Source organism: Gopherus flavomarginatus, chromosome 8 (genome assembly GCF_025201925.1).
Source record: "Gopherus flavomarginatus isolate rGopFla2 chromosome 8, rGopFla2.mat.asm, whole genome shotgun sequence".
Classification (NCBI taxonomy): Eukaryota; Metazoa; Chordata; order Testudines; family Testudinidae; genus Gopherus; species Gopherus flavomarginatus.
Genome location: NC_066624.1, coordinates 13,401,755 through 13,541,477, shown reverse-complemented (window position 1 = coordinate 13,541,477; position 139,723 = coordinate 13,401,755). Strand labels below are relative to the sequence as shown.

Below are 139,723 nucleotides of genomic sequence, written 5' to 3'. Positions count from 1 at the left end.
CCACCCCCGGCGCCGCCTGAGGCTCCCTCCCGAGGCGGCTTCTGCCTCCCGCGTGCACCGCCCAGCGCGGCCCCTCCGCAGCTCAGGGCCCCTGGCAGCGCGGCCGCTGGCTCGTGCCCTTGGCCTGCCGCGTTTTGGCCCCGGCCCGCGCGGCCGCCATGTGCAGCCCCCTCCAGCTCCCAGCGCGGGGCCCCCCCGGCTGCCGCACGCGCCTCGGGGCGCCGCTAGGGGGCGCTGTGAGCGGGGCCCGGCCCCTCTCGCGATCTCTTGATGTCACGCCCACGTGACGAGCGTGTAACAAAAAAAGGTTACAGTGTAACGGGGTGCAGGCGGCGCGCGAGGGGCCCGGCGCGGGGGTCGCGGCCGCACGTGGGGGGCGCGGAGCGTGCGCGCGGGGCCCGCCCCGGGATCTCCGGCTCGGGCCGGCCTCTGCTCCGCCCGGCTCGGGCCGCACGTGGGGCCTGGCCCTCCCTGTCCCCGCAGGCCGGGAGCCGGGCTCGTGCCGGCTCGGGCGGACAGGCTGGCCGAGCCGATGGCTGGCGGCTGGATGCTGCTGGGCGGGGATTTCCTGACCCCGCAGCCGCCGCCGCTGCCCCCGGTGCCGCCCCCGGAGCAGCCGCCACCGCCCCCGGAGCCCGAGGCGGTGCCCGAGCCGGTGCTGGAGCAGTGGCGCCAGTACCAGGAGAGCGACCGGCACTGGGGGCTGCGCCGCCACTTCATCCTCCGCCACCTGGCTAGTTACCCGGGCGCCGCTATCGACCAGCTGCTGTCGCTCTCCGTGCTCTGGACCAACCACGTCTTCATGGGCTGCAGGTGAGGGGGCCCGCGGTGGGGATCCGGCTTCCTGGGGGAGGGACGTTTCCTTCCCGGTGGGGGGGGAGATGGCCTTGGGGCTGCCTGGATGGGGCCTCGGGGCCGGTTTTTTCCTTCCCAGTCCGCGTTGACAGAAGCGTGGGGAAGTGACAGGAGGAAGCGGCCGAGTCAGTGGGTTTCTTCGTTCACTCTTCTCCAACCGGGGCTCATTAGCCTCGGTCCCCGGCTCCAGTCTACATCTCAGACCCGATTTCCCGTTGTGTTCCTCCCCATCCTTTCTGCTCCCCTCCAGATCCCACCTTTCCTTTCAGTGCCTTCCATGCTGCCCCCTCCACTCCCCCGTTGCTCGGAAACCTCCTTCCATAATCCATTCCTGAAGGCTCCCATTCACTGAACTCATACTGCTCCTTAACCCCCTCTCAGACAATGGAGTTACACGTACCCCTCTAGACATGAATGGAAAAGGGGGGGTGGCTATATTATTATTTTATAACACCCTTCCAAAGTGACTGCCCACTGGAAGTTCTTCAGAGTCCATTGGAGAGTTTCTTGCAACATCAGCAATTCTGAGTAGAGCAAACCAAGCTAAGCTTCAAATATAAGATGATGATGATGGACACACTTTAAGGATGCCACCAACACGACTTCTAGGGCAAGTGATAATATGGACACCACCTGCAAAGAGAAAAAGAGAGCAACCTAAAGAAATGTTACACAGAAAAATAAAGAAGTGAAATCCTTCAGCATGACACCCAGAAGCCTGAACAGACCAGCACAGGACTGAAATTAATGATGGAAATTGGGGGATGCTCTATATACCTGAGGGTGCGGGAGAATAAAGAAAAATAAATGGATGAGGCACTCGGACAGAAGGAACTCTCATCATCTAAAGCCTTTTTCCTACTATGAGCACTGCATGGGTCCAGATCTCCACCTGGACAGAACTTGTAGCACGGACTGTGGGGCATGAGCCACATGTGGCTCTTTTGTGGTTAAAGTGCAGCTCACGGAGCTCCCCAGGCTGCTCCCCTCTCATTGTCTTCCTAGCAGACTGTGGGATTGGAGCACAGGACCTCTGCCTTGCAGGAGGATGGTGGGGTAGGGGCTTCTGCCCAGCTGGAGGGGAGACTTGGGGCTTCCATCCTGCGGGGCACACCTGCTGGGGCTTGGGGCTTCAGCAGGAGCAGGGCTGAAGCCCTGTCAGGTGCCTCTCTTGGGGCTGAGGTGTGCCTTGGCTCTTGAACTTCTGAAGATTGTCGTGTGCAGCTCAGAAGGCCAGTATGTTTGGCTACCCTGTCATAGGAGAATGAGGGCTGAAATGGTGGACTTGATAGTGGAGATATAACGTACACCTGAGGCAACGGCATCGGTTGTAGATACACAGTTACTCTCTTTGGGCAGACTTGGTGGGTTATATAATTAGTGTGAACCCATTCATTTTTTGTAAGTGATGCTGCAGAAGTGCATTTTTAGGAGTGACTTTGAATGAGTGTGGAGCCCTCAGGAATAGATTTTGGAAGGGGCAAAGCCATAAGGGGCAGCACAGAAGAAGGCATGGAGAGATTTGTGAAAGTGTCATCAAGGTAAGCATCATATGAAGAGCAGAAAGGAATTGGGGGAATGCAAAAGGAAATCATATCAGAAGAGTAGTTGGGACCCGCGTAATGAAGGGCCTTGAAAGCAAAGAAGAGAAATTTAAATAGAATGTAATAGAGAGAGAATACCAGTTGATTCCGAAGTCTGAATATTCCTCTCTTGACTATTAATTTACAGATGCTTTCTTTTTTAGTTATTCTTTTTGGTGCATCCCACTTTCCGGGCCCTAGCATAATGCTGCATACTTGAGATGTAAATGCTAGGAGCAAACTGAATATTTCCTTGCTGTTTTTTATCAAATACTAAACAGAATCAGTTTTTAACACATCACCTCCCACAATGTAGGAACTCAGTGTAGGACAGTGTTTCTCAGCCTTTTTGATACCAAGTACCTGCTTTCTGCCTTCCTAATCTGTATCAGGCCAATCTCAGGGACTGGTGCTGGTCCGTGGAGGGATGATTAAGAAACATCAGTATATTGAGAACCTGAAACTGACCTGAAAATAAAAGTGAAACTGGTCAATTTCCCTTGTTCAAGATGAGAAAAATGCAAAAAGTAAGCTATATAAATAGTGAAAAGTAAGCACCTAAAACTGAATATTCTGGCTATGTTAAAACAGACTTCAGTAACGGAAGAGCTATGTAGTTGCTATCCCTAGACATAGCAATCATTAACTTGTGGAAACCACAATATAGTAACTAGGATACTGTTTTAGATTTCCATATACCTGCTAGTCAGAATGAAAGGGCTGCTTTCCCTGTGTACTTTGACTGACATTTCTAAAGTTAATGATTTGTAGGGGTGGGGGATAAAGAAATTAAAGAAAAATAGGAATTTCCTGATGACTTAAAAGTATAGTGACTAACTTCAGTGAGGCAGGTAATACTTAAGCAAAGCTCTGAAATACTAAAAGATAATTTAGACTTTAAAATTTAAGATTTGTTAAGTCTTCTTATGAGCAGGGGCGGCTCTAGCCATTTCGCTGCCTCAAGCACGGCGGCACGCTGCGGGGGGCGCTCTGCCGGTCGCTGGTCCCACGGCTCCGGTAGACCTCCCGCAGATGTGCCTGCCCGCAGCAGGCGGCTCCGGTGGACCTCCCGCAGACGTGCCTGCGGGAGGGTCCGCTGGTCCCGCGGCTCCGGTGGACCTCCCGCAGATGTGCCTGCGGAGGGTCTGCTGGTCCCGTGGGACCAGCAGACCCTCCCACAGGCACGCCTGCGGGAGGTCCACCGGAGCCGCGGGACCAGCGGACCCTCCCGCAGGCACGTCTGCGGGAGGTCCACCGGAGCCGCCTGCTGCCCTCCCGGCGACTGGCAGAGCGCCCCCTGTGGCATGCCGCCCCAAGCATGCACTTGGCGTGCTGGGGCCTGGAGCCTCCCCTGCTTATGAGGCCTAACTTTAGTAGACGCTTCTCATAGTTTGTCTGAATTTCAATTAACCGTCTTAGTTGGGATCTAAACATCCCCTGCAGTGTTCACAATCCAAATGTTTCACTGTGCTAGTGTGAGACAGCCAGAAAGTGAAACTGGTTATGTTTTTTATCATTTAATCCATATGCAAATAACATGAATGGCACATTGTGTTTTAATATTTAACACTTAGACTGGAAGCTCTTTGGGGCAGAGACTTTTTATTCTATGTCTGTACACCACCTAACATAAATGGAGTCCTGATCCTTGACCGGGGACCCTACCACAGCACAAATAATCATAGCCTCACGCTGTGTTAACAGCAGATTTAAGGAAGCACTTTATAGTATATTAAAAAAACCCATGGTATTTAATCTGATGATGTCCCATTAACCCATTTTCAATCATGGTTGCATGTTCACCATCTCTTTAAAAACTGCTAGGCCTAAAGTTGCTTATGGAGCTAGGATACCGATTATCGTTATTAATGAAATACATGCAGACTGACTCCTGCACTTGTATGGAACCCTGCTGTGATGCTGCTGCGTGCAGGTGCAGGTGGAGGTCCATGGAGGGATGGTTAAGAACCATTGGTATAGGGAGAACCTGAAACTGACCTGAAAACAAAAGTGAAACTGCATGCATCTCAGTGCAGGGCACTATCTGTCATGTGACTGGTGCCAAGGAAGACCCAGTTACTGAGGAATTACTTGTGGATTACAGAATGGGCAACCTTTATTATTTCTTTGGCATTTTTACTGCCGTCTTACAAGGCGGAATAGGCATATTTAAATCAGTTACATGAGACTAAAATGTCCCCTGTCTGCGCTGGAGATTTCTTTATTCATTTCTTCTACCTTGGCCCGACACAGGCCTTAGGAAGGCTGTCATATCTTGAATAATGATGTTACTGAACTCTCTTAATGCGTAAACAGTGCTGCACAGAACTCACAAAAAATAGGGTTACTTTCCCTGAAGAGCTTACAAACTCTCAGATGATGCGCAAGGGAATAGTTCAGATATGAGATGGTGCAGACACTGTCAGTCAAGAGATTTGTGCAGGAAATCTTCCCGAAAGATACTGTAGTGAGGTGCAAAATTAACATGCCATACAGTGGTTGTATGGACAGAGGAGGAGAATGGCATGTGACTCTATTATGAAATATAGCTGTATTTATGTATTATGAAAAAAAATTCTAATCTAAAATGGTCTTTGCTGCCAGGCAAAGTGGAGGGGGAAGTTTGCTGTTTAAATTATATTAACTAATACTTTGTTCAAGCCCTGATTGTTAATGTTTCCCAGACACCTGCTAGTGAGAGGATTGACCCATTAGCTAGAAGTAGTTCTTGGACCCTTGTGGTTGGATGCCATCTTTCGTATCATCCTCTAGCCGAAAGGGGATAAAGTTTAAGTTCCAACCCTCCCTTTGGTCCTGTTGGTAGAGAAAAAGGACTTCCATTTTTCCACCTCCTGGCTGTTGTGGGTGCTCTATGTCTCCCCCTGCTGCCATTTTTGGGTCCCTCTGTGCCTGCCATTGCTGCTGAGGCTGCTTCTGATTTTCTCAAGCAGCAGCATGAAATCGACCTGTTTCTTGACAGTTTTAATTGCTGCTCACAGGGTTCTAAATAGTAGCTGCTTGGAAGAGTGATGAGCAGCAGTGTAGGTATTGCAGTGTCTCTGCAGACTCAGGAAGAAGTTACTGTCTCAGTTTGCATTCAGAGAGCTTGCTCTTAATATTTAAACACAGGAAAGCTGCTAACATACAACCAGTGAGTAGACTTTCCATACACATGTAGCACCAGTTTTGAAAAGCTAATCAAAGGCCATTTGCTTAAAAAAAATATCTCTGGCTTTTGTTCTCAGAACCTAATGATGACTTCAGTTTTTGTCTGCCTTGATAGACATAAGATGCTGACCTGAGCCCCTGCTTAATTTAAATACCAGCCCTGTGGTAGAACATTGTATCCTTTCTATACTGTGATGGAATATCTACAGCACATGGCTTTATGCAGTGTTTTCAGGCCATCATCCTTTGTTAGAGATTTTTCAGTTCAGCTTTTTTCATCTAAATATACTGAAAAGATTTAGTAAACTACAAGAGCTGGAATTCTGTAACACTGATGAATTCTGCTAGATTAGAACTGCAAATTATTTTTGCAGTTCTAATGCAACATTCTTTTGCAGCAGTAACCAGACTTCAAGTAATGCAGGACTCCTTATGAAATAACACTATCATACCGTCACTTTTGTGGCAGTGGGATTTGAAATGTTGCAGCGACATAAATGCTAATTTAGAAATAAAACTGTTGTTTAAAGTAATAATTGTTAGTAAAAAGCAGCTGAGTTCCTACAGTAAAAACTGAAGCGTTCCTTAGCTGCTGTCTGACATCAGTGATGGCAAATGTCTGGTGACATGTCACAGATTGTCGCTAAGCTTTTTGTCTAGGCTAGCGGCAATGAGGCACTGTTTCAATACTGTTCTGACTCCACTAAATTAAAACCCAGTACATTAACCTATGTTCCTTTTCTACTGCCACTTACATTTTCCTTGTTGCTGTATTAAGTGGTACGTTTCAATAGCAAATCCTTCAAAGGGAGCTTCAGTTTACTAATTCAAAACTCCATTCATTTAATGACTTGCAATGAATGATTGGCAGAATATTTGATGCTAAGATATGTGAGTTTTGTTCAGAAACTGTATGAAAAGTAGTGACTTGTTGCCTTATTACAGATTTTTTCCACAGGGCCCCAGTTCTCCAAGGAGAGCCACACAGAGAATCTTCCGATTCTTTGGGGTTCCACACAGCCACATAAATCTGCCTTCATGGAATTGATGACAGGTTCAACATAAACTTTCACCACCATTTATTAGAGCCTGATCCAATGCCAGTAAATGTTGACTTTAATGGGTATTGGATCAGGCCAGGTTTGACCAGAGTTTTGCTTGTAATATCACAGGCAGCTTTCTAGTCCCAATTTAACTTAATTAGGAAGTATCCACAAGCTATGCTATATTGTACAATATATTTCACACAGGCATATTTTTCCTTGTGTGAGATGGTGAGATCTTGCTGTCTGCATGGTTGCAAATACTGAAATCTTGGTTGTAAAGACACCAGGAGTTTGGTACTGGAAGTGGGAGAGGTCTGGTAAAAACCTGGAAGCATGTTCTAATGTGATCTGTCCTTGAATGAAACACAGGTATGGCTCGCAAGTTATGGAGAAAGTCCTCAAGATGGCTGAAGGCATCGATATTGGGGAGATGCCATCATTCGAGCTGGTACCTCCTGCTAAGCCACCAAAAAGACCCTACTCTCCATCTTGCTCTCCCTATCCCAGTGAGTATATTTGCTTGCATAACAAAGGGGACCTCATTCTCTGTTGCTGCTTCAGATATGATTTTCGGATCACAGGAACTGCAACTGCAGAACAGACCCGTGTCTGCCTCTGACTGTAGCCAGCAGTGGATGCTTCAGTGGGGAGATGACAGCAGGCCAGATAAGCAGTGGATAACTTAGTGCACAGAGTTACACCACAAGCAGGCTGGATTTCTCCTTCACCGCAGCTGGTGGCTGGCTTATGGTAGAAGTAATCAGAGTTGTGGTGGCTGGGGAACTTGCAAAAGTTTTAAAGCTTAAGGATCTGACTTAGATATCAGGGTGTTTTTTCCACTGATCTCGGATGAACTGGGTTATGATAAATATGCTGCAACAGAAGTGTCTCAATGTACATGGCAGCCTGACCCATATTAGCATGACAGGTTAGCATTGGATCAGATTGTTCTTTCTAAGTGCTTGAGATGGCCTTTTGCTTCACTGGTGAAGTCACGGGCCTGGCATGTGGGGCATGGGAGTTAAATCTTTTACAGTCGTTTGAACAGAATACCACTACTGGGGTGAAGAAAGGGTGCCCTTTTACTTACTGTATTTATGCATCAGATATTTAATTCTTCAGATTAGTTATACAGTGATTGTCTTCATAGTATTTGTTTTTGTAAAATTTGTGTCTTGTTTCTAATCCAGACAAATTCAAATTAGAAACGAGGCACAGACTTTTAAGGTGAGGGTGAAGTGGTGGATTCTTCCTCTCTTGAAGTCTTCAGATCGAGACTTTCTGGAGGCTATGTTTCAATATCAATTATAGAGCACTTTTCACCAGATCTTTACAAAGGAGGTCAGTACCATTGTCCCCATTTTGCAGACAGGGAAACTGAAGCACAGAGAGGTGAAGTGAGTTGCCACAGTCACTGACAGAGCTGGGGATGGCACCCAGGTCTTCTGTGTCCCAATCCAGTGCTTTATCCAATAGGAAACACTGCCTTCCAAAATTTAGTCTCACAAGAGTGACTGGGCAACAAAATGGCAGATGAAATTCAATGTTGATAAATGCAAAGTAATGCACGTTGGAAAACATAATCCCAACTACACATATAAGAAAATGGGGTCTAAATTAGCTGTTACCACTCAAGAAAGATCTTGGAGTCATTGTGGATGGTTCTCTGAAAACATCCACTCAATGTGCAGCGGCAGTCAAAAACACTAACAGAATGTCGGGAATCACTAAGAAAGGGATAGATAATAAGACATAAAATATCATATTGCCTCTATATAAATCCATAGTACACCCACATATTGATTATTGTGTGCAGATGTAGTCACCCCATCTCAAAAAAGATATACTGGGACTGGAAAAGGTTCAGAAAAGGGCAAAAAAAATTATTAGGGGTATGGAATGGCTGCTGTATGAGGAGAGATTAATAGGACTGAGGCTTTTTAGCTTGGAAAAGAGATGGCAAAGGAGGGATATGACGGAGGTCTATAAAATCATGAGTGGTGTGGAGAAAGTAAATAAGGAAGTGTTATTTACTTCTCGTAACACAAGAACTAGGAGTCGCCAAATGAAATTAATAGGTGGCAGGTTTAAAACGAACAAAAGGAAGTATTTCTTCACACAAACACAGTCAGTCTGTGGAACTCTGCCAGAGAGTGTTGCGAAGGTCAAGACTATAACAGGGTTCAAAAAAGAACTTGATAAACTCATGGAGGATAGGTGCATCAATGGCTATTAGCCAGGATGGGCAGGGATGATGTCCCTAGCCTCTGTTTGCCAGCACCTAGGAATGGGTGACGGGATTAATCACTTGATGATTAGATTACCTGTTCTGTTCATTCCCTCTGAAGCACCTGGCATTGGCCACTGTCAGAAGACATGATACTGGACTAGATGGACCTTTGCTCTGACTCAGTATGGCCATTTTTATGTAAGTTACTGTGCTCAATATAGGAGTAACTGGAATTGTTTACTGAGTGTTATGTAGGAGATCAGACTAAATGATCTGATGGTCTTAAAATCTGTGAACCCGAGTAGTATCAAAACCACCTTTTTACATAGCAGTAGGTGAAGTGGAAATACTTCTGCAGTATCTTGCCTATGAATGAAAATTCCACCTATCTATTGCATACATCTTCAAACAGAAAATCTTGGTATCTGTGATGTGGGGAGCGGGAATTCTGTACTCAAAAACTTAACTAGTTACTGCTGGTGATCGTACTGTACATACTCCCTCCGTGTTGTAGAACTTACTTTTTTAATGCTGTAAATTTCACTCATTCCGTAGATCCAGAGCCTCCCAAAAAAGTCCTTCCCAGGTTCCGCGTGAGACCTCGTTTTGAGCCTGTACACTTTGTAGCCAGTAGTGAAAAAGATGAAAGAAAGGAAGAGCCTTCAGACAACCAAACACAGGAGTCAAACAAGGATGCAAACACAAACAGCACTGCCCAGTCAGTCGAAAACTATGTGGATTTTATTTTTAACAGTTTCAATACCCAGGAAGCAGATCCCCAGTTCTCCAACTCGGTGGGTTTTGGTTATGCAAGTAGCCAGACAACCGCCACCAGTGTGGTTTTGAACAGCATGGACACTACCCAGAGTGGTGCTCCACAACTTTCCACTTCCTCTTCAGTTCTCCAGTCTTCATCAGATACTTTCCCTCAGTCAGTTATCACAGCAAAGCAGTATTTTATTGACAAACTCTCAGCAGCAATCTGGAAGAATCTTGCTAACCCAGATGCTAACACTGGGACTGATAAAATTAACTATACATATTTGTTGACTCGGTCAATTCAGGCATGTAAGACAAATCCTGAATATATTTATGCTCCTCTAAAAGAAATTGCCCCTGCCGACCTCCCAAAAAATAAGAAGCTTCCAACAGATGGCTTTGCTTGTGAAGTGAGATGCCAAAATGTCTACTTAACCACTGGTTATGCTGGCAGCAAAAATGGATCCAGGGATCGAGCCACAGAATTAGCAGTCAAGCTGTTGCAAAAGTCTGTGGAAGTTAAAGTTGCTCAGCGGAAGTTCAAACATACTTATCGAGAGGACTTAATAGTGTGTGAGTCTGGCACATGCCCGCAGGAATTGCCTCCTGCTCTCAAACAGCTTGACGATTTTCTAGCTGCCAACAAAGATTTTTCATCTGGGCAGTCTGGTTCTGATCCCTTGCAAGGTTCTAGTAGTTCAACCAAACACTGGACTAATTTTGTCCTCACGGAAAATGCTAGCGATGCTATAGGGATACTTAACAACTCGGCTTCATTTAACAAAATGTCAGTTGAATACAAATATGACTTAATGTCAAACCGCTCCTGGCGCTGTAGAGTGTATTTGCAAGACCACTGCTTAGCCGAGGGATACGGCAGTAAGAAAACGAGCAAACATGCAGCTGCAGATGAGGCTTTGAAAATTCTTCAAAAGATGCAATCCAATGTGTCACCCATCAAAACAACCCAAGTTCAGAAAGTGGGCTGTTCATCCCGGAGTTCTGGCAAAAAGAAAGACCTGAAGGATCTTGTTATCTATGAGAACTCTGAGAATCCCGTGTGCACACTGAACGACACTGCTCAGTTCAACAAGATGACAGTGGAGTATGTCTTCGAAAGGATGACAGGAATGCGGTGGAAGTGCAAGGTGATGCTAGAAAATGAGTTCATTGCTGAAGCCGTTGGGGTTAAGAAATCTGTGAAGCACGAGGCGGCGGAGGAAGCTGTGAAAATCCTCAAAAAGACACAGCCGACTGTCGTCAATAACCTGAAGAAGGGCACCATCGAAGACGTCATCTCAAGAAATGAGATTCGGGGCCGCTCAGCGGAAGAGGCTTTCAAACAGAAGATTAAAGAAGACAACATAGGGAATCAGATTTTAAGAAAAATGGGCTGGACAGGTGGTGGGTTAGGGAAAGATGGTGAAGGGATACGAGAGCCTATTGCAGTGAAGGAGCAATTTAAAAGGGAAGGACTCGGGCTTGATGTGGAAAGGGTGAACAAAATTGCTAAAAGAGATATTGAGCAGATCATTCGAAATTATGCGCGCTCAGATAGTCATGTTGACTTGACTTTTTCTACAGAACTTACCAATGACGAGCGGAAGCAGATACATCAAATTGCCCAAAAATATGGTCTTAAAAGTAAATCCCATGGCCAGGGCCATGATAGATTCTTGGTGGTAAGCAGAAAGAGACGTAAGGAAGACTTATTAGACCAACTGAAGCAAGAAGGCCATGTTGGACATTATGAACTTATTATGCCTCAAGCTAACTGAGCTTCATGGTGTCCAATTTCTTTGGTGAATGCATAAAGAGATGGAGTTTCCTAGATCCCTAATTAAAGAAACAGATGCTGCATTTTCTTCTTGTGGGATATATTATTGTTTTACTTTGTTCATTTAGTTTCTAAAACTTTATTAGAGAAAGAACTTACAAAGTTCTGTCCAATTGTATTAGCACAACCCAGCAGCCAATAGTGCAGTTACTGTATGTGTCTTTGATATTACTTGTTCCTTCACATTTTAATAGTTTTGTAATAGCAAAAACACATGCCCAACGACAAAAAAATTGACACCATTTAAAAGTATAGTTCCCTTATTCTTTTTGTCCCAGGAAAGAAATTTTGCCTTTTTGAAAGCAGAGGAAATGCAGTTCAGAGGAAAAAAATATGTAAAGTTGGTATTAACTACAATAAAAATAGTTTTATTTCCAGAAAAAAAAACCAGGATTTGCCACATTTTGTATGTATCTTAAATTTTGTGTGAAACCTCAATTCTGGAAGAGTTAGCAAAGTAAAATGTCTCTACCATGTGTGTGTGGTTGTGTGTGTATGTATGTATGTGGGGAAAAGTCTTTAACCAGCTGAACAATTCAACTTTCTTTATAACTAGTGTTCCAGTTTATTCATAAATTTTCTGCTATACTGAGAATTAATGAATGCACCCTAATCAACTTTGTACTAAACTGAGTTAATGCTGGAAAGATTTTTACCTAGAAGTACTGCTTGACACGTGCAAATGCCACGGTGGCATGTAAAAACCTATTTTTACTTTGACTCTGAGCTCTTAACCCTGAGCAAAATCAAATTGTGCTTCATTATTTCTATCCACTACACTAATGTATCTGTGCTTGTGTATGTCAAGGAGAGATTCACAAGTAAGTCTTGTGCTGCTCCAATACGTGGTTTGAGTGTGGAGTGTCTCCAGGACTGGCCCGCCAGGGCTAGAAGAGCCCTCTGCCTGAAGAACAAATAGTTGGCTGCTACAAGACACCATTTTTGGGATGTGTCCTTCCACCATTGCTGAACTTTTGGGAACCTTCCAAAAACCAGTCCCTGAGCCATGCCTTGTAAAACAGATTAAAAATCAACCTCTGGGTGAGGCAAGTGTAAATTCTCTTTTGGTGCTGCTTGTTCAGATGGGACCTACTGTGTCTTTTCCAGCTTGAATATCTGATTCACTCAGCCAGCTATGATAGATATTCCTTAGTAGCCACTCTCCTGTTTGTCCCTGTGCTTCAGTTTATCATTCCTGCCTCCCATATCTGCCTCTCCATCTGTTTACATTGCCCTCTAGGTCAGTCCATCCTCCTGTGTTGCCTTTTATACCCTTGGCTTTGAGGAGAGGGGGAGTGGCCCCAACTGGCACTGCAGAAGATCCTGGTGGCTCATGGCACAGGCGGTTTGAATCTCACAGGTGTGAAAATAGAGGCTCATCTTGAAGAACTTGTTACAGGTGAGTAGCATTCACTTAGGAATGAACAAATGCCCCCGTGCCATCCTTGTTTTCATTAGCACATCTCAGCCCATCATCCTGGGGCTTGTTCTGCTAGCTAGGTCCCCTAACTTGGCAGTGGTTCTGCAAGCACGTTCTCTTCAGATTCATGCCACTTGCCCACTTTCTCCTCTCCCTCTGAATTCTACTCTCAAGGGTTTTGGGAATTGGTACTAAGGGGGTTGGGGACTGCATGGCATTTTATAATACCTCTAGTACTGGTGTCTCACTCCCCTAACAGTTACTGCTTTTCCAGCAGGTTTCCAAGACACTAACTCTGGGGAGTATGGCAGAGGCAACACTTGCAGAACCACAGTTCCTAGTGAGCAGCCCTTTTCCTGGAAAGTTGTGGTAGGGGTAGAGGAAACTGGCTAAATAGAATGGTGTTTTCACAAAGTATGCATTTGGTATAATGTGCTGGAAATATTTTATCCCTGAACTCTCTCAAGTATGAGCTTAGTCAACAGGGCAGTTGCTGAGATTTCAGTTGAAACTTCAGGAGAGCTGCTCAGCAGTCATCCTTGCGCTAAGGATTTGAGAGCCCCGAGCTTTTGCATAGCTATATCGATTGTAAACTTTTTTGGAGGGCAGGAACTATACATCTTATTTGTCCAGAATCTGAGACATTATGGAAACTACTTAACACTTCCTTCCTATCACTGTTCACCTACTAATTTAAACACCTGTTTTAAGCTGTGATGATGCTATAGGCCTGTCTGGTTTAAGTGTCTGGATCACCTTTAATTTATTTTCAATGACGTGGGGGCTTCTGCACTAAAAATACTGAGGTGCTTCAGTGAAGACACTACATATGCTGCAGGACTTCTGGTGGCATAAGTATTCAACAGGTGCTAACTAGGTGGACTGAGAATTCTCCCATCAACTTTGTGCTGTCTACACTGGGTGTTAGATCAGTTTAACTGACCTGGCTTAGTTGTGTGGATTTTTCACATCTTTGAATAATGTAGTTAGTTTTATTTATATATATATATATATATATATATATATATATATATATATATATATATATATATATATATATATAAATAAACTGACTTTCTACCTAGCTTAGTTTCCATGATACTCTCCCAAGAATCAAAATGTGAATTAAAAATTCATTTGCCAAGAGGCTTAGACTTTGATCTGGTGCTGTTACAAAAGGGATATGCTTTGGCAGATGCAGAAAGCACCACAATAAATGTAGATATTTAGTGTATTTGTAGCATGATATACTCATCCTGATCTTGCTCAACTGTTAGTGTACACAGAACCTAAACTTGGTGAGACTGGGTCTATTTAAATATAGTAAGTGGCTGTATAGTTTAAACCATTGCAACTTCTGCTGTAGGTAGAGCGCTAGATATCCATAGACCATTTGGCAGGGGAGGGGTGGCTGTATAGTTTAAACCATTGCAACTTCTGCTGTAGGTAGAGCGCTAGATATCCATAGACCATTTGGCAGGGGAGGGGAGAAGGGTGTCAGGGATTGATGTGGATCCAAATTTTATAGCTAAAGCCCTGCAAATCTACAGCCAGCTGCTTTAGATCCATGGATCAATCAGCTATAGATACAAATTTTGCATATGCACAGGGCTCTAGCTATGGGTGTTTATTTTAGGACTATCCCCCTGAAAGCTTGAAACTGCATTACATAGATCCAGCATGGGTGACCATTGCACAAGTTTAAACTGTCATTTTCAATACTCTTCGTTGAAGTGTAGATGATGCTGCCACTCTGACCTACTCTTCCAGCATGTGTAATCAAGTACGCAAAACTTGAACAGGTCTGCAAGATGAAGTAGCTGTATCCTTTTTGTGAACAGATAGGCCTGGATAACTTAAAACAGACCTGGAGAGCTCTGTAACTTCTCTGGCTCAAAGAGAAACTGTCAGTCAAATAAGAGAATATCACATGACCCACAGATGTATACTTAGCTTAACTGAATGATAACCCTTTGAACAACAAAACACCATCTACTTCCAGGGATCTAAACCAATAAATGTTAGCTTCCACTACCCTTGTAAAATAGATCTCTTGCTTCTTTATACAATAAAGGATATAAGGTTACACTTTTATTTACAAGTTTTGAAAAATGTACAGTTTCTTACATGGGTTACTTATGCAAAGTTATACTTCAACAGACCAATGTGCACATAAGACATGGGGACAGTTTAGGTCTCATCCCACACTGCTGTTTAAAAAGGTACCACCTCCAAAAGAATGTAAATCCAAACTCACTATACCTTTTCAAACTTGGAAAGATATTTTCATTAAATGGGGTGAAAACAAACAGGCACGTAGCTGTTGCTCTCACACACAGTACCCCCACTAGTAATTTACAAAGAGCAGGAACTGCACAGCCTCAAGTGCCCCCTCTCACCATTCTTAACTCACTTTCCACTAGAGTGTTGTATGCTGGAGATGTTTTCACTGTTGCAAGGGAATCAAGTACTAATGAACATGATATCCCAGCTTTGATGCATTTTGTTTTTTCCTACTTTTTTTTAATACTCAAAATAGCAAAGTTAACAAGATTTTGAACTTAAGTACAACAGCTCATATGGGTATATCCAGTCAGTGCCTCACTGAGAGGACTAAAGTAACCTATTTCATCAATATCCTCATAGGCATATCCTTTAAAACCCTATTTCTGTAAATAAAAAGGAGGTACTTTGCATGTCACCTCAAGTACCATAACAGTAATCATACCTTCTCTTACACCTGAAGTGCAGAAGTAGCCACTATCTCCCATTTTCCACTATTTGATTAGTTGGATCAGAATCAATTGTTTTGTATTTCTAAACAGTTGACAACCCAGTAAGACTAGGGAAAAAGGTTAATTCTTCCTGCAGTACTTACAAATGCAGTGGGGTCTAAAACCAACAGTAGAGGTAAGTGACCAGCCTGGACAGATCAGCACTCTAGTAATATCAGTTAAAAATGTATATACGTATATAAACATCCCTTTTATCAAGCTACACATAAGCATCACTGTGTATAACACAATTACAATTAAAAGCTTAGTGTACACTACAGAAATGCACAATACTGCCCTAAGACTGGAGAAGAGGGACCACAAAAAATGAATTCAGTAATTTTGCAAGTAACCCACGTACAGTACATTTGACTTCAAAATGGGTGCTTTCTGATGTCCAAGGAAGGGAAGCTTCAGCAAGGGAGAGTGGCAACAGCACAACAGCTAGTTTGCGTTCAAAGTAAATGCAATGATGCTAGGAGGAAGATGACTCAGACACTTCATATATATTTTCCTCATCACCAGAGTGTTCATTTGCATCATCCAGGGTCAACAATCACGCCAACTCTGTTCTACTATTGCAGAAACCCGTTTTTCATATTCCCGCTTATTCTCTTGGTATAGTTGAGCTGCTTGACTGTTTGCTGGACTGTTGGGATTCGGCTCATCCAACAGAGACTATTAAACAAAACAAAAAATCCTGTCAGTTTTCTAGGTAAAACACTTGAAAACTTATTTCCAGTAATTAGTTAAAAAAAAATTATGTCATGTGTTCCTCCTGCTCACTCTACTCAAGCAGTGTAACCACAAGATACTGCAGTGTATTCTGGGTTATTTGGTATTATTACAGATACACCTGTACCCCGCTTTAACACACATTTGGGTATAATGCAGTAGAGCAGCACTCGGGGGACGGGGCTGCGCGCTCTGGCAGATCAAAGAAAGTTCAATATAACGTGGTTTCACCTATAATGCAGTAAGATTTTTTTGGTTCCCGAGAACAGCATTATATCAGGGTAGAGGTGTATTAAATCCTCATCTTTCACATGAGACATATGAAATATGTAACCAGTGTTTGTTACTGTAACACCATTCCCATTATAGGTTCTAAAGTCTCTCCCCGGGTTTAACCTTCCCCAATTAGATTCAAATAACCAAGCACCTAATGTAAGACCTGATGAACATAACTGTCAGTTGGTACTTAACTCTCTCCCTACCAGCCCTCCATCAAAAGACTCCCTGTAATTGATTAGAATCATTAGCAAGGGTAATCAATTGTGTGTCAAGGTCCAGAATCCAGGGAAAATATAACACAGAGTAAATAATCTGACGTACACCAGATCCTTTTGAATCTGGTGGTTTGGATTTGGCCCAAACTCCACTTATTGCCTACCCCTGCATTAGACTGTTTAAGTTTGTTGCTTGTTCTTAACATAAAGAAAGCAGAATGGTAATAATTTGTGGTGAAAACTTTAAACTGTGCTCATGACCAGATTTTCACCATTAACTGAAATTTGTCACAGCAACTTTACATGCATGTCTAGGATTACAATAAATGCTGGGAAGTCATTTTACCTGTATGGATGTTAAGATGGAGGACACATCATAGGTAGGACTCCAACGATTCTGAAGAATATCCAGACATATACTACCATCTGCGTAGACTAGAAGAGGGGTTAAAAAAAATTGTTGTATAACAGCAATATAAGGTGTGATAACACTGAAGATAGGGTTTAAAAAAAAAAACACAACAAAAAAACAGAAGTGCCACACCAAATTTTTGCCAGCATTACTCAATCTTCAGAAACCTAAATAGTGAAACATACATTAGAACAAGTTAATGACAGTCACAAGCCTTACAGAGTTTATATCTGTTATCAACAGAAAAATATGATCCCCAATCTCTTGAGGAAAAAAAGTCAGACTTGTTGCTAAGGAGAGTTGCCTAGAAATTATGTAATATTTTTAGATGCTTATTCAAAAAAAAAAAAACAAAAAACAAACACACACAACACCAAACTTTCTTCCCTGACTCGCTCCATTGTGACCTCACAAGGGGCTATGAAGAGGTCTCTACCACACTACTTCAAGCAAGGATTAAGTAACAGAAACAAGTTTACTTTGAAGCAACAATTGTTTTCATGCAGGTGACTCTAGTAACTAAACAAGGAACAGAGAAGCAAGAAATTGTTTAAAGGTGGTCTTTCCACTCACTAATTTAAGGAACCCCCACCACCAATAGTGCATTTGATCCATACCTTGTTAGCAACTAAACATGAAAGTTTTATGGTGGTTCTATTTTTATTCATGTACCCAGCAAATGTTTAATGAAAAGCCTTTGGAATTAGAAGAGTTATGCAGGCCACAATGCCATATTGTTAGTCAGTAGCTACAGCTGGAAGCAAGCATAGATTAAGGAATGCAATCTGACATTGAATTGAAATATCCACTCCTGAAGGCAGCCACTGAAACAGAGAAAAGATCTAGCTAGCTTTGATTGTACAAGCCACATTTCTGAATGCATCTGATGTTATAAGCCACCATCGTACTGAAGCATAGACAGAGCTGTTGAGAGAGACATGTTCCACAGAAAAAGGTCAAATTCAGCTCAAGTGATTAATGTAAACTTTAAGAGCACAGTTATGCCTGTAAATGTTAACATGTATTTACAAAGATTATTTTGCATGAGGGCACAAGAGGACAAAGACGATCCCACTGAGTTTTTTTTTCCCCCTCTTTCAAAAAGGGAAATCTATGTAGTAAAGTCATAAAATGGAATGCTGTGACCTCAAGCATTTGTGTTTTTAAAACAAGGATAATGTTCATGTAAGAGTCTACTCATTCTGGTTAACTGAATTAACCAGACTTTGTGTAAACCAACACGATTCCCTTCCCTCCCCATCTCTCAGTGTGGAAGGCCTCTTTGTCCTCAAAGCCAGAGGAATTCCCTGAGCAAAAGATGTTTAACCAGAAATACAGTAGCCAAATAACATGGGAGCCTAAGGGATTCACATGCTCCATAAGAGTTGTGAATCAAGGGAGTGTGTACACACACTACTCTGAGTACTACTTGAGACATGTCCAATCCCTGCTCCCTCCTGTATCAGAATGAGAGCTAGTTCACTTGTTACATAAAAACAAAAGTTTATAAAAAGACTACACTGTCTAATTAGCAAGCATTATCCCTTACTGTAAGTGCTGTAATAAGCCACAAACCACAGAATGATTGCATCTTATATGGGTACTTACCATTTGGATGAAACATTTTAGAGACAAATCTAACAGTAGGTGGCTTATTTGGATATTCTTCTGTGAATTCTATTGTAAGTTTGAAAGTTCCTGGAGTTGAAAGAGAAAATTATAAATAACTTTTTGTTCAAGGACATCTATATGCTTCACAAGGGATGGGCAAGTATCCTGCATTTATAGAGAGGTCCAATGTGTTATCCCAACGTCACACACAAAGTTGGAAATAGAATTCAAGCTGTTCAGCTCCACCATTCCTCTGCTCTAAATCCTAGACAATGCCTCATATTTTGAGCAGCCTCTCCCGATAAGAGAATAATATTCGCCATTATTCTCTTATGCAGAACTGTCCTAGTCAGACTATTCAGAAATTTTAGGTGAGGAAATAAGTCCATCCTCAGTATCCTTCCAAAGATCTAGTTCTCTTTATAATACCTCTTAAACAACCGTTTTTTATGCATCCAGATGTTTATGCAAGTCAAGATTGCTCTTCCCTGCAAAACAGATTCCTAATGTTCCATTCCCAACAATACATAATTGGACTTTTTTTTTTTTAAGCTTGATGCTTGTAATATTTTTTAGAAATCACATTTCTAGAAGCCTAATGCACTTGTGACTTCCCTTGGACATCAAGTGGTGTGGAACCTTTCTGCAATATTACCATGGATTCCGCAAGTAGACAATCTGCCTTGAGGAGCCAATATGAAAAAGTTTTGGAGAGTCAACTATCTGCCAGCCATTTGGTGTAATCAGAGCAACTCTGTATGGCTTGAGACTACCAAAACTTGTGCCCCTTAAAAACGCGTTAACATGAGCCACAAGAATTGAGATGGTTAAATCCTTTGAACCCAACCACCTTAACATAGCTTCTGCTCATACAGGCTATTTTTGTCTCTCTCCTAAAGCTATGATGACCTGGGAAAATAAGTCAGTCAGCTAAGCTGCAGACAAGCACAGTCCCACGTATCGTGAGTGCTAGCAAAAATTCAAATAGGACTGAGTGAGTGATGAACTCTAGGAATGCCAATCACTTGGAAGTAAATACACTGAGCCTTTTTTACAGTACTGTCCTTGGTCCATCAAATCAAAAAAACCAGACATTGTGTAGTATACAGAAAGAGGTTAAAACAGCCAAAAACAACATACGAAGCTAAAAAAATACCCTCTTTACAATGGAAGTCTCATGTATCTGAGAGATATCCTTGTACCATCTATCAGTGTCAGGTTAGCATGTACAACCGGTTGCCATGATTAAGGGAAACTCTGCAATTTTACTTTTCTTGTAATGCACCTTCTTCCCGCTCAATGATAATCTATTTAGATCCAGAGAGCTTTTAAAAAAAAATTCATGTATACTCAGACATTATACTAGTTTTTATTAGTATTAATTTGTACACATTTAAATGGTATTTGCCAAATGGGAAGAGTGTTTTTAGCCAAATGTTAGCTGTTCTAGAAATCTTCAAGCATCAAGGGAGAGCCAAGGAGTATTTTTATGTCAGCTCCTTTCCCTTCTGTCAGAGGTCAGCAGAACTAGCATGGTAGGATGCCTGTAGCTTGTTCCTATAAAACAGCAGCATTAGTTGTGTTTCTAATATGCAGGTGGCAAGTGCACAGAAACCCAAAACCCTTGAAGTGCAGTGATGGAGAGAGTAATTTCCTGATCTTGCACTTTCTGTACACAGGCTGGTTATAAAAAGCAGCATCTTGATTCCAATGCCATTTAAAGCTCAGATGTTAGTATGACATGATGTATTTTTAATTTATGGAATTACATATACATTTTTACAATTACTGGGAATCTAGGCTATACTACACAAAACTGACATCATTAGGGAATCAATTCCAACATTACCCTGTCTAGCTGTTTAGATATTGCTCATCCTAGGAAAGGAAAGTAATGAAGTCTCATTTGTGTCCACAAGCAGAAGATAGACCTTGTTAAATAGTAACATCAACACACAATGCTTTTTAGTGGTGTTCCATTCCTAATGCTCTTGATTTGAGGTTTAGGAAGGAGAATCAAGCTGGATTGCCAACTCTACTACAAGCAACACTTCTTATAGACTGTTTGGGCAGCAAACAGATCACAAAATGGGTAAGCATCTGGCTGAAAAATGAGCACAAGCTACCACAAATGGTGTGCCTATGACAAACATCAAGGGGTTCTCAAAATACATCTCTAAGAAATGACTAGCATTATTCTAGAACAGTGGCGAGAATGTAAAGAGAGAGTGGAGATGCCAATCAGCCAAGAAGAAACAATATCAAAACCCATTTTAAACAGATCCTACTGCCAGGCTGTTGAGGAAAAAAGGCACCCTGATGTCCTGCTTAACATAGTGAGTTTAGTTACTCAAACAAGCCTGTTGTAAATCAAAAATGCATTTATTTAGTTATTGTGAGCCTTTCTCAGTGCACTCATTTATCTCTGGTTCTACCTGAAAATATTTTCATAGCCTCTCATAGAAGTTTCATTGTTTGGCCTAACTAAAGACACATTACCACTCTGAAGTTTTCATGACTCAGACTGCAAGTCACTCATATTTAAAGGCTACATGAACAAAATAAACGTCGTTCTGCAGACCATACTCTGAATAATAAGGGGAAGAAACATAAGAAAAAGAATAAGATGGTAGCTTATGCAACAGTCTTATAAACATATGGTAAGGCAGATGCATGGTCCTCTTTCAAGGGCCAACAACTTAATCTCCTGAGGCAAGCAATAGATGATGCATTGCCTAGGATGAGACTACCTTGACATGACTTCCAAGTTCATGGGTGAACTAAGGGTGGCTAAGTCAGCTACAATAATGAGCAGTGCAGACCACCACTAAACATGATTTGTATTACCTCACATGGCAACGGAACGAAAAACTGGATGGACCTATAAGGTTCAGTGCACCTCACATAAGCCACCAAGGACCTTTGAAGTCGGGCATCCAGAGAAGGGCCTCACCAGAGGTATATAAACACAGAAAGGATGCAGGCAGGACAACAGATCCTGTAAATGGAATTCTCACTATGTTGGATGAGATCTTCTGAGATTCTTGCAGCACCAATTTAATCCACCATGCACCAGATTCTACAGAGTTAGTCACTAAACCCCAAATCTCACTTTGCCAGCTAACACTGTCGCCAGGAAGTGATCCGACACCAAAAATCTTGGGCTTACAAATAGTGAGTGATCCAAAAGAAATGCATCAACTTTGTCACAACCACATTAGTCCCAGACACTCTGGTTTTTAATATGGGATTTAAAAGTACCAACCCCTGCATGAGCTCAGAGGAAAAAGGCTGTGGAGACACTGATATACCTTTGACTAGTTCATGAATAGCTGCCAGACAAACCTGAAGAGTTATTAAATTACTCAGGACAGGCAAAGGAGAGAGTCAGGTACTTATGTGAAGTAAACTAGTCTACATGGGCCTACTTCCACACTTGAAATCTTGTCAGTGTACAAATAAGCCATCCTGGCTTCTTGAAGGTCATTTAATTAGAGACCACATGCTTATAAAGCTTCCTCTAGACAGGACCCAAAAATTCAGATGGAGCAGCTTAAGTCTGAACAGAGTGAGGTGGCCTGGTTCTGAGTGATCACTCCTGGCCACATTCAGACCGATGGTATCTGTAGTACAGTTAAGAACTGTACCCGTCTGAACCAGTACAAGATGAACCATTTGTCTCTCTCCTTAGCATAGCCAAGGTTTTTGCTGTACGGTTCCAGCAGAAAGTTAAACACTTCCGTCCCTAGCAAACTGAGATGTCTCTGGCTCAACCAGTTTTTTTCCTACCATTACCAGAGTCTGTAGTTTAGGTGAAAAAGAGAGATCCATTAGTGACCCCACCTCTTTCCTCCTTGTGGATAGCGAGAGACAGCTGTCCTCTGGGAAAAATGTATTCCTAATGAGGTATCACATACTCCAACCAAGACAAAAACATTCAGACTGGTTTGATGCCTAAAATTAAGTCTGGCCGTCTGTTGCTGGTAAAAGAGGTGCTGCAATGAGCTGCCAGACCACTAATAGTCCAGTATTACTGAAGAAAGCATTCTTAGACTCAGGTCTTACTAAGCCAGAATGGGTGTAAGAAACTAAACACCACTACACTAACTTTAGGTGAGAGGTAGAACACAAGATAAAGGCACCACTTAGCTACCCTAGTAGTACCTGGAGATATCAGCACCAACATTTCTGTGCTGCAGGAAGTAAATATATGCTGGTGTGTCCCAAGATATTAAATTTAAAAAGACTATTTCCCACACGCTGCAGTCAGGAAAAATTAGTAAAGATGCTGTTACTCCTGACTCAAGTATGAGATGGGAATCCCAGTGGGCACCAGTGCCAGAGTACCTTCCAAGGAACAATCCAGCAGGCACCAAGGTGAAGAGACGGTGCCAAGACTATACGCTCTGCTAAAGCTCCCAAAGTGCTAGGATATCAGCACGACGACACTTAAAAGCACACACAGTGAATGAGCACCAGTCCCAAGTAATGCCAGAACCCACTCAGCCCCAGGTCTAGATCCAAGCACAATACTTCCAAAAAGCTGTTCTACCACCTTCAACATACCAGTGGGAATACTGATGCCAAAAGTCCTTAGCAACTAAACTTGTCAGGTACTCTGACACTGAGCCATAGAGCTAGGAGGAGGAGACTCCAATGTTTCAATCTGCGGGAGATACAGAGGAGAGAAACCCCCAGGTATTAACCCATTCCATTAGAGACAGTGCACCAAGAACCTGGGCCTCTGAGCAGTTCTGGTAACATTAGCATACCAAGCTCAAGGAGGCAAAAGGGAGTTTATCTGGCCTTAAACAGTTTCATAAATTGAGAGGAGATCCCTAGCAACAAGCACTGCAGAAAAAGAAAAGAAAAAAGGATATCCAGCCTCCAAACTAAGGCACAATTAAAACTGAGGCAGCTCCTGGGATGAGCTTCTTGACAGATCAAGGATAAAAAGGAAGTGGCTGAAATACTGTTGGGGTCTGAGGTACTGGAAAGTTAAAGCATGCTCAGTAAGACAAAGCCTCAACCTGGCCTGCAAGGTGTCCTCAGAGAGTCAGGCCATGTCTACATCTAAAGTTTTGCAGCGCTGGTTGTTACAGCTGTATTAGTACAGCTGTATAGGGCCAGCGCTGCAGAGTGGCCACACTTACAGCAACCAGCGCTGCAAGTGGTGTTAGATGTGGCCACACTGCAGCGCTGTTGGGCGGCTTCAAGGGGGGTTCCGGGAACGCGAGAGCAAACCGGGAAAGGAGACCAGCTTCGCCGCGGTTTGCTCTCGCGTTCCGCGAACCCCCCTGCAAACCGCAGGGAAGGAGACCTGCTTGCTCGGCGGTTCGGGGAACGCGAGAGCAAACCGGGAAAGGAGACCCGCTTCGCCGCGGTTTGCTCTCTCGTTCCCGGAGCCACCCAGCAAACCGCAGGGAAGGAGACCTGCTTGCTCGGGGCTCCGGGAACGAGAGAGCAAACCGGGAAAGGAGACCCGCTTCGCCGCGGTTTGCTCTCTCGTTCCCGGAGCCACCCAGCAAACCGCAGGGAAGGAGACCTGCTTGCTCGGGGCTCCGGGAACGAGAGAGCAAACCGGGAAAGGAGACCCGCTTCGCCGCGGTTTGCTCTCGCGTTCCCGGAGCCACCCAGCAAACCGCAGGGAAGGAGACCTGCTTGCTCTGGGCTCCGGGAACGAGAGAGCAAACCGGGAAAGGAGACCAGCTTGATTACCAGAGGCTTCCTCCTTCCACGGAGGTCAAGAAAAGCGCTGGTAAGTGTCTACATTGGATTACCAGCGCTGGATCACCAGCGCTGGATCCTCTACACCCGAGACAAAACGGGAGTACGGCCAGCGCTGCAAACAGGGAGTTGCAGCGCTGGTGGTGCCCTGCAGATGTGTACACCTTCAAAGTTGCAGCGCTGTAACTCCCTCACCAGCGCTGCAACTTTCTGATGTAGACAAGCCCTCAGAAGCATTAAGAGCTAGAGTTTGCCATAGGCTTTCAGCATGAGAACCAAGAACAATTAGAGTCCTGCACTGATCGTACCGTTAGAGTGTACCACTGTTTTCAGTTCATTTGCTTAGCTGATTTGACAGTATTTCATGTCTAGTGAGTTTCCACTATGTGTACTGGTCTTTCATACAGCATCAGTGAAGTGAAAACATTTTCAGAGATAATAAAGCCACAGAAATTGGCATAGGTTCTTAGCGGTAAGTTTATTATTTGAACCTACCTTAACTCTTAAAACTGACTAAATTTCAAGTTGGTGTCCTTTTAAGTTGACTAAAGCAAGGAAATTTAAAGTCAAGGGCAGAGTAGCCATTTATGAATAGAGCCTAGCTTTTGCATATCATGGGATGAAAAAGATCACTTCATGTATTAAAGGCATTGTGATAGAAGATCCAGTGAAGCACTGTCCTGACATACACAAGTTTGAATTTTCCTAACACCCTATAAGCTTAGAAGAGCATCCAATATGTACCCTTTTTTGTTTAACACAAACTAGGTTGACCATTTACATTTCAAGCATGAAAATCACCTGAAAAAATAACCCAGGGTTATGATAGAAATGCTAACAAATTATAACAGTGCTGTGACTAGACTAAGGACAAAACACAGCTGAAGACTGCATGCTGATCTGCATTTGTTTTTGTGCAATGAGATGGTAACCAGATTATAAATTTTCAAAAAAGTTCAGACTTTTTTGGAAAAGGAAAGGGAAGGAGGGAACATTCCAAGGGTCAGGGATGGAACAAAGCTAAATATCAATTTTAAGAGCCAAGTTCTGCTTTCAAATCTGCCAGGTGAATCTCAACTGATAGCACGTTCTCCTGACTTGTACAGAATTATCATTAGGAGAGCAAAATATCTAATCTAAACCTGTTGCAAGGACCCAGGAGAGTAACATTTTGAGATTGTGTCAAACTTTCATAGTTTAATCCTTTACACACACAGATAAGAACAGACAAGGGCAGGATTTTAACCATACTTACCATCTTCAAAGGGGGTCCCCTCAGGCCTGGAAAATAAATAAATAGAGTCATTCCACCACACACCCCCTTTACTTTGGTTCCTCCCCACCACAGAAAAAGGCTTTAAAGTGTTTCACAAATTTACAGACAAAAGTGCCCTGCTTCTAAATCTGTAACAGGGGTGGGGGTGGGGAATTATGTGCATGGGTGCAAGGGATTTCAATCATAGGGAGAGAAGTGGACCTGGACCCTCCCAATCTGTATTCCCAAAGAGTGCATAGACGGGAAATGGGGGAAGGGAGGCACACGTGTGTGTAGGAAGAGGTCTCCCTTTTCCTAAGGCTATTGGGGAGGGGATCAAAGGCCCCAACTTAACATTCACAAAGTGGGGGGCGCTCCTCCAGGTAACAGATCCCATGGCTACGCACGGAGACTGCCCTGACGTTCGCAGGGGACAGATGGGCACAGACACAAAACTCCCTTTTGGCGGCCACATGCGGGGCTATGGTGGAAGTCTGGGAAGCTGTGGGGCACGCGGGTTCGGCCCCAGCCCCACGCTTCCTCCCCGAGTGTGCGAGTCCCCCCCCGCCCGGCTCCCCTGCCTCACCCGAAGATGACCGCGTTCCACACCATGATGTTGTTCTCGGAAGGGGCCCCGCTCACCCCGGCCGGGGGATCCTCCTGCAACCTGCGGGGCAGAGATACAGACCGTACGTGGGACACCTCGTCACTAACCCCGCCCACGGCTTCCCCCCGCCCTCGCCGTAGCCCTCCCCTCAGCGAAGGACGCAAGTAGCGTAGGGAGCGAGTAACTCCCCTCCCCCACCCCGGTGAGCTGCGCAATAGCCGTACCCCAGCGGGTAGCTCCACTGTCGTGAGCAAGCCGCATAACCCGCAGCCAGACAGCGTGGCCCTGCGTTACGCAATCAGCGTAGCGCTCCCTATCCCGCCGCCATGTTAGCCTGCCCCCTCCTTTCCCGGTAGAGGCGCGGGCCCCTTAGCCAGCGGGCTCGTTACCTCTTGAAGTCCCGCATGAGGCGCCTCCGGGCCGGAGTTGACATGGCGGACTCAGGATTATAAGTCACTCATACACTAGCCCGCAGAAGGGAGATACGAACGAGGCGCCCACGACAACAGCGGCTGGATCCGACTGAGGCGGCGGGGGCTGCCGACAAGCGACACCGGCCTCTACCACTGTGCTGGAGACGCGGGGGGAGGCTTGGGCGGCAGCTACTACCTATTCCTGCGTCTGCTCCTGTTACCGGGCGATACCATTGCCGCGGAAGGGAAAGGAGCCGGATGCAGCTGAGCCAAATCAGACTCTACCACCAGGGGTGGCGGAGAGGTGGGAGTGAGGCAAGGAACCAGAGGACTGTACCACTGACACGGAAGCAGGGGCGCAGGAAGTGCTGACGCGGAGGGAGGGAATCTGCCCTCCATAGTCTCTGTCAGAGCGGTGCTGTGTGAGGCTCCCCCACGCCGGATCCACCCCTGGGCCCTGCATGTGCGGGTGGGGAGAGAAGCCAGCGGAGGGCGCTCTGACTGCTGGGCGGGAACAGGGTAGCGAGGTCATTTGCTTTACTTGGGGGTGGGGGCAAAGCGGGGTTTCCTCTCGCCGGGGGAGGGAGCAGAAACACCGCTTAGGGATCCTAATTTGGTCAGGCGGAAATCTTCAAGCACCTATGGGGCTAACAAGAAAGGGGGTAAGAGGCACAGGCGGGTCATTAGGAGCAAGGGGAGGTTTTAGCTGGTTTCTAGAGCAGGCTAGGCTCCCTAGCTTTGTGAAGTACCACAATGCATCTAAAGCCGCCCTACCTCCGCGGGGGGGTATATTGCTAAATACCACGCCTGGGTTGGCCCCACTAGGAACCCCCAGGCACTGGTTACTTGAATAAATGCCAGCCTTTTCTGGATCACAGAGGCAGAGGCAATCATTGCACAGACATGAGTGTTCGCTGCCTTTTGTTCGATTTGTATGTGTCTGCTAAGCATGTGTCATAAGAGAATCTGATCCTTATGCATAACAACATATAGGAGTCACTAAACGATTTTCTGTTTGTATGATGATTTGCCTGTCTCATTGTTCCCCTTATTTCCTTATACTCCACCATAAAAATCAGTTACCCAGTGGGGCAGTCATTTTACTCTTACTGGGGAGCTGAGTTGCTGTAAATAAATCACACTAGATAGTTACACTGATTGATTCAAAGTAGCTGTGCAGTAGTGCTGAACAGCTGAAAGAAAAGCCCATGCTACCTGTGATGTTTTGGGGAACATATTGCCACCTTTGTATGTGCTGTGAGATTGTTTTCTATTGCTTGCATTTCTTTGAAACCAGCATTCCATTAATTCCTTTTGCCACCGATAAATTGCTTTCTATACGTGTTTTGACATTAAATTAATTACACATTCTTGTCTCCCTTTGGTTTTTGGCAGAATGATTTGCATCTGGAAAAGCTTCATTTTTCTGTGTTGGTCCCTCATGCTTAGTGGTCACTTGTCTGCCATTTGCCATCACTAATATATTTTGTTTCTCATCAGAGAAGAGTGCTCCATATGGGGGAAAACTATCTGCCATGTCATTTATAGATTCCCAGGCTGGAAAGGACATTATAATAATCCAGTCGGACCTCCTGTATAATACAGGCCATAGAACTTCCCCAAAATAATTCCTAGAGCAGATCTCTTAGGAAAAACATCCAACTGTGATTTAAAAGTTGTCTGTGATGGAGACTCCACCATGACTATTGTTTCCCAACAGAAACAGGAGCCTCTTAAAATTTCCTCTTGGCCCATCTACAATCACATTGGCTGAGTGGAATTTCCTAATATTGTCCAAGACAATCAGATTTTGCCTGTCTCTTGGGATAGGACTTCAGGAGCCCAATATTCTGAGGACAGTCCATGTGCCAGGCTCCAACTGTCACTGAACCTTCTGATCCCAGCATTCCATCTGTACTGATATTAAATAGATTTCCAACTGCAATGGCACTTTCTGACTCCAACATTCCATCCCGTCTGTTAAGGGGGCATGACATCTGCTTAAGGGGGAAGGTAATGAAGGAGTTCTTACTTATGAGACAGAAGGAGGTTTTATCCTGCTTATGGGGTATCAGACTCCTTAACTGCTTATAAAGGGAATGGGCAGCTTCTTGCTTACAGAAAGGCAGTCCTTATAGCTAGGGTGGCTTCTTAATTTATTGGATGTAAGAAGTTTCTTATCTGTTTATATGCGCACCAGCGGGCTTCTTAACTTCATCGGAGTTTTTACACTTGTTTATAGGTGTCCAGGTTGCTTCTTAATCTTCCAAAATGAAAGTGGTTTCTTGTAATTTTCATTGAACCATAGAAATGTAGGGCTGGGAAAGACCATGAAAAGTCATCAAGTCCAGTCCCCTGCACTGTGGGAGGACCAGGTAAACCTAGACCCTCCCTGACAGGTGATTGTCCAACTTGTTTTTAAAAGCTTCAATGACAGGGACTCCACAACCTCCCCTGGAAGACCATTGCAGAGCTTAACTACCCTTATAGTTACAAAGGTTTTTCCTAATATCTAACCTAACTCTTCCTTGCTGCAGATTAAGCCCATTTTGTGATAGAGCAGTGAATTTCTTACTTGCCTTTAGGGTGTGAGAAGGAACCTAGAACATCTGCTTCCTACACTGATGTCTGATTTTACAAATACTTCTATATTAGTGAGATGAGCTGACCCATGCTCACAGAAAATACAAGATAGAATAATAATAACTATTTTTAAAGTGCCCCTCTGAGGTCATGCATGGTAGAGATGAATAGGAAACCTGTGTTGAAAATAAATTGCAGGTTTGTTACTTCTGTAGGGGGAGAAAAGAGAAGAGTAAATAGAATTATAAGGGCTATTTGCTGAAGTTCTTATAACCTGAGGCAGAAGTGCAGCCCCTTCAGTTCTACAATATGGCCTATAGCTTCCCTTATCTGTGTAATAAGGGTGCAGTCTAGGGAGACTGCAGGCCTCAATGTGCCATGTTCTATTTTGATCTGAACGGCCTCTGCACCAGAGCAGGGCCTATTATATGCCCTGCAGATGAGTGTGGCTGCAATCTGGTCAATATATATAAATGTGGTGAGTCCCTTGGGCTCCTAGCAAATTGCCAAGGTGACCCTTGACTGGACAAAAGTACATGCTGTGCCTGCCTCATAATTAAAAAAAAACAAAAACACCTTCACCATCATTTTGTAGCTTCTACAGAGTATTTGGACGTGTTTTGTATCATCTATATAATAAGAGTCCAGGAATCTCACTCTGTGTTATCACTTGAAGCCTATTATGTCTATACAGTCAGCATAAAGCAACAGAAGCAGCTACAAGCATAGCTGAGGCTCTTTTTGTCCAGAATACTACCAGGTTAAATCATCACTGGATTTTGCAGTCTGTTACAGTCTAACTTTTACATTCTCAGCCATTTTGACTTAATGAATTATACCTTTGCAATGTACAGCAGCTCCATGTAATAACCTTAGTCCCAGATTTGGACCTTAGCGTCCAAAATATGGGGGTTAGCATGAAAACCTCCAAGCTTAGTTACCAGCTTGGACCTGGTACCTGCTGCCACCACCCAAAAAATTAGAGTGTTTTGGGGCACTCTGGTCCCTCTGAAAAACCTTCCCTGGGGACCCCAAGACCCAAGTCCCTTGAGTCTCACAACAAAGGGAAATAATCCTTTTTCCCTTCCCCCCTCCAGATGCTCCTGGAGAGATACACAGACACAAGCTCTGTGAATCCAAACAGAGTGAATCTCCCTCTCTGTTCCCAATCCTGGAAACAAAAAGTACTTTCCTATTCCCCCAGAGGGAATGCAAAGTCAGGCTAGCAATCCAACACACAAATCTCCCCTTGATTTCTTCCTCCCACCAATTCCCTGGTGAGTACAGACTCAATTTCCCTGAAGTAAAGAAAAACTCCAACAGGTCTTAAAAGAAAGCTTTATATAAAAAGAAAGAAAAATAAGTACAAATGTTCTCTCTGTATTAAGATGATACAACACAGGGCCAATTGCTTAAAAGAATATTGAATAAACAGCCTTATTCCAAAAGAATACAAATCAAAGCACTCCAGCACTTATATCATGCATCTATGCCATGCCAGAGCCTTAGACTATTGTGATAGCAGAGGTAACTCAACCAATCACCTTACTCTACAGCCTATTTGTATGCAACAGTTTCATTGGTCATATGAGGGAGACTGCACAGATGGCTGATTACTTAGCCCAGCTGCTACAGTTCTTCAAAACCACCCACACCATAACACAACCAGCACACACACTCACCCCAAATATGCATAGCCCATCATGCAGCAAATACCCCTTATTTGCCACCCGCACAAATCTCCCAGGATTATCACTCGGTCTGTGTGTCATTCGGACGCCTGGAATGTCTGTTGAGTCAGTATGAAGTGATGAAAACAGTTATATGTATGGTTGAGAGCTTTTTGCTTAGCATATGCACCAGGTTCAATCATCACTAGGCCTTTTGAGAATCAGATGGACTGTTGTAATCCAAAGGTTCTGTGGCAGTTTGCATGCGACTTGTAACAGTTGATCAGAAGAGACAGGAATAACAGCTATGCGGGATAACAAAGAGGGGATTGTGCCTTCAGCAAGGAGGCATCTCTGTGCATAAACTTTGGGGAATATGTACAAACAACAACATTGCTCGCTACAACACAGTGCATGGAAACAAAAGCCCCAAAATACTACTTACCTATGTGACTTTACTGCTGCTGTATATAATTTCCTGTTCACAAATATACTGTGGGTTGTGTTAGCATGTTTACTGCTGGGGTGTTCTGTGATTATGTTTCCTGCTATGGTGTTCAGTGATATAGTACATATACTGGTAAAGTAACTCCTCACTTAATGTTGTAATTATGTTCCTGAAAAATGCTACTTTAAGCCAAATGATGTTAAGCGAATCCAGTTTCTCCATAAGAATTAATGTAAATAGGGAGGTTAGGTTCCAGGGAAATGTTTTTTGCCAGACAAAAGAAAGGGACTCCACTCCATATCATATGCTCAGTTCAACTGCAAGAAAACAATGTGTCTCTCTGGATGTGGGAAAAGCCATAGACTGAGCTGAATGGAACTATTTTTTATTGAAATCTAGAGGGAAATCGTTTGGGCTCCAATTTTTTTTCAATTGGACCAAATTTGGCACTTTGGGTCAAATTCAGACCCAGAATAAACAAAGTGCTTCTCCACTGATTGTAGTGAATTTGCATCTAATAACACAATATATGAATTTGGTCTTTTATGAATCCATTTTTACATAAAATCTATGTAATTGTATTATGTCCTCTTGATGTTAGAACTAGGATCTTTTTATATAGTTACTTAAATGCACACCCCATCACTATAGTATCTGAGTGTTTCCCAAGTTTATAACAATAGCAAGTACCACAATCAATAAAAATAAACAGCTGCAGCACTAGAGACAATATATGAAAGGTAGTCTATCAGTCCCTCTGAAGTAATCCCACTCTGTAACAGTAAAAAGTGTAAAAACTGCTAGGCTAAACTATCAGATAATTTTAATAGGTTACATTCCCTGACACCCAGTTTGGGCTCAACCACTCCCAGGTGCTGAGTCCCCTCAACTCACATTTGATTTCAATGTTCTTCACAGGATCTGGTCCATTAGTATTTCCAGATTCTTAGATATTTAACTTTTGCTTGAGTCCACATGGAGGATAATTATTAAGTTGTACAATAGCTCCATACTTAGAATGTCTGTTAGGACTTTATACAACAGGTAGTACTTATGGGAAAACATTTTCACAATGGAGGGGGATAAAATATGTGTGAAACTGACAAAGCATAAAGCTTCTTTCATAGCTTGACTTTTCCAGCCAGGCACTAGATTAAATTGTTTCACCTGACAACTCAGACTTACTTGCTCTGCACTGTACTACCGTAGGTTTTGTTCATACATTACTACACAGAAGTTTGCACTGCGTTTATATCTTGGAGAATATGTTGAACTTGCAGTGCCAAGAACTGCCTGTTCTATTCTGTGTGTACAGCATTTCTATTGCACACAGCAGGTTTGTCTATCTGGAATAAATTTGTGAGTAGTTATGATTTTTTTCTGGGTTTATTTGTACATTTTTATATACTGTTTGCTTTTAAAACCAAACAAGAGTTATTGACAAAACAAGAGATTCAATTTTCTAAAACATCAAGCTTGGAAATATGAATAACACTCACAGGGATTTATAATTTATGTCTTTATAAGCAAAAAGCCACTTTCAGACCACTTGCATATAACATGGTGTATATTATGGACCTGTGACAAAAGATAGACATTATGTAACCACCATATGCAAAGGAAACATACGAACCAAACTTAATGCTAAGACCTCTCCTTGACTTGCATTAAATTAAGTGGAGCTCTTTGCAGGATCAGGACCTTACTTTCCTGCATGTATTTTCATTTTGCTTGGGCTGGATATATTATCTGGATCCAAAATAGATTCTGTAAACATTGAACTCAAAGGACAGTCCTTAGCAAAAACAGGCTTCAATATCCTAAGTTTGCAGTTTCACTATCTTTATTTCATAGTATTCTGAGCCACCATAAGAATCTCTAACATTTTTAATTAAATACCTGTTTCCCTTTGATTCTCGAACATTTTGCACTTGCAGTATACCTGAGGCTCATAGGAAATGTAGAAATTGTCATACTGGATCAGATCAGCAGTCCATCTGTCCCAAGATTTTATCTCTGACAGTGGCCAGAACCAGATGCTTCAGAGGATGGCATAAGAAACCTGCAGTAAGCATATATGGGATAATCTGTTCTGCTCTCCCCACTTACATCTCATCCTGATCTCTAATAGAGATTGGTTTAAGACCTGCAATGTAAGGCTTAATATGGCTTCCAAAACTTTTATTGTCACTGCTTATAACTCTGGCTTTTTTTTGATTGGCTATTCATATGGCTAGCTCTTTTTTAATCTTAAATTATTTGGCTCCCAAGATGCTTTATTAATATTAATTAAATTCACAATACCCCTGTGAAGAAGACAGGCAAGTAGTCTAATTCCCATTTTACGGATGAGGAAACTGGCATAGACAGGGGGAGGTATTAGATGAGAAAGTAATTTTCAGCACTAAAATATACACTGTTTGTAGTACACAAACATTACAATCTGGGTTAAACTGCTCATATGCAAGATGCAAGGCAGTCTTGGGATTTTCAAAAGCACCCTAAGGAGTCACATGCCCATTTCCCATTGAAAGTAATTGGAGTTGGTTGCCAAATTCCCATTAGTGCCTTTAAAAAATCTCCTTTTCTACAAGTGTAGAACAGAGAACCTGCAGAATCCTTCCCTACATTGGCTATGTTAATACAGGCCAGAGAAATCCAAAATACTTATGCCACACTACCACAAGTCAAAGCAAAGTATTATACCAGTGAGCTACTGCCAATATAGCCATATGTCCCCCCTCTAATACACATCATGTAGTGCCCCTTCCGGGGTGTATGTCACAACATACAAACACCCCATTACGTCATGTCAGTTCACTATACAATCTATGCTACTGCAGTCCCCACATATAACCCAGGACAACCCTCCCCCCCCCAGTGTATTCCATTCCAGGGCAGCTCCCCCTGGTCCTAGTATATACTATCCCAGGACAACAGCCCCCACCCCACCGCAGTGTATAACCTCCTAGAGCAGCCCCTCCTCCCGGATGCATCATCCCAGAGCTGCGGCCACCCCCCTGTACACGACCCAGAGCCCCCCCCCCCGTACACTGACCCCCCAGCTCGAGAAGTTCCCCCCGTCTAACCACACCAGGCCAACTCCACCCGTGTTTAGCCCCCCTCCCCCCAATCCCACGGCCACCCCTGCCCCAGCGTACCCCCAGCGGCGCTCAGCCCCACCCCTGGGGCGGCGCTTCGGGGCGGCAGGCCGAGGCCCCTACCCCAGGCCCAGCCCCTGAAGGGGCGGCCCGACCCCGACGCAGGCCGAGGGGCAGGGCTCCCGCCGGCTGCTCTCGCTCGGCGCCGCCATGCCCAAGGTGGTGTCCCGCTCCGTGGTCTGCTCCGACACCCGGGACCGCGAGGAGTACGATGATGGCGAGAAGCCGCTGCACGTTTACTACTGTCTGTGCGGCCAGATGGTGCTGGTGCTGGGTGAGCCGGGCGGGCCGCCCGCCGCGGAGCGGCTGGGCCTGGGGCAGGGGGCAGCTGGGCCCTGGGGCAGGGACCGGGACCCGTGGGGAGGGGGCAGCTGGGGTCTGGGGGCAGGGACCGGGACCCATGGGGAGGGGGCAGCTGGGCCCTGGGGCAGGGACCGGGACCCGTGGGGAGGGGGCAGCTGGGGTCTGGGGGCAGGGACCGGGACCCGTCCGGTGGGGGCCTGGGGGCAGGGACCGGGACCCATGGGGAGGAGGCAGCTGGGCCCTGGGGTAGGGACCGAGACCCATGGGGAGGGGGCAGCTGGGGCCTGGGGGCAGGGACGGGACCCGTGGGGAGGGGGCAGCTGGGGCCTGGGGGCAGGGACGGGACCCGTGGGGAGGGGGCAGCTGGGGTCTGGGGGCAGGGACCGGGACCCATGGGGAGGGGGCAGCTGGGGCCTGGGGGCAGGGACGGGACCCGTGGGGAGGGGGCAGCTGGGGCCTGGGGGCAGGGACGGGACCCGTGGGGAGGGGGCAGCTGGGGCCTGGGGGCAGGGACGGGACCCGTGGGGAGGGGGCAGCTGGGCCTGGGGGCAGGGACGGGACCCGTGGGGAGGGGGCAGCTGGGGCCTGGGGGCAGGGACCGGGACCGGGACCCGTCCGGTGGGGGCCTGGGGGCAGGGACCAGGACCCGTCGGGTGGGGGCAGCTGGGGTCTGGGGGCAGGGACCGGGACCCGTGGGGAGGGGCAGCTAGGGCCTGGGGGCAGGGAAATCTTGCAGAAATCTAACAGAGTGTACTAATGCTTTTGTGTGGCTGTTTTTCTGTGTGTGTGTGTGTGTGTGTGTGTGTGTGTGTGTGGTGGTGGTGGTGGGGAGATAAAGAGGTGTTTAAAGGAAATGTGTAACGAAGAAAGTTACTAGGTGTTTACCCCCCCCCAAAAAAAGAGGGCGCCCTTCAAAGTTTGCGTTTTCATCTCAGATGAACTCTCTTGACAATCAGAACTCCCTCCCTTAGCAATGGATCTGAATCTGCATTCTATAACAGCCTCTCTCTTCACTTCTGCAGACTGTCAGCTGGAGAAACTGCCCATGAGGCCTCGAGACAGAGCTCGGGTGATTGATGCAGCCAAACATGCCCATAAATTCTGTAACACAGAGGAGGAGGAAAATGTTTATCTCAGAAGGTAGGAAATCTTCTCTTCCTCCTTTGGCTTCCTTGACAGTTGCTGTGATACTGTCACTCTTTGTGCTCCAAATTTTTGGATGAAAATAACTCCTAAAATTGGTAACCTGAGTACCACTAAATCTGAAGTCGTTAACACGGTCATCAGCTCATTTGCTGGTATTAAAGAGACATAGTCAAATAGTTTAGGTCCCCATTTGGGCTACTTCAATCATATGACAGAATGCCATATGAATGCTAATTCTCTTTCCTGTTTACCAGAGGAAAAATTACTATTGATGGTAAATTAAATTTGAAAAACCCAATCTGGCCCTTATTTCATGGCCACAACAAAAGCAGACATGAAGCAAAACTATTTAATCTGAAGTGAGCAGTTACCAAGAAGCTTGTACTGCCAGCACCCCTGCTGTTGCATTTCTGATAAAAGGAGGCCATGGAGAGCCTATTGTAAATCACTTTTATAAACACATTGGTCACTGCAATACAGAGTTGACAGGTTAAAGTGCAGCCTATTTGGGGACAGGGACCTTGGGCTTTGTTTTCCTCTTCTCCTGGATTTCAGGTAAATTACAGCACTCCGGCTTTCTGGTCTTGCTGTGACTTTTAACTCTGTTTGGGAATATTATTGTTAAAAATCTCATACACATTTACATGGCCCTTTACAACATACCATAGACTGAGACGCATTCTCTGACCCAAAGAATGTACAGTCTGAGAGAGAAAACTAAAGGCTTGTCTGTATGGACAGTTAGGTTGTGCATGAATCTATCCACAGTAGTCAGATGTTTGCAGATTGTCCATGTGGACCCTGCTGCCATGCACTGAAAGTTCTGTAGTGTGCTTGACTCTACTCTCCTTTCAGAATGGGGCAGGAGGGTCCACAGAGTCAATCTGTGCACAGCAGGCTAATGGGGGGTAGATTTAGACCCCAGTTTGCTGTGAATTAAGTGTTGATATAGATAAGCCCTAAGACAAAACAGACCAACAGCTCAAGTAAGGAAGGATGTTGAGATTTCATTAGGGATAAAGTCAAGGTAGCAAGCCTTTCTTGAAGAAAAATCTTTTTAAAAGTTTAAAAGAAAAGGTGTCTTTGCCCTGAGCCTACCACTACTCCACTACGGTCTGATGCTGTGATGTGTCTTCCTGCCTTCCCTACTCCTCCAGCGATTCTAATTTTATGCCCCATTCGTGATCTCTTTCCCCCATGTCTCTTTTAGTTGGTGTCCAGAATCAGACTATGTATTACCCCTTTATGGACACCTAATGAACTGTAGATCTGTTAGGTATACACAACACCCAAGCCACTATCTCATTGCTCATTTGGAATTATTTCTGTTTACTCTTAGGTGTTTCTAATGCACTCTCCTCCTTAGTATCTAGACAGCAGTAGCTGATGCCTTTTCATTTTTCTGTAAATTCTCTCTTTCTCCCCCAGACCTGAAGGTATTGAGCGGCAGTACAGGAAGAAATGTGGGAAGTAAGTGTCAGCAGAGCAAATCATTTCAGCATAAGAGATGCTTGTTTTTTACTTTTCATTGTGTGTCACTCCCCCTTAGAAGTAACATTTCTTCTTGTAAGAGTAGCTCCTGGAGATAGGAGATTTTTGACTGATGTGATGTGATGGGGATATTAACATTTTGTAATCCTGATCCTGGTCAAGTAGCTGGGGCCAGAATATAAAGACCAGCCTTTTACCAGTACTCGCATTTGTCACAATTTGATTGCACTTTTCATTTTTGCTGCATTTCTCAATTTGGCAGCTCAGGAAAGCAGGGAGAGAGTTGGGTACGTATCACATAATGGAAGGAAAGACAAGACAGGATTATAAAATGGGCTTTTGAGACAATCTGTGGCTCTTCACCTGTTGACGTTCTAATGTTTGGTCTACGATCTGTCTTCTTCTTTGATCGGTTACCTGAAAAGAAGTTCCAGCCTGTACAAAAAGGCTAATTAGCTACATGGTCACAGGACTAGTTTGCGGTACAGGCTGTTTTTAAAGCCCGTTTGGTAAATAAACTACAACCAAGGCCTCTGAGCATGAGACTGAGATCTGCACTATTTCACCAGTAGATGTATTGTTGTTTCCAGGTGTGGACTTCTGCTCTTCTACCAGCACCAGCAGAAGAATGCCCCAGTTACTTTCATTGTTGATGGAGCTGTGGTCAAGTTTGGCCAGGGCTTTGGGAAAACAAATATATACACTCAGAAACAGGAGCCTCCCAAAAAGGTAAATAGGCTTAGATGAGTTACAAAGCTATCTTTGCCTTTTGAAAGGGTGTGGATAGACAAAATGACCTAATCGGTCTGGCTGTCTCTGCTAGAATGCCTGGCCCCTGTGCCATGTCATTCTAATGATCTCTTCTAGTTTACCTGAAATAGTGGTGTTGACTGCATTCAACTTCTGCCAAGGAAGACTAACATGAAGTTTTTGAAACCGGAGGACAGAGGAATAAGGGTGCGAAGAGATCCCAACACCTGTTAGATCTTTGGCCTAAGCAACCTAGAAGATCCATTTGAAAGCATCTCAGACTTGTCACCTGAATATTATCTTCTCTCCAATTCTTGGTGTTGAGTACATTAATTCCAAGACCTGGCACTTCTTGGTACCAGCGAACCCATGTGGTTAATCTTACTGTGCCTCCCATAAAAGGCAATACTTAACAGTATGGATTTACAAGAAAAGCCTTCACAGCTATGGAGTAGCGAAAAGTTATTGGTAACACTAATGTGCACTGAACTAAAGTAAAATCTCTTGTTCATTTCCTAGGTGATGATGACCAAACGGACAAAAGACATGGGCAAGTTCAGTTCAGTCACAGTCTCCACCATTGATGAAGAGGAGGAAGAGATTGAAGCAGTGAGTTTTCTTTGCCCTGCTAATGCCAGCAAGATACCAAGTTACACAAGGGTTTTGTTGGGACACCAAAGCTAAGCTCTCCAGAAGTTTCTTATCTGAATGGCAACACTTCCGATTTAAATCGATTTTAGCCTTTCAGTCTGATCCATACATAAGGGAAGTCCATTATTCATCAAATAGAAGATTTGAATTTCCCCATGGAAGTTCAGTCAGACAGAATGCTCAGTTATCCATCTAAGTATTTATGTTGTGCTCTTCACCATAGTATCTGGCTACCTGAACATTCTGTGGCTAATAAGATTCATGCCACAATCATGGAACATCCTACTAGTACTAGTGAGATGGGTATCTTCTAGGACAAGCTAACAAATAATACTAGTGAGTTACTATGCAGTAGCCATCCTCTCTGCCTCTCTATTCTAGGAGGGCTCCTTAATTTACTTTTCCCTCTGTGCAGCAATTTGAGGGGAATTGTGACCTCATTCCTGCTTCTCCTTCCTTGTAATTCTCCTCAGTTTATTTTTCATTCTGCGATGTTCTTGGTTGAAATAAATGGATGATCTCAAGTCAGGTGTATTCAGCTTGGTTAAGACTGCATATAGATAAGCAGGTAATTAATATATTTTAACATGCAAGTGACAGTCTCCTTGTATGGTAGTATTAATAGTCTTCCATCTGGTAACACAACTCCTTTAGCCGTTATGATCTCCCCTGAACTGCCTCTGCCATGATGTTAATGAAGAGACCTGGTCCAGAGCACACATTACATATCAACCTTTCTTGATTGCATTTTGCATGTGCCAGCCAGAACATCATGGTGATGGCTAAAACTGGCCAATGACTTGTGGTCCTGATTCTTTACTTCCTGTTCTAAGCTGTTGTTACCATGCACTTTAAACAGCAGGCATGCTGCACCCTAGAGGTGACTGCATTTCAGTGGCAGGAGAAATTATCATTTTATAGTTTGCCTGCCAATCTGAAACATTTTGAAATCTTTTGGGAGGACAGAACGCTGTATAGAGATACAGCAGCACAATGGAGATCTTTTCACGGGTGCAGACTCCACACTAAAGATGGGTAGTGCTCACATTGTCTCTAACTTTATAGTCAGCTGGAAGTTGATCCTGCCCATCTCTCTTATGAGCTCAATGAGGCAGTGCAATTCTGGCCCACAGTATAACACAGTGACACTATATTTTTTCAGCGAGAGATTGCAGATTCCTATGCACAGAATGCTAAAGTGATTGAAAAGCAGCTGGAACGCAAAGGCATGAGCAAAAGGAGGCTGCAGGAACTGGTAAGGCTGTTTTCTTTTCAGTGTATTGTTGCTGCAAATGTATCTTTGCGGGGTGTCCAGTTCCCTTGGGTCTGGTGGCAGTATACATAAGCAGCATAGTTTAGTACCCTACAGTGGGTTTACAGAGTTCACATGCCGCTTTCGGGGTGGGCGGTTGTTAAGCTTAGCAGTCCAAATTATTTATGCTTTGTATTTCTAACTTGCTTTGTATCTCTATGCTTTGTATTTCTAACTTGAAAAAAAAATTAAAGAATATAAAGAAAATCCACACAGTTATTGTAGGTTTTCCCCCAGTGGTGTAAGCTCCTGTTGTTAGACATCTCCTCAGAGGACTGAGAGGAGAGGTAAAATATGGTGAAGACTTTACAGAAATTTTCTCTAGTCCTCTAAAATTGAAGATTATAGAAAAGTATATATAGACCTACTCAAAAAGGGTAGTTCATAAGACACTGGTGCAATCAGGGCAGCCTCTGTAGCCAGTTAACCCATGAATGGTCAGATCAGAGCTGGGGGAAATTTATCCCAGAACTTGAGCAACAGAATGTGCCTTACATTGTGTCCTCAAGCCTGCCACGCTCAGGCTTTAGCATAGGCTACAACAGGGAGTAAGTTACAGAAAGGAGGGCCTGCCGGGTGCAGTAGATCTGCTGCTGGTCCTGTAAAGGTCAACTTAGAAACCAACAGTAAGAACATGCTTGGTGATCTTAATATGGCGACAGGCTTATAGAAATTGGAGATGGGAAAGATTTACTAGATTATCTAGCTCACCTTCCTGCCAGTGCAGGATATAAAGTGGGAAATGGCCTCTTATGTAACTAGTACCAGACCATTTGGGGCTTCAAAGATTGTAATCCACCTTCTGATTTGCACCCAGAAGCAAAGAGGGTAGTGAATGAAGAAACTTGAAGCATTTTGTTCTTCACTTAGATGACAGGTTGCTGCATGCGGCATTAGTAATGCTCAGATCAGAAGATCATATCTCAGAGTGCTGGAGAGAAAGTTACTCGTGATGTTGTTCTTGTATAGCGTTATCATTCTGTCCCAATTTTTCTAATCAGGCTGAGCTGGAAGCCAAGAAAGCAAAGATGAAAGGAACCCTGATAGATAATCAGTTCAAATAAGAGGAATCCACATCAGATGTGCTCAGGCAGCTGAATATTTGGAGAGTGAGGAAAACCAACAGCAACTCCTGAGACTCCTGCAGAGAATTCAGTGAACCCTGCAGACCTTAAGTACAGCTTTTAAGAGCTATGCATCGAAACCAGCTTGGAAGGTGACACTGTCTCTGCTACAGACTGTACTTTGATCTCAGGTATTTTAATACGCTGAAGGACTTCAAAGACTTTTTTTAAATTACACTTCTGTGCACACTCGAGTGTTTTGCCTGACTTTTTGGGGTAATATCTGTTCTGGGGGAAACCCTTCTGCCAGGTGTGTGCCTGGGATTAAGACACTGGTACAAAAGATCAGTGTGTTATTTTCAGATGTACATAAAATTCCAGTAAATACCTTAGATGTGTAGGTAAAGCAATAATCTATGTACAGCAAATAAATCCTTATAAAGTAAGTTATCCATATTCTTATTTAAAAAACAATTCTTCAAATCATGCGGTATATACAAAGGGAATTCTCACCCTAGCACAAACTGGAATGGTAATAATCTACATAAATCTTTAACATGTTTACTTAACTGATAATCTTCACTGAATAGACTTGAAACAAAGTCCCATGATGCAACACTATTGGTAAGCAGTGCATCTTTATAAGCTCCCAGCTGAATGCTTTTAAGATCATAGGAATTGCTGGGTTCCCAGCACTTTTGAAAACTAGGCCATTTGGGTGCCTGACTAAAGGTACTTAGAGTCCTTACTTTTGAAAATCGGAAAACAGTAGTGATCAAAAAGTTTTTTTAAATCCAATTGTAACAACAAAGCCCATGGTACAGGTGGGGCAGGGTGAAGTCCAAACCTACCTTAAATGACTGAAAACAAAAATTGGATCTACACCACCAACAATCCCTTCTTTAAACTAAGGAATGCAAATATAAATATCCTGGGACTAATAAATGAAATCAATTGACTACCAATTTAACTTGAATAACTTCTGCCTCTAAAGTGTAAGCCATCTCTTGCCCAAAATGTCATCATTACTTAGACTTATAATGAAGAATAAATGGATAGGAAGGAAATTTAGAATGTAATTACTAATAAATATGCACTGAAAAGACAATAAGTATTCATATATATTCAGAGTTTCAGGCTAGAAGGGACCCCTGGATCATCTAGTGTAACCACCTATATACCACAGGCCACCAAAGCCACCCAGGACATACACACTAAAGCCAACTACTGGAATTAGACCCAGGTATCAAAGTTCACAGGAGACTAAACTATTATGCGCCACAGGGAGAGAATAGGAGGAACCAAGGTGCTCCAATGCCAAAGCCCCTGCAATGTGAGGGAATTGATTAGGTGAGATACAGCCACAAAAATCCTGGCAAGTGACCTGCACCCATATGCTGTGAGGAAGATGAAAACTCTCCAATGTCATTGCCAGTCTGACCTGGAGGAAGAATTACCACCTGACCTCAAATAGGGCGATCAGTTAGACCCTGAGAATTTGGACAAGCACTAGAGAATGCTCAGTGCTGCCTCAGAGCCCTGGCCACCCAATCCAATGTGCCATCTCCAGCTATGGCCCCCTCTGATGTGAAGAGGAAGGAGACCAACAAAAACCCCTCTGATTAGAAACCTTCTAATTTTCAGCCTGAATTTGTTCATGGCCAATTTTGTGCCAACATTGTCCTATAGTTTAAATAACTCTTCATCCTCCCTCTTGTTTATCCTCAATGTAGTTATAGAAAGCAATCATATCCCCTCTGTCGTCTTTCTGCTAGACTAAACAAGCCAAGCACTTCCCATCTCCTCTCATTAGCTAGGCGCTCCATTCCCCCTATCATCCCAGTAGCTCCTCTCTTCCCCTGTTCCAGTTTGAATTCATCTTGCAGAACATGAGTGAGTAGAATTGTACACACTATCCCAGATGAGGTCTTACCAGTGCCTTGAACAATGGTGTTAATACTTCTCCATCATTCTGGAAATGCTTTGCCTGATACATCCAAGGATCGCGTTTGCTTTTTCCCACAGCTGTACCACTTTGGGGCTCAGCCAGCTTGTGAAACCCCCAGCTTGTAGCAGAAATTTGTATTAGCCCCAGTGGCATGCACAAGGTGGGGGCAAGTAGGGGCCTTCCCCCCCACATAATCTGCAGGGGCACAGAACTCTGGCCAGTGGCTGCAGAGGGGAGAGTGAGCTCCTCTGGCTCCGGCAGCAGGAACTGACAGCTTCTCTGGCCCTGGGGCTGCAGCCAGGGCACAGAACATGCCCCTCCAAAAGGACTCACATTTTTATTCCTGTATCAGAGGGTAGCCGTGTTAGTCTGGATCTGTAAAAGCAGCAAAGAATCCTGTGGCATCTTATAGACTAACAGACGTTTTGGAGCATGAGCTTTCGTGGGTGAATACCCACTTCCTCAGATGCATGTAATGGAAATATCCAGGGGCAGGTATATATATGTGTGCTAGCAAGCAAGCTAGAGATAATGAGGTCAGTTCAATCAGGGAGGATGAGGCCCTGTTCTAGCAGTTGAGGTGTGAAAACCAAGAGAGGAGAAACTGGTTCTGTAATTGGCAAGCCATTCACAGTCTTTGTTCAATCCTGAGCTGATGGTGTCAAATTTGCAGATGAACTGAAGCTCAGCAGTTTCTCTTTGAAGTCTGGTCCTGAAGTTTTTTTGCTGCAGGATGGCCACCTTAAGGTCTGCTATAGTGTGGCCAGGGAGGTTGACGTGCTCTCCTACAGGTTTTTGTATATTGCCATTCCTAATGTCTGATTTGTGTCCATTTATCCTTTTCCGTAGAGACTGTCCATTTGGCCGATGTACATAGCAGAGGGGCATTGCTGGCATATGATGGCGTATATTACATTGGTGGATGTGCAGGTGAATGAACCAGCGATGGTGTGGCTGATCTGGTTAGGTCCTGTGATGGTGTCGCTGGTGTAGATATGTGGGCAGAGTTGGCATCGAGGTTTGTTGCATGGATTGGTTCCTGAGCTAGAGTTATTATGGTGTGGTGTGCAGTTACTGGTGAGAATATGTTTCAGGTTGGCAGGTTGTCTGTGGGCAAGGATTGGCCTGCCACCCAAGGCCTGTGAAAGTGTGGGATCATTGTCCAGGATGGGTTGTAGATCCTTGATGATGCGTTGGAGGGGTTTTAGCTGGGGGCTGTATGTGATGGCCAGTGGAGTCCTGTTGGTTTCTCTCTTGGGTTTGTCTTGCAGTAGGAGGCTTCTGGGTACACGTCTGGCTCTGTTGATCTGTTTCCTTATTTCCTCGTGTGGGTATTGTAGTTTTGAGAATGCTTGGTGGAGATTTTGTAGGTGTTGGTCTCTGTCTGAGGGGTCAGAGCAGATGCGGTTGTACCTCAGTGCTTGGCTGTAGACAATGGATCGTGTGATGTGCCCGGGATGGAAGCTGGAGGCATGAAGGTAGGCATAGCGGTCGGTGGGTTTTCGATATAGGGTGGTGTTAATGTGACCATCACTTATTTGCACCGTGGTGTCAAGAAAGTGGACCTCCCGTGTAGATTGGTCCAGGCTGAGGTTGATGGTGGGGTGGAAGCTGTTGAAATCATGGTGGAATTTTTCCAGAGTCTCCTTCCCATGGGTCCAGATGATGAAGATGTCATCAATGTAGCGTAGGTAGAGAAGGGGTGTGAGTGGACGAGAGCTGAGGAAGCGTTGTTCCAGGTCGGCCATGAAGATATTGGCATATTGTGGGGCCATGCGGGTGCCCATAGCAGTGCCACTGATCTGGAGATATATATTGTCATCAAATTTGAAATAGTTGTGTGTAAGTATAAAGGCACAGAGCTCAGCAGCCAGTTGTGCTGTGGCATCATCAGGGATAGTGTTCCTGACAGCTTGTATTCCATCTGTGTGTGGGATGTTTGTGTAGAGACCCTCTACATCCATGGTGGCTAGGATGGTGTTTTCTGGGAGGTCACCAATGCATTGTAGTTTCCTCAGGAAATCAGTGGTGTCATGGAGATAGCTGGGAGTGCTGGTGGCATAGGGTCTGAGTAGAGAGTCCATATATCCAGACAGTCCTTCAGTGAGAGTGCCAATGCCCAAGATGATGGGGCGTCCAGGATTGCCAGGTTTGTGGATCTTGGGTAGTAGATAGAATAACCCTGGTCGGGGCTCTAGGGGTATGTTGATTTCTTCTGGTGTTAGTGTAGGGAGTGTCCTGAGTAGATGCTGTAGTTTCTTAGTGTATTCCTCAGTGGGATCTGAGGGAAGTGGCCTGTAGAATTTGGTATTGGAGAGTTGTCTGGCTGCCTCCTTTTGATAGTCAGACCTGTTCATGATGACAACGGCACCTCCTTTATCAGCCTCTTTGATGATAATGTCAGGGTGGTTTCTGAGGCTGTGGATGGCATTGCGTTCTGCACGACTTAGGTTGTGAGGCAAGCGATGTTGTTGTTCCACGATTTCTGCCTGTGCACGCCGGCGGAAGCATTCAATGTATAGGTCCAGGCTGTCATTTCGACCCTCAGGAGGAGTCCATGTGGAGTTCTTTTTCTTGTGCTGTTGGTGGGAGGGCACCCGTGTATCAGTGCACTGTTCAGTGTTGTTTCACACCTCAACTGCTAGAACAGGGCCTCATCCTCCCTGATTGAACTGACCTCGTTATCTCTAGCTTGCTTGCTAGCACACATATATATACCTGCCCCTGGATATTTCCATTACATGCATCTGAGGAAGTGGGTATTCACCCACGAAAGCTCATGCCCCAAAACGTCTGTTAGGCTATAAGGTGCCACAGGATTCTTTGCTCCATTTTTATTCCTGTGCACATCCCTGATCTGAAGCCTGTTTCAGAGGCTCATTAGTTAGAAAACAGCAGGGTTGTGTGTAATAGATGGAGAGGGCAACAGGAGTAGTGACTGGGTGGAGCTGTACTAAAGGACATTGGTTTTACAAAGGAGTCAGAGCACTTGTCTGATTGTGGTACCACAGTCCAGCCAGCAGAGGGCCTCACTGGATAGAGACAGTAAAACTGAATGAAGGGTGTCCTAGACTAGTGATGCTCAACCAGAGGTCTGCATACCCCTGGGCTTACGCAGGGGTCTTTTGGGAGTACATCAACTCATCTAGCTCTTTGCCTAGTTTTACAATAGGCTACATAAAATGCACTAGCGCAGTCAGTACAAACTAAATTTTATACAGACAATGACTTGTTTATACTGCTCTGTAGATTATAGGCTGAAATGTAAGGAAATATTTATATTCCTGTTGATTTATTATATAATTATATGGTGAAAGTGAGCAATTTTTCATTAACAGTGTGGTGTGACACTTTTATATTTTTAAGTCTGATTTTGTAAGCAAGTAGTTTTTAAATGAGGTGAAACTTGGTACGCAAGACAAATCAGACTCCTGAAAGGGGTACGGTAGCTTAGAAAGATTGAGAGCCACTGTCCTAGACTTTTGGCTTTAGAGTCAGTGTCCTTTCCTGACCTCAACAAGATAGAAGAGCGCAGAGTCAGAATGTCACTTACTCAAAAGAGTTCTACTGAGATAAAGAAACACACAGTTCAGTCTCTTTGTCCTTTGAAGATTTGAAGATATCTTATCACGTTTCTCCACTGCAGCCCTGTCCCACTCCATGTTTGGACTTAAGCTGCTGAAAACCAGAGAACTTTTCTTTGGCATAGGGGCTGGGGATCGGAAATTGCTTTTAAAACTAAAAACCATTCTTATTCAGTATAATTACAGTGTGGTCAATGATGTCAGCTGGGATGCTGAATTTAATTTAGTCTATGGTTGGCACTAAACATGGAGCCTGATCCTGCTCCCAATAAAGTCAGCTATAGCCAAAGCCCTGGTGAGCGAATACAAAGAAAGCGCTCATTGCAGGACCTTTCTCTGGAAGGACATAAAATTACCACTTATTACTTCTGTGTGTGTGTGTGCACGCACTGTTGTATGCACAAGTTTTCATTACTTGCATTAAATCAGCTAGAATAAATAAAGTTTTGAGAAAAGATAGTGGAGTTAAAAATCAGCTGCTATTAATAGTCACTTGTGACATTTTTTTACCCGTGATTAACTTCTTCATTCTCAGACTCTAAAGCAATATTAGCAGCACCGTACAAGGAAATGGCCTTTTCTCCTAGGTTTGGCTTTCAGAGGACTAGCCTGTGCACAGTAGCATGTCTGATTTCCTCTTGTGAATAACGATCTGTCTAATAGTTCTGTGATGGACCGTTATATCTATAATTAAAATCTCTGCCCATGCTCTGTAACCTCAGTAGAGCTCTGCCTGGATACAAATTTTGTATCCGCATCCGATCTGCACACATGGTCCGTGAATAGCTGCAGATTTGCAGGGCTCTAACCTTAGACACAGCCAGACACCAGAAAGGGGATCAGGGTATGCACCACAAATTCTGAGCCTTGCATTAGTACAATTCACTAATACATTATATGGATGAAGGAGACAGGCAACAGGCACTCTGTTATAATACACCCTTACACGTTTTTGGGTCAAATCCCATGGCTAATTAGGTCTACTCACCCCAGAAGGATTTAAATTTCTTATTTTTTTCCAAATCTAAATGCAATAGGATATCATGGTGATGTGATCCCTGTGCCAGGAGCAGGAAATCTTGTGTTCCAATCCCAAATCTAGCACTGAAATAAAAAGTTACTGACTGTTTCCATGGAATGTCTCAGGTTCCAATAACAATTTTCTAACGCTCATCAATCCCAAGATAAACAAGAATTTATTTTTCTTTCAGCATGCTTGTAAAGGCTAATTTTTGTTTATTTTACACGTAAAGCTCTGTGGAGGGTGCTGTAAAAAACTGACCCAGGAATGAGCTTACGCAGTGGGCATAATACACTGACCTTTCGCTCTTGGAAACCAGCGTCCATTGATTAAGAAGAGAACTGGAAGGCGGGAAAAGCGGATTCTGTTCCCACTTCCAATGCTGACTGGCCATGAGATCCTGGGGAATTTTCTACACTTCTTTGTGCTACAATGTCCTCATCTGTAAAATGCTTGCCCACCTTTGTAAAGTGCTTTAGTGCTATGTATGTCCTGAGTATAATTATTAGGGGAGGAGGGATAGCTCAGTGGTTTGAGAATTGGCCTGCTAAACCCAGGGTTGTGAGTTTAATCCTTGAGGGGGCCATTTGGGGATTTGTCCTGCTTTGAGCAGGGGGTTGGACTAGATGATCTCCTGAGGTCCTTTCCAACCCTAATAACCTACAATTAGTGTTACATTCTGCCTTAGGGGGTGTCTGCCCACACAAGTTTTCTGTTTCACCTATACCAGTATAGCGTATACCCCATAGCACAGAGACAGTTATATTGGTAGGAAGGTGCTGTACACTAGTATAGCTACTCCTATGCAGGAAGGGAAGGCCTTGTCTACACTAGGATTTATCTGGTATAGCTCATAGCATAACCTCTACAGCAGTGTAAGCGAAGTTATATCAGTATCACTGCATCCCCACTAAGGGTTGTGGGAATGTAAGTGTGACGTTCCTCAGGCTAGTACAAAATGTGTATATGGACCAAGGAGAATCTGCAGGGCGGGATCTAAGCTTATGTACACATCACCAAACAAACGCACAGTCCCTCTCAATGAGCAGAGCCACAGGGGACATTTCAGGTCAGGCATGTGAAGGCAACGTCAGTGTAACGCCTCCTCCTGCCTGGCTAATCCAGTGACTTTCAGTGGAGGGGTGAAGGTTGTAATACTATTGAGAAGCCACTCCCCACTGGGGAGACAGCATTCACAGCTGGGCGGAAGGAGAGGATGCCACTCCCTCCTCTTGCGTATGCAGCTCTGTTACAGTATGTGCTCAGAGGAAGGATTTTGCAATGGGTGTTTCAATGAGAGATTTGAAACTTCCCTGGTTGTCTCCGACTGACAAGCCTCCAGTAAACCTCAGCTCAGACACAGGACAGCCACAGGGAGCCCTGATCTCAATCAGGATAGCTGCAGGTGTCTGAGAAAACTGTGGCTGAGCAAACCAATGCTTCTCAAGCTTGTTAGTCTCTTTGTGCATGTTTGGGAGCCCCCAGGTGTGTGGCATGTTACAACTCCCACTAGAGGTGAGCAAGCCTTGAAGACACTGGGACTGCGAGGAGTGGCTGAAATGACACACAGCTGAAGGTGGAGCCCCAGCTAATATAGTGAACACTTCCTGACTTCACATGTATCCCTAAAAGGAAATCCAGCTCTGCTAGCTCCCAGCTGTGACCTTCAGTCAGGTGACTTAGTAAAGATTGTGCTTTGCCTTTCCTGAAGGTTATTTGCAGAACATACAAAACAAATATCTCCATTCCGCTATTACAGTATCCTTGCTCTGCACCCTTGACACATAATCAGCACCTTCTGTTGATAGAGTATATTTAGGGCCCTTCCAAATTCACATTCCATTTTGGTCAATTTCACCATCATAGGATTTTAAAAAATCATAAATGTCATGATTTCAGCTCTTTGAACCTGAATTCTCATTGTGTTGTAATTGTAGGGGGCCTGACCCAAAAAGGAGTTGTAGGGGGGTTGCAGGGTTATTGTCGGGGAGGGCTGTGGTACTGATACCCTTATTTCTGCTCTGCTGCTGGCAGTGGTGGTGCTGTCTTAAGAGCTGGGCAGCTGGAGAGCGGTGGCTGCTGGCCAGTCTCCCAGCTCTGAAGGCAGAGCCGCCGCCAGCAGCAGTGCAGAAGTAAGGATGAGATGGGTTGGTATTGCCACCCTTACTGCTGCTGGCTGCCCAGCTCTGAAGGCAGCACAGCAGTAAGGGTGGCAATACCACAACCCCCCTAAAATAACTTTGTGACACCCTCCCTTCAACTGCCTTTTTGGTCAGGACCCCCCCCCCATTTGAGAAATGCTTGTTTCCTCCATGAAATCTATGTAGTATAGGGTAAAAGCACACAAAAGACCAGATTTCACGGTCCATAATGTGTTTTTTATGTCTGTTAATTGGTAGGGCCCTAAGTATATTGATACTTTTATTTAACTCTCCAGGGTAACAAACATAATAAATGCACTGTAACTCTTGGTGTATGCCAGTGCGAAAGGCTTTGAAGCCAAACTGGAGTCATCAGCATATCAGAAGTTACTTTTTCCTCTAGAGAGACACCCGCTTACTGTGTCATGGTGTGGCTTTATGCATCCAGACCCCATTTTAACTTGGCCATAGGAACATGGGAAGTGCCCTATCAAATCAGACCAGTGGTCCGTTTAATCCAATACAGTGGTCAGTAGCAGATGCCCCACATGAAGGTGCAAGAAACCTCAAAAATAATCAATTATGGAATAATCTGCCATAGTGCAAATTTACACATACACTCTCTCTCCCTCTCTCTCTCTCTGGTTTAATTCCTGACGCTAGAGAGTTTGGCTTGTTAGTTGACCTACCTAGCCATCTGTAGTTCTTACAGAAAGGCCTACATGCCCATTGAAAGGTAGAGTGAGATTTTCAAAAGAGCTCAGCCTAGGTTTAACTCTGCTCTCCCTGAAACCAACACCAATTTTACCTTAACTTCAATGGAAGCACAGTTAGACCCAGACTGAGCTCTTGAAAATTCCACTGCAATGTTCAGGGGTTCTTTAGTGATTACCTTGTTCCTGGTAAGTTAAATCAGTCCTAGAGTAAAAAAAAAAAAAAAAAAAGAGTTATTTTAAAAATATGTACATTTCAAAGAGTACTTTCCCCAAAACATTAATTTTAATGAATTTATATTATTTTAAAGCTCTTTAATAATAATTATTAAGGTCACTGTACTAGGCATTTCCCATTATGCCTCTGCTTTGTAATGATAGATAATAGCTATTATTCACTATTAATAATGTAAGTGTAGCCTCTGTTTAATGTCTGGATATGATTACATCCTACCCTGGAAAAGGAATACATTACATAATTGAATAGATCTTTTGAATCTGTAGCTGCTATGAATGAGCCTAATACTTTTAATTGAGATGCAACCAAAAATCTGTCTTCTGACAAAAGTCTGAGTTCCTACATTTTTCTCAAAATGCAAAAAGCTCTGTGTGTGTGTGTGTGTGTGTGTGTGTGAGAGAGAGAGAGAGACAGACAGACAGACAGATAGATTCCAGCCCAGGAGATCATGTGCTTGCCTGATCGTTTATTTTAATTGTACTGATTTGTAGTTACACAAAGTATCGCTTCATTCTTATATCAAACAGGGTTGGATTGAGGATATACTGGTGATATTACTTATTTTATCTTGTATTTCTACACATCACTGCTACCAGGAGAAGGCAATATTTATTTAGAAGAATATCTAGCTCCCTCAATATTATATCTGGACCAAGTCATTTGGACAGAGATCACTTTCTTCTTTGCTGGAAAGCTGGAGTGCACTTTGGGTAATATATTATTTACAACTATGTGGCCTCATTAACTGAAGTAAGAGTTAATGCACTATAGACAGCACGTTACTGCTTGTAAATCAAGAATGTTTGGACATAAGGTACTATGTAATTGGCTACCAAAGCTCTGAGGTTTGGTCCAAGGTAATAATGGGCTATTCACATGATTTAAACAAAATAATGTATTGTAATAACTGATGGTGCACATATTCCACTGCCATCAACATGTTAGGCCCTTCTCTGCTAACATTATAAGAACTCCCCTTAGGGCCTTGTGTTTTAGGAACAGAAGAGCCAGTGTTCCTTCCTGGTTTTGTTGTGAAGCTCCAAGCAGAGTGAATTGATTTGAATCAAAGCAATTCAATCACCAATGTTATAATGATTTAAATCACCAAGTAGGAAACCTTGCTTTTGAATCTTGTTTTGCCTTTGTACTTCTTAGTTATTTTCCTAAAGAAAGGTTGACTCTCATTAGTTTGTAACTATTAAAACGTGTCCTTTCAACTGAATATACCCCCTACACTAAATTTGATATTTCTTTTTTGCTAATCCGGAGAATACACCACATCAATACACATTTAAGTTATTATATAATTGACCTTACATTTATTCAGATTTTTAATTTTTAATTTACTAGTGATAGGTGTCAAGTTCTATCTGGATGGAAATTAAAATTAAATTTAAAAAAAGCATTTTACATTTCGTTTTATTTAAATAGAATTACCTTGAATGTGCTGGATACATAAGAAAAAATTATTAAAAAGTTTATCAAAACATGTTTTACATTTAAAACTGATTTATTAAACAGAGGAAGTATTGTCTGTAGTTAGTGAATTGTGAACTGACTGTTTCTAGTCACCACGTTTGTCAGGATTTCAGAATTAGTAGATCTCATCCTCTCTCACTCCATTTCTGTTTATAGACTGGAAGAGGAAAACAAGGTTTACTGCTTTTTTAACACCCAATTGTTTTTTATTTTTAAACTCTGAATGAACTAGGCTTTGCACTGAACTAGCTGAATAAACTGAAAAAAAGAAAATACCCTTTCTGCACCTGCCTGAGCAGCTACTGCTGTGAAAATCTAGTTTAGCACATCAAACTCTGGTTCCAGTTGCTTAGCCAGTAATTTCGACCAGTTCAGTGGTTTGTTTTTCTTTAAAATGTGGCAGTGAACATGTATTACTTAATATTATTTTTAATCAATGTAATTATTTTAAATAGATTATAGTAAATGTAGGACTTACTTTAGGTTTTTCATAATTTAAAATTTTAATTCTAAATACATTTATTTTAAAAAATAAACTCGTATTTATATTCAATTTTAAAAATCCATTTTAATTTAAAAAAAGCCTAAGATTTTTATCCACCCTGGTGTGATGTGCAACATAGGGATAAAATTGATGGCTATGGTTTGGTTACAATAATATTTGAATGTTAGGGTCAGAAGCTTTCTACCAATCACATAAGATCAGGAAAGGCTTTCGACTGATTTCATGTATTTGGTTTGAATTGTGTGTATCTATACAAAACAGCTCCAGCTATTTCACAGTGGGCTATCTTCGCTCACTGAGATGTTTAAACATACACCAGTATCCTCTTGCACAGGAAGGACTCTTCATTGTCTATAGCATAAATATGCAATGTTTGCTAAATCTTTGGGAAGTTCATATCCTGCTCCAACACAAACAGTCATTTGGGGGAAAGCTCTGATCGTAAACAAAATCCCTGTGGATTAATCCTTTCTGGCAATATAGACATCTCCAGATTCCACTCCCAACCCCAAACACCCACACTTTCATCCATGCACTCCTCTGCCCTGACCACTGGAAATCATAAAGCTGAACCTGGTTTCCAGTTTAGGAATACAGGAATTGCCCAGCTGGATCTATCTAGGTGCATCCAGTCCAATACATGGTCTTTGGCAGTGACCAGCACCAGATGCTTCAGAGGAAAGTGTAAGTAACAACAGTAGCAGTTGTGGGGTAATCTGCCATCCACATTAGGTCGCACCCTGATCTCTAATAGTCTGATATTTGGTGTAAATCTGAAGCATGAGATTTTATGTCCCCGCCAACATTTCTATCATAATTAACTATAACTCCAGTGACTCTTTTTATCCTTATAAATGTCCAATCTCTTTCTGAATCTTGAAAAATTCTTGGCCACAAATTTCCTGTGGCAATGAGTTCCACAGTCTTAGGGTTTATCTACATAGGAAAATTGACCAAAATAACTATTTCAGAATAGCTTCCAGTGTGGACACTATTCCAGAGTAATTACCCCACTTTGGAAGTGCACTAATTAGTCTGGAATAAAAGTGACTTTTATTGCAAAATGGGATGTCTACACAGGTAGCTATTTTGGAATAGATCATTCTATAATTGCTATTCTAGTCAATTTCCTAAGGTAGACAATCCTGGAGTCTTAGGGCTGGTCTATACAAACAGTTACTGCACGGTAAACTGGGATGTAAATCTATAGCACAATAGCCTGCCGTGCACTGTCTGGCTGTGTGCACCCTGCTACCATGCACTAAAAGTTCCATAGCGCCCTGTGATCAACTCTGCTTTGAAACAGGAGTGGATCAAAACAAACCACAGAACTGTTAGAGTGCAGTAGCAGAGTCAGTTAGTGCACAACAGGCTACTGCACAGTAGATTTGCTCCCCTCTATTGCGCACTAACTGCCCAAACCCTTAGCTTTCAGCACTTGTTTACATTTGTAACAAATAAAAAGGAGCCACATATGCTTAAGTGTTTGCACGGTCAGGGCCTATATGTGAGTAACATGTGGAACAAATGTAGGTGTTTGATAGAGAGGGGATCTGATTACAACACAAAGAGAGGAGTGGGTCACATTATGTTTGCGTGTGTGTTAATTTCTCTCATGGATTTCAGAGAAACACGATGTTGACTGATCTCTCTTTGCCCAGCAGCATGGAAAATGCATCTAAAAGAATCTGACCAGATTCGGTGCTGTAACCACTTCCTCTTAGACTTAATAGTGTCATATTTTAGATTGGCTACCTAAGGGAAAAAAAGCACCACTGTTAATATATTAATCCAAAGGGAACCTAATTACAAACACAGGGACCTGAAGATCCCTTTAAACTTCAACAGGAATCCTCAATGTTATGCAAATGTGCCGACAACGTACAGGCAGCAGGGACAGGGTACAGGACTCCTGGCTGCTCAAGGACGTGACACACCTGCTTTTTCTGGTCTAAACCTGCTGTGCAACCTGTAAACGAGGTGCTTTACAAGGCAGATTGCTCTAGCAAGTACAGGTGTCTCAGTGCCTGGATTGGTCTAAAGGTAGTGAGGCCAGCCATGTCACTCAGGCACTGTACATAAACCAACACGGTGATTTGGTTTAATAATACAGCTTAGGACAGACTCTGGTTGTTTTTAAAAAATTCTCTCTTTTTCTAAATGCAGTCAGACCTCACTCATTCACACTAAAGTCCAGACGACAAACTGGATTTCTGAATTAGAGAAACAATGATTGGGAATTCAATGATCCAGCCCCACATGCTGTGGCTCATTAACTAATCGGGGAAAGTATCATTTCCTTTTAGTTTTACATGCCTAACACAGCAGGGACTATTTTGTTCTCTAGGAAGGAGCCTTAGTAACATGAGGCCTCATTGCTGCACTTGGGTATTTATCTTTGCTGAGAAGTAGAGGGGAAGTTGCTGGGTTTCTTGTTTGTGTTTTGGTGGGTACGAGTGGGTTTGTGGAATAGCTCCTTGAGAGTTAATGAAGCTCTGATTTAAGTACTTATGTGTTTACTTAGAACTTTAAGAATGTAATTTCTGTTAATCAAAGAGTGGATTATTCACGGGACAGATCCTACTCTGGGTGCTTAGATAGCGCACTAGATGGCTTACACTGTCCATATTTATCTTCCATTGTCCACAGTGAGGAGAGTCTTGCAGCTGAAGCACAGGACTGGGGCTCTGGAGTCCTCCGGTCAGGCCTTGGCTCTACCACACACTTCCTGTGTGTGAACATGGATAAGTCGCTTGGGGTATGTCAACAGTGCTCCCTGCCAGGGTGGACAGACTATTGGTAACTAGCGGGGCTCCTGCGAGCATGCTCAAAATAGCTGCACGGATGTTACGGTACAGACAGACTCAGGCTAGCCACCTGAGCTCAGACACGGGGTAGGCTGGGCTTTAGCTCAGGAGCCTAGCCCAAGCCTCTGCCAGTGCCTCAATGTCCACACCACTCTTTTAGTGCACTAGTGCGAGCCCCACTAGTGTGAGTCTGTCTTTGTGGGCTGGAAGGCTCATTCACAGCTGCTGTGTAGACATACTCATAGACTCATAGACTCTAGGACTGGAAGGGACCTCGAGAGGTCATCGAGTCCTGTCCCCTGCCCTCACGGCAGGACCAAATACTGTCTAGACCATCCCTAATAGACATTTATCTAACCTACTCTTAAATATCTCCAGAGATGGAGATTCCACAACTTCCCTAGGCAATCTATTCCAGTGTTTAACTACCCTGATAGTTAGGAACTTTTTCCTAATGTCCAACCTAAATCTCCCTTGCTGCAGTTTAAGCCCATTGCTTCTTGTTCTATCATTGGAGGCTAAGGTGAACAAGTTTTCTCCCTCCTCCTGATGACACCCTTTTAGATACCTGAAAACTGCTATCATGTCCCCTCTCACTCTTCTCTTTTCCAAACTAAATAAACCCAATTCCTTCAGTCTTCCTTCATAGGTCATGTTCTCAAGACCTTTAATCATTCTTGTTGCTCTTCTCTGGACCCTCTCCAATTTCTCCACATCTTTCTTGAAATGCGGTGCCCAGAACTGGACACAATACTCCAGTTGAGGCCTAACCAGCGCAGAGTTAAGCAGAAGAATGACTTCTCGTGTCTTGTTTACAACACACCTGTTAATGCATCCCAGAATCATGTTTGCTTTTTTTGCAACAGTATCACACTGTTGACTCATGTTACCCTTAGGCCCAGTAATATTTACCCTCCTAACTTCCATTGGTTTCAATGGAAATTAGGAACCTAAATAGCAATGAAGATCTGGGCCTTAATCTCTCTGTACCCTAGTTGCCCATTGGTAAAACAGGCATGATCATACTTCCTTTTCCCCACCATTTTTCTTGTCTGTTTAGACAGTAAACTTTTCTGGGCAAGGACTGTTTCTCCTTGTCTAGCATCTGACACAAAGGATCTTTGATCTCAGTGCAGGTTTCTCAGTGCAACTGTAATAATAATAACAAGCCTTGCTGAAGTTGGATGCAAACAGCTCAGTTATTTCTTTGACTCCCTTGCAGGCCGAAAGTAGAATGGCTTTGATTTAATAGAGGAACAGAATCCTTCTATCATACATCTCAGCTCTTACACTTTGTTGCACACTACAAGCCTGTTTGAAAGGGCAACATTTGATTGTGGGTTGTTTGATTTGATTGTTGATTCACTTGTGACAGTTCACGCACAAAGCACTTCACGTTAATTAGCTCTGATGGTTTTTGTTTTGCAGGCGGACTCAGTCACTGTCCTTCTTTGTCAGGGGAATATCTGGCACAGCCACGCATTTTTTAAACGTATTTTCCCATTTTGTCTCTTTTGTCTATCAAGTTCCTGTCTTTCCTAGGAGCGTGCGGACTTGCTGCTAACTAGCAAACATTGTTCTGTGTCTCTAGCTACCTGCCAATGAATAAGTTCAAGGTTAGCATATCTCCAGTACAGCTGAGCTCACCAACACCTAAAGCAGAGCAGGGAGCTGCAGTGTTTGCATTGCTTGATGAATAGGACTTTTGTGCACCAAACAACTCAGGTCTGCCACTCTGAGGTGCTGAGCACGGGAGCTGAGGGTGTTTGACACTGTGTAGAGCCCTTAGTGAGGCCTCCACCTGTAGCAGGTGAAGCACAGAATGAGCTTAGGCCTTGGCAAGTGCATAAAAGGAGAAATGGATATTCAGCTATGTTGTTTCAAAACATCTTCTCATTTTCAGCCCTTTATAAGGATATAATGTGAATATACAATAAAGGAAAACATCATGTTTTCAGAGGTCTGCCTCCAGCAGCCAGGATGTTCAGAACTTCATTCTCCTTCCCTACAGCTATAGCTATTCTAGTATCAAGTGCCTTTATACCAATATAACTGCATCCACACTGGGGGGACTGTACCCCTTTTACCATAAGGCTATAGTTAAAGCAGTGCAACTTGTGTGTGTAGCCAAGGCCTTAGAGACCGAAGCTCCATCCCAGAGCCAGTCTATCTTTCCTAGAAAAGGTGTGGCCTGATCCAGAGGCCAGTGAACTCAGAGGGAGACTTTTCATCAACCTCAGCAGGCTCTGGGTCAGGCCCATAGTTCCTGAAAGGATTCCAGGTAAACAAATCTCAGACCAGCTTGAACACAGAAATCAATTCAAGTCAGTTTCAGTTATTTAGCCGAAGTGGCACTTTCAGGCTCTCAAGGGGGCCATGTTTGGGGTGCAAGCACCACATTTGTACTGGGTTTAGGCCTTGTGAAAACAGGGTGTTTACAAAATAAATTTTGAGCCAAAGCTGAATGACAGTCTCCCCTGAGATGGTGTATGAAATACATACACTCAAACTGTGTTTCACTGCCACCCAGTTCAATGGGGTTTTATTTTCAACCCAGATCTCCAGGGCTAGCTGAGGGTTCAACTCTGCCACCTTTACTCATGTCAAGTCTCAGAGTAGCAGCCGTGTTAGTCTGTATCCGCAAAAAGAACAGGAGTGCTTGTGGCACCTTATGCCTAGTCTACACTGGGGGTGGGGTGGAGTCAATGTAAGATACACAACTTCAGCTACGGGAATAGTGTAGCTGAAGTTGATGTATCTTATTTCGATTTACCTCCCATCCTTATGGCAGGGGATCGATGGCCGTGGCTCCCCCGTCAACTCCGCTTCCGCCTCTCGCCCCGGTGAAGTTCTGGAGTCGACGGGAGCGCATTCGGGGATTGATTTAGACGAGATGTGATAAAGACATGATAACTTGATCCCCGATAGCTCAATCGCTACCCACCGATCCAGCTGGTAGTGTGGATGTACTTTTAGAGACTAACAAATTTATTTGACCATAAGCTTTTGTGGGCTACAGCCCACTTCATCGACTGCAGTTGAATCATGTCAAGTCGTATCTTATTCCATGAGTAGTACCGATGGCAATGACAAGGAATATCTCCGGCACAGAAAACTTGCCTGCTCCTAGGGCATATTAAGCCAGGGGCAGAAGGAACCATGGTTCGAGTATTCTTATGCCCAATATTTCCCAGCTGCTGCAAGGTCCAAAAGGGCCATGGCAGCTGGAGCAAACATTAGGATAGCCCCCAAGTGTGCCATAAGAACGGCCATACTGGGTCAGACCAATGGTCCATCTAGCCCAGTATCCTGTCTTCCGCCAGGGGCCAATGCTTCAGAGGAAATGAACAGAACAGGCAATAATAGTGATCCATCCCCTCTAGTCCACTCCCAGCTTCTGGCAAAGAGAGGCTAGGGACACACAGAGCATGGGGTTGCATCCTTGCCCATCCTGGCTAATGGCCATCGATGGACCTATCCTCCATGAACTTATCTAGTCCTTTTTTTGAATCCTGTTTTGGCCTTCACAACATCCCCTGGCAATGAGTTCCACAGGTTGACTGTGTGAAAAAGTACTTCCTGTTGTGTGTTTTAAACCTGCTGCCTAGTCATTTCATTGGGTGACCCCAAGTTAGTGTGTTATGTGAAGGAGTAAATAACATTTCCTTATTCACTTTCTGCATACCAGTCAAGATTTTATAGACCTCTATTATATCCCCTCTTAGTCATCTCTTCTCCAAGGTGAAAAGTCCATCTTTTTAATCTCTCGCAGACAGAAACTGTTCCATACCCTTAATAATTTTTGTTGCCCTTCTTTGTACCTTTTCCAATTCTAATATATCTTTTTTGAGAAGGGGTGACCATATCTGTGCTGGTTCTGAACTAGCCCGAGGTCACTTCAAGCTAGGCTCCCCTCTCCCTGTGCTGGGATGATCCAAGGGCATTTCAATGGGACGACTTGCAGAGTAAGGTAGTACTCTGCCAGAGTAAGGGAGACACAGTGCAGCCCTAGTGATGTCAATGAGATTACTCACAACAGAAAGTTCTGAGTGCCCACAGTCTGACCTTAACTGTTTGACATGAACAAGAATGTTGTATAATCAACCCTGGCAGTTGTGGAATGAGAGCGTAAATCTAACAATGTGCAGGTGGTTTTGACACACCCAGCTTGCTGAGTGAGCTGCTTGAGTTTATGAGTATAGTGCTTGCCTGTTGTTTCTGTGCCCTGCATTAGTGCAAGCAATTACAGCTGAGAAGTAACGTGGTGTCAAACACCCAGAACAACTCCTCTACTGCTGGGGCGTGTCTATGTAGCTACACAAACTTATGAGCAATCATGGGGCAGGGGGGTTTCAGGGTGATGAAAAAAGGTTTGTTTTTCACTTCTCCCCCTTCTCTTCCCTGCACCAGTTGGCTTGGCCCAGACAAGTCATTGGTTTGACCTCCCAGCAATTCCCAGTCAGGATGTGGGTGCCCGCTCTCTTAGCCTAAATTACTGAGATGGATCCCAACTGCAAAGCGTGATCCTACATCCAAACTTCCCCAAAGCTCAGGGTTTAGGCTCCTCTTTCACCACTTCTAGAAAGTCCTTGGCTCTTTCAGTCTGTCCAACTGGGTTTTACTTTCCCAGTCGCGCCCTGTCTTGCTTTGACAGTCACAATAACGTAAAGCAGCAAAGGTGAAAGAACATTTTTAAACATCCAGATCAATACCATTTTTGACTGCTTGTGGTTTGTAACTTTTTTTTCATTCATTTGCTCAATTGTGTTTGCTCCTGTCTTTTGCTGATCCCTAGTCTAACAGCAGGAGCAAAGCAGAAAGACTGAAAAAGGAAAGGTGTGCAAATCTGCCACAAAATCTTAAGCCGTTTACTCCAAAGCCCTTTTTAAAACAAGATGGTTTGAAATCTAGTTTACCTCAGCTGAATCTAAATGCTGACAGTTTCAAATAAAAATTTGCTGCATTTATAAAATCAGTTGTGTAAATACTGTACAAATAAAGGCAGCAGATGCGTCCCGGCACAGATACTAAAGTGAGGAGAGCTATACAAATGCGAAGAAGAATTCTTAACACATTGGCCGGCAACACCTTTAACTCAGGAGAGACAGATGGTTTGATGCCTGATCCAAAGCCCAAGGAAGTCAATGGGAGTCATTCCATTGAGTTCAATGGGTTTTGGATCAGGCCTTCAGTGGGCTACACGGCAGATGTGGCATAATCTCGCTGGTTCAAAGTCCAAGAAGGCTGAATCAGCACTTCATCCTCCCAGGGTGGGAACATGGAGTGCCAGGAGGTATGCTATGTGGAAGGGCTCTTTTCGAAAAACCTTTTAAATCCAAAATCCTGTCTGCATGGACTTTAAAGATCTTTGGACTCTTCTTGTGAGAGTTAAGATTTTCCCAGGATACACCTACACTGTGATAACCTCCCTTTCCCAGGGGGGTCTCAGACAGATCCAGAGTGCCAGCCTGAGCCCAAATGTGCACACTGCAATTTTATAGTCCCACAGGCCCCAGTCACCTGACCTGGGTCTGCCACGGCCATGCCGCAGGTCTTTTATTGCAGTGTAGATGTACCCTCAGTGTCTTTGTTAAAGAAATTCCCCTTTCCGTGGGACTATTGTGCAGTGCGCTTCCTACTAGTATCTTCTACAGAGATTGTGTTTCAGTGCTGAAGATGTACACTGCATAGTGTAGATATCATCCATCACTTAGATCTGGACTGAACACTCTTGAATATTGGGAAAGTTCAGAGTTGGATAGGCACTTTGCAACTGGCCCAAATCTTTATAACAGGCCAAACCAAAACCCGGGGCCCAAACACCCTGCATTTTGGAAAAGTTTGGATTTGAACTGCGCAATTCAGGCATATGGCTAGTATAAAAGTGAAACACTTTAGGATCCTAGGGGCAGTGCAAAGGTCAAGCAATTTTAGCTAAAATCAGATCAGTAGATTATTTCCAGAGGACGAATTCTCTTGTGGATTGGAATTTAGGAGATGGTTCAATTCTCAGCTTTGCCGCAGACTCCCTAGGTGACCTTGGTCAAGACACAACCTCTGTGCCTCGGTTCCTCTTCTGTAAAACAGGGATAATAATCCCTCCTTTCTCCCACTCTTTTTCTGACTTCTCTGTTTAGACGGGAAACTCTTCAGTTTAGGGACTGTGCTTTTGTACAGCCCCTAGCACAATGGGGCCTTGATCTTGGGTGTTACATTTAGGCACGACTGTAATACTACTAGTTATTCATTTTAATCACTCAAGCTTTAGTAACCTGGAGAAATGGTCTGCATCCTTCCAAAGACAATCACCAATTGAAACATTATGCTTGGGCCTCATTCCTGCTACAAGGCTGCCTGTGATAGGAGGCTGCTTTATCTTCTCTGCCAATGGGATTGTATCCCAGTATAAATAACCTTCCTGCCACCTGCAAAAGTGAAGACCTTGTAAGGGACCATGCCATTAAAGAGCGGCCTGCTATGCACACGCACATGTTGGCTGCTCTCCAGCTTTCAGAATAAGCCAGTGAATTCACAGAACCGAAACATTCAGTCCTATCTGCTTCCCAGACGATGTCTCCTCATACATAGCAGTACCTGCCAGTGACTCTGGGGGTGGGTGAGGTGGGGTATGGGGACCCAGAAACTGACCTCAGTCTGTGAGCTGGCCTCCTATGAAATGTTGCAGCTCAACCCAACTGCAGAGAGGGGCATGGAGGACTGAGATTAGAGGCCTGCTGCCAGGCAATTCATTCCATGTTATAGTATTGTCAGTCCATTTACATGGGGCTGGATTCCCTTTGTCAATTCGTGTCTTTAATTAGTGGCCTAAGCGCACTCACACTTACACTTCATTCATTCAGCCTTTACCAAGGGACAAGAACAGGCTTTCATGGAGATGGAGCGTTCTAGCCCTCAGGGAAGTGAGGAGCTGGCAGAACCTACTAGACACATTGCACTACGCAAGCCGCCTTGTATTCCTGAGCCCCTACGCAGACACTGCCGATCGCTCTAATTTCCAGAGTATCCACAGGGATCCAGACTGTGATCACTATATTCATTTCTTTATAGCTGAGGCCTGCTTGTCAAACCTGAAAAGAGAGTCTCTGTAGTTACTGAGGCACCTGGCCTCATCAGCAAAATTCCTGTTGCTAGGGATGAGACGCTGGCCAACTCAGTTCCCCTCATTAGTAGAGGGCTAATAATACCCCCCCAACCTAGTGCACAGAGATGATGTGCGTACCACTGAGTCGTGCTGAATGGAGCTGCAAAACTGGAATTGTTTTTCAAACTTCCCCAATGTTCAAATCCAGTGTTCTACAGTTAAGGTCAAGTGCGAAGTTTTGGATCAGTCCATTCCCACTCTTTGGGGAACATTAGGATCCACAGTCACGGTTCGGGCTGTTAGAGGGGCCAGTTGCACAGAGGTCAGGTGCAGTTTTAGTCTTGAATCATTGCTCTCTATTGGTTAATATCTGTAAAGTGCGATAGGTATTGTGATTAGAAAGGGTCCCAAACAGAGGCAGTGCTAGCCCACTGGGAACCCTAAAAAGGAATAGCCTGCCCCCCCCTACTAAAAAAGCAAGTATCTCCCCCCCCCACCGTCCCTTGAGATGCTCAGGGCCCTAAGCAATTGCTTAGTCTGCTTCTGCCTAGCACTGCTCTGGTCCCCAACCAGAGTGCTAAATCCAGCCCACCCCTGGTGTCTGGGGGACTTTGGCCCTGACTCTGACTTGTGACTAAGGCCCATCTCCAGTGATCATGCTGGCAATGCACTGCCCCTTGCATTCCTACACCCTTCTGCTAGATGGACTTCAAACTAGCATCCCTGATGTGACACAAGTGTGGGGCTGGTAACACCTGGTCGAATGAGAAAGTAAAGTCCAACCACACTGACCTAGCACTGGAGGTAATGATGCCTGTGCTAGCTGGGCTCCTCTGGGAGGAAAGCGAGATCTAACTGAAGTTTTAGGAAGGGCTGGCTCTCCTTTAGCTCACAGCTATTCCAAGCATTTAGCACCACTATCAGCCGCCCAGAGCCACGGGCAAATATTTAATATGATCCTGTGTGGAGCCTTTCTGCGTCAACAGGTCTTTAGCGGAGGATTTACAGCAGCTGGGCTGCCAGGGGGTTGTCTCCATGCCAGCGAGAAGGATGTTGAGTAACTGGTTGGCAATGTGCACAGGGAATCCTTAATGTCAAGCAGCAGCTGAGACTGGACCAGACAGAGCTGCCACAGACTGAGAGAGGAAATGACATTGTCAATATGCCTGAGATTTTATGTAAAAACCACCATCATAACAGACACCCTTTAGGTAATGTGCTTAGGGCATTAGTCTGGGACCCAGGAACCTGGATTCAAATCCTGACTCCACTACTAGGTTGCTGCTCACTTTGGGCAAGTCATTTCCCTTCCCTGAGGGTCTGTTTTCCCCCATAATAACACTGACCTCCTCTGTAGCATGCTTGAGATCTCGTGCTGGAAGTGCTTGCCAAGAACTAAGTATTACTAAATACCTAATTAATTCCAGCGAAGATGCCAATGACTGGAGCCTGAATTCCCTCTCAGAGAGGATTCTCTCTCCCAGTTCAGGTTGAAGTATATGGCGAGAATGATGTAAGGAAACTTGCGATTCTGTTGCCTATGCTTTCCGTTGGTGAGTAAAGAGAACATTTACATTGCTAATCTGGGCCATGTTCCACTGGGCGCCAACACTTGGAAACGGCATGTTGCAGAAATGCCATGAAGCATGCACAAAGATTTCTATCATGTACCAAATGCTTTTAACTGGTGTTCTTGAGACAGTTTTCTTAGTTTGATTAAATCTCCCACCACCACACAAACCAAGCTTATTGCATGGAATGGATTGCTCCATCCTGGAGTGGTTTGTGAAAGTGGAATGTGACCGCAAAAAACCAAAAGGATCAAATTCTCTTCTCTATTATACTGGTTCAACCCCACCAGATAGCCCATTCACCTCCACGGCAAATGTACCAACATTCTGATTTTTAGAGTCAGCATTTCTTACGACTCAGCTCTTGAGCCAAGCCTGTTTAGTGGAGCCTAGCACAAGTAAGAGTCTAGCACCATCCTGCCCTGCTAGAACCAGGCCCATCAGCAGATCTCCCACAGCAATACCACTTGCAAAAGTAGATTCAGTACTCACTCTTATCCTGAGTCTACGCAACCTTCGCAACTGTGATTTCACAGCCTCACGTTCCCACCTCTCCCACTATAGGGGGCTATTGGGAGGAGAGAAGTACCAGTGGCATGGACTATGTAAGCCATATGCCAGCAGGAAACCCCTTGCAATTCAGGAATGTCTAGCAACCAGCCCCTAATTATTGAATCCATGTGTGGCACAAGGGTTCTCCACCCAAATATCTGACCTAGGGCTGCCTGATTGGGATGAAGCATTACCATATGTTGAGGGAAAGAGAAATGCTGTCTCTCAGTGTAACTCATACCCCTAGCAGCCACTTGACTTTTAAATACCAGGCCACAATAAGCATAAGTTGCTGAGTTACTCTGCTCCTGTGAGTGGATTGATTTGTAAATAGGGTGACCAGACAGCAAATGTGAAAAATTGGGACAGGAGGTGGAAGGTAATAGGAGCCTATATAAGAAAAAGACCCAAAAATCAGGACTGTCCCTATAAAATCAGGACATCTAGTCACCCTATTTGTAAATGACCTTCATCTGTTATATACAGGTTGGGAGGGAGAGGGTCACAGTGAAAGAATGGAAAGGCTACATAAAAAAACCCAGCAAAGGCTCTTGGATAGGTAATCTGGGGAATGCAGAGGTGCCTGCTCCATGGTGTCATTCTATAATCAATTACCCAAAGTTCATGCTGCATCACATTCTTTGACATTCAACAGGTCCTGCAGGACTAGAAACAAAAAGCTCTGCACCTTCATACCACGGTACAGTCACTCAGAAGCATTACCAGAGGGTGGAAGCCCTGGCAATAATAGCAGGCTGGTAGGAGATAATATTCCAGGTGTGAATTCAGAGTGCCAGTCATGCACAGCCAAATATAGCTGTAATCAAAGGGCAGGCACTAATTAATAAGGTTGTGTCCTCTATAGTTCAGAATTAATTTTCAACAGTAAAAATGACTATTGGCACTTTGCAAGTGGCAGCTGTAGGGCTGTTTGCTTGTCACCCCACTTCAGCTTGATGATTGAGACAAAGGGCTCTAACAACTGATTGGATTAGAGACAGATGCTTAGAAGGGTGGTTTGGGAAAAGAGCCTGGAGTGACCTTCCCTCCTTGAAGTCAGATTTAGTGATGGAAGAACCACCTTCCTGCCTTTGATCAGGATAGATGCACCAAGCATCCCATTGCCCGATATTAATGTAAGCTACACTTGCACATCTAGGTAGGGCAATACCATAGCTGCATTTCCCTTGTGGTTGTAAGGGATGAGGTAGAGGTTATGTAGTACTAAGCAAGGTCCAGTGGCTGTTGATTTTTAGTAGGCTATGTGATCCAAAGGAAGCTAGCTCATGTTGAAGAGGGCTGGTCTTCGTTGCAGTTAACCCAGACGGACCCCTAACCCAGCTCCCCTCCCCACACAAAAACCTCTCCCTCACACAGTAGTGCTTTCTACCTAAACACACTGCTCACACTTGGGGTGTGTGTGTCACTAGACCAACTCCCTTTGTGGGCATAGCTCTCTATTGCCTTCCCATAACTCCTCCTGGTTGCCCACCTTCTCCCCTAATTCACAGGGAATAAGAGTGGCTCAGTTTACTGCAGCACTAAGCAGAGGATAGTCCCCCACAAGTCCTAGTGCCTCACCTGAGCCTGGATACACTTCCGTAAAGCCTTGCTGAGTGGCTGCTCACAGCTGGGCAAGATGACCATCTTGGGTGCTCAGAATCAGGTGTGAATCACTCAAGCTAACGCTGCAGGGAGGACATACCCATACCTGACTGTTTTGGTTTTGTTCTTAAATATGGAATCAGTAGTTTTCAGCTACTTCCTTGAAATTCTTACTCAGAGAGACTAGTTTTCCAAGTGAGTTACTCCCTCATGCCATTGCATACCTGTCACTGGGAGTTCTGGCTCCATCAGACATGGGTTAAACCATTTCTGGCTCCTCTTATCTGCCTAGAGAGTGGCTAGTTTAAAGCTCAAGCCTTCACCAGCACCACTGGGCAGGGGGCCACAGCCAGGCACTGCTGGCTTCTTATCACTTAACAGCTACCTAATCTATACAGGCACTGGAGTGCCATAGAGATTTGAATTAAGATACCAGTGCAGACAAGGCCTGTACATACTAGGGATTGTTCAGAAAGTTGTAGTTTTGAAGGAGATTGTGGCTTTAAAGGAAACAGTCATAGTTAGGCAGCATCCCTTCCCGTACTCTTGAGAGGGTACATCACAAGAAATATGCCCTGTTTGTGGATTAGCCAGTTATTTCAAACACTTTCCTAACAGCACAAGCATTAGAATTTAGATTTACCTGGACTATGACATCCCCTTAAACCCCCTCAAAGTGCTACTATGCTTCTTCCAGCATTTTCCTCACTGCAGCTGAAGCAAAGTTTACAGAGAAGAGGTAAAGTAAGTACAACACCAGTAGAGTTGGTTCTGGATTTTTTTTTTTTTTTTTATTTCCTCGGACTTGTTATTTAAACATGAGTGCCTGAAATAAAAACATTTGAGTCCCATCATCAGGGGAATGACTTGATAAAGACAGAGGTCAGGTGAGCATGACAGCTGCCCTTTGCCAAACAGTATGGATACCAGTTGTAATTGATACAGTTTTGACAGTCCATGAATGGTCAGAGTAAGTTACATAATACAACATGCCGGTTCACACGAGGAAGTTACTTAAGTGTACTTCTTGATTTCATCGTACAATACTAAGACAAAAGCACCACCCATTCCTCTGAGTACATTGGACCATGCACCCTTGAAGAACGCCTTGGACCCTTCATCACGGGCAATTTTTCGCCAGCAGTCAATTGTACCAGAGTACATGATGTCAGCTGTGGAAAGTACAGAGATGGTTAGTGAGCAGTCACCCAGACAAGGATCTTGGCCATGACAGTAGTGGCTCAGCAAGGCTTCCAGCTTTGAAGGAATTACATTTCTGGACTTGTGCTCTAGTGTTATTAGGCATTTAATTGTTTACCAGCATGAATGATCTTTTACTACACTTGCACCACTAACGGCATCTCATTCTATATGGAGATGTAATAGGCAAGAATTTGAGTTTTATTGTCTGTAGCAACTGCACTAACATCTCAAGTGCTTGGGTTTAGCAGCTGCATAAGGCAAGTCTTCACTGCAAGTCACCTCAGGAGATATGCTGCTCTCCTATCCTCATGGCTTATACTAGGAAGCACCACGATCTGCTGTGAGTTCTTCTCCAGCTTCTTTATATTCAACAAATAGTGTCTGGATGTATTCTAGCAAAAGGGCTGCATGGTCTCATGGAGCAAGGAACTCTAGCTCTAATCCTAGTCCAGCCAGTGATTTGCAGCACATTCTGGGAAAGATGGACTATTCCTCCTATAAATGGAGAGCATACGTGTCACCAGAGCACTGAGAGGACGTGTACTCTGAGTGGTACAACTGCAAAAGCAATAGACAATCTGGCTAGCCAGGGCATCAAATGAAACCAAGATCCATTTACAAGATCCTACTTCTGAACCATGAAGTCCTGCCTGCCCAAACCCTTCTGATCCCATGGGCCTTGGAACACAGATGTGGAGTTCTCTGCACCCATCCTGCATCTGTGGACAGAGATGCTTCTTTGGGAATGCCCACCCCCGTTATGTTCTACATGGGAATTAGATACATACTTGCTTTACGCCCTGACTGCATCATCATACGACGGCGGACAGTATCAAATGGATAGGAGGTCAAACCAGCAACAGCAGTAACTGTCTGAGCAATCATCCAGCTGATTACGATGTGGGTGTTCTTTGGGTCAGGAAGCATTCCTATGGGAGGGAGGAGATGCTATAACACCAAAGTAAATCTGGTTTTGCATTAGAATCTACAGTTCCTTCTAAAAGCCTTAATATTGTTGTCTAGCTTCTTACACGCATTTTAAGAAGTTAGTTCAAAGGACCTACCCTTTGCAGTGTCATAGATGCCAAAATATGCAGCTCTGTAGATAATGATACCCTGAACGGATACATTGAAGCCTTGGTACAGGCCCTTAAGACCATCAGACTTGAAGATCTTGACCAGGCAGTCACCAAGACCCTTGAATTCTCTGTCGGCTCCAGCTTTACCCACATCAGCTGCCAGACGGGTACGGGCAAAGTCAAGAGGGTACACAAAACACAGAGATGTAGCACCAGCAGCACCACCAGATGCCAGGTTACCAGCAAAGTAACGCCAGAACTGGGTTCTTTTATCAACGCCACCCAGAAAGATCTGCTTGTATTTGTCTTTGAAAGCGAAGTTGAGGGCCTGAGTAGGGAAGTATCTGATCACATTAGCCAGGTTGCCACGCCAGAAGGACAGGGCACCCTGCTCTCTGGGGATACGGACAACACAGTCAATGATGCCCTTGTATTGCTGGTCTACTGCAATCTGCTTGCTTGCATGCTGCACCTGTAAAATAGTAAATCAAGAGGGATTAACATCATTGTGCTGATAAAATTAAAACCCTGAATATATGGATTTATGACATTTCATGGTTTTCACTTGGTAGCAATGTTTGCTTTAATTTGCATTTAATAATTAGCATCTGATTCCAGGGTCTGGATAGACTGTCTTTCCCTACAGAGATGAAGTAAAATTTGAAGGATATCTGTTTAGGCTAGAAATGCTGAAAGCTTATTATGAAATGAAATAAGCCTGGTCCTATGAAGCTAAAGGAATTATAAATGAAAGTGAGACAGATTTGGTAGTGAAAACATGAATTACTAGTACACAAGAATGAGGATAAGATTAAGTATGGATCTCTTAAATTTGGTGAAGAGACAAGCTAGAGTGAGAGTTATTGTTGAACTTTGCTTGTTATAACTAGGTGTGGAAGGATTATATTTGTAGCAGTAAATGAAGATTTCACTGCACACACACAATTAACAAACAATCACAACTTACAGATAAAGCAACATAAGAAAAATGCTGCTTGAGACCTCACAGTTTGTGTTAAGGATATTTACTCCATGATATCCCAACAGTTTGTGTTCATGGTTGTAAGGCTTTAACTTTTTGAATCTCATTGACTACCGTCATTAAATAATCGTCTGACCTCCCATAATTTCCCTACAACTGTGAAAAGCATTTTTATCAATTTAAGATCAATATAATTGGTCAAAAATCATAAATAAAAATTAAGTTTGCCAAGCCTAATTACACCAGAGTGTCATGAAAGTCTCAGGCTACTTCAGTGACAAACGTCACTGTACTCTAAGCAGATGTCAGTGCAATAGATTCCTGGAATGCAGAAATGGTAAGTGCTGAATTCCAAGGTTATCACCTGCCATTCACTTGACTCAGAAACAGGAAGTGCTATCGTCTTAAGGTGCGGTGGTAATAAAGACCTTTCCAGCTCCATTTAAAAGTGGGAGGATTTTCTAGAGCAGCCCTCCTCCATAAACTTGTCACATCATTCTAATGAAAGTTTCACAATAAAGAGAATTACCTACTGGGGGACAGTCAGAAAGAGCATCCTGAGAGCAGAACTGCACGTGAATTTCTTTTCAACAGCAAAATATGCTTTGCTACACTGGATTTTTCCATATTACCTAAAACGCAGCAATTTACCGTGATCCAGCCCAGATCAGAGTTGCATGTGCTATCTACTTTGGAGACAAGCTAAGTTAGTAGCCTGACTTTATCTTTTTGGGGAAGTGGGGTCGTGTGGCCTGGAAGGTCACCGGGCTTCTCTATGTACCAGCGTCTTTGCTTTCCTCCGGCTGGGTATCGTGGCTGCTTGGCTCTGCGCGCTAGTTTTATCGCATGATGCTTGGACTCGGAGAGTCAACAGAGGCTCACTCGGGGTCCGAGTCCCCGTGGCTGGGCCAGGGGGCGCAGCTGGGCCCAGAGCACGAGGGCGATGCGGCCTCCAGCCCGGAGGGAAGGAGCCGGGGCGGAGGCTGCGCTAACCCCCCCGCGCGGAGCCGGCACCGATTGCATAAGCGGAACTAGCTGGCTCCGGCAGCCGATCTAGGCAGGCGGGTGGTTTCCGGCTCTGCCCGGCTTCTCCGCGCCTGGGACCCCCAGGGGCTGGCGAGGGAGAGGCCCCAGCTCGCGCGGAACCCCGCACACCGGGCCCGATGGGGCCCAGCCGCCCGCAGCGCCAAGGGGACCATCTCCTTGGGCAGGGCGAGACCGGACGGGGGGCAGCGGTGCCTCGCCCCAGGCACAGACCAGGTGGCGGGGGTCGTGCTGGCTGCAGCGCCTCGGCCCCCTCGCCCAAGCCGAGGCGGCCCCTGCCCCGGGATGCCCGGGCCTTCCCTCTCCTTGCGGCGACCTTGGAAAGCGGATGAGCGCCCCGGCATCTCCTTGGCTCGCGGATGCACCATGCGGCCGGCTCCAGACAACGCCGCAGCCGGGTCCCGTCCACACACCCCAGCCCCGGCATTGCCCCGAGCCCAGGACACTCGGGGCCCGCCCGCCTGCACCGAGCCCTGGCGGGAGCCGGGCTTGAGCCCATTCATCCCCAGGGGCGAGCCCGCAGCGCCCCGCGCATGCAAGCGCTGCCGCCCCGGGGCACGTCCCCCCCCAGACCCACCTGCAGAAGCAGCTTCACTCTCTCGATGGGGGCGACGGCTGTTTTGGAGATGGCAGCGGCCACTCCCCCGGCCAGGAAATCCTTGGCGAAGGACAGGGCGGCGTCGGCCATGGCGACGGGGATAAGTTAATAAATTAGAACCAGGGGGCAAGACACGGCTGCTGGGGGACCCGCGAGCTCTGAGGCCGAGCCGCTGAAATGGCTGGTTTATATACAACCCCCGGCCTCCAGCGAGCGGGGGTGAGGCTCTCGGAGCGACGCACGGCAGCTTCCCACCCCGCTGATTGGCTTGGAGCAGGAGGGCTGCGCCGGGGAGGGACTGGCTGAGAGTGGGGGGGCATTGGGTGTCACCTCCCCCCACGTGACACGGTGGGGCCTGTCAATGGCTAAGTGGGTCTGGGGGGTCTGCAGCATCGGGGGCGTGGCAGGGCAAGGCTGGGCTCTGTGCCCTGGGCAGGGTTTGCAGGGGAGGGTCATCTCTGGGTTTCAGTGCGTGACGCCAAGCGAGAGACTGTTCCTAGGCAACCCCCGGGGAAGCACAGAGCGGAGTGCATCTGCCAACGCCTGCATCAGCCTCTGACACCGTCGCCATGGAAACAGGGTTGGGCCTGGGAGCACCCCCACAAAACCCAGCATCAGGTCTGAGTCACTGATCACTGCCTGGGGGGCAGAGAAGAGGGTTGGGCCTCGAGGTGCACATGGTGTGGGAGATGCTTCCCAGAATCATGGTCATCTCAGAGTTCTCCAATTTTGGCGGGGAGGGCAGAGGTATAACAGCCCACTTTAAATCTTAATCTCATCCAGGGACCTTCCACTGAAGGTCTGTTCCCTGCATATTTTTTTCAATGTCTGTGTCCAGTTCACTTTTTCTTACATCACGCTCAAGCCATCAAACGTGGTACATGAATTTAATCTCCAGGGTTAAGAATTTCTAAAAAATTGTAAAAAAAACCCCACCTCATAAACAGGAAATAATAGAAAGCTATGAAAGAACAAGACTAGCAAATAATAGCATCAGTTCTTCCTCTCACAACTGATCAGGAGAAACTTTAAGGCTTTACTCCACACACATGCATTATGGGAATATACTAGGTGCACTTTCATGTCTTTCATAAAACCATCATTTCTTGACAGAAAGCTTGGGCAAAGTTGGTTTTCTTAGGGTCACAGAGGCTTAGGTTACAGTGCCAGTTTAACTGTTGAGACAAGGGGTCCATGCCCAAAAGCCTGCCCCTGACTATACACTAAAATAAGTATCAGCCTTAGGACTCTCATTCAACTGAACAACTGATGGGGTAAAGAACAAAGATAATCGTGCCTGTCGGGTGCGGGTGTGTGATTCCAATATGCAGTTAGTGGAGTGAGCAGTCAGCACGGGGAACTGAGTGGTCAGCAGCTGGGATGTTAATACAAGGGATCAAGATCTCAGTTTTAGATGTTCCCTGATATCTTTGTTAGAGTAGGGTGCTAAAGCCTGGACCTCTATCCAAATTTCACCTCTGATACATTCTGCCTACCTGTTTCCTCTCCACTTTCATGGTATTCTTATATGCTATTAGACACACTCAGACAGGTTTGGCATTCTATACAAGCAGTGCTTCACTTCATTGCTGTGTGAAATACTCCCGGTATAGTCTTTAGGGGTGGTGTATGGCCTAGTGTTTGGGGTCATACTTTATAAATGATTAACAAAATATAACTATATTACAATATAGATGGTTATAAGCACATCAGGAGAAGGTGTTAAAAGATGGTTAGAAGTAACTGATTGACTTGCTAGGCTATCAATTGATCATTTATGAAAACAATTATTCATCATGTATTAACCCTCTACATTTTGTTTAAAAATGGAACATTAATATAAAGGACAAGCCTATTGGTGACCTAAATAAGGATATTAAGAATCTGGTTGCTCCCCCTGTCATCTACAAGTGAATAAACCTGTAGGTATTGCACCGTGTACAGCTTTGAGTTTTGCTGAAATTAATATAACTGTTTATGAAAGTATTTCCCTTCAGGTAGGAGCAATCAGATCAAGATTATTCTAGGAAAATGAAATTGGGAGAAAGTACTAAGGTAGCAGAACCCATCAACAACAGTTAGGATAGAACAGTCTTAGGGCCTAGTCAAGTCTGCCAAGAATGTCAACCAGCTTTTCATAAAAAATATGAGAGAGATTAGTCTACCTCGGTAAACTTTGGGCAGCCTGTCTAGGCTCGGCTCTTAAGACAGTCTGACTGTCTACTCCGCTTCTTCTGATACATCTCTTTATTAGCAACTGCATGCATAAAAGTATCAATATTAGAAATATTACCATTCTAAGCTAAGGGAAAATAGTGTGCTGGATTCATCAGAGGACTGGGAAGAAAGAAAGGACAAATTCCAATCCCAGCTCTTCCAGTGTCCTAGTGCGTGGTCTTTGGTAAAGCCCTGAACCTTTCTTGATCAAATTCAGCTCTGGAATAATTGGAAATAACTGCAGTTGAAAGCACCAGCATATAGCAGGGCTGAACTAGGACAAAGAAGACAAGGGAGAGCCATTTGTTAAAGGGGGTCATTAATACATAGCTGATACAGGGCTGCTGTAAGACTTTACTCAGCATTGTTAAGTGTTCTGCTCTCAAGGGCTTTATTCCTTACATCTACGATTGAATTTAACCACCACCTTCTACCCATTGCTTCTTTACAATCAGGGCCGGTTCTAGCCATTTCGCTGCCCCAAGCATGGCGGCACGCCGCGGGGGGCGCTCTGCCGCTTGCCGGTCCCGCGGCTCCAGTGGATGGTCCTCTGGTCCCGCGGCTCCGGTGGATCTCCCGCAGACGTGCCTGCGGATGCTGCACCGGAGCCGTGGGACCAGCGGACCCTCCGCAGGCACGCCTGCGGGAGATCCACCAGAGCCGCCTGCCGCTCTCCCGGCAACTGGCAGAGCACCCCCTGCAGCATGCCACCCCAAGCACACACTTGGCGTGCTGCGGCCTGGAGCCGGTCCTGTTTACAATTCCCCAGGTGAGCAAAGGTTTATTTCTCTGTCGGAGCATAGCTCAGTGCCACTGGCTACCTTTGCCTCACAGAGCCTGAGCGATATACATTGCAATAAGGGCACCTGGAATCAGGGATGCTGTGCCAGATGCAACTGGGTGTCACAATGCTGGATAGAGAAATTTTATACTTTCCCTGGAAGAATCAGGATCCCAGCAACCATTTTTTACTGATCAGAGGGCTGGCCCCTGATTGACACTTATCTGAGCTGGGAATAAACTAGTCCTCATGCTGTAGCATTCCATAGTGTTTTATATCTCTGAGGTCTCCTCCTCAGAAAAGCATGACAATACATTGGCTTACAGGTCACAGCAGGTAAAGGGAACCACCCTTGTTTGTGTCTGTAAAGAGATGGTGAGGTTAAATACTGAATAGTAGCGTTCTAAGCTTGGACCATAAAACTGTCATTTCTGAAAATTAATTTAATATAAAATACACCTTTAAAAATATTGACAAACATATAAGGGTGTTAACAGTAAATTATCTAACGTGTTTGGTATCTGTATTTTTCACACAGTAGTAGGTAGAGTTAGTCATAACAAAATGAACACAGAATATAAACAGTCTTGTTTTTCCCGCAAAGCAGAAATAATTTAGATACTTGCAGAAATATACTAGGGTGGGGAAAGATATCTCAGCTTGCATTTAGGACTGTTAGATCATTTCAGTGCTGTTTCACATATTACTATTCTTTCTCGGCAAAAGTATCTCTGCAGCACATTTTCATCTTTCTTTGCAACTGGGGACACAGAAAATTATTCAGTTCTCAAATAAGTTTTACAAAAGCTGAAAACAAGAATTAGGAGGACAACAATGTGAAGAATGTGGGGACAAATATTGCATATCCAGAATGCCAAGTCTATATTGTATCAGTAACAGACAGATTTCAGTAGAAATGCGTACACAGTATACCGTATATTTTAGTCTATTTTTAACCATATCTCTATTCTGAATGCTATGTGTTCAGTGCTTTCAAGTGTTACAGATCTTTTTAAACTTCCCTAATATTTTTAAATAAATCATAATTCATGATCATGGCTCATATCACTTATTCTCTGCAAGTGGTTTTAGCATTAAAAAGCTATTCAGCACTGAAAAATCCCCAGATGAGTAGATTTCAAGTTCCAGTACTGTAGTAGTTTCAAAATGTATGTCTTTCAGATAAGCTTGAATTGATTGTATCAATTCACTACATGAGTTACAAGGTTTATTCATGTTTGACATGGGGGTTTCAATCCCAGGAAAGGCCATACAGTAAACTGAGGTGTTGCTACCTCTAGTGCAATGCGTCTTCCTTTTTGCTATGTTTTCTTCAGGTTGTGGAGTTGGCTGAGAATGACTGCGACATATATTTGTTCAATGGACTTTCCAATGTCAATTTTCAAGAGTTGGCTTTGGTGGCTCAAAATTTCCTCTTCGGAGAAACTTTAATTCTTGCAACTCTTGTGGTTGTAAACTCTGGTCCACTCCGGGAATTAGCTTGTAGCTTAAGGGAGATTCAATATAACCATTTCTGTAGAGACAGACCCGCTTGCAGAACTCAAAGGTGCTAAACATAACACCATAGTATGGGACAATCTGGGGGGGGGAAAAAAAAGATTGAAATCAGTTATTAATTCAGAGTCACTATCAATATTCTCTATGCAGTTACAAAGCTAGGATTTATAGGACTTCATTGTTGATTTGGCCTCATGAGGCCAACTGAGAATTTGACCCTAAATTAGTTGTGTCATTCTACAGGTATCAGACTGAGTTAAGACTTGGTTTCTTATATGCACAACCCAATTATAGCACATTATTGTGAGGAAATGGGCTTGTGCTGAACTTTAAAACACCACAATGTTTAAAACAGTTAAGATTTGTTTGAATAGGAAACTGGGGATGTATTTTGTATGCGGCAGAAATGTGTCCTCGCTTTTGCCCCAAGCAGAGTCAATGAAGCTATGCTGACTTACAATAGGTGAAATTCTGGATCCTTTTGTTTAGCCATTTTCCCTGCTCTCTCTCTATTTCCCAAGTGTGTTTGAATAAACTTCCATCAAAAGGCTCTCCCACTTCCTCGAATACTTTTGATGAGGATGGTGTCATATGAAAGTCAGCAACTTGCAGATGGCCATTAAGTCCAAAGTAATATAGCTCAAACAGCTATATTGTAACCCGAGTACGGGCAAACCTCTACCGTTGCTGTCACAAACTGTCTAATCAACACGCTGTTCATAAGGCGAGGAGAAATGGGACATCATGTGTGTTACAGTCCCAACCACCAATTAGTTGGTCATGTGTCTCAGATCGTATTTAAATACAGACTGAAGAATGGAGGAAATCCGCACCTTGAGCAGATTGGCTGTGAGTCCACACCAGAGTCCGAGCACGCCCTTGGTCTTTACAGTTTGCCTAAAACAGTCAACCATGCCAGTAAAATGGACATCAACCCCTCCATAATGGGGAAGGCAAGGACTCTGAGCCTGTTCAAACAAAAATCACAACAGGTTAATTATTTTTAATTGAGTCTATTTGTTTGGTTAATTCCTTCACTTCTATAGGTGTTCAACACTTAAATGCTGAAGCAGGAGGCCTGTGTCTATTTACCATGCTTTAGCCAATTATATTTCAAAGAATTAACAGTTCTGCCTGAGGTCTTACTGAAAGGCAACCAGTTGTGTGTGTGTAGGGGGGGGATATTTGAAATGTAGAGTATAGGAGAAGTCTACTATTAATTCCATACTGCACTGTACATAGCGTCACTTTAACACATCTAAGTCACCCCCAAACACAGTAAGATTTAAATCAGCAAAATGCAAAGGCACATGATATTATGTCATAATCTACCAGACCAGTGTGCACCTAGTTCACAGGGAACAAAAGTGCAATGGGTCATTCTGAGCAGCAAAATCCTTTCACCATTAATCTCTCACTGTGTTAGAACAGTTAGGATGGCCTAATCTTCAGTAAACCGATCCTCATCCATCTGTATGGACACAGATGGAAGTCTACTTTGCATGTGCAAATCAGGGATCTGTTCATACCTATGACAAGACAGACTCTTTTCCAGACAAGTGATTCAGGCATGTGATTGCACATGCCTGTCTGATCACTGAAGATCAGTAATTTTATATTAGTGGCAGTGATCTTATATTAGTGGGAGTTTAACTGTTAATTTATTGGTGAATATTAATATAATTCTCTTACATTTCCACAGTGATCTGTAACAGCAAGTGGTGTTATACTCCTCCTTAGTTTGGCTAAAACACCCACAGCTTCCTCAAGGTGATAAGCCTGTAACAACCTTCTCTATCAAACTGACAACTGCCCATGATTTCTAGATGCATCTGCTCTAGAATGTCAATCGTTTGGCAGCCCTGGTTTAGCTGGTAAAAAATGGAAACATACTGAAGACTAAAATAATTCTTGCTGTAAGTGGGTGTGGCTGAATTGGTTTTAACAGAGTTGTGTCCCCTAATGCCATAGGTGAATTTCATCCGAATGGTTTAGAAGACAGAAAAAATACTCAACATATTTTTATCCGTAATATACCCCTTTTCCTACCAGATGGTGGTGGTGGTGGGTGTGGGGGGATTAAACTCTGGTCTCCTAGAACTCACGTGTGTTCTAACCATTAGGCTAAAAGTTATCAGGTGGACGGGGGCAGCAGCAGCTCCTCTCTGGACGTTTTGTGTGGAGCGAGGCAGGTGCCTAACTCATTCCCACAGGAATGCCTTAGGTGTCTAAACCAGGTGACTCCAGGCAGCTGATTCCCATTAGTGGCTAGCTGCCTAAGTCTGGGGTGCAGGGAGGCACCTGTCTCTATGACAGGGACAGGGTTGAGCACCTCCCTCCCCTCGTTGTTGATATCTTCCTTGGCTCGCTTCGCTGGCTCCCTGCCTAGTGCACTGGCTTTTGTGGGTCTCATTCTAAGGCTCCAGTCTCCCCCCATTCATTGTACAGGAGCACAGGCACCTAACTTGGCTTTGGGGAATCACAGTTGTGATCCTGTGATTTTCTGGGCACCTAAAAAGTTAGGCACTGTGACACTCAGCATTGTAATGCCTAAACCCCTTTGTGGATCTGGGCCCAGATTTCTTAGGTCAAAGCACAATCAGTGCATGGAAACTGGGTGGGATTTTTGAAAGCACCCAAGAGAGTTAGGAGCACAAGTCATTCAGGCACTTCTGAAAATCCCACCCCAGTCACTAAAAACCCGGGATGGATTTGACACATGCTTCTGCTTTCCAAAGTGACAGGGATACTTTGAAACAGATTCCAAAAGCCCTGGAAACTGTGGACAAGTAGTGGAAAAGGGACAACTAGTTAAAATACTTGAGGAAGATGACAATGCTGCTAAACATATGCATCCTTTCCTTTCTTTCCTTCCCACTGTGCAGAGGAGGACTTGCAAGAATTAAGTGCATTAGTTCAGCTTAATCACTTCAGCCATTATGTACACTGCAAAGGCACATATCAAAGGGTGGCACTTGTGTGTATGATATGAATGTAGAGTGTGATGTACTTCAGATTTAAATAAGATTTGGTAAGCAGCAAAACTACTCTGGCGAATGTTAAAGAATGGTATGACTCAAAGAACCAGATTTCTAATTTGCCTACAGACTCTGATCTCTAAAGTGATTTATTGAGAGATTATTTATAGTAACATTCACCATTGTAAAAACCATTATCAAGATTTTTAACTGTGGTGCACAGTTCATACTCCCACCTTTCTGCTTATCAGAGCCATAAAAACAGTTCTTCAAGCCCTTCGCCACAGTACTTGAGAACCAAAAGAATCTCAAAGGAAGTGTCAGCCTAAAAACAATGACACAACTTAAATCAAAGTTATCTTATCCAGTAGTTCAAGTTAAAAAAAATTAGGTTTTGAAAAAGGATTTTACAAAGCTAGAAAATATTATTAAAGAAAATTTCAGTTAACACTATTTTTAATGAATCTGTGAACTCAGGAGTTGTAGCCCATGACTGGAGAATTGCAAATACAGTACCTGCTTTTAAGAAAGGAAAAGAAAGTGATCCGGGCAACTACTGGGCCATTAGTTTGACTTCACTGTGGGCAAGGTCTTAGAACAAATTTTGAAAGAGAAAGTAATTAAGGACAGAGGTAAAGAGTTCCTCAGTGACCACTCTTAGGACCAATCTTATTTAAAATTTTCATTAATGTCCTTGGCACAAAAAGTGGGGGTATGCTAATAAAATCTGCAGCTGACAAAAAGCTGGGAGGTATTGTCAATACGCATGAGGACTGGAATATCATACAAGAAGATTTGGATGATGTTGAAAACTGTAGTAATAGAAATGGGATGATGGTGCAAAGTTCAAGGTCATGCATTTAGGGACTAATAACAAGATCTTTTGCTATAAGCTGGGGACACAGTTGGAAGTAGCAGGAAGAGAAGACAGATATGGGTGGATTGGCTGATCACAGGATGACTCTGAGCCATCAGTGTGATGTGGCCATGAAAAAGGCTAATGCGATCCTAGGATGCATCAGGGGAGGTATTTCCAGTAGAGATAAGGAAGTGTTACTACAATTATACAAGGCCCTGGTGAGACCTCATCTGGAATATTGTGTGCAATTCTGGTCTTCCATGTTTAAGAAAAGATGAATTCAAACTGGAACAGGTGCAGAGAAGGGCTATTAGGATAATCACAGGAATGGAGAACCTGCCTTACAAGAGGAGACTTAAGGAGCTTGGCTTGTTTAGCCTAATAAAATGAAGGATGAGGGGAGCTATGATCACTCCTCTCCCTCCTTAAATCAGAGGGATAAACAACAGGGAGGGAGAGGAGTTATTTAAGTTAAGGGCCAATAGTGGCACAAGAACAAATAGATATAAACTGGCCAATAGTAAGGTTAGGCTTGAAATTAGACAAAGGTTTCTAACCATCAGAGGAGTTAAATTCTGGAACAGCCTTCCAAAGGGAACAGGAGGGGCAAACAAACCTAACCTGGTTGAAGCCTGAGCATGACAAGTTTATGGTATGGTGAGACTGGGCCATATGCCATTGTTGCCACTGGCAACTGCTATTAGCAAATATCTCCAATGGCTGGAGACATGACACTAGATGGGGAGGGCTCTCAGTTACTACAGAGAACTCTTTCCCAGATGTCTGGCTGGTGGGTCTCACCCACATGCTTAGGGTCTAACTGATCAGCATATTTGGGGGTCGAGGAGGAATTTTCTCCCAGATCAGGTTGACAGAGACCCTGAGGTGGTTTTTTTTTTTTTTTTTTTTGCCTTCCTCTGCATCATGGGTCACTTGCTGGGTTGAACTAGTGTAAATGGTGGATTCTCTGTAACTTGAAGTTTTTAAATCAGGGTCTGAGGACTTCAGTAACTTAGCCACAGGTTATGGGTCTATTACAGGAGTGGGTGGTGAGATTCTGTGGACGGCGATGTGAAAGAGGTCAGACTAGATGACCAGGATAGTCTCTTCGGCCTGAAAGTCTACGAACTTAAATGAAAATTTTGGTTTGGTTATCAGATGATGCTGGAGGATTTACACATCCCTGCAATACTGTAATCCCTACAATTGCACTACAGCAGGAGAGCTAAAAGTGAAACTAACTGAACAGCTCAGACTAGTTTCACTGGCCAAGCTCTGCAGAAACCTAACCTGGTTTATAGAACGGGGAGAAGTGGTTAATTACTTATTCAAAAGAGCACACGACCAGAGTATACTTTTTATGGGCAGCATAACACTTCACAAAGCAACTTTTACTCGTGTCTTTTGATAGAGCTTGGGTCTTTAGGTTGCTGAACTGATACCCATTTGGAACAGACCAAAGGAGCAAGGCCTTCCTACTAGCAGAATCGACAGCCAATTGCAACCGGGCATCATAATCACCAACGAGGACCAGATCATCGAAGTGGATGTCACAGTGCCCTTCAAGAACAGGACCCCAGCCTACCTGTCCCATGGTAACCCTTCGCTCTCAAAATGTCGGTAGAGAAATATGCCCCACTGGCTGATACCTTGAGAGCTAAGGGTTACCAGGTACAGACAGACGTGCTGATTATAGGAGCCCTGGGCACATGGGACCCCAGTAACAAGCGAGTGTTGCAGGAATGTGGAATTGGTCAATGCTACACTCAGCTGATGCAGCAACACATGGTGTTGGATGCCATCAGGAGGTCAAGGAACATCTACACAGGACATGTCACTGGACATCAGCAACACCAGGAGGGATGAGCTGGTGTACCGATGAGAAGTGCAGTGGGGAAAGTAACTGAAATACTTTCTGTGACATGTCATTCCATACTCATTTATGAAAATATGCTTATGATATAAATAGGACATAACTAAGATATACTTTATGCAAGATGGCTCATGTGAGATATCATTGGAAAGGCTAGGATTTACTGAATGAAATTATCCAGTTTGTATGCCTGTATCATTTCTGTATCTGAAATTAGGAATATGGACTATGTATCTGTATTTCAATTATGCTACTTTGGGTGATGCCTACTGTGAACACTTCAGGTTCAACAATGGAAAAGCCAGACAGCATGGATGGCCCATAAGCAAAGACAATGGACTGTGAAAAGCTTGGCCTTCCTGTGAACTCTCCATTATTGCCACCGACTCATGGATGCTACAGAGTCAGGTGGTCTTATTCACCTGATACGAAAACATTACCTGGGACTTCTTGTAACTTTCCACTGTGAGGGAGGGCGATGGGGTTAAGTTTGGGAAACAAACTAATCCCGCCTTATGTAAATCCTGTTTAAGGGTGGGGAGGAAGGCAAACAGGACTCCTCCTCTCCCTGGCCTGTTTGTCCAAGAAGAAAGACTGCAAAAGGGAAGGCAAGGGGAGAGTCCAGACTGAGGCAGGGGTCCAGTTTGAAAAGGAATAGAACTGGAACTCTGAACCACAGAAGCTTTGCAAACTGCCCGCAAGACTATCTAGGGTGACAAATACTATTTGTAACTAATTTCTTTAGCGAAACCAGCTTAGCTTGTGTGTTTGATTTCATTTGCTTAGTGATCAGCTTTGTTCTGTTTGTTACCCTTTTACCACTTAACATCTGCCCTTTACAGTTAATAAAATTTGTTTTATTATTAAACCCAGTTTCTGTAATTTTTAACTGGGGGAGGAAGGGGAGGAGAGAAGAGAGGGGCAAGAAGTGTGCGCACCTCTCTCCACACTGAGGGAGGGGGAAAATTTCATAATATATCTTCTGGTCTGCACTCCAAAGGAGGTGGACATCTGAGCGCTGGAGCAAGTCCCTTAAGAGGTGTGTGTGTGTGTGTGTGTGTGTGTGTGTGTGTGTGTGTGTGTGTGTGTGTGTGTGTGTGTGTGTGTGTGTGTGTGTGTGTAAGTGTAAAGGGGGCCCACGCTGGCAGAACAAGAACTCAGCGGCAGCTCAGCACATCAGGTGGCTTCGCAAAGGGTCCAACTTGTCACACTTTCGTCATGGATTGTATTTTCCAAATGGACAACCTACCATACAGTCTCAATTACTGAGGGACAATCTTCACTCACTGATATATTTTGCTTTCCACAACCAACTCTGCACAACTTTTCCTGAGTGAGGTACCCAAGTATTCAGATTCTAAATATCTAAACTGTATCATTAAACTTATTCACCTAAATCTGGGTTACTGCTGATTATATACTATATGTATCTTATGACTTTAAAAACAAACTGTATTTGTGGATAATCTAAGCACTATACCCAGATGTCTAGACACAACTTCTGTACTATATAATTTTTTTAACATTAGCTTTAATGATTTTTTTAAAATCTATTCTACTTTATATGTTCCTTATGCTGCTGTGAAAGAAGAGGTATTGTATGGAAGGGGCTGTGCTGATGATAAAGAAAGAAATTCAAGTTGCTAATCTGCATTCCTTAGGTTTGTGATGGATACAGTGGGTACTTTCAGTGTTAAATCTATTAGTCAGTAGAACCAGTCTTGCATTTATCTCCCAAGTACAAAAACAATCTTTTAGTCTTCATTCTTTGAATCACTCACTCACCACAGCGCGCACTCAACTCAGACTACCCTAAATTTGATAGTCTAAGACGAGGAGACCACAGGATTTATTTTTAAAAGGTGAAGTAACATGGCAAAATTCTTCCCCAACAGAGTACAGTAATGTGCTGTTTGCAGATCCTACAAACACCATCCCACCTGTGGCCTGTAATGCCAGGCTAAGGTCAAAACCATATGATGCGACTTTAGGGCGTGATCTTGCAGACCTTACAAGACAAAATGCTTAATTATTTCTCTGTTCCCCCAGCCTGGCGTTCCTCATCCCCTGGGAACACGACCTGCGGTTCACACACTGATTTCAATGGGAATTCTGCTTAAGGATAGCAGGAGCGGCACCAGACTTTCTGGCGCCCTAGGCAGAATTCGGGGGGCGGCATTTTGTGCGCTCCCCACGGGGCGTGTGGGAGCTTCCGATTCCGCTCCTGTCGCACTGCTGAAGGACCTTCCGCCGAAATGCAGCAGGCGACAGTGGCAGTCATTGAGCTGCTCAATAGCCTGCCGCTGTTTTCCGCAGCACATCGGCACAAGGTCCTTCTTCGGCAGTGCGACGAGAGTGGAACCGGAAGCTCCCGTGCACTCCATGGGGAGCGCACAAAATGCCGCCCCCCAAATCCTGGCACCCTAGGCGACCGACTAATGGAAGCGCCAGCCCTGAAGGATAGACAGATTGAGACTTTCAAGAGTAAATCATGTTATCACGAGGGACAAGGATGAGACCGTTTAGACCAGATTATCTCACAAGGTGGCAGGGCCTCTGATTTTTGTGCCTGCAGTTTTGCAGGCAAACAACTGCACACAATTTTGCACCAGACATTTAGGACATGTAGATTTCCACGTAGCTGAGTTGCTGGTGTTATCAGATATTTAAGTGACATACACTGCATCTATGAATTTTTATACCCACAAACTACAGGCACAAGATGGAGGCCATCTTGAAAATATGGCCCTAAATACAGGCTCTTCTTCCTTTCCTAGGGAATAAAATGTATGATAGTATGAAACTCTGTTCTGGAGGTACTTTACCTTCTAGGGGTGTGGTATGAATGACCCAGGAAGGGTGAAAGATCAATTAACAATATATTCCTGTAATAATGGGGATTTAGGATTTTGATCACTAAATATAGTAATCTCTCTTATTGATACAAACGTATACACCTTCAAAAGATCACCACTAAAAAAAAAAAAACAAAAAAAACCTCAGCAGTGAAGGAAAGCAACTTATGATAAAGCTCAGCAGTTCATTTCACCTAATCCGGAATCTAAAATAAGAACAGTGAAGTCTTTTAAGGCTGGGTTAATAGGGACACTTGCAGCAGCAAGATGTAATCATAGTTGAAAGGAAACGGATGGCCAAATCCTGCAGTCCCCACTCAGGCAATACTCCCGCCAAAGTCAATGGAAATTTTCATTCAATGCGGACTAAATGATTTGAGCCTGAAAGAATATTTTGTTACCCAGAGATGGCAAGCAATTTCAAAATGCAAATAAAGAACCAGTACTAAGAACATGTGAACAATTTTACACAGCAGGGACCAAATTACAACCTACAATATTGCAGAGAGATTAACCATGGACCAGAATATACAGTAAACCCACACAGGGCATTCAGACATGTGGAAAGATAATCTGCTGTGAGGTAACAGCAGTCAATTGTCTCCAGAGCAATAGATGAGAACAGCTGACCTTCAGCTACCTGCACTCTAGGAACACTTTGTCCTCTTCTCCCTAGGTAGAGGAAAAAAAACCCTGATTTGTGGTCAAACTCTGCCTCTCTTGCTGAAATCACCAGGGCAGCTCCAGTGAGCAAAGCAAGCAGAATTTGGCCTCTAGCATGGCATTAAATAGGTTAGGATGAGGGCTTTTGTATTCTGTGGCTTCTGCCTTTGCCATGGAATGCACCTCTTGCTGCTGAGCCTAAGTGTTCATTAAAAAGAGAGTTTGCGTTTGTTTTTATGCTCATGATTATGAAGATACCCTTGAAATGAGGACAGAGGCCTTGCCTATAGAGTCAGTGCAATCCCCTTGTATAAACACTCATTTTGGTTTTGGAGTGCCTTATATTTATTTAGCTCAAAGTGGTAAGAAACGGACACAAGCTAAAGCATTGTTTGCATGCAAAAGTTGCACTGGTTTATTAAAACTGGTGCAAAACCCCGTGCAGACAATCTTGGGCCCAAATCCTGCAAACATGCATGGTTAGCTTCACCTATGGTGACTTGTCCCATTGGTTTCAGTTTAGCTACTCTCTGTATGCAAAAGTAAGTATTTGCATAAGTCTTGACAGGACTGGGGCATTATTTTGGTTTCAGAGGGGCAGGGGCCTATTGCAGTTTAGTTTATGGTCATTAGCAACAGACTGAAGCTAAAGTGAAAGAGAAGGTTTAAACCAATAGAAGAGAGTGCCCATACAGCCTTTTGCACAGTTATCAGTTTAAAATTACACATTAAATTATAGCAGTGCAACTCTGTGTATAGATAAACCCTTAACCGTCTCTCTTGGTTAAATTCCAGCACAGGTAAATACATTCCATTCATTCTGTCTCCTGCAGTTTCAGTCAGATACAATAAGTTTAATTTCCTTTCCCAAAAAACTATGGAGCAGTGCTGCTGAATGACAAACAAACAGCTGCCTCAGTACACCTCAGAGATGGCTGCATTTCACTGTTGGGTAAGCAAGACCTATAGATACCTCCCCTTCCACAAAGAGATGTTTATTTAGCTTAATTCGCTAAGCAGTTTGAGATCCTTATTACTCCTAGCATCCTGCCTCCTTGGAGAAAAGAGGTTATAGAAAAGCAAAGTAGTAGTATTATTACCAACTAGATCAGGACTATTAAATCTGTTCAGTTCCAGGGAAGGCTTCACAGGGCTGAGGAAGGGTCAGCAATGACCAGTCCTACTGCTAATTATTTTTATTGCCTTTTCATGCAAGGGAAAAAAAACAAACAAAAAAAAACCAACCCTCAAATCAACAACAAAACCTACTGTACTACAAAATGTTAACACCACAGTTTTATGAGGACAACCATATGGATAGCCCGTCTCCTGGCGTCTCTCCTCTGCTTTGTGGTTTCTGAGAAAAATGCCTCAAGTGGTTGGGCCAGAGAAAAGCCAACTAGAGCTTTGGCAGAGGAAAGTCTCACATTTCACTGAGGCAAGAATTGTGCCCCAACTGGCCAACGGTGCTCCAGGGATTATAGTTCCTAAGGCAATAGGGCTCATGTATCTTGCTCTTTAACAACTTCAGAGACTGAGCTGTATCAAGTATGTTAATTGCCAAATAAATAAAAAGTTGCCATGGCCAGTCTCTGGAAGCGATTGCAAAGAAAAAACCCATAGAAAACAAATGGATTCTGATGACCCATTTGGCAACACTCCCCTCAGGCTAATCATGAGTTCATGTCTCATTCCAGGACTTGGGCTCATGTCTAATGCTAACACTACAGTACCATGAGGAGAGAGGGAGTTTGGGATGGTGAAAGGAATCAGAAGTTAGAAAATACAAGTTAGTTGATTAGTCCCATTGCTTTGCAAACGTACAAGTGTAGGGAAGAAGAGAAATGCTGCATTGATGGAGGTATTGTCTTTCTCATGAAATAAAACGACAAATATGTTCCTGATGCACTGAAATCATCTGATCTACACTCAGGGTGAGTGTGGCCTTTTAAGCACAGATCCTTTCTGCCTGTCCGGAAATGACAGGTAATGTTGGAAGATCTCAAGGCACTTTTGAATCTCTCTCTTCATCTATGCAGAAGCAGAACACCACACTTTGATGCCAATTAAAAAAAAATATATAAACAGATTAATCCACCCAAATCTGCATAGTTTATACAAGTAAATAGTTGTGGGGTTGAATTAACAGGACAAATAGAGACACAGTCCCTTTCACAATAAAACCCAGAGTATTAAAAATGTATTGTGTACTAATAATGGATACCCATTATACAAAGAATCTATGTTTTTTAAAAATAATTATTGCTCCTTATTATCTACACTGTAATATACCACTCTACTCATTCAAATAGTTTCATCTTTAAAAGGTTCCAAGGCACCAGCACATAAGGAGTTAAATAATAAACAGCTTTTGTGCAAAAGGTCCTAAAGCACGTATGCTTTTTAGATGTCATGTGAACCACATGACCCAGAAGTTTTTTAAATAAATTGGCTCATGACTTAAATAACTTTCATATTCCCAGCTGGCAGGAAAACCAAATCTTGTAAATAGCAGGGATGCTATAGTACAAGTGCACTCAGAGACTGGCCTTAAAGCACTGGGAAACAACCCACTGCCTAAGCGCTCTCTGTACAACAATTACTCACACTTAGGTGGTGTTGGAATGTAACTATCTGACAAACCCTCATTTCAATGGCTCACATGGAAAATGCTTTTTATAATAAAAGATTATTGGATTCCATTTCCTTGTCCAGGCTTTGCTTATAACCCAGCTCTAAGAGTTGTGTTAGGCTGACATTTAGCACACAAGACCCTAACTAGGGAGCTATTTTAACAACAACAACAACAACATTATATGTAAGCTCTTTATTGACTTCAGATTGATTGTGTGCTCCCTGGGCTCTAAATTGGGTTTAATGAGTGGTCAGCCATTCCTATAATGCAGTATGGCCCTTACTAAAGGTTTCAAAATCTGCTTCTGCAAATTCACAGTAGTTAATCACTTTTTTATTAATAAAAAATTACATTTGCATAGCACCTATTATCTCAAAGGATCCCAAAGCACTTTACAAACTGATACAGGGCACTGGAACAATTTGTATAGTGGGTGTGCTGAGAGCCATTGATTCAAACTGTAAACTCTGTATATGATGGAAACCACTTCAAACCAGGGGGTGCTGCCACATCCAATCACCCCTAGTTCCAGCACCTACGAACGGATATATAAACTACACCCAATATTAATGCAATTCCCCACTGAAAAGCAGCCACTTCCAGGGTGAGGTGTGACAACAGCCCACAGCAACCCTGCACAACTGTTCAGGACGGGAAGTGAAGAACATCATATCCATTTGTTTTTGATTGCTCCAAAAAGGACAGTTACAGTCCACTGAATACATAACCTGGTGTTAAAATGGTATGGATGCATCTTCACATGATGCACTCCAACACGCTATATTCCTGTGAGCGTTTTCTTCATAACACATGGAATGGTGTGCAATCAATGGCAAATATATACCCACTGAATCCTGTAATAGCTGTAAGGAGCTGAACTCTGTTAGCCTTAGTCTACACTAGAGAAGGTTTGCTGGTCCAGCTATATCAGCAAACCCTCCTATCTGGCTGAAGATAACAGCAGAAAGAGATCATCTAGAATTCACTTTAATGAAGGGGCAAGGTCCTCTGGCATTAGCTATTCATCTGGGAAATTGGATGTTGGTTTAAACAACAACTCCTCAATATCTTTCATGCTACTGATGGAAGATGAGAGTACCAGTAATTGGCAGTTTTTATTTGGGTTTGAATTAGCTTAGAACTGTTAAGAGAGTCCTAAGGAAGCAATTAAAAAAACCTCAACAGTCCTTCTCCTCCCCCACATTTGTTTTTAAATATTTGCAAACAAACATTGCATCATTGTGCTCGTGCATGACATCCTAATAAAGGACATTAATTATAAATTGACTACAAATAAAAATGAAACTGATTAGACTATTTTCATTATTCAAACTGAGTGAAATGCAAAAAGTAAGTGAAAAAAGAAAAATAAAATTTTGAGGATTAATATCTATGCTGTTACATGTAACATACAAATGTATTTAATATATATAATTTTTAACCTAAAGTGACCCCTATAATATCAATGGAACACAAATCAGTTATGCAAAATTTCATTAAAATTTAACGTGAACATTTTAATGAGGTTTTCAGCAAATTCTTGGATTCAAACAAAGATTTCACAGTACATGTTAAAAATGTCAACTCAACATCGCCTATGTTTTTCTTCTAAACTTTGAATAAAAAAGTAATCCAGCTATTTCCTTTTTCAGTCATTAGGTTTGTATCCTGCCTTCTAATACCCTGTGCACTATGATGGGCTATGAAAAAGGGCATCTCATATTGGAGGAAAGGCTCTAGTCTTAAGTAAATTATTGCTTAGGTGAAAGAGAACCTATGTCTTCTAAAAGTTGATAACACAGGAAGCATTACTGAGAAATTCCCCTCTGACTAACCCCATCCTCTAGATTCACAATATAAGCCATATGTTCCATGCCAAAACATGCATACTGTACCTCTCAATTCTCTATCATGCCATTCAGGAGCAAAATGAAAAAAGGATAAAATTAGGATAATCACAATAGAGAGAGAGGGCTCACACATTCAAAATGACTAATTAGAATTAGTTTTTAATTTAAAAAAAATAAAGCATTCGACTATATTTAACATCAAATATAGCAATTTTTTTTAAAAATGCTAAACATGGTAACTATAACACTGAAGGTAAAGTGGGGAACGCGAGAGCCATTGTTACAGGAACAAGTTTGACAGAGTAAATCACCACCAGAATATAAAATAATGGAGAGTCCAATCCAGTTCTATTGAAGTCTGTGACAAAACTCCTGCTGACATCAGTGAGGCTGTAGATATGTAACATTGGAAAGGATGGATCAAGGTGAGTGTGATAAATGTTATTAGTACTTAGTTCTTACATAGTGGTATGTCTCTTCAAAGCACTGTGCATACAACTCCTAACTGAGGAAATAAGTATTAGTCAGACATGGAAATAGATGGAGTTCAAGTAATTTGCCCAAGGCTGTTTAGTAAACAGGGGCGGCTCCAGGCCCCAGCACGCCAAGCGCGTGCTTGGAGTGGCATGCCGCGGGGGGCGCTCTGCCGGTCGCCGGGAGGGCGGCAGGCGGCTCCGGTGGACCTCCTGCAGGCATGCCTGTGGAGGGTCCGCTGTTCCCGCAGCTCCGGTGGACCTCCCACAGGCGTCCCTGCAGGAGGTCCACCAAAGCTGAGGGACCAGTGAACTCTCCACAGGCATGCCTGCGGGAGGTCCACTGGAGCTGCCAGCCGCCCTCCCGGCGACTGGCAGAGCGCCCGCCGTTGCATGCCGCCCTGCGTGGGGCGGCGAAATGTCTAGAGCCGCCCCTGCTAGTAAATCAGTTACAGAGCTGGGATTAAAACTCAAGTGTTCCTCAATCCCAGTCCTATCCTCACTTTCTTGGATCAGTGCTGCAGTTCCAGACCACTGCTATATTAGTGGGGTCTAGGTTTTCTTCCTGATGGCTGTCCACTTCCCTCTCTCAGGGGGATCTGAGAGAGCCTTGAGATTCCCCAATTGCCCCTGCCCAACACCAATATTGAGCCACTGGACCTCCTTCTGCAGAAAGACTGGTGAGACTCCTTTGGCAGCCTGCTAATTTCATTTCTTAAGTCTTCCCTAGAGCTCTCAGCTCCTCTTCACCCAGCAAGAGTCCAGGTCTGTGAAATGAACCAGAGTTTCCCATGTGCCACTGTGGAGCACTCATGGTAGCCTACTGGGGTAGCTAAACATTTCAGTACATTACATGTTTCTTTTCCCCAGTGAATAGGCTCACCAGATGGAAACAGATCAGACGAGACAGTTGGGACAGAATCATGGTTACGAAAGGTATTGGCGCCTCCCCCGATTTGCTTCAGGCCCTCAGCAGGTGAGATCAGTGTGGAACTGATCGCCCACAAGGCTGAGCAACATGCTTATGTTAACTTTTAGAAACAACTTCATAGACCGCTTCAACCCAGATTCAGCCAGTCCCCAGTGTCAGCCAGGCTTTATACTTGGCAGTTTGAGCAAGTTCAACCACTCCTGCTTAAAATAACAAATCAGGATTGATTGAATTTTTATGTATCCTCCTGCCTTCCCCACAGCTTCTTAGTAAAGTATTACGGGGAGCTGGGGGTCTTTAAGCTCAAAAAAGCACCTTAAGACTGTAAGGCACTTGACAAGTATATAAATTGCAGCAAAGTTCAAAACAAATCACTGTAGACAGAGAAGATACTTATATTTTTGATCAATTTCTTCTTTTCGGTCATTTCTTTCTCTCTCTCTCTTTTTTTTTTAAATACATTTATTTGCTGGAAGTGTAGGACAGTTCTCTACAGAGATAGGGCTAGGGTGACCAGACAGCAAATGTGAAAAATCGGGACAGGAGGTGGTGGTGGGGGGTAAATAGGAGCCTATATAAGAAAAAGACCCCCAAATCGGGACTGTCCTTATAAAAATCGGGACATCTGGTCACCCTAGATTAGGCAATAAACCCAGAGTTTCTGTACATTCTATACAGAAGTACCCAACAGAGAGCAGCTGGCATTTATCTATAAAAAACTGGTGATACAGCACAACCTAGTGGCTGAAAAGAAAATAATTTTTTTGCTTCCCCAACTGTACTGCTTCAGAGGAGCAAGCTATTAATTGTCCTTTTAAACACAAGACCAGAAGTCTATGAATTTTCCTTCTCACTAGCTATGAAAACTTAATGCACAAATTATTGGTGCACTGAAACGTAGGTGTTTATGGCTAATGAGAAATGCATGAGAATATGACCTGGTCCCTGCCTAATTCTCTATAGACTGTGCTAGCTATAAACGTATGTGGAATGTATATAGGAAATCCAACACAGGGAACAATACAAGCAACTCAAGTGGTGAAACAAGCCAACCGTTTCACATGAGTATGGGGGGTTCGGGGGTGGGGGAAGAGTAAAGCTCTGGATTCAGGACAGAATGGTAGGGAAAACTCAGATTTCACACTATTTTGGGGAACTGTGTTACAACTGTCCTAAAAACAATAAAGGAATTTAAATCCCAGTTTGAAGGGGGAACTAGTTTTCCTTATTAAACTATTTGGCAGAAGCATGAGTTTAGTAGATCTGAGGAGAGAACCAAAAGGAAGGGCTATTCCAACTACTGAACGATCATCATACTAGTCCCAAAGTTTGTGCTCATATAGGGTATTAGACACAGGGTGCATCTACACTGCAAAAAAACCCTGCAGCAGCGACTCTCAGAGCCCAGGTTAACAGACTTGTCTAATGCAGCCTGCACTACGGGGCTAAAAGTAGTTACAGAGCTGGGCTCCAGTCCAACCAGGGAATGTCTACAATGCTATTTTTAGCCCCATAGCACAAGCTGGAGTCAGCTGATGTAGGCTCTGAGACTTGGCACTGTGGGTCTTTTTTACAATGTACAAGTACCCTGGGAGCCTTAGAACTAAGCCCCATGTTTACTTGTTGAACAGAGAAGCTGTGAACACTTCCACTTCAACAGGCCTGAACCCTGACTCAAAGGGGCCTCCCCAGGTAGTCTCCATCCCTTGTATTTGACTTCCATCCTTAGACTGCCAATAAGGCTGCCAGTTATGATGGGAGCATTTATGATTGGACACCTGCACACCAAGAGCAGGATATCAGCTCATTTGACACTGGCCAAGCAGCCACCAGATGATGACATGTCTTTGCTACTCTGATGATGGTGATGAAGTTTTAATGAAAATAAGAGAATATCAAGAAATATTGTTGATCTCATGATACCACTTAAATTGGTTTTAACAAAACCTAAGCCAAAAATTCTCAGCCTTTAATGCCAGGAATAATTAAACCCCTCTAAGGATTCACTCTTGGTAAAAAAGAATCACAATCAACTGGCTAATGCCTAGCCTCAAACTCCTGAAACTAACACTGACAATATGACCACCACCAAAATGGTAACAATAACGATGCTCCGTACCTGCATTTTCCTCTTTACGGTCTCAAAGGGGAAGGAGAGTGTCTGTGCTACCCCAGCTGCCAGGCAGCCATTTATGAAGTTCTGAAGAGGAGAGAAATGAAAGCTGGGCTCATGCCATATTTTATTCAGATTGATGTAAACAAAGAACGAGCCAACAGAAAACGGGATAGCACCTATAAAGCAAACCAGACAGAAAAGATTCATGTAAGCACACAACACAGTATAATCAGAACTACATGCTTCCTCCTAGGCTTGTCTAAATGCCAGAGACTGTAAGCCAGTTTAAACCCTGCTTTGCTCACTTAGATCAGACTTAAATATCTAAAAACCTTTACTTGTTAGATATTCACTTATCTTGCTTATTTAAAGCTCAGGTTTTAGGGTCCAAATATGGCATTAGGTATTTACGTTTACAACGGGGCTTGTCTATTGTGTTGGTGTCTCTTACGGTTCTGGCCTCATGAAAGGTCAATCTTTTGTTCCACTCCTCACACAACTGGGTTGCACTTTAGCCCAAATTGCTGAGTGACATTCTTCTCTCTTGCCTGGCATACGATTTCTGTTTTCCGCTGTCACTAATTTTAAGTTTTGCTTGTAAGCTGTTAGTGCTCATTGTTTTTTGTCAGAATCAATTTATGTAACCAGTTACAGTATCTTAAAATGTGGTATTCTGCAAAGCTAGAGTAGAGAGAGAGTCAATAAATATTTTACAAAATAAATACAAATGCCACACCTGCCTCAAGTAATGAGGAATGCCACTGCTTTGACTCCCCTTTCAGGAGTACCATATTACACCCACAGTGCACTGTGGGTACACATCATTTCTCTTAAGTTAAGTGAAGGAGGAATAGGCTGCCTCTAAATGCAACCAGGTAATCTAGAAAAGGTAGGCAAGTGTATCTTCTCACATTCTCTTAGCCACACCCATTAAAGATAAAACTGGCAGCACTTGCTCATAGAGACAACTCAGCTACAGCAGAAATAATCAACTTGTGACGCAAGTTGTGAGCTATAGTGCTTTATAGATCCAGATGTCCTCTACAGAGTCATTTTACTACTTGCACATTTAAAATGAACTGGGAAAACTTACAGGTGTGTCACACTGATGTTTCAATACATAATGTAAAGCTTAAAACAAACCAACAAAAACACTCCCACTCTTTCCCATTACTAGCTTACCTAATACAGTCAGTGAAACACCGCGATAAAGTGCAGGGAATCCTTCTTGATGATAAATTGTGTAAAAAGCATGAAGAATCCCTTTGTAAGATGGCTCCAACCGGTTCTGCACTATGAGTCGCGTTTTTACCACATCGGTAGGGTAAGTCACTATTGTTGCAACCGTGCCAGCCAAGCTTCCGGCCGTGATGGCACTCCACTGGGAAATGTGGCCCAAGTCATCCATAAAGAGCACGACAAACCTAGAAGAGACAGATAAAAGAGGAACTGTTAATTAGGACTCAATAAAAATCAGGCATAAAAATCAAGATAGTTCTTGACGTAACTGTTCTCCTGCCCATCAGCTTATTTGATAAACAATACTTAGAATTTCAATGATGCATTTCATCCAAGGGTCTCAAAGCACATTACAAATCCTGAGCAAGCCTCAAAACCTCCATGAAGCAGGTAACAATTGTAAACAGGGGGTAAACATAGCACAGAGGTCAGAATGACTTGCTCTAAGGTCACAAAGTAATTCAGTGACTGACTAACCACTAGCCAATACCCTCTCCATTTTCTTGGATACGAAGCACCAGCTCAAGGAAAACTATGAAAACTATTAAGGGATGTCACATTGTAGTAGTTCAAAGGACCACTGGTTTGCTTTTCAAAAGAATTTTGGTTTAAACACAGGTCAGTAAATGAGAACCCTAATGAGCAGCAGTACCTCAGACCCTCCTAGTCGCTGCCAGTGGCACATAATACTCTAGTCTCCTGTGGGCTGTAATACTGCGGTTTAATTTTGGTGGTTGGGTTTAGTGTGCAGGTGCTGTTTAGTGGCCTGTGATATCCTGGAGGTCAGACTAAATAATCTGGTGATCCCTTCTGGCCTTAAATCCTAGGACTCTGTATTCACATCTACCAAGATGAATTACTGCAACTCAAAACACTACTGCACAGACTAAATATGCTAAAGGAGTTGACTGACTCACTGTTTCAGTTATCAACAGGAGATCTGAGATGTGACTACTTCTCTCTACCAGTGTTTCCAATATACTGGCTACTCCAGTAGAAGTTATAGAAAAAATATGTAGAAATCTTCGTTACAATCCTGAGAGCAGCAGAACATTCCTTGTTTCATTGTCTCAGGGTTAGAAGGGCTTCTCTTCTCATGGGGAAGACTCACACTCAGGAACTATATTGTGTCACGGATTAAGTCTAGGTTTGAGTTTGCTATTAAAACATCAACATTGGCATGTTTTGTATCTTTCCCCAACTCACTGATAGTGTCCTGGAGTCTTCAAGGGTAGTCTGTGATTCTGGCATTTGTGATTCAGAGGACAGACTAAGGACTTACTCCAGTTCACACAGTACTCAAGTCAAATTAGAAATGAGCATGATGGATATCATGCAAGCAGCAGGAAATGAGCAAAGGAGAAGTCAGTGGGGAGTCAGAGCCTAGGGAGCAGCTCAGAAGGGCAGGGTGTGTGTGTGTGTGTGTGTGTGTGTGCGCGCATGCGTGCGATGAAATTCCATCCTTTCCCATCAAGCCACCGTTCCCTGGCTCAAAACAGTCAATAACTTTCTAGCTAGACCATGTCCTTTTTGGAGGTTTGCATTATCATTAACTAAATATTATTAGTGTTTCCCTCTGTCTGCTGTTGTGTCTGTGCATGGTATTCCCCTCCTAGGAACCTCACAAATAAACCACAAGCAGCATAATGCATTAGAGTGGGAGCGTGCGAGTAATTGTAGATGTTTTTGCCTAGCAGCTCCTCTCCACCCCTAGCAATTGACAAGGATCTGCTGGGCAAATGAGAAGAGAAAGAATACTGTCCATCCTCTCCTCTGAGCAGCTTACTAACCCAGTGAATAGTGGGCGCATTGTTTCAAGTAACATTCAGTCAGTCCATCTAAGATTCACAGAATTGTTTCAAAGCAGGAGGACCAAATAAAGCTGCTTGAGTCGAAATCTTGGTGCTCCATCAACCCATCTTCATCATGAACTGCACACCCAGAGCAATGATGATTCACTCACTGCCGGCTGAAGGACAAGCCCATTACAAACAGTGGATGGCGTCAGCGTGGGTCGAGTCCCCTGCGGCATGCCTGATTGGACAGCAGGAAAGTGAGCCCACTCTTTTTCCTTCCCCTCCCATCCAGTTTGGGAACTGGAATAACCTCATCCTCCCATGCATACAGAAGTATCAAGCATACATCCAGCACCCAGCTGACCTCAATAAACCAACTGGCAAAAAAACAAGACTGCAAACTGCCTGACAGAAAAGGAAATCCTAATAAATCATGCATTTCTGCTGAGTAACGTTTACAGAACTACTTCATATTAGCAAACACTCCTCTCTCTCTGCAGCATTATTTCCTTTAGTGGTGGTTTCTTATTAAAAAAGGGTGTTTTAACATATAATGTTGTACAGTAGTTGTAAAGACTCTGTGCATAAAGATTACAGATCACCATTAAGCTAGCATTACAGCTATAAAAATGAAGGATCTTAGTTACAAGTCCGGTAAAATTAAAAAGATTGTTCTTATTCATTTTTGTATATTGGCTCATTTAATACAGATTTGTGAAAAACTAAAACTAAAACAACTAACAGTGCTTAAGGAACAGATGCTAGCTGCAACCTACTGTGACTTTAATTAAAAAAAAAAAAATCCCAGTAAATCACATACTGAATGTAACATTTACAGGATTGTCAAACTGTGATAATTTAAAAGATAGACGACTTTGTACCTGTTTATATGGGAACACTAAAAGCTACTGCAGTAATTGAAACATCATAATTGAGAGAGCAAGATTATCACAAGAAGAAGAAACTTTGAACTTCCTTAAAGGGACACAGTCAACTTGAAATCTAGCCAATTAAAAACAAAAGTTAAAAAAAAACAGCCTATGGTTTGTTTTGTTTTACAATCATAATTTCCCCTTCAAAAAAAATGTGTATCCTTTCCCTGCTGCTGTACTAGAGACAATCACAAACAGGGGAAATGGACTACAACATTGAGGCCTAGAGTGGGAGTATATGGGGAACAGAGAAACTGACAACACACTAAGCACTGTCCAACCAAGTAAACTGAAATAAATAAATAAAATAAAGTGAAGCCACATCTTTTTTCCTAATCTCTTTCAATTACAGAAAAATTAGGTGTTACTGGGTGCACTTAGCCACAAGAGAGGACATATTTTCAAGCAGAAATGAGAGTTTTAACATGAGGGGTCTCTGATGTTAATCTAAAAGGACAAAATCTCCTTTCCAAATGAGATCTGGCAGGTCAGCACATGTTAAACTGTAGAAAAGCGCAAGGAAACAGGTTTCATATTAAGTCAAACTGCTGATTTGGGAGACGTGAGGTTTCTTTTCGCAAATACTCATGATCAAATTCATCGTAAAGGGTGGGCCGGTCGGGATGGGTAAATTCCCCGATGATTTAAATCTGGATCTCAACTCGGTCAGCAGAGTAAACATGGCATGAGGTTCCAGTCCTCAGCCTCCGGAATGGTTACCGTGAGCCCTAACAGGGCAACCGTCTGCTTCCTGTACCCTGGGAAACCCCTTTGCGGTAGCAGAGCAGATCCTGGCAGCGCCCACAGCCCCCCACCCGCTGGGGCAGCCCGGCACTGCCCACCCCAATGGCCCCGAAGCGCCCTGGCGGCAGGCGGGCCGCGGCGGGCAGCGCCCCGCGCTTACCTGCGGTAGGAGGCGAGCTGCAGGGCGCTGCAGGGGAAGAGGCGCAGGCAGGCGGTCAGGTTCCCCTTCCACAGCGCCCCGATGCCCTCGGCCTGGCAGACGCTGCGGCCCGCCTGCCAGAGCCCCCGCCAGCGCGGGGAGGTGCCCACCTGGGCCAGGACGGTGAGCAGCTCCAGCGGGGCGGTCAGGCTGAGGCTCAGCACCCCGGCCAGCCCGGCGCAGCCCAGCCGCTGGCAGCCGGTCACCCGGCCGTCCCGCTTCCAGGTGGCCATGGCCCCCCGCGGGCTGCCCCTACCGCCTGCCCGGCTGCATGGTGCCCAGGCCGGGCAGCTGCGGGCTCCCTCCGCCTCCTCCAGGGACGGGCAACCAGAGCTGCGCACGGCGGCCGCGGATCTGTGCGGGCCCCGCGAGGCGGCGCCCCACTAGCGGGCGGGGCCGTCCCGACACCGGAGTGGGCAGGCCCGGAGCTGGCAGCCGCCTCGTCCCGCCCCCCAGCGCTTCCATTGTTCCCGAGGGGCCCCGAGGCTGCTGCCCGCAGCAGGCAGGGAGCCCCGGCGGGCCTGGGTAACGCGGGAGCTAGGACGGGACAAGCCAGTGGAGATTTAGAGTTTGAGGCCAGGCTTAGGGGAGACTTTTAGCTGGTGTCTGAACTCACCCAACCGTCTGCTCAAATCCAGCCTACTGGCTCCATTATTAATGGGACTTCATGCGGGGTCTGTATTCTGTGCTGTATCCAGCCTGGCAATACGCCTCCCTCCGATAAGGATCTAGTTTGCAGCCAGGGTAGGAGGCGATGCTGGCCAGGCCGGATGGAGGGGGAGGATGCAGTGGTACCCGGCCTGCAGAAGGAAGACGGTAGTTCTAGCAAAGCTATTCTTAGCTCCACTGCCTTTACTTTTAGCAGAAACATCTCTTCTTCAGTGGTCTTTGTAGGACACAGCCGGGGGGGGCGGGCTCCACTGCTATGATCTTTGCTATGAATATATCATTACTTCTCATCCCAGTTGAGGTGTCCCCTCTCCTGCTCTGGTTTTGGCTCTGGGGTTTCCCTGATCCTGCAGCTTTATGAGGTTTGCCTCTATCTGATCAATAGATCACTGCTTTGGATCTCTCCTACACCTTAGCATAGTGATTTCCTGCCATTGCTTCATTCTGTCTCTTTAGGCTTATTTCTTGTCATTGGGTTTATTTTGCATGGGATAGCAGGGAGTATAGAAGCAGGCATGGCCATTGCTGTGACTGTGATAGGAAGCACAGATGAAACTGAGTTTCCATCACCATTTAATCCCTAGATTAGTTCCTTTAAAAAAAATGTCCTTGTCCTTTATCTGATGAGTCAGGGACACAGGAGTTTGTTATATAAATCAGATTATTCTGAATCTAGAAAATCTGCCACTGTATAAAAATCATTTGCATAAGATGTGGAAAATTGTATTTAGGGACAGATTCAGGCTAACTGAGGACTTGATTGCTCCAGACAACACGGCCCCAAATTTGTCCACGTACTTCCAGAAGTGGGGTTGGAACACTGGGCTGGATCAGCCTATCCACTCAATCTGCCCATAGTCTGCTATTGCTTGTATTTAATGTTAGGTTATGTAATGTTAATGTATTTGCATGTATATGACACTTTACAAAGATTTGTTAATTAAGCCTCACAATGTCTCCAAGTTGTTATTAAATTGGTTTATTCACTTACATAGCTGTGTTTAGCACTCATCTCCATGGCATCTGGACATCTTATCTTATTCAAACATATCTCTACAATTAAACAATACCTTCTACATACAGTAGGCAAATGCCCAGAGGCTACACTGGTAATCCAAATGATATCTCTTCCAAGGACCTTTTAAAAGGTTCAATTAGCCTGCATAAGAAAATGCACCTTACAGAGCATGCTGAAGCTTTCCAATCACTGGCTCTGGGTGAACTGTGAGAAAATGCAAGCTCAGCATGTGAGGGTCTCTTCTAAGAAAGCTTTGGTGCTGGGCCTAGAGACTATTATCCAGAAATTGACAGAAAAAAAATAGGAGTAGAAATTATTTCTTGAATAATTGGGTTCCAACAATGTGTTTATATATCATAATCAAAACCCTGGATGTTACTCAGAAGGGAATGGCTACCCGATGCAGAGCTCTGAGCACAGATGTACATTCCTTGCAAATGTGTAAGAATCAAACAGCAACATTCTGTAAGGAATCTGAACTTCCAAAGGGTATTTCTGTGATGTAGTCACATGTTGGATCTGGTTCAAATATGTCCTGTTCTGAGTTTTGCCTTTCTTATTAACTTGTCCACCAAGAAACATAAACTTCAGCTTAAGATTTTTCCTGAAAATAGTTTTTTTTCCTGAAAACCTAGGGGTTTTCTATTAAAAACAAAAATAAAAAAAACCCCAACCAACCAAAAAAAAACAACAACCACACAACTCCCCCCAACCATTCTGTCCCCTATCCCAAGTTCCTTCTGACACGGAGAGAACTGAAACCCTTTTGTCTTGAGACTTCTATACACCTGTTCTGGCTGCAAGGGAAAGTCAGCAGAAGACCTCTGCTTTTTTATGCAGCTTGCTAGCACCTGCCAACCTGTTACATGTGATCTGCATCCAGCCAAAGGTATGAATAACTGTGTCAAAGACCACATCAGAGAGTTGGAAAGGGCAGATGAGCACCATCCATCCATACAAATGTAATCCCAACCCAGCTAGCATTATTCAGTTTTATCTAGATTGTCTGAAAGCAAATAGCTAAAACTGAATCTAACTCGTTCTTTGGGAAATTAGAGAAACTATGAAATCTGGATCTGCTGTGAGGAAAAGGTAGAGTGGAGTATCATTAGAACTAGCACGTACATATTGATATAGCAAACTACTGATCAGAGCTTTGCGTGGCCCCAGGTGTGACAACACTGGATGGGCAGTTATTCATACAACCCAGTGAGATCTCTCACCAAGAGAAAAAAGGAGCCACTGCAAATCAGTTCAGTCTACCTTCTAGGGAAGATATGATTAAAGATAATTTGTCTGGTCTTTTTTCTCTTGTATGCATATAAAAGGACTGTAGGAATAAAAGAAATATTTTTTAAATGGCCTTACCTGGGTGTCGCTAACAATATCTGAGGTTATTGAACCTGAGCAAATTTTAAAAATTGAATTTAGTTTTCACCATTCTGCAGTTTCAGCTTGAACAATGAAGCGACACTAATCCATTTCATGTTCAGTTCATATCCATTTTGACGCCTTTCACAGGCTAGCATAGTACTGTGATGACTGTGGTTTCAACACTACAGTGATCTTTACAATCAGAAGGGAGTGGTTTCTTTCTATTTCCTAACATTATGAAGTATCAGTATTCATATGAGAACTCTAAAAAAATAATCTCTAAACTACTTGATAACGTTATCTTCAAAAAAACTTCAGAAATACTCAATTGAGCAATAAGTAAAAACTATATTGACAATAGCTTTTCCATGTTACAGCACCAAGCCTGTATTTCTCTTTTTACTTTGTTTTGTATTATACAGAACAATGTGTGTTATTTATTAAATGTATCTCTTGCAACACTTCCCAAGGGTATGCAGGGTTATGAGGCACATCACCACCACCTGCCTTTAGCATAAGGAAGTCTTATCTGTACCTACTGTGGGTCAGCTCCCTGAAACCACCAGCCTCTGGCACCACAAACACTATTTCTGAGGCCTCTGCAGGCCTTAGTTCCTTTTGTACGAGTTAGCCACAGGCACATAGCAATGGCACAATCCGAGTGTTCTCTGTACCATTCAGACCTCTATTCACAGAATTCTCATAGATTAACCAGGCCTGCTGTTCCCAAAAGAACAATATACACCAGATTGTAAGATTCAACTCGGAATGACCACTGTACTTAATACAGTGCATGTGCACACACATATCATCATCAAAGAACAGAGAGATAGAGAGTAAGAATATAGGAAACAAATGGTTACATCAAATACAAAATCATAACACGCTTTCTAGAGACTAAATGTAACTAACAAGTTAAGTTTCTTTAGACAGGAGATTAGCACACCCAAAGTTCTTTCCAGTGTTTTCAGCCTGCCTGATTCAGACCTTTCTTTCATGGAGCAAGCTTGCTGTCCATTTTCTTCCTGGGTGAGGGAAGCCAGGGTGTCTTATACTACAGCAAACCTTTGATATGCACCTCAAGATAGGGGCCTCCCTCTATTTCCTGTTTTCTTCTTCCTGTTACTTTTCTCCTTTTGAAGTTTTTACAATCCTTCATTAGCATTTGGTTTAGACTATTTAGACCTACTCTGAACCACACAATACTTAATGTACATGTAAACAGACAGATAAATGTTTCTTGCCTGACAGAAAACCTGTTTTTCACCTTTTCTGGTGTTCAGTCCCTAGACGCAGACTTTAAGAACATAATTTTCAATATATATGCATAACTCCTTACACAACATCTGGACATGCATTTTACAATGATATTAATGACCAGCATGATGCTGGCTTTCAACTGAAACTTCACATGACATGACACTCTTTGGTGAACAAGAATGTACATACCAGACCCAGAAGTTCACTGTAGCTCTTACACACTCCATCTGTACCTTTGCCAGCTGGTCTACCAGGTTCCTGGATCACAACTCTGGAATAGCTTTTGATGCACCCCATAGAATCTCTCATCATCATTATATAAGCACCATTTAAATCAATCAGTGTATGTAAATACTGTACAAATCTGCAACGTTACTACTCTTCAGAGAAAAGTGAAAGGCTTAGTTCTGACATCACACAGATTTTGTCTGGGAGTAACTGAATTAAAATCAGTGGATTTACTCCTGGGTTATAGTAGTTAAGGACAGAATCAGGCCCTAAATCTGAAGCCTGTGATGTTGTGATTTCATTAGGTGACAGTGAAATCAGATGCAATCTTTGAAAACAAAAATACTTTCTATTTACGTGCTGCCTTCCACAGGAGGTGCACAAGAGACCTACATGTGAAGTTTCACAAGATGACTGTGAGTGGGTAGAGGCAGGGCCGACAGGAAACCCAAATCTCTGTCTGGCCTCATCCCTAGGTGCAGGATAGAATAGCTATAAACTTACAGCAGCCCTGAACTTTTCAGTGGGCTGTGATCCCCTCACAGCCATACATTAGCCGAGGATAGCTGGAATGTATCATGCTTCCTACCCCTGCATCAGAGGCTGTGAAGAGACCTCACAGCTGGCTCAGGGTGCCCACATGGTTCCTGAATATTCCCACTCCTCTGGCATCTTGGCTCACTATTATTATTCCTGCTGAGGTATAGAAGAGTTTAATGACTTTCCTATGCTCATGCAAGGAATCTATCACTGGGCAGGAAACAGAACCCCAGTCTCCCAACGCCTTCTTCTGTGCCTTATTTACCAAGCCACCTTTCCTCAGTAAGAGCTATTAACAAGGCCTGCCGGCACTGTCATTTGCAAAAGAGAGGTTAAAAAAAACAAGAATCTTCTTAGACAAGTGTCTCTAATAACAACACCTAACACTAGAATTTACATTATCGATACAAATTCTCAGTTTAGCTCAGGAATTATGTTGTTATCAAGAATGATTGTAGCATTCTGGAGTTTAAGTGCAAATAATCATGTTTCTCTGTGTTAGACAGATTTGATTTGTAAAGGCTAATCTTTCTACAGCCACTTCCTTTCTAGTTTAATACAGAGCTAGATCAAGAGAGGAAGATTTTCCTATAGCAAAACTCACCTACCTTTATACCAAAATAATTCTGATCTTTTTGTAGGTTCAACCTGAATCTTTTGTGGTACAATCAGTATAGAAAGCCCGCCCAAGTGGATATTTTAATCACTAAAATTCAGTATCTGATTCCCACATGGAGTATTTTTAACTGCACTAATAGTTTGCCTGAAAATCTATCAGTGCATCTAACCAGAGGGGGGCAGTATTCATTTCAACATTCAATTGCTTCTGTAAATAAAACTATTTGTTATAGGTGTCCTGCTTCCCACTCATAATCACTAAAAAGTAAAATCAATATCTATTTGGCAAGGAAGTTTAAGCCAATCCACAAGTCAGTAGAACGTACAGTGTAAGAGTCAAATTTACAGTCAGGATCACCTCAAATAAGCAAAGTCTCCAATGCCATTATTTATAGGCCATCATTAACTAGGCCACTGATTTTTGTGAAGTGGCCAGGTAGTACAAGTTTCACAGGGATTTCAAAATTAAACAAAATTGTTAGGAAATACACAAGAAAGAGCATTCTGACATCAAAAACCAGGAGGGTGGAGCTTGGGTGCTTTGTGTAGTGTGCACAACATCAAGATGGGAGGATAGTCCCATAATTCAGAGTGATCGTTTTTAATTTAATATGATAATAATTCTTAACATATATACAGCATGTTACAACTTCAGAGCACGTAGATCCGTGTCTCAGATTCATGGCCTCTTAGAATTGAAGCCTTTCTCACCCACAGCCTTGTTCTTTCTCAAAGCTCCTGCTATAGGCTTCAGCCCAGATTTTTAAAGGCATTTAGCACCTAAAGATGCAGATAGGTACCTCATGGGATTTTCAAAAGCGCCCAGGGGCTGAATTCACTGAAATCAAGAGAAGTTATGTGTTCAGATGTTTTTGAAAATTCTACTAGTTGCCTATCCACATCTTTAGGCACCTAAATGCTTTTAAAAATCTGGTCCCTCTGCTTCTTCATCTTTCTCCGCTGCCTTTCCTCTAACCTTCCACAGAAGGCTTGGACCTTGTGTACATGCACAAGTTGCATCATTTAAACTTAAATTGATTTTAAACCAATTTAGTTAAACCGGTGCAAACCTCTGTGTAGACACTCTTATTTTCATTTAACAGTGGTTTATTGGGTTTTAAACTGTTCCTAATTGATTTAAGCTAAACTAAAAGGAGACTGGACCTAAACTGAAGTAGGTGTGTCTACACAGGCTTCTGCACTAGTTTAACTAAACTGATTTAAAATCACACCTTAAATTAAACTGGTGTGATTTTCTCATGTAGAATCTCATCTTTTACATTTTAGGAGCATAAGAATTATCAGACTGGATCAGCTCTGAAATCCATCTAGCCTAGTGCCCTGTCTCTAACTGTGCCCAATATTATACACTAAAGAGGAAAGTGTAAGAACCCTGGAATAGGCAGATATAAAATAATCTGACCCCCATATTAGGTCCCATCCTGATCTCTAGTAGTCAGATATTGGCTTAAACCAGAGGTAGTCAATTATTTTTTGTTAAGGTCCAAATTTCTTAATCAAGGTCCAGACTCCAGAGAAAATAATAAAATAATAAGTAAATAAAAAGATGTCAAGGTCTGTTCAAAAGTGTAGGGCAGTTGAGATTCGGCCCACAGGCCACCCATTGACTACCCATGGGTTAAACCTTGAAGTTAAATATCTCTTTCAAAATTATTGGCAATAATGATTATATGGGGATAACAAGAATATCGAGTTATATGTTCAATCCCTTTCTGAATCCTACTAAATTCTTGACTTTAATGATTTCCTGTGGCAGTGAGTTTTGCACTCTTATTATGCATTGTGTGAAAAAGTATTTTCTTTTATCAGTGTTGAATTTGCCACTTTTGCACTTAATTGACTGGCCCCTTGTTCTCATGAGACTGCTGCCAGAGTACCTCCCTCTGCCATTCCAGTAGGTCCATGTCTACCTTTGCCAAAGTAGCTATGTCTTAAAATTATGGTAGTTCATTCACCATCATCAGAATAACTTTGCCATTCTGCTTCTGCAATATGACTAGCCCTGGGAGGAAGTACATCCTGCAACTGCAAGGAGACTGCAATTCCCAGTAGCATACTCAGTGGAACATGTGGCCTAAAATTTATGTCGTTTTCATGACATTATGTGTGTGAGAGCCTGTTCTGACGTTTGCAGGGGGCTCTGTGTGAACGTTCTCAGCCCTGTCAACCTCTGGTAGAGGTGATCTTTAATATCACTTTTTTTCTGGCATGGATTTCTTTGAGCTAAACAAGTCAGAACTTTTATGTCAAGCACCACTCTAGAAAAATATATTCTCAGCCACACTATGCTCCTATAATAGTGGACCACTTTGATCTGGAGTCAAGAAAAGCACAGGTATTAGTGGCAAAGAGTTCAGCTGTGTTAAAGGCAAAATAATTGGGATGTAAACCTCTATTTACTATTGGTTGATTAATTATTACAAAATCGTTGTAGTCGTGAGAGAAAAAGTAAAATTGTTACACCCTACATGAAACTCCCAGAATCTGAAAGGCTAATATTAGCATCATTTTCTTATCTCCTTCTCACACTGTAGTCTCTGGGTTTGTAAGAAATATTTTGCAAAGTGGCAAAAACCATTTTCTTTCTCCATTGGTCAAAACATCAGAACTTCTTGGATTGTTACACTGTGTTCAGAGAAGCAGCAGGTTCTGAACCAATTAATTTAAATGAAAACAACCCCATACATCTGCAATGTATTATTAAGTTCCAGCCTTCCAATGTTTTTGGAATACTATAAAATATGAAGGAAAGATTCTGAACATGAAGCTTGGAAATTCTGGCCTTGAAATTTAATCTGTTTGAACATCAAAATGTAATAATTATTTTTTTCACTTTTAATTGCGCAATACATACCCCTAAAAAGTCTTGCATACAATAGTGAGACCGTGACTGCAGAGAAGAGAAATAGTATCTCCCATGAGGGGTGGGAGGAAAACAAGAATGTTTGCAACTATTAACTATCCATATAATATATTTTAGTGATTGGGTTTTGAAGAGCAGAAGAAATATAGTGAAAACAGTCTTCAGCATCCACTCAAAGGCTCTACTAAATTCACTTGCCTCATAGACTTTTAAAAGAAAAACAGAACTATACTGGAAAATTTGGGGAATACTTTAAACTGTTCATTTAAGAAAAGGAGGCATCTGTTGGAAGTGTTCCTTTGTGCAGGTTTCACTGTCTAGTACTTTATGAGTACATACAGGTAGCATGTTTTACCTGAGTATATCTGTAACTTGCATTCACTAGTGCCTAAAAATAAGTGAGATAAAGAAAGCATATATTAATCCTTGCATATACATTGTTTAGACTAAACCACTGTATTCTTACAAACCACTCTTTGTCACAAGGAAAAAAAATATTGATTTCACATTATTGAAACCCTGTAATCCTGTAATTGAGCATTCAGAAAGAACATATATATTTTTTGTCTTGTATAAGAAATGTACCTGATATTCATAGAGTGAACAAATGAAAGATCACCTGAGCAGGAATGGGACAGGAACAGAGGAGGTGGCAGGTAGTGTTTAGCTGCAATTGCATTGCAGGAGAAGAGCAACAAACGAAGAATGGGTAGACGTGACCGCACCCGAAAAATCAGTTATTTCCTTTTATTTTTACAACAGAGTAAGCCTCTGAACAATTTAACAATGGTAAGAATGATTATACTGCTCCTTTCCACTTCTACAGCACCTTCTGGTTGAAAAGCTCAACACGTTTGAAAAAACATGAAAGGAAATTAGCCTCCCACTGCCTGGCTGAGGTAGGACATGATTATCTTTTAGAGATGAAGCGCACAGCCTCAACTTTTACCCTAACTTGCATCCCTCTGGGATACACAAACCAGGCCAGAGTTTGACCCATGGGCAGTAATTGACATCACTGGAGAGATGCATCCGGCCTTCCCTCACTGCCCAAGGCCGCCCCGAAACCTAGGGCCCAGTCAGATCAGAAGGCCGGAAAGGCCACTAGCTCATCTAGTCTGACCACGCGTGTCACACAGGCCCGGGGCTTTGTTCCAGCTCCCCGGCCATGACCCCGTGGATCAATCCCGGCGGGTCTCCACGGCTCCCGCTGCTTCTCGCGCCTGACCCCCCTGTGCCCTTATTCCACTGGCGTCGGCGGGCAGCCAGCAGCCCGGCGCGGGTTCCCCTTTCCTGCCGACCCCGGAGCCCCCCGCTTAGTGGCGGACGGGGCAGGAGCCAGCTCCCCGCTCCGGCCCGCGGCCCCCTCGGCGGCTGGCTCCGGCGTGCGCCGCGCTCCGCCCCGAGCGGGGGGCGAACCCGGAAGTGCATGTGGCCGATGGGGGCAGGCGGAGCGGCGGCCTGAGGGGTAAGAGCGACCGCTCCGGGGGCACCGGGCCGCCGCCTCCCGCCCGACCCGAGCGCGGCGCGGTTGGGCCCGGTGGGGCGGGGCCGCCAACTGTGGCAAGCGCTGGGCTGGGAGCGGGCTGGGGCTGGGGCTGGGGCTGAAAGGGGGTCAGGGAGCTGGGTGGGGGCGGGCTGGGGTGAAGGGACAGGGAGCTGGCTGGGGCTGAAAGGGGGTTAGGGAGCTGGCTGGGGTGAAGGGAGAACTGGGGGGGCAGGAAGCTGGCTGGAGCTGGGGGTGAAAGGGGGTCATGGAGCTGGCTGGAGGGGGGTTGGGGTGAAGGGGGAGCTGGGGGGTCAGGGAGCTGGCTGGGGGTGGGTTGGGGTGAAGGGGGGCTGGGGGGTCAGGGAGCTGGCTGGGGGTGGGTTGGGGTGAAGGGGGGCTGGGGGGTCAGGGAGCTGGCTGGGGGTGGGTTGGGGTGAAGGGGGAGCTGGGGGGTCAGGGAGCTGGCTGGGGGTGGTTGGGGTGAAGGGGGGCTGGGGGTCAGGGAGCTGGCTGGGGGTGGGTTGGGGTGAAGGGGGGCTGGGGGTCAGGGAAGTGGCTGGGGGTGAAATGGGGTCAGGGAGCTGGCTGGAGGTGGGTGTGGGCAAAGGGGGGCTGGGGGTCAGGGAGCTGGCTGGGGGTGAAAGGGGGTCGGAGCTGGCTGGAAGTGGTGGGGGCAAAGGGGGGCTGGGGGTCATGGAGCTGGCTGGAGGTGGGTTGGGGTGAAGGGGGGGCTGGGGGTTAGGGAGCAGGCTGGGGGTGAAAGGGGGTCAGGGAACTGGCTGGGGGCAGGTTGTGATGAAGGGGAGGCTGGGGTCAGGGAGCTGGCTGGGGTGAGGGCCAGGTGCTGTCATCAGAAGGGTGGGTGGTTGGGGGATGCACCCATCAGGCGTTAATGGAGATAAGGGACTAACTCTGGGAGAGTTAAGGACAGAAACTGCTGAGTCAAAGGTGTGCGTTGGGCTGTCTGGAGCAGGACACCGGTTAAGTGAACTGGATGGGGAGCCTTCTTGTGGACGGGCATCTGGCTGCAGACACCATTTTCAACTCCATGTGGTGGAGGCATGCTTGGTTAGATCAGCAGTATTTGAGGATGTGGTGCTGAAATCAGTGTCTGTTGCAAGCAGTCCATCACTACTAACACTTCCAGTGCAGCTTCATTAAAAACAGAGCTAGCAGTGGTGGGAAATAGGCCAACAAACTCCAAGGAATATAGGGCTGGATCCTGCTCTCACTGACTCAGTGAGAATCCTGCCCATGACTTCAGGTGGAGTAATAATAAACCCATAAATGGCTAGAAAATGATCCCCTGTGCTACATAACGTTCAGTGGTAGTTTGACTCTAGCAGATAATCTCTCTTCTCTGCCCTTTGGCCACTAGCTCAGTGTCTGCTCTGGTGATGATCTCTTGATAGGCATTTGCCTTCAGAAACTGAAAGACGAGGGTAGGTGTCTAGTGAAAGCGGAGGTAGTCCCTATATTCTGTGAGCTGTCCTTATGGTAACTTTTTATTCTTGTTTGCCCTAGTATTTTTTTTTTTAATTTTTGCTTGTGAAACGTTCTGGTGTGATGGTGTTGGGTTGTGAAACCCACAGCTACTCACAGGCCACGTAGAGCAAGCTGTTTACCGATTTCCCTGTCCAGGAGGGACCACCTATGGGACAAGTCTCCATGACCCATCGTGTCTGTCTCTGCCGTGATGTCTCTGCCGAGCTTATCTCTAGGGTGCCGTTTATGGTATCTGTTGTGACACTTGTCTAATAGCTGCAAACTGTGACAATTGAATTAATTTCACATATTACCAACGGTCAGGAGTCTGACTTCTATTCCCTGCTAACCCGAGCTGGATTTGAACAAGTGTCCTGTTGGATCAAGGTATTGTTGTTATCTTGTGACAGTTCCAGTTAATGGGATCTATTTTTTCTAGTGTTGTCAAGTGATTAAAAAAATTAATCGCGATTAATCACTCTATTAATTATAGGTTTATTTAAATTTTTTAAAATTTTGTTCTACATTTTCAAATATATTGATTTCAATTACAACACAGAATACAAAATGTACAGGGCTTACTTCATATTTATTTTTGATAAGTATTTGCACTGTAAAAAAACAAATAGTATTTTTCAGTTCACCTAATACAAGTACTGCAGTGCAATCTCTTTATCATGAAAGTTGAACTTATAAATGTAGAATTATACACAAAAAAACTGCATTCAAAAATAAAACAATGTAAAACTTTAGAGCCTGCAAGTCTACTTAGTCCTACTTCTTGTTCAGCCAATCGCTCAGACAAACAAGTTTGTTTACCTTTGCAGGAGATAATGCTGCCTGCTTCTTGTTTACTGTGTCACGTGAAAGTGAGAACCAGGGGCGGCTCTAACTTTTTTGCTGCCCCAAGCACGGCAGGCAGTCTGCCTTCGGCGATGCACCTGTGGGAGGTCCCTGGATTTGGTGTACCGGCCGCTGAATTTCCGCTGAATCCTTGGGACTGGTGGACCTCCCGCAGGTAAGCCGCCGAAGGCTGCCTGACTGCCACCCTTGCGGGGACCTGCAGGGTGCCCCCTGCGGTTTGCCACCCCAGGCACGTGTTTGGAGCGCTGGTCCCTAGAGCCGCCGCTGGTGAGAACAGGCGTCATGGCACTGTTGTAGCCAGCGTCACAAGATATTTATATGCCAGATACGCTAAAGATTCATATGTCCCTTCATGCTTCAACCCCTATTCCAGGGGACATGCATCCATGCTGATGACAGGTTCTTCTCAATAAGAATCCAAAGCAATTCAGACTGACGCATGTTCATTTTCATTATCTGAGTTACATGCCACCAGCAGAAGGTTGATTTTCTGTTTTGGTAGTTTGGGTTCTGTAGTTTCAGCATTGGAATGCTGCTCTTTTAAGACTTCTGAAAGCATGCTCCGCACCTTGTCCTTCAGATTTTGGAAGGCACTTCAGATTCTTAAACCTTGGGCCGAGTGCTGTTGCTATCTTTAGAAATGTCACATTGGTACCTTCTTTGTGTTTTGTCAAATCTGTAGTGCTGGGTCATCATCTGAGACTGCTAAACATGAAATATATGGTAGAATGTGGATAAAATAGAGCAGGGGACATACAATTCTCCCTCAAGGAGTTCAGTCACAAATTTAATTAACACATTATTTTTTAATGAGTGTCATCAGCATGGAAGCCTGTCCTCTGGAATGGTGGCCAAAGCATGAAGTGGCATACGATTGTTTAGCATATCTGGCATGTAAATACCCTGCAATGCTAGCTACAAAAGTGCCATGTAAATGCCTGTTCTCACTTTCTGGTGACATTGTAAATAAGAAGAGGGCGACATTATCTCCTGTAAATGTAAACAGACTTCTTTGATTTGTGATTGGAGTTGTAACCTCTAAAGTTTTACATTTGTTTTGTTTTTTGAGTGCAGTTATGTAACAACAACAAATGTAGATTTTTAAGTTGCACTTTCATGACAAAGACAAATTGCACCACAGTACTTGTATGAGGTGAATTGAAAAATACTATTTCTTTTATCATTTTTGCACCTCAAATATTTGTAATATTTGATTTCAATTACAACACAGAATATAACATACACCTCTATCCTGATATAACGCTGCCCTCGGGAGCCAAAAAATCTTACCCCGTTATAGGTGAAACTGCGTTATATTGAACTTGCTTTGATCCACCAGAGCGCGCAACTCCGCCCCCCCGGAGTGCTGCTTTACTGTGTTCTATGCAAATTTGTGTTATATCGGGTCGTGTTATATCTGGGTACAGGTGTATATAAAAATGTAGAAAAACATAAAAAATATTTAATTTCAATTGATATTCTGTCATTTAACAGTGCAATTAAAACTGCAATTAATCATGATTAATTCTTAATCACAATTAATTTTTGAGTTAATCATGTGAGTTAACTGCGATTAATCAACAGCCCTCCTTTTTTTCCTATCCAGTAATGTCCAACATTAAGTGCCTTTAGTGGAATACTCATCAGTCATGTGGACAGAAGTAATTTTAGCCACCGGTACTGTTTACAATTATCTAACTTTTCTTAGAGCAACTTGTATGGACTGTCCCTGTTTCTTGAAACTCTATCATCATTGAGACCTCATGTCTAAAACAGTTCATCAAATGAATGCTCCTGGCAACTCCAGTGCCCTAGATGAACTCCTTGTGCTGTTGGAGTAGGGAATTATTTTGACTTGTGGCATGACTGCCACTTACTAAATGTAGTTTTCTTGTAGTACCCATCTCCATAGTATCTAAACCATATCTAAAAACATGACGTACTATTAAAAACAACCCCATCAGCTGGGAGTCTATATGCACTAGCAACAACCTGGAACATTTTAGGTATATACTAAAAAAAACACATTGAAAGTTGAAGTCATAATCTTTGAGACCCTATTTTTGCCACTCCTTGTGGTCGAATGGCTTTCCCCATTCCTCTTCAGGATTGCACTTTTTAGCAGCTTTCTCAATGGCGTGCTCTAGAATAGGTATTGATTTCTCCCCAATCATCTCTCAAAAGAGGTCAGAAGACTCCTGAATCGACACACCACAATGACCTTGCCTCACAACCATCTGAAATTCAAACAGTCTCATTAAGAATACAGAGATAAATCAAACTAAAACCAAGGAGACAGCACATGTAACACATCTAGCCCTGTACAAAGCAAGAATTAAGCTCACTAGGTACAATTCATGCTGCTACAGTGAAATATGTAAGAACTTATATTTCTAGGCTGTGCATCCTTCTCCTTATTGCAAGGGCAGCCTGTGGGTGAGGCAGCTTCTCCCTCTCTCAAGGGCTGCCTTCTTCCTCTTGACCTTTAAGATCCACGAAGATACTTAGGTGTTTAAAGAACAGGAGTACTTGTGGCATCTTAGAGACTAACAAATTTATTACAGCATAAGCTTTCGTGGGCTACAGCTCACTTCTTCGGATGCATAGAATGGAACACACAGACAGGAGATATTTATACATACAGAGAACATGAAAAGGTGGAAGTATGCATACCAACAGGAAGAGTCTAATCAATTGAGATGAGCTATCATCAGCAGGAGAAAAAAAACTTTTAGGCACCGAAGTCCCTGTTTTGGCTCCAGCATGACCCACAAAATTCCTGCCAAACCCTGTAGGCGCCTAAACTCACCCAGCGCTGAAATTGTCAAGGTTAAAGTTCCCTAGGCACCAAGTTTCTGCTTCTGCGTATCCACTCTGCTGCCTCCCTCTAGGCAACCAGATTCCTGTCTTCTGCCTAAACCCCACAGTGATTCACAAACCAGGGGAAGATAGGTGACCAGATGCTTAAATCATGTGCAAGGCCTGGTCCAGTCGGTGTACTCGGAGGCCTCCTACTGAACCAGATCCTCTTCAGTGGAGGTGGTGCTGCTGCTACCCACCTTATTACGTTGAGCCTAGTGGTTAGAGCACTCACTGGGGATGTGGGAGACTGAGGTTCAATTCCCTCCTCTCTACTAGAGGGGGAGAAAGAATTTGAAGAGGGTCTCACACCTCTCAGAAGAATGCTTGATCCACTCGTCTACGGGATATTCTGATGTGGGCGTTCTCCTGTTGAATCTATTCCACTGCGGTTAAATAATGAAAGCATGGCTAGGCCAAAGGAAATGGATCTTGCATCTTCCACCTCCCAGATGGATGCCCTAACCACCAAACTGCAAGTTCATTTTCACTCTGTCCCAGTGACTGTTTAAGTCAAATAACCATCAGAATATCCCATAGCTCACTGGTTAGACCACTCAGAGGTGAGAGCCAGATATATAAAAACCTTATTTTGTGTCATGTCAGAAAGGGCAACATAACATCACCTCCTAGGTCTTGCTTAGCACTTTTCATCAAAGCACCTTACAAAGGTGGGGAAGTATCATTCTCTCTTCCCCCCATGGATGAAGCAGCTTACCCTGCAGCAAAACTAGGAGTAGAACCCAGGTCAACTGAGGCTCAGTGTAGTGTGGCCCAAAGGCTAGAGCACTATCTTCCTGCAGCAGTATTTTGTAGTTGGTATTGGTGTGGGCTAGGACCCTGACGGAAGAACCAGGCTTGTTTGTCCATTGGTGTATGTGGATGATTATCCAAAAGCGATATAGTTTTTCTCTACTACCTAAAAGAAATAGTATTAGACCTGATTTACAGAGGTACTGAGAACTCAACTCCCAGTAAAACAGGCAAATTAGGCCTATTCTAAACTTAAAAGTTTTGCTTGTATAGCTATATCAGTATACCCTCCTAGTGAAAATGCAGCTTATACCATCAAAAAAGTTCTTTTGATAGTATGGCTTATAGCAGGGGTGGCCAACCTGAGGCTGAGAAGGAGCCAGAATTTACCAATGTACATTGCCAAAGAGCCGCAGTAATATGTCAGCAGCCTCCACCCCCGGTGCCTCACGTCTGTCAGTAACTCTCACCAGTCAGTGCCTGCTCCCCCCACCCTCCGCATTAAGCTGTTTCACGTGCACAGGAGGCTGAGGGGGGGAGCGAGGGCATGCAAGGCTTGGGGGAAGAGGTGGAATGGGGGCAGAGCAGGGGGTTGAGCAGTGAGCACCCCCCACCACATTAGAAAGTTAGCATCTATAGCTACAGCCCCGGAATCAATGCCTAGGTAAGGAGCCGCATATTAACCTCTGAAGAGCCACAGGTTGGCCATCCCTGGCTTATAGCAATTCAGTGAACAAAATAAGGTGCACTTGCAAAAGCACTTTTGTGCCGGTATAGAAATGTCGTGGAACACCTCTAATTGACATTGCTATGCTGTCAGAAGATTCTAGTGTAGACATGGCCTTATTTTTCTAAGGTTTTATTGACCATAATGTTGCAATTTGTGGAAAAATGGCTCATGGTTATGCACTGGACTATTCTAGATTAGATGGCCAGCTGCACTCCACACCTTAGTCTTGGCACAAAATGTAAATTTTCCACAAGGCGAGATGTAGCAAAACAAAAGTGAGCAGGGCTTTAAACTAGGTTCGACGGGGACAGGTGAGCAAAGCCCACAGGTAAGTGGGGAACATGGAGACCTGGGAGATGGGTCGGAAACAAGAGGGAGCGTGGGCTATAATGGCAGAGAGAAAGGAGGGTCAGGGCAAAACTGGGAGGCAAGATCAAACCAGTATCTTAGATGCCTGTATACAAATGTGAGAAGTATGGGTAATAGCAGGAAGAACTGGAAGTGCTAATAAATAAATACAACTATGACATTGTTGGCATCACTGAAACTTGGTGGGATAATACACATGACTGGAATGTTGGTGTGGATGGGTACAGCTTGCTCAGGAAGGATAGATGGGGGAAAAAGGCAGGAGGTGTTGCCTTATATATTAAAAATGTACACACTTGGACTGAGGTGGAGATGGACATAGGAGACAGAAGTGTTGAGAGTCTCTGGGTTAGGCTATAAGGAGTAAAAAACAAGGGTGATGTCGTGCTAAGCGTCTACTACAGGTCACCTAACCAGGTGGATGAGGTTTTTTTAAAACAACTAACAAAATCATCCAAAGCCCAAGATTTGGTGGTGATGGGGGACTTCAACTATCCAGATATATGTTGGGAAAATAACACCGCGGTGCACAGACTATCCAATATGTTCTTGGACTGCATTGCAGGCAACTTTTTATTTCAGAAGGTTGAAAAAGCTACTAGGGGGAAGCTGTTCTAGGCTTGATTTTAACAAATAGGGAGGAACTCATTGAGAATTTGAAAGTAGAAGGCAGCTTGGGTGAAAATGACCATGAAATCTTAGAGTTTGCAATTCTAAGGAAGGGTAGAAGGGAGTACAGCAAAATAGAGACAATGGATTTCAGGAAGGCGGATTTTGGTAAGCTCAGAGAGCTGATAGGAAGGTCCCATGGGAATCAAGACTGAGGGGAAAAATAACTGAGGAGAGTTGGCAGTTTTTCAAAGGGACACTATTAAGGGCTCAAAAGCAAGCTATTCCGCTGAGTAGGAAAGATAGAAAATGTGGCAAAAGACCACCTTGGCTTAACCACAAGATCTTGCATGATCTAAAAAATGAAAAGGAGTCATATAAAAAATGGAAACTAGGTCAGATTATACAAAGGATGAATATAGGCAAACAACACAGAAATGCAGGGGCAAGATTAGAAAGGCAAAGACGCAAAATGAGCTCAAACTAGCTATGGGAATAAAGGGAAACAAGAAGACTTTTTATCAATACATTAGAAGCAAGAGGAAGACCAAGGGCAGGGTAGGCCCACTGCTCAGTGAGGAGGGCGAAACAGTAACAGGAAACTTGGAAATGGCAGAGGTGCTTAACGACTTCTTTGTTTCAGTCTTCACTGAGAAGTCTGAAGAAATGCCTAACATAGCAAATGCTTATGGGAAGGGGGTAGGTTTAGAAGATAAAATAAAAAAAAAGTTAAAAATCACTTAGAAAAGTTAGATGCCTGCAAGTCACCAGGGCCTGATGAAATGCATCCTAGAATACTCAAGGAGCTAATAGAGGAGGTATCTGAGCCTCTAGCTGTTATCTTTGGAAAATCATGGGAGACGGGAGAGATTCCAGAAGACTGGAAAAGGGCAAATATTGTGCCCATCTATAAAAAGGGAAAGAAAAACAACCCAGGAAACTACAGACCAGTTTAACTTCTGTGCCAGGGAAGATAATGGAGCAAGTAATTAAGGAAATCATCTGCAAACACTTGGAAGGTGGTAAGGTGATAGGGAATAGCCAGCATAGATTTGTAAAGAACAAATCGTGTCAAACCAATCTGATAGCTTTCTTTGATAGGATAACGAGTCTTGTGGATAAGGGAGAAGTGGTAGATGTGGTATACTTAGACTTTAGTAAGGCATTTGATATGATCTCGCATGATATTCTTATCGATAAACTAGGCAAATACAATTTAGATGGGGCTACCATAAGGTGGGTGCATAACTGGCTGGATAACCGTACTCAGAGAGTAGTTATTAATGGTTCTCAATCCTGCTGGAAAGGTATAACAAGTGGGGTTCCGCAGGGGTCTGTTTTGGGACCGGCTCTGTTAAATATCTTCATCAATGACTTAGATGTTGGCATAGAAAGTATGCTTATTAAGTTTGCAGATGATACCAAACTTGGAGGGATTGCAACTGCTTTGGAGGACAGGGTCATAATTCAAAATGATCTGGACAAATTGGAGAAATGGTCTGAGGTAAACTGGATGAAGTTTAATAAAAACAAATGCAAAGTGCTCCACTTAGGAAGGAACAATCAGTTTCACACATACAGAATGGGAAGAGACTGTCTAGGAAGGAGTACGGCAGAAAGAGGGATCTAGGGGTTATAGTGGACCAGAAGCTAAATATGAGTCAACAGTGTGATGCTGTTGCGAAAAAAGCAAACGTGATTCTGGGATGCATTAACAGGTATGTTGTGAGCAAGACACAATAAGTCATTCTTCCGCTCTACTCTGCGCTGGTTAGGCCTCAACTGGAGTATTGTGTCCAGTTCTGGGCACCGCATTTCAAGAAAGATGTGGAGAAATTGGAGAGGGTCCAGAGAAGAGCAACAAGAATCATTAAAGGTCTTGAGAACATGACCTACGAAGGAAGGCTGAAAGAATTGGTTTTGTTTAGTTTGGAAAAGAGAAGACTGAGAGGGGACATGATAGCAGTTTTCAGGTATCTAAAAGGGAGGAGGGAGAAAACTTGTTCACCTTAGCCTCTAATGGTAGAACAAGAAGCAATGGGCTTAAACTGCAGCAAGAGAGATTTAGGTTGGACATTAGGAAGAAAGTTCCTAACTGTCCGGGTGGTTAAACACTGGAATAAATTGCCTAGGGAGGTTGTGGAATCTCCATCTCTGGAGATATTTAAGAGTAGATTAGATAAATGTCTATCAGGGATGGTCTAGACAGTATTTGGTCCTGCCTTGAGGGCAGGGGACTGGACTCGATGACCTCTCGAGGTCCCTTCCAGTCCTAGAGTCTATGAAAAAAAACCCAACAGAAAATAGTAGTTTATCTCAAAGAACGTTGGACCAATATAGCTGTGAACAGCATCAGCAGTGTTTGCTTTTTGTAGTAGTTGTGATTTTTGCAATAAATACCTTGACTCTTCTAACAAGAATGGGATTCACCCTTATCCATATAATGTACCAAAATTATATACATTTTTAATTTCAGAGATGAAATCCAATACAGTCAGCTTTGCCTGACAAAGCTTTGGTCAGTTCTGATCTGGTGCAGTTCCTCAATAGCAGCAATGCAGTGCTCCAGCCTCTGTTCTAGCTGTTGCTCTATGAGAATACTGATCTTTTTACCTACAAGATCAGGTCCTCATGCAAACTTCTGGTCTACACTGGGGGGCACGATCGATGTAAGATACTTAACTTCAGCTACAAGAATAGCGTAGCTGAAGTTGACGTATCTTAGTTCGACTTACCTCCCATCCTCAAGGCGCGAGATCGTTGGCCGCGGCTCCCCCGTTGACTCCGCTTCCGCCTCTCGTCCTAGTGGAGTTCCGGAGTCGACGGGGAGCGCGTTCGGGGATTGATTTATCACATCTAGATGAGATACGATAAATCGATACCCAATAGATAGATCGCTACCGCCAATCCAACGGGTAGTGTGGACGTACCCTAAGAGAGCACACAAGACCTGTTTCTTGTTGGTACTCTGATTCACTAGGCCGTTTCTTGCACTGAAGTCCACATCATCTTCAAAATATATACACTCTGACTGGAGGCAGAGGCCTTTCAAGAATAATGGCTGTATGGAAGTGCTCTGCTCTCTTTTGGGTGTTTTGAATGTTGTTCAAACTGTACAGTCTCTTGAGCCCCTCTGTGTGTATATCTTTTCTTGGTTTAAGCTGTATCTCTGATAGGATAATAGCTGAGGAAAAAAATTGTTTTCCAACTGCAGCAAGACCTGTATATGTGATCAGGTGCTGGCATTTGTTGTAAGGCAGTATTTCCCAAACTTGGGACACTGCTTGTGTAGGGAAAGCCCCTGGCAGGCCAGGCCTGTTTGTTTACCAGCTGCGTCCGCAGGTCTGGCCGATCGGGGCTCCCACTGGCTGCGGTTCGCTGCTTCAGGCCAATGGGAGCTGCTGGAAGTGGCGGTCAGTACGTCCCTTGGTACTGATGCATGATTTCTTCACATTTGCTACACTTATGGACATGTCTTAAAACATTGTTCCTCAGAGTCCAATCCAACCTTTCCTGTTTGTATTAACCTCGTTCTGAGATCCAAGGTTAATTTTTTATCAACAGTGGCCCCAGCCTTGAGCCCACTGTATTAATGGTTTCTACATCAGTCTCTTCACTTCAGGCAGTGTTTTGTTGTTAAAGGGTGCTTTTGATTTGCTTCAAGCCTAATCTTCTCAACTGGCTAAGATTGTGTGGTTACCTGGTAAATTTGGTTGGGTTAAGATCTAGAGCTTGAGTAACAGCATTTCTTTCTTGTCATAGATAGGTTCTATCAATATTACATTTCCTAAGTTAGGAATATTCTGTAAAAATCCATCTGCATATAAATATCCGGTCTCCAGAATACTCTCATTAATTCAATTAGGATAACATTTTGTGCTGTTAATATTGATTTGTGGATTCATCCACATGGGTGATTTTATATATTCATACAAGCTAAATTGCAAGCATTTCGATAATATGAGATCGATTTTCCTTGTGTGAATAGATTGTATTACAGTGTATTGAGCTGAGAGCTACCTCTAATGGTACCAGGTTTTAGACATTTCTTCTCAGTCCTTAACCAACCACACATTTCATTGGTATTATTTCTTAGCGAATATAAGGTTTGTGTTTTAGTATAAGCATTGTGATATATATCATTAGGGAAACAATATCTTTTCCTCACTTCCTGCTTCAAGATGTTTATATAGTTGTAAAGAGATAATTAGCATTTCCAGTTTTATTTTTAAGATAAATTATAGATTAAAAAAAAGTTTTAGGCTGATTTAGTGGTTGGTTTAACCAGCAGTAAATTAACCTATTTTTTCCCCTTTGTGAGAAGAGAAGATCCAGTTAGATAAGGAAAGAACTGAAGACAAACTAGTCTGTATAAACATGTCAGAACCCCGGCCTTGATGGCATCTTGATGGAATTCCACAAAGGTTTCAAGAACAGTTATTAACCAGTTATTATACATTTATGAATTAGCAGTGAAGGATAATTTATTAGTACAGAGTGTAAGAACTCATCTTATCTCACTGATTCTGGTGCTTGAAAGGGACGCTGAATGATGGATGAACAATCACCTGACTTCCCTAATAAAGATTGCAAAATCCTAGCTGAGGTGCTTGCTAACATATTTCAGTCAAATCTGGTAAAACTTGTCCACTGGAAACAAGGCCATTTAAGAACAGGCTATCCAGCAATTGTGTCAGATTGCTCTTAGATTGATTAATTTATACATGGCCATAATATATAGAGCAAATTATTATTTAGTAATTTATCTAACCTAGTACAAGTAATGACTGCATTTTTCTTTTAATTGGAAAAGAATATTGATGTTAGGAATGTATTTAACTTCATTTTTGTTTGGTTACTGTTTTTAATCATTCCTATGCCGTTGGTACACAGATGTGGGGGAATGTATTCCAGGGGTTTTGCTTTGACTTACTGATCTCTCTTGAGGCTATGACAGGCATGTTGCAGCAGAATGTAGACTCTTATTTTTATATTAGTTTGATGATAGAAAATATGGAGTTAGCATCTTTAGATGAAACATCTTACTAGGTGTATTTATTCAAACAATTGATTTGCATTATAATTTAAATTATATACTAGTAAAAATTTACAGTATAATTTTTCTTAATAATTTCAGCTGAATGTTAAATGAAATTATATCCCAAGATAGTGACTTAAATTTTGCACTAGAGGATATTTTTACCCTTTTTACTCCATGTCTTTTAGCTTAACATGGTTTTAATTATTTTTCTAAAGGGTATTGGACACAATGACAATCACTGTAGTGTATGATAACTCTGAAGCTATGGAGCTCTGTGCTTCTCAGCATCTGTATCTTAAACCAGTAGCAAAACTGACTATCAATGTGATGTTTCCAGAACACACAGAATCTACCCGATCTTTCTCTAAGTGGGAAGTGATGGACAAGCTGAAGAACATGATTTGTCCAGACCAATTTACTACTGTTAGGGTTTCAAAGAGCACTAAGGATTTCATTCGATTTGAGGGAGAGGCAGAAACTAAAAGGTTGATCCTCACACTTAAGGAAAAACTGCATGGAAAAGTAATAAAACTGAATGGTTTTAAAGATGACTTGAAGGTGATGGCCACCGAGGCACATGCTGACTTTCCAACTCCACAAGAGTGGGCATCTTACCTGAATAAAAGAGAGATTACGAATGAAGACCTTACTGAGCAAACCGCTGATATTCCTGATTGCATCTATTTTGAAGGTTTGCCATGCAAATGGTTTGCACTAAAGGGCTCAAATAGTGAAAAGCCGAGTGAAGATGTTTTAAGAGTGGTGTTCGAAAGCTTTGGAAAGATCAAGAACATAGATATCCCTATGCTTGACCCTTATAGAGAAGAAATGGTGGGAGGAAATTTAAATAACTTCCTTTTTGGAGGTCTACAGACATTTGAAGCTTTTGTCCAGTACCAAGAGTACACGGCTTTTGTGAAAGCTATGGAGTCACTTAGGGGAATGAAGCTGATGTTTAAAGGGGATGATGGAAAAGCTCTGGCATGTAACATGAAGGTAAGCATCACTGGCTATATCTTTTGATACTGCCAATGCTATATTTGCCCAAATACACTACCATAAAGACTTCTATAGTAGACAAATACCAGAAATGGTAGAGCAGAAAAGTATAAAATTCCCTGGCCCAACCAAGATTTATCTGCAGAGACTGCCATGAAAGTCATTACTGCTATTTGAAATCTTAATTAAAAAAAAAAGACAAATTGGGAGCTGTTTGCCAGGCAATGTAAACATTTAAGTGATGGATACTTGAGGTGGGAATTTAGACCTGGAGCACTGCTGTTTAGGAGAGGGAATAGATGGATGGCTCTCACAGCTATTCATCCTCATAGTTCCCCCCCTAACAAATAAAGCTGTGGCTTTTTTGGTGGGCTATTCTCACTGAGTTAAGGCTCACAGATGAGCCATCCACAAGGCTGTCTCTTCAGAAGCAGCATTCACTCTGGTTTGTTTGCATAAAGATTTTGTATGGATTTGCTGCTTGGCTGAGTATTGTTGACCTCTCAGTCCAGATTTTAGTGAAGATTTTAACCTCCTAGTATGACTGACCTGGGAAAAGTATTTGCTTGTTGATTTCCTGAAACCTTTTTCTCCACTGGTAAAATAAAAGCGAAAAGTTATTAAGTTTATGAATCAATTGGATGAGCAGTGGAGCTGAGAGGGATGCAGTCAAGGCCTGGAGGAGCTGTTCTGAAGACATTGTTTTCTGCATTGGTAAACCCCAAGCAGTGTCAGAAATAGTCTTCCTTTCTGCCTTTTTTACAAAAAAAATGTTCATAGTCACTTTGAACCTGTACTAGCAGGATGTATCCCTGCTTCTCGTGGCGCTGTGCTTTGATTAAGGTGGATATAGTGAACAGTGTTGGAGGACGGATTTGTTTGGGGCATACTCTGTGTTATGCTGTGAAAGGAAATTGGAGAGCTGCATGCCTACAAAAGCTCATAGCTACTTATCAGCATTCATCTAAAAGTCAGATTTAGTCATTGAGATAAGCCTGGTTCTAAGTATTTTGCTCAGCACAACGCATGTAAATTATCTATGATTCTTGAATATGTAGCAGTCATTACACAATGGTTTAGAAATCATGCTCCAAATGACTTGGTTTCCCAGCTTGGCTAAAGTGCTGTTTGCATGGATGTTTTCTTTTAATGTGCCCACAGCATCACATTGAGTTAAACAGTTCTCAACAGACAGCCTCCCCTGCTGTATCAACCAGGCAACTGTAATCCACTGATTGCCTGTAGTCAGGCAAATGCTTGACCAAGATGTGGCTCACGCAGTGCACTGAAAATAAGTAAACTCAGGACTAGTCTACACTACGCGTTTCAACTGATTTTAGCAGTGTTAAACCGATTTAACGGCGCACCCGTCCACACTACGAGGCCCTTTATATCGATATAAAGAGCTCTTTAAATCAGTTTCTGTACTCCTCCCCAACGAGAGGAGTAGTGCTAAAATCGGTATTACCATATCGGATTAGGGTTAGTGTGGCCGCAAATCGACAGTATTGGCCTCCGGGCGGTATCCCACAGTGCACCACTGTGACCGCTCTGGACAGCAATCTGAACTCAGATGCAGTGGCCAGGTAACAGGAAAAGCCCCGCGAACTTTTGAATTACATTTCCTGTTTGCCCAGCGTGGAGCTCTGATCAGCACGGGTGGCGATGCAGTCCCAAATCCAAAAAGAGCTCCAGCATGGACCGTACGGGAGATACTGGATCTGATCGCTGTATGGGGAGACAAATCTGTTCTATCAGAGCTCCGTTACAGAAGACGAAATGCCAAAGCGTTCGAAAAAAATCTCCAGGCTACACAGTGCTGCATGACAAGCGTAACGGAAAGCCAAAGAATCAAATGGACGCTCATGGAGGGAGGGAGGGAGTACTGAGGACTCCAGCTATCCCACAGTCCACAGCAGTCTCCAAAAAGTATTTGCATTCTTGGCTGAGCTCCCAATGCCTGTAGGTTCAAACACATTGTCCAGCGTGGTTCAGGGAATAGCTCGTCAATTTACTCCCTCCCCCCCACGTGAAAGAAAAGGGAAAGAAGCCGTTTCTTGACTTTTTTCAATGTCTCCCTATGTCTACTGAATGCTAGTGGTAGACGTGATGCTGCAGCAGTGAAGAGCAGTATCCGCTCTTCTCCCCTCCCTGGTGGCAGACGGTACAATATGACTGCTATCTGTCATCATCATCAGCCCGTGAGTGCTCCTGGCTGGCCTCAGGTGAGGCTGGCCAGGGGCACCTGGGTAAAAATAGAAATGATTCCTGGTCATTCCCAGTAGATGGTACAGAACGGCTGGTAACCGTCCTCATCATAGCAACTGGGGGCTGAGCTCCATCAGCCCCTTCCCTTTCATGTGTAAAGAAAAGATTCTGTACTGCCTGGAGTATCATAGCAGCAAGATGCTGGGCTCCTCTCTTCTGCACCGCTTAATGTCCTGCCTGGACTGTCATAGCAGCGGGAGGCTGCCTCCCCCTCATTTTATCTCACTAACAAGTCACTGTTTCTTATTCCTGCATTCTTTATAATTTCATGACACAAATGGGGGGGACACTGCCACGGTAGCCCAGGAAGGTTGGGGGAGGAGGGAAGCAACGGGTGGGGTTGTTGCAGGGGCACCCCCCGTGAATGGCATGCAGCTCATCATTTCTGCGGGATCTGACATGGAGCAGCTGTGCTCTCATATACACTGGTTCTCTAGTACACTTACCCCATATTCTAGGCAGGACTGACTCTATTTTTAGAAACCATAAAGGAGGGGTTGACTCAGGGAGTCATTCCCATTTTTGCCTTTGCACCCCCGGCCGACCTCAGCCAGGGGCACCCATGATAGCAGCAGACCGTACAGAACGACAGATAACCGTCATCTTATTGCCAATTTACAATGGCAGTAGATGGTACAGAACGACTGATAACTGTCTCTGCTATCATGCAAAAGCAAATGAATGCTGCTGTGTAGCATTGCAGTATCGCCTCTGTCAGTGGCATCCAGTACACATACGGTGACAGTAAAAAAAAAAAGCTGAACGGGCTCCATGGTTGCCGTGCTATCGCGTCTGCCAGGGCAATCCAGGGAAAAAGGGCGCGAAATGATTGTCTGCCGTTGCTTTCCCAGAGGAAGGAATGACTGACGACATTTACCCAGAACCACCCGCGACAATGATTTTTGCCCCATCAGGCACTGGGATCTCAACCCAGAATTCCAAGGGGCAGGGGAGACTGCGGGAACTATGGGATAGCTACAGAATAGCTACCCACAGTGCAACGCTCCACAAATCGATGCTATCCTTGGACCATGGACGCACACCACCGAATTAATGTGCTTAGTGTGGCCGCGTGCACTCGACTTTATACAATCTGTTTTACAAAACCGGTTTATGTAAAATCGGAATAATCCTGTAGTGTAGACATACCCTCAGGCTCTGGCAGTCTGTCAGAGAGAGGGAATTCCATAGCTAGGGACTCTCCACTGAAAATGCCCTGCCTCCAGTCCCCAAAACTGAACATCTACAGGCTGTCAATGGCATATTGTCACAGGTTATGAGCCTCTAATGGCAAAGGGTAAGGTGACATTTGGAGTAATGCTTATAGTAACATTTGAGAACAGGAGATAGCTATTAGTGTGAATTCTGTAGGTCATAATCCAGTCTGCTCAGCTAAAAACCGGCAGAAGGAAACACTCATGTTTCAAATATAATTATGCAGAAATAGATTAGAGACTTTCTAAGGTGTATAGGCTGTTTGTGTTTTATTTGTGTAAATAAGGGGACCCAGTACATTGACAAGTTTGTCGTCTTTTTTAGGGCTGTTGATTAATCGCAGTTAACTCATGTGATTAACTCAAAAAAATTAATTGTGATTAAAAAATTAATCGCGATTAATTGCCATTTTAATCACACTGTTAAACAACAGAATACCAATTGAAATTTATTAAATATTTTGGATGTTTTTCTGCATTTTCATATGTATTGTATTCTGTGTTGTAATTGAAATCAGTGTATATTATTTATGATTTCAAATATTTGCACTGTAAAAATGATAAAAGAAATAGTATTTTTCAATTCACCTCATACAAGTACTGTAGTGCAATCTCTTTGTTGTGAAAGTGCAATTTACAAATGTACACTTTTTTTGTTACATAACTGCACTCAAAAACAAAACAATGTAAAACTTTAGCGCCTACAATTCCACTCAGTCCTACTTCTTGTTCAGCCAGTCGCTAAGACAAGCAAGTTTGTTTACATTTACAGGAGATAATGCTGCCCTCTTCTTATTTACGTCACCAGAAAATGAGAATAGGCATTTGCATGGCACTTAGTAGCTGGCATTGCAAGGTATTTACGTGCCAGATCTGCTAAACATTCGTATGCCACTTCATGCTTTGGTCACCATTCCAGAGGACATACTTTCATGTTGATGACGGTCATTAAAAAAATAATGCATTAATTAAATTTGTGACTGAACTCCTTGAGGGAGAATTGTATGTCTCCTGTTCTGTTTTACCCACATTCTGCCATATATTTCATGGCAGTCTCGGATGATCAGCCAGCACATGTTGTTCATTTTAAGAACACTCTCACTGCAGATTTGATAAAACACAAAGAAGATACCAATGTGAGATTTCTAAAGATAGCTACAGCACTTGATGCAAGGTTTAAGAATCTAAAGTGCCTTCCAGAATCTGAGAGGGACAAGGTGTGGAGCATGCTTTCAGAAGTCTTAAATGACCAACACTCCAATGCGGAAACTACAGAACCCGAACTACCAAAAAACAAATGAACATGCGTCGGTTGCACTGCTTTGGATTGTTATCGAGCAGAACCAGCAGTGCGAGTAGGCCGGTACGCTCCGGTACACCGTACTGGCAAGCTATTTATAGTCAGTACAGCGTACCCGAAAAAACCCAGCAGCAGGAAAGGGCTGGGGGGCAGGGCTGGGGGTTCTGCTCCTTTCATCGCTGGGAGGGGCAGCAGTGGGGAAAGGAGTAGAACACCGGCTCTACTGCTGGCCCCCAGCTTCACTCTCTCTCTCCCTCCTCCCCCAGCCCTGTCTCTGGCGCAGCAGGAGGAGGACAGATGCCCCCGCCTCTGCTCCAGGAAACAGGGGATGGATGTGGGGAGGGGACGGGGAAAGCGTGGGGGCCCCGGGCAGGGAGGAGTCACATGGAGGGTTGCATGGGGAGGTCACGTGCCCCCTTAGCTGGTGCGCCCCCCCCCCCCGTACTGATAAGACGTGGATTTTACTTGCACCACTGAGTGGAATCCATCATCAGCATGGACACATGTCCCCTGGAATGGTGGTTGAAGCATGAAGAGACATATGAATCTTTAGCGCATCTGGCATGTAAATATCCTGTGACACCAGCTACAACAGTGCCTAGTCTCACTTTCAGATGACAACATAAACAAGAAGCGGGCAGCATTATCTCCTGCAAATATAAACAAATTTGTTTGTCTGAGCGATTGACTGAACAAGAAGTAGGACTGAGTGGACTTGCAGGGTCTAAAATTTTACAGTTGTATTTTTGAATGCAGTTTTTTTTAACATAATTCACATTTGTACGTTCAAGTTCATGATAAAGAGATTGCACTGCAGTACATATATTTGGTGAATTGAAAAATACTATTTCTTTTGTTTTTTTACATTGCAAATACTTGTAATCAAATATAAAGTGAGCACTGTACACGTTGTATTCTGTGTTACAATTGAAATCAATATATTTGAAAAGGCTAAAACATCCAAAAATATTTAAATAAATGGTATTTTGTTATTAACAGTGTGATTATACGCAATTAATCGTAATTAATTTTTTTAATCACTTGACAGCTAGTCTCTTTATAATTCATGAACAATCCTGCCTTCTGATTTGGTTTCTTCTGGAACAGGTGACTTTTGATACAACCAAACATTTCAGCAAAGGAGCTATCAAAAAGAGGAGGCTGGAAAGACAGAAGCTGCAAGAGCTAGAGCAAGAAAGAAAAAGGGAAAAAAAGAGAGAGGAAGAGGAGGCTGCAAGGTGAGAAACTTGTTTTGAATGAGTATTCTACTTTCTTTAAATTTACTCTCATGTCTTGCTCCCAACAAAATCTCAAGAGAGGAGCACCCAACGCAATACCCCCAAACCTAGATAATGTTAAGTGTTAGATAATGTTAAAAGGAAAGATGAATATTGTCTAATTCATATGGTTTAACAAAAGAAAAAAAAGCACAGTATCTTCAATTATGTAGATGTCATACAAAGGGAACTAGATTAAGAAAGGAGTAGTAGACCTACACAGTGTATAGAAAAAGGGGATTGTGATTGGAGAAGTGGTCTGACATCTGCCGGACTCTCTCAATTAAAAACACTATGTGCCCTTGTTGCTCCCTCCCCTGTACCTCTCCTCTTACAGATCCAGGATTTCTTTTTCTTTCAGTCACTCTAGTAATCTATTAAACTCCATTTAAAAGTTTGTTTTAAACTGTGTGAAGGCCTAAGGAGTCTTTTCTGCAGTGGAACTGTAGATCAGTAAATAGCTGAGACAAGATCAGCCCCGGGAAGGTGGCAAATCATCCTCCTGGCCATGTTTCCAGTGGCTGAACATACGGTTACAGAAATGTATTGACTGCTCAAAGATTAAAGGTAAATCTTAGATCAGTTGTATTACTCAAAGTGGTCCTCCCCAGATCACTGATAATGTGTGCTGTAGTTGGAAAGGGCAGCAAAATAGCATATTTTAACAGTTTTAACACAGAGGGTAGCCTACAGTTAATTTGGATACGTGCTTAATCATAGAATCCTAGATATGTAGGGCTGGAAGGGACCTGAGGAAACCTAGGAAGCCTGGTAGCATAAGATCTTGTTTGTAGTATTATTTCATAATTGCTGTAACACCACAAAGTAGTAATATGTAGCCTATCTGTGTCCTGAAGTAAAATTAATATACAGCATAGAACACGTGACAGGATTCCACATGCCTCAGCGTTGACTGGAGAGTCCCAGTGTGTAAGCGATCCCCCATCATTGCTATTATCTTGAAGGCAATGTTGTCAGATGTATCGGAACAACTATCACACTGTATTAAGTTCCTACTTCTATAGAGAGTGTTTAGGATACACCCTATCTGCCACTGGACATTATTCCATGAATATATCCATTGATGTAGGAATGAGAGTCGAAACGCTAAATCTAGCAACTCTGATGCAATATCTCTAAATCTGTCACCAAATTTAATACCTGTATTTGAATTTTTCTTTAAATTATTTAATTTTTATACATTGGCTTCTAGGAGAGTTTTGCCTGCATAAGGAATGCAGGATTAGTTCCAAAAGTTTGTGAACCTTAGTTGTTCGTGTTAGCTGAAAATGAAGGAGAAGGGGGCAAATCATTCTCAAGCGGTAACCTGGAAGAGACTATAATATGAACAACCTGTATATTCTTTAGCGAGAGAGAGATTATTATTAGAAGAGTTTTAAGAGTATAAGAGAAACTCAAACTGTCCTAAATCTTTGCATGCCATTGACTTTAAAACATGCTACCCTAGGTACAAAGATTTCTTGATTGTAACAGCAAATCGTTCCTAGCATTGAGTCACTTGCTGTTAGCACACTAAAATCCTACTTTTTACCATCCAGGGGTTAACGTAAAATGAGTGTCATCTAAATTGTCCCATATTAATAATTACCTAGAAAAAGACGTGATGATGAAAAAATTGCTCAAGAAAGAAAAAGGAAGGCTAAGCTCAAGAGGAGAGAACACAGGCAGATAGATCGGGATGAGAAACGCCCAAGAAAGCAGCAGAAGGTAACAGCTGAAGAAGAGCAGTGGCCAGAGAATATGCCTGAATGGGAAGAGAGGAAATATCTACTAGCTCAGAGAAGAGTGGAGTCTATAAGGCTGCTTACAGTGCTGTTAAGCCGAGTAAAAGTAAGAATATTTTTTAAAAATATTCTGTTTTAAAGGATGTTTAGTAGAGCATGAAAAATTTACCAGATAGCTGATGGCCAGAGGCTGATGAGAAGGATGACTTGGAGTTGGGGAAATGCTAGCAAGGCCTAATAGCAAGCCCCTACTGTTAATCTGTCCCTTTTTTATAGAGTCATAGACTTTAAATTCAGAAAGTACCATTATGATCGTCTAGTCTGACGTGCACAACACAGGCCACAGAATCTCACCCACCCACTCCCGCAACAACCCCCTAACTTATGTCTGAGCCATTGAAGTCCTCAAATAATGATTTAAAGACTTCATGGTGCAGAGAATCCTACAGCAAGTGACCCATGCCCCATGCTGCAGAGGAAGATGAAACTCCCCCAGGCCTCTGCCAATCTGCCCTGGAGGAAAATTCTTTCCCGACCCCAAGAATGGCGATCAGCTAAACCCTGAGCATGTGGGCAAGACTCTGCAGCCAGACACTCAGGAAAGAATTCTCTGTACTAACTCAGATCCCACCCCGTCTAACATCCCATCACAGGCCATTGGGCATATTTACCGCTAATAGTCAAGATCAGTTACTTGCCAAAATTAGGCTATCCCATCATACCATCCCCTCCATAAACTTATCAAGCTTAGTCTTGAAGCCTGATATGTCTTTTGCCCCCACTGCTCCCCTTGGAAAGTTGTTCCAGAACGTCAGTACTCTGATGGTTAGAAACCTTTGTCTAATTTCAAGTCTAAACTTCCTGATGGCCAGTTTATATCCATTTGTTCTTGTGTCCACATTGGTACTCATCTTAAATAATTCCTCTCCCTCTCTGGTATTTATCCCTCTGATATATTTATAGAGAGCAGTCATATCTCCCCTCAGCCTTCTTTTGGTTAGGCTAAACAAGCCAAGCTCTTTGAGTCTGCTTTCATAAGACAGGTTTTACGTTCCTCAGATTATCTTAGTAGCCCTTCTCTGTACCTGTTAGAGTTTGAATTCATCCTTCTTAAACACGGGAGACCAGAACTGCACACAGTATTCCAGATGAGGTCTCACCAGTGCCTTGTATAACGGTACTTACACCTTCTTATCTCTACTGGAAATACCTCGCCTGATGCATCCCAAGACTGCCTTAGCTTTTTTCAGGGCTATATCACATTGGCAGCTTATAGTCATCCTATGATCAACCAATACTCCGAGGTCCTTCTCCTCTGTTACTTCCAACTGATGAGTCCCGAACTTACAACAAAAATTCTTGTTATTAATTCCTAAATGCATGACCTTGCACTTTTCACTATTAAATTTCATCCTATTACTATTACTTCAGTTTACAAGTTCATCCAGATCCTCCTGTATGATATCCCCGTCCTTCTCTGTATTGGCAGTACCTCCCAGCTTTGTGTCATCCGCAGACTTTATTAGCACATTCCCACTTTTTGTGCCAAGGTCAGTAATAAAAAGATTAAATAAGATTGGTCCCAAAACCGATCCCTGAAGAACTCCACTAGTAACCTCCCTGCAGCCTGACAGTTCACCTTTTAGTATGACCCATTGTAGTCTCCCCTTTAACCAGTTCCTTATCCACCTTTCAGATTTCATATTGATCCCCATCTTTTCCAATGTAACTAATAATTCCGTGTGGAACTATATCAAATGCCTTACTGAAATCTAGGTAAATTAGATTCACTGTGTTTCCTTTGTCTAAAAAAATCTGTTACCTTCTCAAAGAAGATCAGGTTGGTTTGGCACAATGTACCTTTTGTAAAACCATGTTGTATTTTGTCCCAATTACCATTGACCTCAATGTCCTTAATTATTTTCTCCTTCAAAATTTTTTCCAAGACCTTGCATACTACAGATGTCAAACTGACAGGCCTGTAGTTACCCAGATCAGTTGTTTTTCCTTTTTTAAAAATAGGAACTATGTTAGCAATTCTCCAGTCATACGGTACAACACCGGAGTTTACAGATTCATTTGTATGTGAACATAAGGGAAAATGTTGGGATTCTGTCCCTGCTTGAAACTTCATCTTTTGTATCAGTCTCTGTCCAGTAGGTGTTTGGTAAATTGAATCAGTTCCCTGGTTGTCATGACCATGCTGAAAAGAGGAAGGGCTATTTCTAATATAATCCTGCCCCAGCATCCTGTGAGACAGTCTCTGCTATTTTTGGGCCTTCTTGTTTTAAGAGTACAAGAGAAACTCAAACTGTCCTAAATCTGTGCATGCAAAGTCAATGGCATGCACAGATTTAGGACAGTTTGAGTTTCTCTTGTACTCTTAAAACAAGAAGGCCCAAAAATAGCAGAGACTGTCTCACAGGATGCTGGGGCAGGATTATATTAGAAATAGCCCTTCCTCTTTTCCTTCTTGTCCCATAAATAGCTCCAGTTATTGCCTCTGCTGCTCAGAGCTTCCCCAACAGCAGAGTAAAATTGATATGAATCCTGTAAGTTTCACTGCTGCCCAGGGAATACAGCATATCCAACACACTTTTTGTCAGTTTCACTCTGCTGATGCTTTGGGAAAATCAGAGCAGGAGAGGCAGTATTGGAAGTATTTGTCTACATGCTCACTACGTTGATTTGCATTTGAAGGATTCTCTTCTTAGCTACATGGACTAGAAACTTTTAAAAATGAAAGCTTAAATACTGCAGTAATTAAGATAGGCACCATCACTTGCCAGGGAAAGCATACTACTGGCCACTGGCAAGTGGATTTTTTTCAACCCCTGATGTTTAATATTTCTTACAGTACTTAGCCAATCTGTGTGAGTTAGTACTCTTCAAAACTAACTGGCAGCAGAACATTTTAAATTCTGCAGAAGGTGGGGGTGTCTTAAACAAACCTTTTTTTTAAAGGGTGAGGAACTAGACAGAAAAGATTTGGAGAGAGATGTAGGGCCTTTTAATCCTTTGGTGTCATCACCTGTAAAGTTCAATATTAGTTATCATATTTGCAGCTGTTACAAAATAGGGTAATTTAAAGCAGTTTGTCTAATAATTCTTAGATAAGATATTTAATTTACAAAAGTGCAACACTTTACTTTAACAGAATTAGCGAATTTAGTGCAATGCTATAGTCAAAGTGGGTGACTAAAATGATTTTTGTAGTGGATGCAAATCAGGTAAAAGCAGCAAGGTTAGCTCAATATAGCCAATGACTTTTATTGAAAGGGCAAATATTCTAGCTAATTAAGGACCCAATCCTGTGACACAGTGAATACCATCAACTTTCACAGGTGAGCTGCAGAAGCTGGTATGACCATGGCCTGAATTAGATACAGTAGGTCAAATTCTGCCCTCATTTATACCTGGAGAGCTGCCCTGACTTGAGCAAACTTGCACTGCCTGTAGGTTAGTTCACAATTTAGTTTGGTATAGTTTCTCTGTACAAATTTTGTCTGTTACATTCACATTGTAATTTTCTCTGATTTTATTTGAAGGATTTTGCACAGTTGACCAGCCAAAAAGTGGAGCCCTTGCTGTACCCTGAAGAGATAAGAAAGGATTGCTTTCCTGAGAAGGAGTTACGAAATGCACAGACAGAGCAGAGAGAATCCCGTTATGTTCTACACAAAGAACTGAAGGATAAGAAAAATTTTAGCAATCAGTTCTTCCAAACGGGTAACACCTCTTTTAGTGAGGAAGAGGTGCCAAGTAATCTACCTGCATCACCTTGTCATATTGTGAGAACGATCTTAAATGATCCAACTGCAGCAAGCACTGGTAAATTAACTGGCAGGGATGCGTACAGCTCCTCTGGCTGTGGGTCTTTACAGATTACAGTTACTGAAGACTGCAAGGTTATAGAATCCCGTGAGAGAGAAGACTGTCCTCCTTTGAAGACAGTGCACTCTGGAAAAGTGTCTGGTACAGGGTACTGCAAAAAGCAAAAGATTTATGAAACTGACGAGTTTATACATTATTTATTAAACTATTATCAAACTCCAAGCTACGCACGTGTCTGCCTAGAGCCAAAAAGCACTGTTAGCAAGTCTTGGTGGCAGAGGATAGTGTCTGATAATGGGAATGGCTTTCAGATCAACCTGAAGAACAAATATGGGCAACGCTTTACAGAAGTGAGTTTTGTACAAAACCCTGACAAGGGAAATTGTAGCGGGGATGATAATTACAGATGGGAGATCATGATTCGGAAATCTGAGTCTACAGAGAATGTGTCAAAAAACAAGGCCTATGCTGGAGGGTTTACAACAAAATTCCAAGTACAGTGGAATGACTCACTTGATGTTGCTAATTTACCATATGCTGAATTTAATAATTCTTCTTTTGGAGGCACTAATACGAGTCATGATAAAGAATCCAAAGACGACAATAACAGAAGAGAAGTTGCTCCACCATACACATACAAATTCAGGGATTTAATGGAAGAGATCAGTAGTGATTCTGAGTATTTCAGTGAGGCAAAGAGAATAGAACGAAGATATAAAGATGTTTATAGTGATGGCAATAAAGCATGGTCCCTCCCAAGAGAGATGGAGAGAAAATTCCTTGTCTGTGTCAAAAACGTAGGTCAAAATTATCCAGAAAATGAATCCAGCAAATGTAGCTTCTGTTCAAATTCTACCCCTGGTGGTTTGACAAAGCAGTGTAGACATAAGCTTAAAAAATCGTACAAGAGGTGCAGTAGTAAATTGAGACACGAAGGGCAAAAAAGTGAGTGGAAATCTAATGAAGAAGCGATAAATACCCACAAAAAGAAGAAAAAGAGAAAAAAGCCCTCCTCTAACATTTTACCTGATGAACATGGCTTCTCTGAAATGGAGAGTTGGAGACAGCTGGAATCTCTAAAAAAGATACAGAGAAAATGTAGCAAAATGTTCCACCATAAGATGAAATTCAAAACACTTCATGTGATGGCAGCAGCATCAAAGGATGCCATCCATGCTGATGCCTCTCTGCTTCTGAGATCTCGCCAAAGGGCAGGTGAGGTGGGGGAAGTGAAATAGAACCAAGATGACACTCCTCAGTTTGACAGGTTTAAGGATTCTGTGCAGAATTATGTTACTGACACAATCACTCTGGCAGTCAAGCTCACCTAACTGTTGAAAGTAGTTTAGAAGGAGGAGACGCTGATTCCTGTGACACCTAAAGGGCTTAACAGTCGTTTAGTGCAGCAGCAGCACTCTTTGGGGTGGGAGACAGACCACAGCACCATGCCTAGTCCCTGCAGGATGCTGTTTGCATTTGGGTGGCTGGGAGAGTATGCTGTAGCTACACCCCTGCGCAGGGCTCCTGCTCTTTATGCACCTACGCAGCCAGGTTAGAAGTGGCCTGGAGATGATACCTTTGTCTGGGTGCTGCTTCTCCTGGTGGCAGAAGCCACCGTCATTCTTATTTATCCTGGACCTGGGAACCTAAGAAATCCTGCTGCTGAAGTGGAGCAAGAAGAGGCTCCCAAGGATCTGGGCTAAGGTTTAAATTAATAAAAGGGGAGAGCGAGGGACCAGTCAGCTCCCCTCCTTCTCTGGCTGGCCAATGGATGAGAGCCTCTGGAGGAGGGGTCATCCTGCATTCCTCCAGCATCTGCTCCCCACTGCCATCAAGTTTCCACCTGTTGAGCTGGGTCTTCTCTAGGCAATGCAAGATTTACAAAGAATGATGTAAAAGCTGAAAAGTAGTATCCTTGTCCACCCAACTGGATGGCAATGTATCTGTCTCGAATCCATGCACAATAGCAAATATATGCCCATCCTGTTATGCTTGTTAAGATTTAGTGGGGATAAGTAGTGCACACTCACCAGCTCATCACATTTTGGAAGGAGAATATGTGCAATTCTGAAGATCAGTAAAATAATGTAGTGGCTAAAACTACACTTCTAGAGACATATTACTGTGGAAAAATTACCTGGGAAAGAACAGTGTACAGCACTGTTTGAACTGACTGAGGCACTATACATTTGGCCTTCTGATCTCCCAACAGGAGTGAAATAATTCTCCTATTTGGCTTTCCCCTTTTAATCTTGATTCAGTCTATTATGCTTTAGCTACATGGCTGCATCACTCCAGCATCTTTTTCTGGGAAAATCTCCTTCAAATATCTCATTTTTTCTCCTTATCTACAGGAGATGAGAGGAAATTAACACTGAGGAAAGAGATGGATGCAGATGTTGGAGGATGTCGTTTCCTGTTGAGTTAATTTAGACAAATCCATGCTCTGATGCTGTCTGTGGAGCAGAACCCAAAAGAGAATGCTGAATAGTTGCTAGCTAATGGCAATGGGGTCTTGAAGCTGCTCACAAAAGGCCCCCCCCCAAACAAACAAACCAAACCCTTTTATATGGCTCTAAGAAGTGAACTGTAAGGCCAGGTTTTTAGTGCAATGGTTCCCAGACTTGTTCCGCCGCTTGTGCAGGGAAAGTCCTTCGGCCTGCACCGCTTCCAGCAGCTCCCATTGGCCCGGAGCAGCGAACAGCAGCCACTGGGAGCTGTGATCGGCCAAACCTGCAGATGCAGCAGGTAAACAAACCAGCCTGGCCCGCCAGGGGGCTTTCCCTACACAAGCGGCAGAACAAGTTTGGGAACCACTGGTTTAGTGATTATAGGCAGTCTAAAATAGTCTTGTTTTGATTAGACTCCTTTAATGCATGCTGGAGTGGTAGGACAGTGAAACAATCTAGTTAGTACAAGCTACAAAAATAGAATCTGTATGGATTTGGCACTGATATGAAAAAAGACCAAAAAGTTACCCAAGTGCATGACACAAGCTATTGTGAACCAATTGCTGGGAGTTTTGAAGCTTTATGGGTTGAAACTTCTGAGTAGCCATCCAGCTAAGTCCAGGGGAGCCATAAAACATTTGCATTCTGGTATCTAGTAATTATTATAGTTGAATTGATTGCACAAAACCACCTATACATAGCTGGGATAAATCTTTAAGTAACCATTATTCAGAGTGCCTCAGTCATATTGTTAATATGATGCGATGGCAAAAGGGTGAGGCATGGCAACCTTGCAATTCAGTTGTCAGAAAAAAAAAAAAGAAAAAGAAAAAAAAGTGAGAACTTGCAGTGAGTTTCTAAATTAGAGAAAATACACCCCAGTACATGTTAACCTTCTCCGAGCAGCTACACTGGGAAAGTTCCTCAGCATTCAGTTAAAATTCTAGGAATGAGCCAGAAAACTTGACATTTTCTTGGGCTGATCAAAATCATTGCACTGCCACTAGATTTAGCATTCCGGAGACGTTGAGGGAGGATATTCCAGACAAAGCTCTACATGATGAACAATGAAAGGGGATGATTTCAGCATGTTGACCATCAGCATGAAAGGCTACCTTCAATACAGAGTGAACATTGCTTGCAGGATTTCTAAGACGCGCCTTTCTGGACGCACAAGCAGTGAGACAGCTACATAGTTCAAAATAGCTTACAGATAATTCCCAGAGAAGACTTCATTTTCAAAATGTTGCTAACTTCTATAAATCTCTGCTGCAAGGAGACATAATGTGAAAATGCAGACTAGAAGCTTGGACTAATATCTACATTTATTCAGTTCTCTCTATTTAGAAGATAGTCACAGCTGCTCTTGGGCAAAGTCCCTCATGAAGATGTAGATGGAAATAGAACAGACTCTGGTTTTACTTACTGTTTTAGGTTTCATTTTAGTGTGCTTTATTTATTACATGTCAAGATACTAAATGTGATGTCGCTCCCTTCATTAAATAGCATATCATTCATGTTTGTAACCTCTGCTCTAATAAAGTAGTAGTAAAAATGTTTGTAGTTCTCATTCATGTTATATTGTGTTTCCCACCGCATCGTTCAATAATGGTGACTTCTACAGCCTTCTAAGCCAGGTTTTACCCCAGTCTATTCTTATTGTTAAAAACATGTTCATATGTTGAGTGCCTTTTTCAGGTTCCCAGTAATCAATGACAAATGGTTGCTACTCAAAGTGCTGTTATGTATGACACCTTTTTGTCTGAAAACAGCTTCTTGCTGAGAATATTGTCTATATACTTTGGAAAACTTATGCCCCCTGTCTGTCTTGCTTTTTATATAGTTGTAATGAAGACCAACTATTGCAATTGTTTACCATGTAAATATCTCTCTTCCACTGTAGTGGCATAAGTGTTTTTCCTCAATGCAATATTTACAGCTACAAAAAGCAAACTTTTTCCCCACTGATCCTGAAATGGCTATTTATGTGCATAGGCTTATGCACATTGCATTATATAATTCACACACTTACAGGTAAGGAAGTGACTTTATCTAGAACTGGAACTAAATATTTCTTTTTTGCTGATGGTTTTGCACCAGGCTGTCATTCCACTTAAAAGCAAATAAATGTACTGATTCTTTTCTTGCTTCTTGCATCACCTAGATTCATTTACAAACAAGCCAATCCTGAATTTGAAATTTTCCATTTAGATAATAAAGTGAATAAAATGTAATATGTGCACTTTAAAATGAAAAATGCCAATCTGATTGGTTTTACTTCATCATATTAAGATATGAAATAACTTTAGACATAATTTCAGCAAACTCTTTCCTTAGTAGTTTATCGAGTGCATTGTTTAGATCCTACCCCGATGTATTTTTTATTATTAATCTCCTTACCTTTCTTCCCCGACACACACTACCTGAGCCCCTGTAGTTCCATATTTTGGACTGTTCAGCATGATGTGTTTCATAGGTCAATATTCATTTACATGGCTTTTGTAGAAAATAACTACAGAATTTTTTAAGAATGTGCTTTTAAACTTAAAAAAAAGTTTGATGTTTTCTGGTTAAACTTATATATTTGATGTTGCTCAGGAATAAGATGTAATATCTTAATTATGAAAGTTAAAGAATAAAATGTATTTTTATTTTATGTAAATCTCTTAAATGTTAATGTATAATATATTAAACTATGAAAAGTAACTTTCAGTGGCTAGTGATCAGGCATGCACTGCACTTGCTTACATAATTCCATTTAATTCCGTTAGTTATTTGTAATGCATTGGTACCTACCTATACTAGGACCCCAATCTGTTAGGCGCTATACAGAACAAAAAGATGGTCCCTGTCTCAAAAGAGCTTACAATCTCAGTAAGATACTTGCATGAAATGGTTAGAATACTTCTACTCCTGTTATAAAATGAGCATTAAGGTCCGGATGCTTAGGGTTGCCACTCACCGTTGGAGTCAGGTGGAGTTTCCACTATTCAGCACGTCCCTAAGCTGCCTAAAATGTGTTTGCTAGGTCATAACCCAGTTTAAGGCTAATACACCATGTTACACAGTAACGGGCTAGTGCATTGTGCCTCAGGTGTGCTTAAGGTCAAATCCTGAAAGGGTGAAGTCAGTGGAGATTGTCGATGATCAGGCCCTTTTTAGAAGTGGAAATGAACCAAGCCCATTACACACTTGCCCAACTTGCTTTGAAATAAAGCTAGTCACGTACCAAAACAATCACATGTTTGGTACGTAAATAATGTGATTTGGGATAGGGAGTTCAATAAACCTGAAGGACAAAAATGCTTAGTGTGATTCTGCCAAACACCTGCAAAGCTGTGACTGGAGCACTCAGGTACCAAGCGGACAGCTGCTCTCCACCTGTACTGTAACCTCTTTGCAGCACTCAACTCCTCAGCTGGAGAGCTGCTGTTCAGCTACATGGTAAGTGAGGAGGAGTGAGAGAACCTGTCTTCTGCAAACCCCCACTTACCACTTGGACAGCTCTAC

At 43.4% G+C, this 139,723-nt stretch overlaps 6 protein-coding genes and 1 long non-coding RNA gene across 10 annotated transcripts; 4 read left to right on the top strand and 3 right to left on the bottom strand.

Moving 5' to 3' along the window:
• Positions 1-327: 327 nt before the first annotated feature.
• NKRF (NFKB repressing factor) lies at positions 328-11,954 on the top strand. Of its 3 annotated transcripts, none has more exons than XM_050964496.1 (4): positions 722-813; positions 6,565-6,660; positions 7,022-7,158; positions 9,438-11,954. In XM_050964496.1, the coding sequence occupies exons 3-4, from the start codon at positions 7,038-7,040 to the stop codon at positions 11,417-11,419; spliced, it is 2,103 nt and encodes a 700-aa protein (XP_050820453.1). In that variant the 5' UTR covers positions 722-813; positions 6,565-6,660; positions 7,022-7,037; the 3' UTR covers positions 11,420-11,954. The 3 variants fall into 3 exon arrangements, with proteins under 3 accessions (XP_050820452.1, XP_050820453.1, XP_050820454.1); XM_050964497.1 differs by having other exon boundaries at positions 726-813; positions 6,552-6,660; XM_050964495.1 differs by lacking the exon at positions 6,565-6,660 and having other exon boundaries at positions 328-813.
• Positions 11,955-13,894: 1,940 nt separating this feature from the next.
• Positions 13,895-14,943, top strand: LOC127056573 (uncharacterized). The gene is made up of 2 exons (XR_007775850.1): positions 13,895-14,264; positions 14,345-14,943. It is a non-coding gene; the product is annotated as an uncharacterized LOC127056573 (long non-coding RNA).
• Positions 14,944-14,969: 26 nt separating this feature from the next.
• UBE2A (ubiquitin conjugating enzyme E2 A) lies at positions 14,970-27,205 on the bottom strand. Its single transcript, XM_050964561.1, has 6 exons — positions 26,903-27,205; positions 26,493-26,573; positions 25,907-25,932; positions 18,922-19,011; positions 17,248-17,336; positions 14,970-16,350 (listed from the first exon to the last, which is right to left on the bottom strand). The coding sequence occupies exons 1-6, from the start codon at positions 26,944-26,946 to the stop codon at positions 16,222-16,224; spliced, it is 459 nt and encodes a 152-aa protein (XP_050820518.1). The 5' UTR covers positions 26,947-27,205; the 3' UTR covers positions 14,970-16,221.
• A 7,692-nt stretch (positions 27,206-34,897) lies between these two features.
• Positions 34,898-41,951, top strand: STEEP1 (STING1 ER exit protein 1). The gene is made up of 7 exons (XM_050964552.1): positions 34,898-35,062; positions 36,114-36,231; positions 37,666-37,707; positions 38,319-38,457; positions 38,998-39,087; positions 40,292-40,384; positions 41,443-41,951. Exons 1-7 carry the CDS (start codon positions 34,939-34,941, stop codon positions 41,503-41,505), a joined length of 669 nt encoding a protein of 222 aa, XP_050820509.1. The 5' UTR covers positions 34,898-34,938; the 3' UTR covers positions 41,506-41,951.
• Positions 41,952-67,536: 25,585 nt separating this feature from the next.
• On the bottom strand, positions 67,537-71,870 carry SLC25A5 (solute carrier family 25 member 5). The gene is made up of 4 exons (XM_050964548.1): positions 71,657-71,870; positions 69,039-69,525; positions 68,763-68,903; positions 67,537-67,943 (listed from the first exon to the last, which is right to left on the bottom strand). The coding sequence occupies exons 1-4, from the start codon at positions 71,765-71,767 to the stop codon at positions 67,786-67,788; spliced, it is 897 nt and encodes a 298-aa protein (XP_050820505.1). The 5' UTR covers positions 71,768-71,870; the 3' UTR covers positions 67,537-67,785.
• A 3,233-nt stretch (positions 71,871-75,103) lies between these two features.
• Positions 75,104-98,685, bottom strand: SLC25A43 (solute carrier family 25 member 43). The gene is made up of 5 exons (XM_050964534.1): positions 98,298-98,685; positions 94,609-94,850; positions 93,430-93,602; positions 77,027-77,161; positions 75,104-76,274 (listed from the first exon to the last, which is right to left on the bottom strand). The coding sequence occupies exons 1-5, from the start codon at positions 98,567-98,569 to the stop codon at positions 76,071-76,073; spliced, it is 1,026 nt and encodes a 341-aa protein (XP_050820491.1). The 5' UTR covers positions 98,570-98,685; the 3' UTR covers positions 75,104-76,070.
• Positions 98,686-108,323: 9,638 nt separating this feature from the next.
• Positions 108,324-138,869, top strand: LOC127056532 (A-kinase anchor protein 17B-like). 2 transcript variants are annotated; one of them, XM_050964488.1, is made up of 5 exons: positions 108,324-108,395; positions 121,342-122,122; positions 128,015-128,145; positions 129,798-130,035; positions 133,478-138,869. In XM_050964488.1, exons 2-5 carry the CDS (start codon positions 121,355-121,357, stop codon positions 134,999-135,001), a joined length of 2,661 nt encoding a protein of 886 aa, XP_050820445.1. In that variant the 5' UTR covers positions 108,324-108,395; positions 121,342-121,354; the 3' UTR covers positions 135,002-138,869. The 2 variants fall into 2 exon arrangements, with proteins under 2 accessions (XP_050820445.1, XP_050820446.1); XM_050964489.1 differs by lacking the exon at positions 108,324-108,395 and adding an exon at positions 109,272-109,680.
• Positions 138,870-139,723: the final 854 nt, after the last annotated feature.

What these genes read in the sequence shown, in the direction of transcription:
- SLC25A43 (XM_050964534.1), bottom strand. Translation starts at nt 98,569, where the DNA reads ATGGCCACCTGGAAGCGGGACGGCCGGGTGACCGGCTGCCAGCGGCTG. An exon ending in CAGCTCGCCTCCTACCGCAG is followed by an intron (nt 94,851 to 98,297) that starts GTAAGCGCGGGG and finishes TGTCTCTTCTAG; the next exon opens with GTTTGTCGTGCTCTTTATGG. An exon ending in TGTTTCACTGACTGTATTAG is followed by an intron (nt 93,603 to 94,608) that starts GTAAGCTAGTAA and finishes TTTGCTTTATAG; the next exon opens with GTGCTATCCCGTTTTCTGTT.
- SLC25A5 (XM_050964548.1), bottom strand. Translation starts at nt 71,767, where the DNA reads ATGGCCGACGCCGCCCTGTCCTTCGCCAAGGATTTCCTGGCCGGGGGA. An exon ending in GAGTGAAGCTGCTTCTGCAG is followed by an intron (nt 69,526 to 71,656) that starts GTGGGTCTGGGG and finishes ACTATTTTACAG; the next exon opens with GTGCAGCATGCAAGCAAGCA. An exon ending in GCAGTCAGGGCGTAAAGCAA is followed by an intron (nt 67,944 to 68,762) that starts GTATGTATCTAA and finishes TACTTTCCACAG; the next exon opens with CTGACATCATGTACTCTGGT.
- NKRF (XM_050964495.1), top strand. Translation starts at nt 533, where the DNA reads ATGGCTGGCGGCTGGATGCTGCTGGGCGGGGATTTCCTGACCCCGCAG. An exon ending in CACGTCTTCATGGGCTGCAG is followed by an intron (nt 814 to 7,021) that starts GTGAGGGGGCCC and finishes AATGAAACACAG; the next exon opens with GTATGGCTCGCAAGTTATGG. An exon ending in ATCTTGCTCTCCCTATCCCA is followed by an intron (nt 7,159 to 9,437) that starts GTGAGTATATTT and finishes CTCATTCCGTAG; the next exon opens with ATCCAGAGCCTCCCAAAAAA.
- UBE2A (XM_050964561.1), bottom strand. Translation starts at nt 26,946, where the DNA reads ATGTCAACTCCGGCCCGGAGGCGCCTCATGCGGGACTTCAAGAG. An exon ending in TAAAATGTTTCATCCAAATG is followed by an intron (nt 17,337 to 18,921) that starts GTAAGTACCCAT and finishes CCCCTCTTCTAG; the next exon opens with TCTACGCAGATGGTAGTATA. An exon ending in CCATCTTAACATCCATACAG is followed by an intron (nt 16,351 to 17,247) that starts GTAAAATGACTT and finishes TTTGTTTAATAG; the next exon opens with TCTCTGTTGGATGAGCCGAA.
- LOC127056532 (XM_050964488.1), top strand. Translation starts at nt 121,355, where the DNA reads ATGACAATCACTGTAGTGTATGATAACTCTGAAGCTATGGAGCTCTGT. An exon ending in GAGGAAGAGGAGGCTGCAAG is followed by an intron (nt 128,146 to 129,797) that starts GTGAGAAACTTG and finishes ATAATTACCTAG; the next exon opens with AAAAAGACGTGATGATGAAA. An exon ending in TGCTGTTAAGCCGAGTAAAA is followed by an intron (nt 130,036 to 133,477) that starts GTAAGAATATTT and finishes TTTTATTTGAAG; the next exon opens with GATTTTGCACAGTTGACCAG.
- STEEP1 (XM_050964552.1), top strand. Translation starts at nt 34,939, where the DNA reads ATGCCCAAGGTGGTGTCCCGCTCCGTGGTCTGCTCCGACACCCGGGAC. An exon ending in AGGAGGAAGAGATTGAAGCA is followed by an intron (nt 39,088 to 40,291) that starts GTGAGTTTTCTT and finishes ATATTTTTTCAG; the next exon opens with CGAGAGATTGCAGATTCCTA. An exon ending in AAAGGAGGCTGCAGGAACTG is followed by an intron (nt 40,385 to 41,442) that starts GTAAGGCTGTTT and finishes TTTTCTAATCAG; the next exon opens with GCTGAGCTGGAAGCCAAGAA.